Source organism: Oreochromis aureus, linkage group 14 (assembly GCF_013358895.1).
Source record: "Oreochromis aureus strain Israel breed Guangdong linkage group 14, ZZ_aureus, whole genome shotgun sequence".
NCBI lineage: Eukaryota > Metazoa > Chordata > Actinopteri > Cichliformes > Cichlidae > Oreochromis > Oreochromis aureus.
The window spans coordinates 14,361,205-14,497,393 of NC_052955.1; the positions used below are offsets into that span (position 1 = coordinate 14,361,205).

General features: G+C 39.7%; 5 protein-coding genes and 1 pseudogene across 14 annotated transcripts; 4 read left to right on the top strand and 2 right to left on the bottom strand.

Annotated features, from left to right (window-relative positions):
• Nucleotides 1-11,140: 11,140 nt before the first annotated feature.
• LOC120432883 (zona pellucida-like domain-containing protein 1) lies at nucleotides 11,141-15,923 on the top strand. The gene is made up of 11 exons (XM_039598228.1): nucleotides 11,141-11,154; nucleotides 11,681-11,796; nucleotides 11,883-12,109; nucleotides 12,207-12,391; nucleotides 12,484-12,556; nucleotides 12,636-12,733; nucleotides 12,811-12,891; nucleotides 13,003-13,174; nucleotides 13,280-13,382; nucleotides 15,115-15,135; nucleotides 15,277-15,923. The coding sequence occupies exons 1-11, from the start codon at nucleotides 11,141-11,143 to the stop codon at nucleotides 15,354-15,356; spliced, it is 1,170 nt and encodes a 389-aa protein (XP_039454162.1). The 3' UTR covers nucleotides 15,357-15,923.
• Nucleotides 15,924-18,665: 2,742 nt separating this feature from the next.
• Nucleotides 18,666-24,627, top strand: LOC120443509 (zona pellucida-like domain-containing protein 1). The gene is made up of 11 exons (XM_039622343.1): nucleotides 18,666-18,770; nucleotides 18,862-18,967; nucleotides 19,064-19,290; nucleotides 19,381-19,562; nucleotides 19,650-19,722; nucleotides 19,811-19,908; nucleotides 19,985-20,065; nucleotides 20,152-20,323; nucleotides 20,467-20,605; nucleotides 21,304-21,342; nucleotides 23,500-24,627. Exons 2-11 carry the CDS (start codon nucleotides 18,868-18,870, stop codon nucleotides 23,583-23,585), a joined length of 1,197 nt encoding a protein of 398 aa, XP_039478277.1. The 5' UTR covers nucleotides 18,666-18,770; nucleotides 18,862-18,867; the 3' UTR covers nucleotides 23,586-24,627.
• A 117-nt stretch (nucleotides 24,628-24,744) lies between these two features.
• Nucleotides 24,745-43,036, bottom strand: sytl2b (synaptotagmin-like 2b). 3 transcript variants are annotated; one of them, XM_031759969.2, is made up of 20 exons: nucleotides 42,966-43,036; nucleotides 41,491-41,643; nucleotides 39,861-40,024; nucleotides 39,448-39,559; nucleotides 38,313-38,361; nucleotides 38,120-38,219; nucleotides 37,634-38,033; nucleotides 37,346-37,551; nucleotides 33,551-36,040; nucleotides 32,242-32,355; nucleotides 32,105-32,155; nucleotides 31,713-31,807; nucleotides 31,505-31,621; nucleotides 30,135-30,304; nucleotides 29,574-29,676; nucleotides 29,312-29,473; nucleotides 29,036-29,120; nucleotides 26,462-26,564; nucleotides 26,166-26,371; nucleotides 24,745-25,517 (listed from the first exon to the last, which is right to left on the bottom strand). In XM_031759969.2, exons 1-20 carry the CDS (start codon nucleotides 43,010-43,012, stop codon nucleotides 25,369-25,371), a joined length of 5,076 nt encoding a protein of 1,691 aa, XP_031615829.2. In that variant the 5' UTR covers nucleotides 43,013-43,036; the 3' UTR covers nucleotides 24,745-25,368. The 3 variants fall into 3 exon arrangements, with proteins under 3 accessions (XP_031615829.2, XP_031615838.2, XP_039454003.1); XM_031759978.2 differs by having other exon boundaries at nucleotides 42,871-43,021; XM_039598069.1 differs by lacking the exon at nucleotides 42,966-43,036 and adding an exon at nucleotides 42,763-42,792.
• A 1,853-nt stretch (nucleotides 43,037-44,889) lies between these two features.
• picalmb (phosphatidylinositol binding clathrin assembly protein b) lies at nucleotides 44,890-67,106 on the bottom strand. Of its 8 annotated transcripts, XM_039622767.1 has the most exons (24): nucleotides 66,606-67,102; nucleotides 66,312-66,469; nucleotides 61,490-61,632; nucleotides 61,284-61,359; nucleotides 61,097-61,199; nucleotides 60,136-60,229; nucleotides 59,828-59,939; nucleotides 59,622-59,728; nucleotides 59,493-59,534; nucleotides 58,323-58,408; nucleotides 58,079-58,202; nucleotides 57,842-57,975; nucleotides 56,293-56,393; nucleotides 55,962-56,114; nucleotides 55,506-55,589; nucleotides 52,346-52,438; nucleotides 52,008-52,118; nucleotides 50,271-50,387; nucleotides 50,134-50,164; nucleotides 49,920-50,019; nucleotides 48,868-48,927; nucleotides 48,390-48,494; nucleotides 47,903-48,008; nucleotides 44,890-46,306 (listed from the first exon to the last, which is right to left on the bottom strand). In XM_039622767.1, exons 2-23 carry the CDS (start codon nucleotides 66,439-66,441, stop codon nucleotides 47,916-47,918), a joined length of 2,199 nt encoding a protein of 732 aa, XP_039478701.1. In that variant the 5' UTR covers nucleotides 66,442-66,469; nucleotides 66,606-67,102; the 3' UTR covers nucleotides 44,890-46,306; nucleotides 47,903-47,915. The 8 variants fall into 8 exon arrangements, with proteins under 8 accessions (XP_039478701.1, XP_039478700.1, XP_039478702.1 ...); XM_039622766.1 differs by having other exon boundaries at nucleotides 66,312-67,102; XM_039622768.1 differs by lacking the exon at nucleotides 47,903-48,008 and having other exon boundaries at nucleotides 66,312-67,102.
• Nucleotides 67,107-80,029: 12,923 nt separating this feature from the next.
• LOC116336363 (zona pellucida-like domain-containing protein 1) lies at nucleotides 80,030-85,117 on the top strand. Its single transcript, XM_031760225.2, has 10 exons — nucleotides 80,030-80,396; nucleotides 81,494-81,714; nucleotides 81,830-82,011; nucleotides 82,390-82,462; nucleotides 83,064-83,161; nucleotides 83,460-83,540; nucleotides 83,743-83,914; nucleotides 83,998-84,103; nucleotides 84,300-84,329; nucleotides 84,519-85,117. The coding sequence occupies exons 1-10, from the start codon at nucleotides 80,258-80,260 to the stop codon at nucleotides 84,692-84,694; spliced, it is 1,278 nt and encodes a 425-aa protein (XP_031616085.2). The 5' UTR covers nucleotides 80,030-80,257; the 3' UTR covers nucleotides 84,695-85,117.
• Nucleotides 85,118-95,506: 10,389 nt separating this feature from the next.
• LOC120443511 lies at nucleotides 95,507-102,927 on the top strand (annotated as a pseudogene).
• Nucleotides 102,928-136,189: the final 33,262 nt, after the last annotated feature.

Below are 136,189 nucleotides of genomic sequence, written 5' to 3' on the forward strand. Positions count from 1 at the left end.
CTCTCTCTCTCTCTCTCTCTCTCTCTCTCTGTCACACACACACACACACACACACACACACACAGGGAGAGAGAAGTGTTTAGCTCAGTCAAGCAGCCTGGGAGCTGCTGAATTTGAATCCACCAATCAGAGAGCCTGTGCACTTTTTCCCGCCAAAACAGGTGCACCAGCACAGAGAGACACAGAATTTTTGCAGTCTATTTTCATAATGACGACTCCCTCAAACAAATGACCATAATTTCCCAACCGTGAGGGGGCTATAGAACGCTCATTCTGACACCGATTTGTTCAGAAGAGATGGGGAATCTGTCAGTCTCACAATTTGAGCATTAAAATGTACACGATTGAAAGATATATGACTTGTAATAGCACGTAACTCGAGTAGAGGCGAAGCTTAAAACTGCCTTGGATTCTGCCCCTCAAACAACGCTGTAACTCTAAATCTATATGGAGCATCGAAAATCATTCTTTCACCGTAAGAGACAGCGAGGCTTTGGTGAACAGTCATGGAAATTTTCAGGTCTCTCGTGGAAATCCATCAAAAGATATGACGAGTTTAGAAAAAGTGCCTCATTTCCAGAGTTTTGAAATCTGAAAGAAATCTGAGCGAAGGACAAAATCTCCTACCCTCAAACAAGTCTAACTCGTCATCAGAACGTAATAGGTGAGGAAAAATTTTGAATTGTGAGCATCAGGGAGTGTCTGAAGATATTACCGTATCGCATGTCTCAACCTCGCTTTCGTTTACAGGAGATATGACGATTTCGAAAATGCCTCTCTATTACAGAATCTCCAGCGAGTGATTTTTGAACAAACTCTCCATTGACCTTCTAAGGAGAGTTTTCAGACTCTGTGGTATAGCGCTCTGAGGAGATTTGCCAAAATTGCATAAGTCCCACAACACTGATGGTGACATTTTCGAAAGCCAGCAAAAATGCTCTGTCGCTTTTGATGTACACTCTAGGAGTTGATGGAAAATCTGAGCAAGTAGCAAGAAGTTGTTCAGACATGAAGAGAAAGACTGTCAGAAACGCGCATGTGGCATCACTGGAAGCAGCTGCATAGCAACCATAACAACTATGTATTTTCTGAAAAATCACAATTTTTGCAACTCAAAACCTGTAAAGAGGGATAAAAGTAAACGGTAGACAGATCTGAAAAGCTGAATCATTCATGAACAGCCCAATAGTCTGCGAACATTTTAAAAGTTTGAATGGTTGTTCTAGGGTGAAAGTGTGAAAAAGTAGTAAGTTTCAAAAACAAGCAAGTTTTAGCAGACTATGGAAGTTTTCCATTCATTTCAATGGGACAAATTAAAGCGAGCTTAATATTTTAAAAAGTATAACAGCAGAAAATACCAAAAGTCATTGCCGGATAGCAGAAATAGCAGAATAGTTTAAAATTTGAACGATGTGAAAATAGAGCACATAAAATCTGTAGGAAGTAGTTACGCTAAAACGACGTAGCAACTTGAAGAATACAAACAACTAAATAGATAAAGAATAACTAGAAAAATTTGCACTTTCCTGCGACAAAAAATGCAGTGTGGATGCTGTAAAGCTGAAGCTGTCTGCTGAAACTAGCTGAAAAAAGCTGAAAAAGTTGCAGAAATTGTAAAACTTTGCAGAAGCAAAGGAACTTTTGCATAAATGTAGTAACTTAGCAGAACTGCAATATCTAGAGGAAACATAATACTTGAGCAGAAATACAATAGCATAGCAGAACTTATGCAGAAATATTGTAACTTACCAGAAACATGATATCTTCTCATACAAGAATTTAGGAGAAATAGTATAAGATAACAGAAAGAATATTTAGCCAAAATGCTTAAACATTACAGAAACACTATGATTTACACAGTACAACATAGCAGAAATACTGTGATTTACAGAGACACTGTGATGAACTATGAATATTGTAATTTTAAATGAATACTATGTTTTAGCACAAATACTGTAATTTTGGACAGGAAATACCATCATTTGGCAGTAGAAATACTATGTTTCAGCAGAAATACTCTGGTTTAAAGGCACAAATATTATACACAGCAGAAAGACCTCCAAAAGTTTGAATCTGTTCATCTGACGAAGGCTTTGTGGAGAAACGACGCTACTCATCCAAGTGACTTCTTCAGTCTCAGCTGACTGCAGGTTTTCCCAACCTCATAAACAGGACATTTGCATAATGACCGGAAACCAGCCCACTCGAAGGAAACAATGGCTGTGAGGTCAGTCTCTAATCACACTATGCAAATTCCCATGACCATTGATCAACAATCACCGACCAAAACCCACTGATCAAAGAACACTGATCAATGGCCATGAGTCCTATCTCACAGAGAGTTGAATGGCTGCAATCGCAGCATTGTAAGATGGCGAAGATGTACCCTTTCAGGCACCCTCCTCATCTCAGAGATGGTTTTCCTCTTCACGCAATGCGCCTCGACCGCTGGCCAAAACCACACGTGCTCTTCCCTCGTCGTGTGATGTGTACATCCTCATCCTGAAAGAGTGTCCACTGCCTGCAGGTGTGTAAATAGACCGCAGAGTCCTGGGCCTGACGAGGTAGCTCTCCTGTGTTGTGCCATCCGCCTGGCCAGAGGTTGTTTGTCTCGATGTATAAATCCTGGCAATCCTCCTGGCACCTAACAGCTGCACACTATGTTATTCTCCTGTTTTGTGTCGGGGGACCCGATCCTTGGGGTGGACCAGTCGGCACAGCCGCAGTCTGGGGTTTAAAAAGCCACAGAGACCCGGTAGTTTCACAAAAATGCCTCAACTGCTCCCATAGCTGACACATATGGGATCACTACAGGTTTTCGCCTGGCAAGCAAGTTGTCCTTCTCTCCTGGATCGCTGGAGAGCTCGGCGTCTTCCAGCTTTTGACAAAAGTCCAGCTGATAGCCGCATTTACCTCTGGGCCTTCTACACCTGTCTGCTCTGCTCTGGCACGCTGTGTTCAGTGGGATGGTGTTCGCTTCTGTGTTGTAGCCGCCCTGATGACACCCAGTTTGTGCTCCAGTGGATGATGAGAGTCAAAACTAGATACTGATCCGTATGTGTAGGTAGCAGAAATACAATTATATAGCAGAAAATGCTATATTTAGAAAGAAAATATAATATAGTAGAAATACTATGATTTAGCAGAAATACTGTAATCAGCACATACACTGTAACATGACAGAAATTCCTCCACTTAGTAGTAATACTATAACATACACAAATGTCTGATTTGGCACAAAACCATAATCTGGCAGAAATACTATGATTTAGCAGAAATACTAAGATGTAGTAAAAGTACTTCGATTTAAGAAATACAATTATGGAGGAGTAATACTTTAAAATGGGAGAAATATTGATACACACACACATACACAGAGCCTAAAGGGAACAGTATTTGTGCCATGGAGTGTTAACAAGAATCTGAGGTCCATATTAGAAAAAGCCGCTAAAATCATAAAAGTCTTTGAGAATTGTAATAAATGATGAATATGAATTAGTGGTCTGTGATAGTGTATTAATTTGTAGGGACATGTTGCCCAAGGTGTAATTGAACCCACGACCTTTTGGGTTGCAGACCTGTGTCATTACCAACTGCGCCACTGGGAAAGAGCAGCGAGCACTGGAAAACAGGGTGATGAGCAGTCAGAATTAGATCGCGTGTGAGAGGCGTAAAACGCTGCTGGAGTTACAAAACGTCGTGTAACCTCAAAACTAGGTGGACTAGAAGCATAATTTTGTACTGGGTGAATCAGCGGACTTTGGTGTACTTTTGATCAGACTGTATTGTCTCTTGTACATCCGTCGCTGAGATAGGACGAGAGAAGAAAAGGGCAGACCTCAGATAGATTGGCTGGTCATGAAGCTGCAGGCCCTGATATGTAAATTTTGATATGTCTCAGTCCTCACAGAGGATTAGCTGCCTGGGGACCTGGCAGAAATATATAGAAATAGTATGATTAAGCATAAATACTACATTTAGCAGAAATACTATATTAAGCAATATCAAATATCTATAAAAAGTCAGAAATACTAGTACACTATGATTTGGTAGAAAAACTATAATTAATCAGAAATACCATACTGGCAGAAATACTATATTTAGCACAAATCTTATAAAATAGCAGAAATAGTATGATTTAGCCAGCACAAATAGTAGAAATGTAGACTTAAACAGATAATAACTTAAATAGAAAAATGGAAAGCAAAATGGACAGCTGAAAAATGCTGAACATGCTAAGGGTCCTTCAAATGTACTTGTTAAATGACTCAGCAGTATAACAGTCACACAATCACAAATATGGACACCTATGGAAACACATGCACAGAGAGACACACACAGATCAAATTCAAATAACCAGTCTAAATATATTGAATTTGAATCTTACAATGAGATCATCCCATGAAAAAGGCTTTCTCTCTCTCTCTCTCTCTACACACACACACACACACACACACACACACACAAAGATCCAATTCAGTCAACCAGTCTAAATATATTGAATTTGAAATCTTACAATGAGATCATCCCATAAAAAGGCTTTCTCTCTCTCTCTCTCTCCCTCTGTACACACACACACACACACACACACACACACACACACACACACACACACACACACAGGAGAGAGAAGTAAGTTTTAGCTCAGTCAAGCAGCCTGGGAGCTGCTGAATTTGAATCCACCAATCAGAGAGCCTGTGCACTTTTTCCGCCAAAAACAGGTGCACGCAGCACAGAGAGACACAGGATTTTTGCAGTCTATTTTCATAATGACGACTCCTCAAACAAATGACCATAATTTCCTAAACTCGTAGGGGCTAGAACGGTCATTCTTACACCGCTTTTGTTCAGAAGAGATGGGGGAATCTTAAAGTGTTGACACTTTATCATTAAAATATGAATTATTGAAAGATATTTGACTTCTAATGCACCATAACTGAGTAGAGGCAAAGCAAAAACTGCCTTGACTTGCCCCTCAAACAACGCTTTCAACTCTAAATCTATTTGGAGTATCGATATCATTCTTTTCACCGTAAGAGACAGCAGGCTTTGGTGAACAGTCATGGAAATTTTCAGGTCTCTGTGGAAATCCATCAAAAAGATATGACGAGAGAAAAAGTGCCTCATTTCCAGAGTTTGAAATCTGAAGAAATCTGAGCTGAGGACAAATTTCCTACCCTCAAACAAAGTCTAATTCATGTCAGAATGGTAATAGGTGAGAAAAAAATTTTGAATTGTGAGCGTCAGGAGTGTCTGAAGATATACTGGGACAAGCCTCATGTCTTTAACTTCGCTCATATGAGATATGACGATTCGAAATATGCCTCTCATTACAGAAATCAAGCTGTGATTTTTGAACAAACTCTCCATTGACTTTCTATGGAGAGTTTTCAGACTTTGTGTTGGTCTGAGGAGATTTGCCAAAATTCTATAAATCTCACAACAATGATGGTGACATTTTCTGAAAGCCAGCAAAAAATACCTCACGCTTTTGATGTATAATTTGTGGAAGTTGAGTGAAAATTGAGCAAGTAGCAAGAAGTTGTTCGACATGAAGAGAAGACTGCAAAACCTACAGTGGCACACTGGAAGCCAAGTGCATAGCAACCATAACAACGCATGTATTTTCTGAAAAATCACAATTTTGCAACTCAAAACTTTAAAGAGGGATAAAGATGAAAACGGTAAACAGATATGAAAAAGCTGAATCATTCATGAATAGCCCAATAATTTGAGAACATTTTTAAAAGTTTGAATGGTTGTTCTACGTGAAAAGTAGGAAAAAGTAGTTAAGTTTCAAAAACAAGCAAGTTTTAGCAGAATTGTAGAAGTTTCCCATTCATTTTTGCATGAACACACTTTGAAGCATTACATTATAGACCACTTTTCACACATGCATTCACTTTTTGTTTTTGTTATTTTTACACAGTGTTCTGAATTATGAACAATGGTCTACAGCCAATCCTGTATTATTATACAAACTTTGGTTGTGAGATTCAGATAACTATTTAATAAAAGCTAAATATTTTATATGAGAGTAAGAAAGAAAAGTATATCTTTGTGTCCACCTTTCTCTGTTAATGCCCTAGCTTCCCCCCCTAAAAGCTTTGCTAGATCCGCCCCTGCACAGTTACCAGCTGTCAGCTACACAAAAAGGAGCTTGGTCTTTGTCTCTCAGAAACAACTCATAACTTCCTTCAACTCATTCATGTCACCTAAAGTGTAAACCTGTTTCTCCATCACCAGTTCAGCTCTGATGATTCAGTAAGGACATCTCCTGATTTCATCTTCATGCTCCAGCAAACATCAGCTGATACTAGAAATTAAAATCAAAAGAATTCTAACAACAGCTGATCAAGCTTAAACGTGCTGCTGTTGTTTAGCGCGATAAATAAGAGCGAACAGCCGATCATTGATCAGTTTCATGATTGACGTTTCAACACGCGAGAGAATGACAGGAGGCTTCATTAACGACAGAATAAATCATAATGTTTTCTCTGAATGTGGGACGATTCCGCTTTGTACGGCAACTCTATGAACTAACCCTAATGAATAAAATAAAGTCCAACGTCAGTAACTTAGTACGCACACAGCTGTATATAAACTCCGTGGCATTACGATTGTAAAAGGTCAACGAAAATAAATTACACCTAAACTCGGTTTATATCTGACCCAAATAGAGAGCGACCGGGTGCTGACACAGTTTCACCCGCCTCAATATAAGCCAAGCCTGGGTGCTTTTTCACTTGCTAGCGGCGAGAAGCTAACTATGCTAGCGGCGCTAGCTAGCTCCGACTATCAGCAACACATAAGAGAACTGCTGCTAAATAAACTACACCTAAACTCGGTTTATATCTGCCCCAAATAGCGGCGCTAAGCTAATCTATGCTAGCTAATAGCCGCTATCAGCAACACATAAGAGAACTGCTGCTAAACAAACTACACCTAAACTCGGTTTATATCTGACCCAAATAGAGAGCGACCGGTGCTGACACGAGTTTCACCCGCCTCAATATAAGCCAAGCCTGGGTGCTTTTTCACGAAGGGTTGCTAGCGGCGCGAGCTAACTATGCTAGCGGCGCTAGCTAGCTAGTCGGCTATCAGCAACACATAAGAGAACTGCTGCTAAATAAACTACACCTAAACTTGGTTTATATCTGACCCAAATAGAGTGCAGTTCATAACTTCTTACCTGAAATTCAGTTCACCTCACGCTCCTGCCTTCGCTTTCCCTGATCCATGATTGACCACCGGCGTTAGCAATCGCCTGCCCGGCCTCATATGTCTCGTTGGCGGCATGTCCTTTCTGTCACACACCGGTGGGTAGCTGCCCTCTGTTGTAGCTCCACCACCAAACAACTCAGTTATTTTTCCACATCCAGCTGTAACTCCGATTCTATGCGAGCATTTGCGAGAGACCAGGGAGGTGAAACGACAGAGAGAGTCCCTCGCTATCCATTTGCAGCCAAGCGCGGCAGTTAGCTAGGTAGCCAGCTAGGTAGCCGGCTAGCTGTCAGGCAGGACCGACGTAGTCAGAGCACTGTCGCTAAATATGGGATGTCTTGATAAAACAAGCAGATATTTGAAGTTTACACACCCACATTCTCGCCTGAAAATATCTTAAAAGCTTATTTTGTGACCTAGAAACACGAATAAAAGACATATAAAACGAAGTGGTGGCCGCCATTGTTCACTCTGTAGAGGCGCATATGAATTGTGGGATATTGAGTTTTCCACCAAGCATTACCGTAACTTTTGAATGATTTGCGCAACCTTAAAAATTCCAAGGGCTCCTGAAAGCAGCGACGCCAGCGCACCGTTGAAATTGTCATCATTACGGTAATCCAAATAAGGGCACACAGGCTGTACCACTCCCGGCATACCACTAGAGAGAGCCAACACACCACAAATGAAGTCTGTTTATTTGGCGCCAAAAGATGAATTGGCCTAAATTTGCACTAAAATATTAATATTTAAAAACTATAAAAGTTATAAACACCAAAAGTCATAACATAATAGTCCAGCTCCAGCCGCACAAAATGATCTAACATATGTAACCCTAATGTCAAAACTGTTTGGCAGAGGAGCGCGGGAAAATTTTCACTAAAATATTAATATTTAAAAAACTATAAAATTCATAAACACCAAAAGTCATAGCACACCATTCCAGATCCGGCCGCACAAAATGAGGTAACATATATGAAGCTTGTCTCAAAACTGCGGGCGTGATACGTGCGAAATTTAGGCGGAAGATGGAGAATAATAATAATAAGAATAATAAATCCGACGAATAGTAATATGTGTGCCTCTTGGCATAGGCACACATAATAAATCCGACGAATAGTAATATGTGTGCCTCTTGGCATAGGCACACATAATAAATCCGACGAATAGTAATATGTGTGCCTCTTGGCATAGGCACACATAATTAGTGTGGACCCAGTGGACAAAAATACCTTGCTTTTTGCACTCAAGCAAAAAGAAGCATGAAAAGCATGAAACACGTGTCATTTTGTATTAGAGGAAATGGAAATGTGTTACAGCATAAGTTGAAGTTTACAACAATTTTACAACAACTATAAATGCGATGATTGCAACCAAAGCCTGTCTGAACTTCATCACTGGAATCAACTTTATCAAGACCACCTTATTTAAATTGGTATTATTTACCTTAAAATGCTATTGTGTGACACCGGTAAACCCAGTTTTACCATCTGATTGTGGCTGACCCATTTGAGAAAAGAATATGAAATGAAAGTAAATCAACTTTGACTTGGAATTTTTGAAATCTGTCAAGTTCCCAAAAGCTAACACAGGTTAAGCTGAAAGGTAAAGTGTGGACCAATAAGCGGACCATCAGTGAACATTCCAGGCTCTGACTGAGCAGGTAATACTAGTAAATGTATGTACTACCCTGTCATATACTGATCCTACTGATCTGACCTGACTCACTACTCCAAAAATGCTGTTCAGAATTTAATCTAGCATAAAATCAGTGATCACCTAAAAGGTCTTCATCCAAACTGCGCTCAAAGTCTGATGATCTCTATATTTATTTTTGTTTCAATTTTAAGTGAATGAAAAAATTATAACCTTTATGCTTTTGCATTAAAGAAATATTTTCATTGCATTATTCTGTGCATTTGCGTATCACAATATGGGTTTAAGGTCCACACATAATTCCTAAGTAAAGCTGATGACTATTTAGCTACTACCTTTCCTTGAAAACACAGAAATTTAGAGTCACCTATTATTCGATCACTCTTTACTTGCTAAAGTTTGCCCTGTCATCAACTTTATGTCTATTTTATGTTCTGATGTTAGCTTGTATAATTGTTTGTGTTTGTATAATTGTATAACTGGCCATGTTTCAGTCTAATATACTGTTATAATGTAAACATTTTTAGCTCCTATTTGTGAGATAAATAAAAAATAGCATCTCCTCCTCAGTATTGAAGTGTTTCTTTAAATGTAATTTGAATTCAAAAGAACTTTAAAGCCATAATTTTGTATAATTTTGTTACATTTTCTAAATGCCTGGAAACAAAGTTGTTGTTACACACTGGCCCACATACTTGCACTGCTACTGATGCGTCTATGATAAGCTAGGTCTAGAATCTATGCGTCACACCTAAACGCACTGTGTGTCTTTGTTTGTTTTTCCCATGAAGCAAGTATCCTCAGGTTACCAGTCACCAGGGATCCCTTGGCTGTGCTTCCGAAAATATTGTTTGCTCATCTTCAGTTTGTTCCTTTGTTGTATTTTTATTTTTTATTTTTAGAGAATCAGGTAGAAATTAAGATTTGTTTCATAATCAAGTATAACAATCATACTTTTATTACTGAAACTGAGCCCGTTTTGCAGAAACAACATGAGTGTCACAGACTTACAGACTATCAGCACTCTTTTAGAACAACCTGTTTTTGAGGACAGGTCCTGTTGCAAATCTGCCACAGGCTTGAACCAGGTTAGCAATAGTGTTTCCCAAGGGGTCCAGGTTTTGACCTAGCAATGCCTTGAGTAACACTGATGGTGTTGCTTGCAGACAAATGCTTTTTTTTTTTGACAACAAAGAAGAGATTATAAACGGCATTTGACATTAGATCCCTGTAATCTTGCTCAGGTTGTCCCTTCATGTTGTATTATGGTGGTGTTCTTTGGGGACTCGGGAGTCCCTTTCGTATCTTGAATGCTTCACAAAAGACCTTGGTTTTCCTCTGAGATAGGTGTGTCTTTAAGTTGGAGACTGTACACAACAGTGCTGAACGTTCTACTTTCAGTTTAGCGCCTGAGGCCAAAACAACAAACGACCCATTACAAAACTCTGACGACAGTTACTTCTGTTTTTATAACATTATAAGATCTCCAAGAGGACTTGTGATCAAATCACTGATCAGGGCTTTTCAGACACCTTTGAAAACAGAATTTTATTTGTTTGTATACGTTTCCTAGGCAACACGCACTCAGCCCATGCCCAAGACTGCAATTAAATGTTTTTCAAATTCGTAAATTTATTAATTTAAAATAGATCATATATGTTACGTTACGTTAAACAGCACAGTTTAATGAGTCTTTGTACAACGTGTTGACACTCCTACAAAATCCTATAGTGCAGTTTGTTTTTTGGCTATGAAACTAAATATGATGTTTCACTTCAGATAAAAAACATTAAATTAATAAAATAATTAAATTAACATAACAAATGAACACAAGGTGAAATATTATAAATCCTTGGCATAAATGTCAACATTTAAATAAAGAAAGTGTATGGAATGTTTTTAATTCATAGACTAACTTTATTATGTGGAACTTAAATTAAAGGGCAACATAATATGCAATAGTGCCGCTGCTAATGAAGTAAAAGTCTGACATTATTGTGCTTGAAGATGCACTATTCCATTTTTTATTGTTGTCAAAAAAATCCACAGCTCGATGTTCAATTCTACACAAAAGAATTTCCTAAAAATATTTTGATATTTTCTTCAAGATCAAAAAAAAAAGAAACCAAAATGATTTGAAAAATGAAGATGTTCAAGGCTCAGTGTTCAGGTTACACTATTGTTTTCCATCACCCGCCCCTGTGGGGACAACGGTATAAATAGGATCCTAATCTGGAAGCTGAGAGGAAGAAGACCCAAGATGAAGGCTTATCGGTGAGTCTAAGAATTTTTTTTTTTTTCAAATCTGATATAACTCAGATTATATTTATTTATGAAAATTATTCAAATTAAAGTGTCTGCTTCAGGAAAAACATTTTTATGTATTAGCACAGAAAAATATGAATTTTAAAAGTTAAACCTGAGAAATATCGAGTGTATAGCGAGTATTTTGAGATATTTTTGTACTGAGACAACATGATGAATGTGTCTATGCAGAAGTACAATTACTTTTTTAATCATCTGAACTATGAATGTGCTATCAATTTGATGTTAATGAACTTGACTGAAAATAGTGCATGTATTCCGAATTCCTCTCAAGTGGCTTCTTACTGTGTGTTGTACAATGGCCTTAAGAAACTAATACCTCTGTAAGCTTTGCCCTGGAGGGAGGTTACTCCGTTGTCTTTGACACAGAAAAAAAATCTGTCCGTTTTTGAAAAGTTTTTTTTCTACATAAACACTTTTTGTTAAAAGAAACTGGTGAATACCTTATTCTCATTGTTTTGGTGTTTTCTCACAGGTCCACACTGAGAACAATGAAGCTGCTCATTCTTCTGTTCCAGCTTGGTCTAATTTTGAGGGCTGATGCTCAGATACCAGACGCTTGTATTTTAAGTCCTACAAACAGAGCTCCAGGTTTGTATCATCATTTTGTCCAGTTTAAAAACACTCTCAAACTTCCCATAATTTGTTCTAAATATTTTATTTATTTATTTTCCTAGAAAACTCTGACATATTCGTGACCTGTGGCACTGAGAATATGGACCTGAGCATCTACCTTTGCCCGATATACTATGCTTCTTACAACGAGTCCCTGATGGTCCTCAATAATCAGATCACCAATCCTAGATGTTTTGGGACTGCTGACTTCATTGCCGTCCCACCAAGATTAAGATACAGCTTTCCCATAAATACAACCTCTCTATCTTTCTGCAATAATAATTTTGAGGTAACCTATGCAATAGCTTTTTGCTGCAGATTTATAATAATTTTTAAAATAAATTTATTGTACGCTGTCATTCTAAAAACTACTTCTCTCTCAACAGATAACCACTCAAGTTGGGACTGGGCAGTTTTCTGACTTTTCAAATATCCAGTACGTCAACGTCTCTGGCACTGTTACTTCTATAGACCCCGCTGCGGGCACGATCACCTACAAGCCCCAGATCCTGTATAAGTTCTCCTGCAAATACCCCATGCAATATCTGCTCAACAACACAAACTTGGCTGTGTGAGTATGCAATGACACATGCAAAAAATATGTGCACAAATGTATCTGTTATATTAAATGCATAATATGATTTTCTTTTTCATTAACTACAGATCTGGTGTGACTCTGGCCATTAAAGACAACAATGGCACCTTTCTCAGCACACTGAGTATGCAACTCTACAAAGTAAGACCCTTTAAAACTTTTGGAAGATTACAAAAAAACTTTTCAAACTCAGTTACTCAGTTACTTTTCTGTGGAACAGGATCAACAGTACCAACAAATCTTAACCATCCCAGAAACAGGACTTGACTTGAAGACGAAGATTTATGTTTCAGTGAAAGCCACCAATCTAACAAAGAAGTAAGCTTTAACTATTTACATTAGACTGGCTGCATTAACAGAAAAGACCCATAAAAAATCTCTGTCTGTCCCTAAAGGTTCAATGTGCTGCTGGACAGATGCTTTGCAACAACAAGTCCATATCCCACGCAAAGCACCTCTTATGATCTGTTTGTGGGGTGAGTTATACAAATGTAACGACAATTCATCTAATCATTCACATACACTGACACTCATTTCAAGCGAGCCCTTGATACCTTCTCAAGTGCATGTATTTTGTTTCACTCTAGGTGTACACGGGCTCCACAGACTGTGGTGGAACTAAACGGAGTGTCACATACTGCAAACTTCAACTTTGAGGCCTTCAGATTTGTGGAGCACAAAAATCGGACAGTTTCCACTTTCTACCTGCACTGTGTCACCAGACTCTGTGAGGCATCCACATGTAGCTCATTGATGCCTGTGAGTGGACGTGACTTGTTTTTACCAGACATCTTGAAAGAATTCATTTTTTTTTGTATTACTAAGATAAATAAAATGTATTTTGTTTATCTTTATTTTCCATAGAACTGTGGCACCCCTCAAAAAAGGAGAAAGAGAGAGGTGGAGACTGTGTCGAGCAATGCTACAGTCACCTCTCCCATCATAGTTGTGGGCAACCAGAAAACTGGTATGTGTGTAGAGCAAATTACAACAGATAAAATATGTATTCTTGTGTTATTACCCTTTTATGCCGCTTAATAACGATATAAAAGATTATTTTTCACCTGATCAAATTGGGCAATGCAGCTAGTGGATGAAAAGAGGTTACATTAAATTACAATTAGTAAAATAATAAAATAATATTTTTGCACCATGTATAAAAATTAAAATCTCGTTAAAATGACGTTAACGCCATAACTGCATTAATGCAGCAAATCTCCGTTAGCGAGTTAGCCCTGTGTGTGGGGCTGCATGGCGTCAACGCGTTAGCACGGTTAGCTCGGTGCAGCCCCACGCACGGGGCGATCCGCGCTAACTTGCTAATGGAGATTTGCCGTGTTAATGCAGTTATGGCGTTAACATTAATTTAACAGATAAACGCTGACTGCACTAAAAAAAAATTATCAAAACTTAGTCTTTGATGGTGGATTTTGGGTACCCTGTCGCAGTGGCGGTCCTAGCCTGTTTGGCGCCCTGGGCGAACACCCCCTCTGACCCCCCACACACACACACACACACACACATGAAGAGAGAGATTATGCATTGTATGCAAACGGCTACTAAACAGACATCATAATTACATACAATGAGAACAGGACAAATCAACAATTGACACTGACTAATTAATACTATATTATTGTATATATTGCTTGGAGTTTAGTCTGTTACTGTTACTATTTTTACCATTTCTTCTTGGAGGAACTGTAACCCACATAATTTCCTTAGGGATTAATAAAGTATTCTGATTCTTAATGTTTTAGGATACATGACCTGCCATTATCCAATGACACATCTGCTTACCTGTATCTTTTGCTCTCTGTTTCTCCTTGTAGGCCATAATTAAATGTATTGAATTTTAATGATCACTGGGTTTTCATTTGCTTGGTTGCTATGGTGATGTGTAACGGGAGTCACGTGGGTGGTAGCGGTGACATTAAGAGGAGTTGTCAGTCTGTCATTCACTGGTTTGATTTTGACAGAGCAGGGCTGGGTCTGTAGTTTTCTGACCGTGACTTTTCCCTTGTTGCATTAGAATGTTTTAAGAGTTTGAATCATGAAGCATCACATTGCTCTGTAAACTTTTTTTAATAAACAAGCAAGCAATTCCACAACAAATAGCACACTCCTCCTCTTCTTTTTTTTTTTTTAAACTTTAAAAACGGGCTGTGTGAGAGACTTTAAATCAACAAATATTATGAAATTGTTATTGTCCATTTCCTACCAAATGACTTTTGTTTCTTGCACTGCTGTAACTTTCGCCTCTCTATATACAGTATGTAGTGGAGATGACAATAAAGACTCAAAATTCTGAGGGTAAGATTTCGTTATAAGTCTGTATCATAATGTCTGCTGTTCGTGTTTTGGTTTGTTTTTATTTTGTTTTATTTTGCAAGCCATTTCATTCAGAAGGGATTACTTGTTCTGTCTGTGGGCGGTAGAAATAAGCAATCCCAATATGCGCTGGCACCCAGTATGAGCAATAGCTATACAATGTTTTCTATACTGCCCTGTCGAGTTGAGCTTTATTTCTCTCTGTTTTCCTGTTTAGCCTGCTGTTTTTGAGATTTCTAGTGTGTTTTCAGTTTTCTAGTGTGACTTTTTGCAGAAAAGCAACTAAGCAATTTTTTTTCAACAGCACAATAAGCACAAATTTTGAATTCTGTCCATTTCTGACCATGACTTTTGATTCACTTTTACAGGAGAAGATCAAAATTCTGACGGTAAGAATGTATGACATTTCTCTGTTGGTGTGTACAAATTTATTCAGAAGGGATTACTTGTTCTGTCTGTAATAAGCAATGCTGACCCATTAGCTATACAATGTTTTGATACCTTGCTTTTCTCTGTTCCTGTTCACAAAGGTGTGAGAAATGGGGGCAGCTATAGCGGGCCTCTGGCGGCTGTCGTCATGTGCTTCGCCATATTTTCAGCACTGCCCTGACCATTCACGGCGGGAAGTACATCAGGCGCACAAAGAGGAAGTTCTAATATCTTCTGAGTCAGAGTGGAGTCCTTTTACAGATCTCCCAAACTGCTAGTGCAGTATTTCATCATCTACAATGCATGGTCATTATACAGTAGATAATAAAACAGGTCATGGGGAACAATAGTAAGGAACATTGCATGGTCTTTTTCACATTTCTATGTAGCTTTTTCATTTCACAAACATTTTACATGGTGGTCGGCGGTTATCTAAGCATGCAACTTCAGCATAAATCATATATTTGTTTATGGGGAGATAAGGGCTCAGAATAATTTAAAATAACTGTGTATGACAAATAAATGATTTGAACCAGGATGTCAAGAGTCTTATTGAAGATAAGGAATGATGGCACCTTGAAATCAATGACAATGAACTTTTAAATGGGTTTTGAGTTGAGAATGGTGAAAAAAGTAGCTGCTCATGCTACATTGTTTTGTTTTTTTTCCTCTTTCGGCTGCCTCTTACTGCAGACAGCAGAGGGAGCTAATATGTTGATGTTAAATAATAAATACTTGTTGACATTTATCAAGTTGCATATTTGTGTCGTCCTTATAGAGCTAAACATCTTTGCTATATTATAATCCCTGACTAGTATTATTATTATTATTATCTCCCAAAATGCTTCATTCACAATTTTAAATGCGGAAGAATGATACTGAATATGTTTCCGACAGAATAATTTAAAACGCCGTATATTCACAGACCAGCAACAGCAGATATTTTGATACAAGTCTTGTGCATAATACATATATATAAAAGTAGAGACTTACTCCACCATTCATTTTGTTTTAACACTCTTTTGGGGGGTTTTCCAACTCCAGAAAGAGGTATATGCCATTTTAGCTGCTAAATGAGCCCTGCTGCTTGTTTATCAGGTGACTGTTGACTTTGTGCAACTAGCATAATGAGAGGGACAAGGGAAGTAAAGTCTTAAGTAAAACAGATAAACAAGCAAACCTACAGCCTAAAGCTTTGTAAAGCTGAGAATGAACTCTTTCATTTTATCATATTATTTCTCATTTCCACATTCTGTGTTTCCATGTTGTTCTAAAAACAAGTACTAACTATCAATTCATCCATTTTCTCATCTGTTTAGTTAGTTGGGGTGGAGGACAACATATCTTACCTGTAATATGACGAATGGTGAAAAATCCTTCAAAGGGCTGACATAGGAGAGAAAAGCAGTCATCCACGCTATGTAGACAATTTAGTCCAAACACATGCATCTACAGTTGTATGGAGGGGCTTACTTACACTCATGTCATTGTAATTTGGGGGGTTTTAATGATTTCTTTGAACTTTTCTTTTGCCAGGGTTGAATGATTATATAGCATACAGTGGCTTGCAAAAGTATTCGGCCCCCTTGAACTTTCCCACATTTTGTCAATGTGATCTGGTCAGATGAGACCAAAATGGAACTTTTTGGCCAAAATGCAAAACGCTATGTGTGGCGGAAAACTACCACTGCACATCACTCTGAACACACCATCCCCACTGTCAAATATGGTGGTGGCAGCATCATGTTCTGGGGGTGCTTCTCTTCAGCAGGGACAGGGAAGCTGGTCAGAGTTGATGGGAAGATGGATGGAGCCAAATACAGGGCAAACTTGGAAGAAAACCTCTTGGAGTCTGCAAAAGACTTGAGACTGGGGCAGAGGTTCACCTTCCAGCAGGACAACGACCCTAAACATAAAGCCAGGGCAACAATGGAACGGTTTAAAACAAAACATATCCATGTGTTAGAATGGCCCAGTCAAAGTCCAGATCTAAATCCAATCGAGAATCTGTGGCAAGATCTGAAAACTGCTGTTCACAAACGCTGTCCATCTAATCTGACTGAGCTGGAGCTGTTTTGCAAAGAAGAATGGGCAAAGATTTCAGTCTGTAGATGTGCAAAGCTGGTAGAGACATACCCTAAAAGACTGGCAGCTGTAATTGCAGCAAAAGGTGGTTCTACAAAGTATTGCCGTTAAGTACCTTCGTAACTTGAATTTTTCGTTAAATGGGGGTATTTGTAAGTCGGGGTTTCACTGTACTAAGAAATCACCCAGCAATAGTACAATTATGTAGTTGTAAAAAGCTTGATAATATATTAAGTAATCCAAAGTATTCAGAATACGTTACTCTCATTGAGTAACGTAATGGAATACATTACAAAATACATTTTGGGGCATGTATTTTGTAATCTGTAGTGGAATACATTTTAAATGTAACCTTCCCAACACTGTCGACAGTCCAGTGGACGAATCCATGTACCTTAAAATCTTGGATGAAAACCTCCTTCCCTCAGCCAGAACACCGAAGATGGTTCATGGATGGGTCTTCCAGGATGAAAGTGACCCAAAAAATACCACCAAGGCAACAAAGGAGTGGCTAATAAGAAGCAAATTAAGGTCATTGTACACGCCTTAGCAGTCTCCAGCCATCAGTCCAGTAGGAAATCTGTGGAGGAAGCTGCCAAGCAGGATTTAGAGAGTTTCTGTGAAGAGGAGTTTGCCAAAATCCCCCCTGAGATCTGTGCAAACCTGGTAACCAACTACAAGAAATGTCTTCCCACTGTGCTGGACATGCAGGTCAGTTTCTAACTTTATGTGGATTTTTAGTTTTATTCAGTCTCTCCCTATTAAAATGAAACTTACATAAAAATCAGAGACTGTTAGTTTTTTTTCTTTGGTTAGAAATAGTTCATACATCCACCAGCTTTTTTTTCTTTACACGTTTAATGCTTCCTCCCAAGCAGGTAGTGTACGGTGGCTCCTGTGGAATTTTTAGCTAAAAACATTTTGATGATGTGGCAAGAAACCTCATGAGAACACGAGGGGACAAAAGAAGTGAGGTCACAGGCCTGACAGACAAAACAAGTCCTGAAACTTAATATTGAGCTCTGTAAAGCCAAGGAGTGCAACCCTTTTTCACATGATCATATTAGGGTTTGTTTTTTTTGTGCTATTTTATTTTTATTATAAACAACAGCAAAAAATTGCCTTGGTGGTGGGACGTGATCAGCAAGCTGTTATTATTATCATTATTATTATTATTATTATTATTATCATTATTATTATTATTATTATTAATGACAGTACAAGAAACATCTGGGCCTCTTTGTCTTGTACAAAGTGAATTTCTTTACAAAACGATTAAATTTAGACCAGTGACATATGATGTATAGTCACAAACAGAGTGAAATGTAGATGGAAACAATGAGCAAGTCCTTTATGCTTGATGTTCTCAGCTAATGTTACCACATTGTCTGAAGAGTCTACACCTCTTTCTCCTCCTCCTTCGCCTCCCCCTGTTTGTTCTGAGACTTTTATACTATAAACTGAGAGGTTTTCAAAGACTAGCCACGGGACACAAAAGGAAGTCTTACAGGTGAGCGCCATAAAGCAAAACGTTACTAAATCTAATCATAACATAACACAGTTAAATATGTTTCTCCATTTGTTTTGTTGTTTTGTCACAGAGAACAATGAAGCTGCTCATTCTTCTGTTCCAGCTTGGTCTAATTTTGAGGGCTGATGCTCAGATACCAGACGCTTGTATTTTAAGTTCTACAAACAGACCTCCAGGTTTGTAACATCATTTTCTGCAGCATGTTCTCTAGTTTAAAAACATTCTCAATCTTCCACTGATTTGATTGAAATCTTTTATTTTTCCTCTCCTAGAGAACTCAGATGTATCTGTGACCTGCGGGCCTGAGCACATAGACCTGAGCATCTACCTTTGCCCGATGTACAATGCTTTTTACAACGAGTCCCTGATGGTCCTCAATAATCAGACAAATAATCCTAAATGTTATGGGACTGCTGACTTCACTGTTGACCCACCAGTCTTAAGATTCAGCTTTCCCATAAATCAAAATTCTCTCTCTTTCTGCAGTAATAATATTGAGGTAACCTATATAATAGATTTTGCTTCGGTTTTAATTTTATAACAAATTTATTGAAAGCTGTCTTGCTAAAACATATTTCTCCATCAACAGATAAGCAGTCATATTGGGAGTGGACAGTTTTCGGACTTCTCATATGTCCAGTACGTCACCGTCTTTGGCACTGTTACTTCTATAGACCCCACTGCAGGCATGATCACCTACAGGCCTCAGATCCGGTACAATTTCTCCTGCATATACCCCATGCATCTGTTCAACAACACCGAACTGAGTGTGTGAGTATGCCATGTGACACACAGAGTAATACCTGCAAACTTAATCTGTCATACTCTAAAATAATATTTTTATTTGGTTGAATGCAGATCTGGTGGGACTTCAAGTATAAAATACAACGATAGTAGATTGATCAACATGCTGAGTATGCAGCTCTACAAAGTAATCTTTAAAATCTTTTAGAATTAACCAAAATATTTAAAAAATACTTTCAAAACTTCATTTTCCCCATTAATTTTCTCTGGAACAGGACAAACAGTACCAAGAGATCCTAACTATCCCAGAAACAGGACTTGAAGTGAAGACAAAGATTTATGTTGAAGTGAAAGCCATCAATCTAAAAGACAGGCAAGTTTTAAAATTTACATTAATAACCTTTTTTTTAATTGTCTTTAAAAAAAAAAATCTCTGTTTGTCCTCAAAGGTTCAATGTGCTGCTGGAAAGATGCTTTGCAACAACAAGTCCAAATCCAATGCAAAGCGGCCATTATGGCCTGTTTGTGTGGTGAGTGAGATACATGTAATATGTACCCATTTACACACTGACACATTTCAAACTTTCTCAAGTACATGTTTATCATTTTACTATAGGAATACATGGGATGCACAAGCTATGGTGGAGATCAATGGGGTGTCGCAAAAAGCGCTCTTCTCCTTTGAAGCCTTCAGATTGGTGGACAATGAGTATGAGGCAGTTTCCACTTTCTATTTGCACTGTGTCACCAGACTCTGTGAGATGTCTAAATGTCGCTCCTTACTGTCTGTGAGTCCACTTCATAGATTTTGATCTTTAAAATATTATGTCTTTAACTTTTGCTCAGTTCTGTGAACATTTCCATTACCTGTTTGAAGATGGTTTTGCATTTTCCCATCATTTTACGTCCTGTCTTTTCATGTTTTTGACAGAAATGTGGATCTCTTGAGAGACTGTCCGAGAAGAGAAAGGCCAACAAATACGTGTCAGAGAGCACTATAGTAACTTCACCTGCCATCCACGTGAGAAGCCAGAGGAGGAAAGCCGTGACGCCTGTGTTGAGTGACATAGGTATGCTTTCGTACTCGGCAGTAACTAACAGCACAAACATAAAAGGAAACAAAGTAGAAGATAAACAGTGTTATATTTTCTTGTTTGTTTGGTACTTATATATGCATTTCCAATATTTTGGGGGTAAATTAAACCTCTGAAGGCTCAGGTGAGCATTCATATTCATTCATTCAAGATTCAGATTATACATCCATTCCAATCAGTCAGAATTAAATTAAAAAATGTCATTTTTTTTAAACCTGTTAGGCTGCTCTATGTTTTCTTATCAGTTGCATCCTTTTAATTCAACTAATTTACACAATAACAGCAAGAATTCAAAGCTTTATAGCCACTCTGTTTCAAAACAGGCCAAAACCTCTGAATACATATTTTTGCTTCACTTCATAATTGTTCTGTTTTCTTAGTAATGCATTTTTTAAATGTGTTTTTAGTTGTATAATTTTATAAATGCAAGAAAAACATTGTTAACACATTTATAATAGATTGTGTGGCCTGTATTGTTAGGCTCAAGCATGTCTTGAGGTTTTGAGGCTTTTTTTGCAGTTATGTTTTTGGCTCATTTGATTTTAGTTAGGGTTAGGGAGTCACTGATGATGACTCAGTCCTAAGAGGATTCACTCCACGTTTGTTTCTTTTAAAAGCAAAATTAGCTTTAAAATGAACCAGTTAATTAACATTACTTGTGTTCTTTCCTTTAGATTTTCCTACAGATCTGCCAGCTGACTCAGTCTTTGATGGTAAGAATCTGTGTTGAATGTGATGTGTGATTGTGTTGAAGTTGTACAACTCATAAAATGGTCATGTAGGTTTAATTGAAATGGATTAATTCATTGTTGAGGACTTTTAAATCATGACAAACATTAAACTGAGCACAGAACAGAATATATTTTCTGAACCGTTATGAGCTTGTTCCATGGAAACTGCTCTGATTGGACAATTTGATGCACTTAATTAAACAGAAATTAAGATTTAACACAAATTTAGAAAAATATAACCACTAAATCACTCTGGTCCAGTATATTGAAACCAAAAAGAAAGGGAAAGGTCCAATTGCACAAGTTTATTTTAATACGTCATAAAATTGTATAAATTTTTTGTTACAATAGTACAAAAATCCAGGCATTCATTTATAATGTTAAATATTACGTGTATGTTTATTCACATGTGAAAAAGTTATGCATGAATATTATTAAACCCTTGAACCCTACAGAGAGGGCTTTGTTTGCTCTGCTCTGCTCTGTGGGAGGCACTTTGCTGCTATTGTTTGGTCCACTTGGCATCTTAAATGGAAGTGTTTACTGTAAATCAGTTCCACGTTGTTTTGAATCGTGACCTTTTCCTCAAATAAAACAAATCTCATCTGATGGGAGTGGTTACCTCTAATGGTGACAATACCTCCATTCGTAGCGCACATATCAAATGATGGGAAACGCATGCGATCGCCTTTCTTACTGAATACCAACGCAGTTTCACATCTATGGGAGGGAATACGTTTCGAAAGAAAAGTGTTAAATTGCTTACAAATGATTATACCTAAGAATCAGTGTCACTGCGTATTAAAGCTGTATGACCAAACATCTTTTAAAAAGTCTTTTAGGCTTTATATTAGTGTGTCTTTCATTTGTTGCCTGCTTGTGTTATATCTACACCGTACATGTGTATCTGTATTTACGTGTATGTACAGTCTCTATTTACACATGTATTATCACCTTGGTTCAGTAACATTTTTTATGCATTTTGTGTTAATAGTTCATTGGTTTAGCTGACCAAATCAGCTCCTTTAGACTCTGACCTCCTGCCCCTGGAGCATTCGAGAAAATATCTAACTGCGAATCATCTTCAGCCAGTTTGCTTCACAGCTAAACTTGTAACGGTGATACGTCATTACTTCCTGAATGTGCCAGATGCTGGCCAATCAGCTTCTCCAGCGTAGCTTTGTTCCAACCTGGGTTATTGACTGTCAGGTTTGTGAAAAGAAGCATCTATCAGTACTACAAGAAATGTATGAAATGTATGCAAGAGTGTTGGAGATGGGTGCAAAACAATCAAATGTGGTAACCTTAACCAATGACAGGCGTCTACTACAAAGCTAGTTGGACTTCTTTGCATTAGATCAACCTAAAACTACAGTAATAGGTATCATCACAGTGGCATTCTCTCTTTGTTAACCTGATCTTTCTGCTTCAAGGTCCGTGCACATCCGCATATTGTTTGATTCTTCCTCTGCATACAATAGAACAGTTGAAATAGAGCTCAAATGGAGGGTGCACAGGTGCGTCCTTTATGTTTTAATCAGTGAAGCATAAAAGAGATATGACACAAAACCATGGCAGGAAGTCGAAGACATGCTAACAAGTACTTGGCACAAGTTCTTTTTAGGTTTTAAAGATGATTTGGTTTAGGAAAAGTTGGTTTGATATCCGATATCCTGACATTTTGATGTGAATATGATCAAAAGAAGCTCCACATACAAGTTCTCAGACACACTGTTAAACTCCATTCACATTTGATCTCATAAAATACAGATTGGCTTGAAAAACTGTTTATAAGTTTATTTATTTGGCACAGCTTTAAAATGAAAGATAACTCTCTCCTTATGTCTCGTCCTGAATTTGCATGTATGGCAGGAGGGACTAACAGGAACTGAAGATGTATGAACTGAAAAAAGAGGCGAGAGAAGTCTAGAAATCATGCCTACATAGTCTTAGTTACTCTTTACCACCTCGGGTGCAGCCTTTTCTCTGAAAATTCACTCTTCTAACTGTATGTACCTGTAATGTTTTGCTTTGACAAAAGCCTACAAAACCCCCATGGGCCTCTTTTCTTTTAAATATGCAACATTTTTCAGTATAAAAATGCAAGTCCTGATGTTTTTTTGTGTTTTTCTCATACAGATTCTCCATCGTTGAAGTACAACAGGATCCCTGTAATGCTCGTAATTGTGTGCAGTGTCATCAAAACTGTTTTGTTGTCCATTTGAAAAACAGTCATCCCATTATATCCCACAGTCATGAAGGAATATTGATTAAAAAAATGTAATGCTGGATAAAAGAAATGTCAGTTTGGTCAGCCATTATTTAGGCTCAATATTTACTGAAGTTTGAAGATAATAGTTCATATTTTATGCATTGAAAAAAATATTTAGTGAAACTGTTTTAGCAGTTGGATTACATTGAATTCAATCTGTATGGCCATTTTGCATTATGAATACATGTTGCTGTTAACAAAAACAGAGGTTTACAGTCATACTGGAATGCCTGCTGATGTGCATACTGCTCTGTACACTTCTGTCCTGTATGTAGGTTTAGAATATTAACACGTTTCAACATTTGCAGGTAATTTGTCAAAAACATCAAGAGAAGTTCAAGTTTATTGACGGTGGATCCAAAACAAAAGTTAATCTATGAACAAATTAACCTGATGTTTTATTCAGCATGACAAAATGTAACTTTGTTGCCAAACCACTAAACTTGAGCTGTGCCTCTGAAACACTCCTTTCCATGTCCTTCCTGGTGACTCTAAATGAATATCTTGACATCTCAGCCTCCTGTCTTTTTTGCCAGTGCCACCGTCTCCAAATCATACATCATATCTGTCCTTCTGCCACAAATCACTGCTGACGCTCGTCTCCACCCAATCACCCAGCTTCACCCAGTTCTGCTACTTCCAGCTTCACTGTTACACCTGCTTCCCTCCTATCCTCTCTCCCTTCAACTGACTTTCATTCCTCGTTTCTCCAGCGCATACCTACACCTCTCTTGGGCTTCGCACATCACATGAGCCAATTCTGAACATTTAAAGCTACTTTTAAAAATCCCTACTACCACCTCTACGCGCCAACCTTTTCTTCTCTCTCACTGCCTCCAAGCACCCCCCACCCCTCCTCCTTTGGTTTTGTCCAACAGTAGCATAGAGTTTACACCAAATACCTTCACCGACACAACTCTCCACATTTATCTGAGCCCTGGGACTGGCAGTAAAAGTGCACTGACTTCTTGTTATCTGTAACGGTTATACAAAAACAGATGTTGAGAAATATCAGAGCTCTAAAAAAAACACTGAGAAAAACCTGCTGTTAAATTTTAAATTTCTTATAATTTACTGAACAAAATAAAAAAGACAGACTTGTTCAAATGATCTGTATTTAGTGTCTTTTATTGCACTTGTGGTTAATATAATTAACACGGCACTTTAACAGTTCATCACACGTGAGATCTGTTTTTGGATTGAATTATATTTTTGAAAATACTGTCAATAATTGTTAGTCCAAGAAGCCATGTTTTCTGAAGACTCAGCTAAGTAAACGAAGGCTATATTGGCACTTCCAGGTGATATAACATTGATAACTTATAGTATATACTAAGGGTAAGTTCTTCCAAATAACAACACAAATAAAAAATACCCAGTGTCTTATTAATGTTCGGTAATAGACAGGTGAAAGTGATGTTACTGTGTCTCATTAGAAGAGAACAAACAACTTTAAGGTGCTGGAATTGTAAAAATAATGTCAGCATTGGTCGATCCTCTTCTTAATTCTCATAGCTGTGAAGGATATGAGTCTAAAAACAAAACTCACTCTCCAGAGGTTTCTCTAAGTGTTCATACCACCTTTATGCTGGGTGGCCCACAGGTTTCTGTAAAATTTCAGCCAAACTGATGACTCCAGTGTTTCGCTCCGCTGCCTTTCATTTATTTTTAAACTTTGAAATGTAAAAGCAGTTTGACTTTATACTCGTCTGTAATCTCGTCACAGTTTGAGATACTCATTTGAAAGCAGTCTTTGCAGAGTTCAGCATTCTCAGCGGGAGTACGGCTTCCACCCATTCATTCGGGGTAGCCATCATGCGCTCCCACAGCGCCACCTCATAAGGACTCGAGTCCATCCAGTCCACCACTGCTCCGTAACTTCTGCCTACAGAGAGAAAGAGAGAGACAAATACAAGCACTGAAAACATCGTCGTTCCAGCATGAAGCTGATAAATTAGAATAATTATCTCTTATCTACATCATATAAAGCCTTTGTTTTCTTTCTACACACTTTGATCTAGAAACATTACTCGCATTATGTCACTGCCTTATTTCAATCTCGGCCCACTTCAGGCTTCTGATGTCTTTTACACACATTCTGTTTTTGAAAATTACATTCTGTACACTTTTATGTTTCTCAGACTATAAAGGCTGTGCATGCGACCAGCCAGCGAGAATGATCAAAGCATTGAAGATTAAAGATATTTCACATATATATAATAAAATGAGCACGTCTGGCTGCTTTCACTCATAATGTAAACATCAAAGCTCCAATAACTTCACAACAGAAGGTATTTTCAGTTTATTGTTCAGGTGCCACCTCCACTGGCAGCTGGAAACTTTGTCTGTCCCATCTAACCCAGGTTGTCGTCATGATGTCTACACAACTGAAAGCACCGAGCTGATACCATGTGTCGCCAATCCAATATTTGCATTTGCATTTGCTTGGACAGGTGTACCTAATGAAGCGGCCGCTGAGTGTATCTCATCAGATTGCGTATTTTAACAAGTACTTCCTCCATCAGTAGCCTACCTGTTCCAGTCCCCAGCCTCAGGCCCCCCAGCAGGTTGCTTGCGAGCCTGTCTCGGTCCCACACAGTGAGCTCCACGCATGCCTCTGTTAGATCAGCCTCTCTGATGCCATCATACACCATTGTGTGGTTAAACACCGGATCCACCGTCCTCCGCAGCACACGCGTCTTCTGGCGACCTTTCCTGCTCGTGTCTGGCAGGACGAAGCTTCAAATAAGCGGGCAAAAGAAAACATGTCGTGACTAATACAGAAGAACTCCTTATATGACCAACTTGAGATGAATCAGCTGTGCATACCACTTTACATATGGGTCGATGGTAGCCCTGATTAGAGGCAGGTTCTTGCATTCTTTCACCCAAATGTGAATCTCTCCAGTGCTGGAACTGTCTTTAGCTACACCTTTAAAGAAAATGACATTACATTTTTATGACTCTGGTATGAATCTGGTATTTCTGTTATTTCTACACAAGTATAAGACTGAACTCAAAAACTAAAACATACTGCAGTAATGGAGGTTAATAAATAACATTTTATTACTGGATTTAAATGATGCTTTTCTTTCCTGCTTTTAAATTTCCTAAACTGGTAATCTGGTCTTGCACACACTTTGTACAGTGATAGTCAGCTATAGTGCTGAGTATTTACGCTGTTCCCGATTTCTTTGGTTTGTTGCATATTTGTCATGCTTAAACGTTTCAGATCAAACACATTTTAAATATTAGACAAATATAACCCAAGGAAATACAAAATGCAGTTTTTACCCCTCTGCTGCAAAAGGCTGATGGGATATTGTCATCACCCTTCTGGGCGAGTTTACCCTTGTACCTGGCAAAGTAATTATACCCCTAAATCTAATAACTAGTTCTGGCACCCTTTTCAGCAAGAACTGCAATCAAGTGTTTGTGATAACTGGTAATAAGCCTTTCATGTCACTGTGGAGGAATACAGGCCCATTCGTCTTTGCAGAATTGTTTTAAACAAGCCACAGTTGAGGGCTTTAAAGCATGAAAAGGCTTTTAAGGTCACACCAATCAGATTAAAGTCCAGACTTTGGCTAGGTCACTCCAAAACCATCATTTTGTTTTTCTTCAGAGCCATGCCGAGGTGGACTGTGTTTTGCATCACTGTCCTGCTACTCAAATCTGCTTGAGCTTCAAAGCATGAATTGATGGTCAGATGTTCTTTTTCAGGATTTTCTGGTAGGGAGCAGAATTCACGGTTCTTTCAATTATAGCAAGCTATCCAGGTCCTGAAGCAGCAAAGCAGCTCCAGACCGTCACACTACAACCAGGCTGTATTTAGTGATTTAATTTTATTCAGGCCTGGCAGTAATCAGGCCTGAGTGTGGCTGAGCACAGCATTCCTAAAAAAAGTCCTAATCACAGTTAAATCATGATTTAACATGGGAGGGACAAGCACTTTTTTAAAAACAGGGTCAGCTTGGTGTGGGTAGGTTTTTTTCCCTTAATAAATGACGCTATCATTTAGACATTTAAATATGAAAAACAGTAATAATAATAATAAAAAATAAGTAAAACAAATACTTTTTTTTTAAATGAGGAAGGGAATGACACTTTTTACTGCACTACAGTACCTAAATTTCCAATATCATCTATGTAGGCTAGATCATGTCATTATGACAAAATAAAAAAATCCTGCTTGACCTTTGCTAATTTGGCTAATTTAAAAAAAAAAAAAAAAAAAAAAGTTTTATTTAAAACCATTGGTCAGCTCTTCAACCTGCAGCTCACAGGCCACGGTTTAGAATTTTAAATATAACCCTGGTAATACATAGACTATACGCATTTATTTATTCTCTCTCAATTATATTATATCATCCGTCCCCCACATGCTCTTCTCTCCCTTGATTGGTAGGAGGAGCTAAAATGGCTCTTTTGATGTGGAAGGTTGCTTACACCTGACATATGCAGTATATTGGGAAGCTATGGATAGGTGCTAATAAACACAATTGTGATACCCTAAATTAAACATAACACAAAGCACAAGACGCAACAATCAGGTAGCAACAGTGAAGCTGAAATCCCTTAAACCTGTATTCTGTCTGAAGGCCACCAGATGGCGATAGCTGTGGCTGCAAACAAACTTCCTGGAAAAAGTTCCTTAGGAACTCCACTTTTTTACTCATGCATGATTAAAAGTTCAAAATAATTCTTATTTATCGTTCACATTACATGGTTTGTTTGTTTGTTTTAAATTGGCAGGTGTCAACTTTCATCATTTAAAGAAAAAAAGAGTCCACAGAAGCACTGTGAAAAATATCTCCATCCAGACTAAAAATGTCAAATAAAAGATGTTGATTTAGAAATGTTGGCCAATCAGAAGCCGAGCGGAAGGCCTGAGTTTTACATTTGAATCAAGAGTGAGGTTCAACTTTTCCTAAACATCAGACTTGACTGAAGACTTGTCAGGGGAAACACTGACATTCATATTCTATTCATGCAACTGCAGATATTAAATATCTTGCCTTTGTCTGCCACTGCAGGAAATCGCCTCATATAAAAAATGACGTGTTCTGCAATCTGATGTCAGAAAAGGAAAAAGGCACATGCCTTCGACGTTACAGGACAAAATCTGTTTCCTTGCACAGAAGGAAATGCAGAGTATGAAAATCTTCAGCCTAGAAAAAGTTTTTCAAAAGTCAAAATGCAAAGAAAAATACCCGTGTATGTGTGGACAGGGCATGACACAAGCCTTTTTTAACACCTGTCCCTTTAACCCGACTTTCTTCTGATTGGCTCCATGTCAGAATAACAGAAGCTTTGACAAACAGGTGAGCGAGGCTGCTGTGCTCACTGTAAACAATACTGCAAATCCAATTTATAAAAAACAGAGCAGGATTACTTGCAGACCTTCGCTGTGGATGATCTGTGGCAGGAAACGTATGGCTAGTTTCATCTCTCCTCGATCATTTGATGGCGCTAGCGTGGGCGTCGTCTAAGACACGGGAGACATTACATAAACACCTGAAAACTTCATCATGTGACATCTGATATAATCAACTCAAACAAGACTCTGGAAAAAAAATGAGCAGATGGACCACATTCTCCAGATAAACTGCCGTTATGCGATGAGAAAACAATGCCGCAGATAAAGAAGCCTTTGTGTGTGTTTATTTTTTTTCTTACCCTGGCTTTCAGGGCTAAGTAGTTCATCTGGGTGTGGTCAAAGTCCCACTTAGACAGTTCCACGTCTACCTCGCCCAGGAAACTGTTCTTGCCAAACGTGTCATGATGCCAAACAGAAAGAATGAGTGTCTGGGTCCTGAGATACTCCATGCGAACTCGATACTGGGAGGACAGGAAAGAGCAGGGCGCTTTTATTTGTTGTCAGGCAAGACTTACAGTGTGGGAATATTTGTGTGTTGGCAAAATATCCGCATATTCTTACTCTGAGGATCTCGTTAAAAGTCGGGTTTAACGTCTTCTTTTTTACAGATGTTTTCCTCTTTCCGAGATTAGCTTTATCAGGCGCCAGGTAGCTCTTGACATACCTTAAAAAGCAAGAAAACAAATCTTACAGAATATATGGAGGAAGTAGTCACAGTTAGTGGCCAAAAATGGGCTTTCTGGTTCATACACAGTGCTAAAATGAATAATAACCTATTCATTTTTGTGTGATATGATGACAGAATATAGTAGAAATGGATAGATACAATAAGATAAGAAAAAAACCTTTCTTACACTTCAAGTTTCTAGTGAAAGCTGAGGAAACATCATGAAGCACATGGACTGCTGTTCTTACCTTTCCACTTTGCTATATTGCAGGTAAATGCTAGTGCTATAGTGGCTACACCCATCTCTTATACACAGTCAATACTCTGTATTATTATTTTACAGTGACTTAAAAGAAACCTGGTGTCCTTTTTTGAGGGGGACAGGTGAAAACATGATGCATGAATATCACGTTTCCTTTCCTTGGTTTATAATCTAGTATGGAAGTAGCACTCACGGATCTGAGCGGCCCCTTTTCGGGTCGACAGCGGCCAAGTCTCTGCACTCAGCCACAAAAATGTGAAACTCTCTGAGCCGCTGGACGTAGTTGATGGAGAACTGGATGCTTCCCTGGACCTCCACATTCGCAAAGTCTGCACTGTACATGGTCATCACACTTCCACTTAGCTGAGCGCATACACAAACATGAAGATAAACATTGTTTATTATAAAACAAAGCACAAGAAGGTCTGATGCATGCATGTTTGAGCTTTTGGTTATTGAGTTTTATTGTGCAGCAGGTACAGAGAGAAGGAATGTGTGAGGTACAAACAGTGACCAGAGTTCTTCTTAATGTACTTTTCTATACTTTGACCTGATCAGTGCTACAAACCTTAGCGCTGGAAAGTTGCTGTGAACTGCACTGAGGTATGGGGAAGATTCAAATTTACATCTGTCAGAGCTATCAGTTTTCTCCTTTAAAATCATTTCTATGCATAAACTTAAAAAACAGCCCTACTTGACAAACCTCATATCTCATTCAGTGTTTCAGTATTTGTTGTTCCAGGGCTCACTGGAGCTTTCTAAGGCCTGAAAAGTGGTAAAATCACAACAAAACTTCAGTTTACGCTTGATTAAAAGTGTTCACTAATGAAGATTTGGCCAAAGACCAACTTTGTTTAGCTAATGCACATCTGCTCACGTCTGGTTAGCCTCCCACTGTTCAGCTGAGGTGCAATGCACAGATGCTTGGCAGCTTTGGGATCTTTCTGATTCTGGCTGTCATCCCGACATGGATGCAGTGGTGGTCGAAACATTTATTTATGTCAGTGTCAATACAACTGCAGATATTCTACTTCACATAATATTCAAAGTATAAGAAAACGGATGATTAATGCTCATATTAAACATGGCCAAAGTTTACAAAAAACTGAGGTCAGTGTATCACTGACCTCATAAGCTCCAGTTTTGCCCCTCCCACCTTCTGTTCAAATCTTTTGTTTGCAAAGAGCAGCAAATAAGGTGAAGATGGACTTAAGAGGGAGGCTTTAAACCAAGATGAGCTAAAAGGGCTGGTTTCAAATAGTGGATAAACTGTAAGGGTACACCAAGGTCCAAAATAATGATTTTCTTTCTTTATTTTTTTCCAGGAGCTGGAAATGAGCGCTTAAGTGTCGTAGTAAGCCATGACATGTTTGAGGCTGTACCAGTAATAGCATGAATGCTAAGTGGAATGCAGCCTTCAGTACACCTGTATTTTTACTGTAAAGCTTTTGCTGTGAAAAAGGTTTCTCTAGTCAGCTTAAAGCCAAGAAGCAGTTAAAGTGACAGATGAGTGAATGGGAAGCATGCGCATGCAAAGCGATGCATTCTGCTGTGTAAACATACAGAAGACACAGACGGCCTGCCAGAAGAGATGGTGAGGTTAGACATTGAGCTGCCCATTATTAGTCTTTCTCGGGGGTAACTGTCCTCGCAGGTGGAGTCAGTGGTTTCGCCAGGATCCTACAACACAGACAGCAAAGAAAGCTCTGTGCTCGTAGATGCAGTGCAGGCTTTTTCCTACGGGACTAAAAGATGCAAGAAGTCATTTTACCTCCTTCTGTAAGAATGAAGGAACTGATTTGCTCATCTTCTTCAGGTGGTCTGGATCCGAAAATAAGGCCGAGGAGGGTGATGCGATAACAGAAGCTAGAACGTGGTTAGTTGGGAAGCAGAAGATTAAAATACTGATTACATTTCCATTATGATTGCAAGAAAATGTATATCCTCTGGAGACCCAGCCTAATTATACATGTCCTCTGTACTAGACACAAAAATCTGAGAAAAAGTTAAACTGAGAGACACTTTGTTTTCATTGGTTCTCAGGAGGCTAAAATAAGATAAGGATTTGTCTTATCATATGTCTCACACAAAGTTCCTAATGTTGTAAATCTGCTCAACATTTGGAAATAAAATCCCTTCTGAAAGAAAAAAGGCAGTTTCTACCATCGCTAATGCGCCTGAGGTCAGAAGTTGAGTCTTGTCTTCTTTCTTGTCCTTTGAGAAACAGAATTAAGAATCAGTCATCTCAAATTGCTTCTACATATGGAAGATTCGGGCTTTAGCATTGAGAACGTGCTCACGTGGTGATAATGATGCGGTGATATCCTCCATACTTTTAGCCAGAGTTTTGGGCCGTGTTTCTGCTCGCCGCAGTGCTTTCCTTATAGGATTCTGGTCATCATCATCATTTTCACCTGCAATCAGAGGAAAACGCTCTGATTAACTGATTAATGGATTTGAAAGCTGAGAAAGCACCATGAAGCAAATTAAGGGCACTGATTAATGGCTGTCATCTGGATCCTGCATACATGGAGGAAACTTTTAGACTTGGCAAAGGTAAAAGGAAGGTTTGTCTATTCTTATTTGAACGATAAATAGTCTGAAATATTTTTAATAAACTGTTCTAGTAAACAAAAAAACAGAAGCATGGAAAAAATGACAATCACAGTATCCCACTACAGTGTTTTTCGGTTAACGGCATTGCAATGCAAAGAAAAGAGGCTAATCTGCTAATCTTTGGCAGCTGATTATGAAACAGCTTTTGATCAACCGATTATTGCAGCTTCATTTACTTTGAATTCACAAATGAAAATCCAAGTGTTTGAAGTTTACAATTAGGTAATAATGAAAATACAAAAGAAATAAACCTCTAAAAGGTTTGAGGAATACTACTTTAAAACTACTGTTGGTGAAATGTTTTTTTGTTTTCTGGTTTTAATTAAGTTACCCAGCCCACAAACTAAACACAGGCAGCTGACTGCAGGTACACAGTCTGTTTACTGAGATTTACTGTTGCCAACACAGATAACCCGACACGGACACAATGTTAAGGACACAGCTGGATCGAGGCCATGATGACAAACTGTATAGGAGTGTACACACAGGAGTCCGACCTACACAAAACAGCTGTTGAAAAAAATTAGATTGATATTTGTGATGAATGGGGGGGGATGCTCGTTTATTTATTTTCTGGTTTATTTTTTGCAAACTAATTAATTAAAATTTCTTGCAAATGTTTCCAGCAACCCACTGGTACTATTTGCAGAGGTCACCCATAGGTTGATACAGATCACCTGACGAGAGGATAATCTGTCTTCAAACAATCCCGGGCCACCGTGAGCACACCTGGTCTGCGATGTGTCTCTCTGAAGTAGGGACTGCTGGTTGTATTCTACTTATAGACAGTCTCTGTCTGGGCTATTCAAATGACCAATTTAAAAAGGCAACAATATCACAAGGTCATTGCTGTTCAACCACTATTTTCCCTAGCATAACTGTAGCTGAAGGAAAAAACTTTATGAAGACATGTATAAAACTCTATTTTAGAGAGGAGTTCTTGCTTTGAGTTGCAGTAGAAAGTAAAACATCAGAATGAAAACTGGTGCTTACGGTTTGAACTGTTTCTCGAGTTGGACCAGGTTTCTGATGTGCTGCTCACAGAGGACTCCTGGCCAGTGTCTGAGCTGCTGTAGTTTGCCCACAGGGGGCGTTGACTCATCTTGTTGACCTTCCTGCTGTATCGCTCCTCAGAGCTCACCGGTGTGCTGGCCCTCACTGGCCCAGTCAGGTCCAGTTCATACCCAGATTTGCCCTCTGACCCCTCGTCCTTCACGGCCGGAGCGAGCGAGGTGTGGACGCTGGTCTTATCCGTCATCCCCAGGTAGTGCCGATAGTCTCTAGGAACAAAGGCGCGTGCTCGTGGAGTCAGAGCCTCCGTTTCCTCTGATCTTCTCGGCACTATACCTTTCTCAGGGTTCTGTCTTTGCTTTCTGCTCTGAGAGTGAACAGGGCTGACATCCATTTTCAGTTTGCTTTGATCTTTTTCATCGGGAATGCTCAGAGCGAACATGCTGGTGGCACGGCGCATAGAATTACCCCGACTGCTCGAACAACCAAAGCTGTCTTTTCTGCTCTTAGGAATACGACTCTCTTTTCCTGAGCTGTTTTGTGGTTTTGAAGTTTTCTCCTCTCTGCTGGAATCTTTTGAGCTCTTTCTGGACAATCTTTGTTGGCCTGACTCAGTTGAGTTATAATTAGGTGGGTTGTTTTTGCCATCACCCAGTGCTCTGGACCCAGAGCCCGTCTGTCTGTCATGTGGCGACTTTGATCGATTCAGAGGAGGTGGAGATGATTTCATCACAGCTGGTCTTGTTTTCTCGACAGCAGATGATAGTCTGTAAATCTCTGGATCAACAACCTTTACGTCCTGAGACGACAGCTGGGCACTTATTCCCTCTTTCCTTTTGGGGCTTTTGGGTTTGTCAAAGGAAAATGGTCCCTTGGAGTCTGATGTGGCCTCATCCCAGAACTCGCGTAGAGTGTTAAACTGGGCCCGGCTTGTGCCGAGGCTCGGAGACAGCCTGTCTATTCTCTGACTCAGTGGCATAATAGAAAAATTATGATGATTTTTGTCATAGTTTTCATTGTCACTGCCTGACTCATTGCCAATTGACCTCAGGTCATATTCTGATTTTGTGAATCTTTTATTCAGCTTCGCCTGATTTGCTCCACGAGCCACCTTACCATCTCCGAAAGCTCTAGGTTTGCCGGTATAAAACATGGGCTTGTTCCTCTCCTGCTCCCAGAAGGATTTGAGCTGCTTTATTCTCTCTGCCGTGCTTTCTTGGTTTTGCAACGCCTGCCTATTTAGATGAGGACTGTTAGTCCTGTCTTTATTGGACGAGTCCTCTTTTCTTTTTGGAGACATGCTCGAATGAATGCTTTTATCCTCACCTGAACCTCTTTGAATTTGTGCTTTTGTGGTGATCTGCACATCATTCCCAGGTTGCTTATAGTCCATGTACACATTGTTTCTGGTTAAACAGAGCTTCTCAGAATCCAGGCTGGCCCTTGTTAGAAGGTCTGTATCCAGCTGAGACACAGGGAGACTTTTTGAGAGCTCTTCTGGCAGCAGGACTTCTCTTGGTTCAGAAAAGCTGTCAGGTTTGACTAAAGATATGCTCTCAGACTCTGGACTGATGGCCGTCCTTGCCGGTGCTCTTGTTGTGCAAAAAACCTCAGCATCTGAGCCTCTTCTGTCACTGGATAGCAACATCAAATAGTCTGACTTGTATGTTGAATCGTCATTACCCTCTTGGGGCAAATTAATCACCAGATTGTCTGCTTGCTGGTGGTTATGTAAATGAACACTCTCTCCTACATCTGTAGTGATTAGCAGCTGCTGCTCTCTTTCATCACCTGGATTTGAAGCGTATTTATCATAAATCTCATTCCCGCTGTATATTCCAGGAACCGATGCCATGTCAGACCTTTTCTCTGCCGTCAGCTGAGCAGATTTTTGACCTTTGTCGCCAGATGAGACCGACTTCCCAATGAGTATTTTAGGGCCTGTATTGCTTTTCTCCCAGAACGACTTCAGATGAGATATTTTAGGTGGTTGGCTTTCATCTGCATTATCTTTCACATCTTGTGAATGCATCCTCTCTCTGGTACCCATCTTCACCTCCTCTTGTGATTCAATCACTTCCTTGCTGCCTCTTCTGTCGGCAGCTCTAAGCTCTTTGTCATCGTTGATCTGTCTTTGCAAATGATTCCTCTTTGTTTCAAGTGTTTCCTTTTTCCTGTCACTTATCATATCCACAGCATCTTTCGACAATAAATCCTCAGCTCTTAATCTACTGACTTCCACATGTTTGTCAGGGCTCTTTGTAACCACTGGATCGTCTGAATTTAGCCAATCGCTGCTGTCCATGCTGCGGCTGAACCACTCCAGCACCTTTGCAATGGATTCCTCATCCTCACCAGTGGGACTGGTGGCCTGAGTGGAAAGCTTAAACACATTTGCATGATTTGACCTCTGGGTTTGCTGATGAGACTTATCAATGAAGTTGAGATCATAGGATACAGGGAGATCCGGATCTAAAAAGCAACGTGGGAAAATAGAATTAGATACTTGGCTCAACTTCAATAAGCGGCGGGATTACAACATCAATTTAATGAATAAATAAAACAGTATTAGCCCTTCAAGGTCTTCTCCTTGTTCACCTCTGGACTTATTCCAGCACTCCTGTGTTTTTAAAGTCACTCTACAGAAGTCAAGTTCTAATCACTTGTCACTGTGATGCTTTTTGCATAATTTGACACATTAAATTAAGTTTAAAGGCCCCCAAAGGTTCTGACCTTTAACTTTCTCATCTTTAAGTTGGTGGGAGTCAAATTTGTCTCTTTCTTTTATGTGTTATAAGCCGGTGCACTGTTCTCCTTCGGCTGCCCTGGTACATTACAGAAGGGTTTAACATTGACAGTCTGACTCACTAAATTCACAGCACACAGTAGAAAAAATGTGAAAAACAAAGCAAAACACTGACTCTCTCTCAGATAAGCTCCTAATTTGATGTGTCACCTTCAAGTTTAGACTGCTGATCGATCTCTTCACTGGTGATGATCCCCGGCATGAATGTCGGGTCACCTTAAACCTGAATTTGAGGTTAGATTTCTGGTGAAATCGCAGATGTGTGAGTGCATGAGGAGTGCTGGAAGCTTGCAGAGGTGGAAAATAAGATGACCCTGAAGGGGAAATGGACCTCATATAGCAGTATAACTTTGCAGTGTTGCTATATTGATGGCAGTGTGATTTCATATTTAGTCTAAAGTAAAACATTTTAACAACATTTTAAGAGACCTTAGCAAACCCTTGATATTTCATTCAGGCGATCGTCCCTTTTAATTGTGTCTTATATTTTGTTTTATGGCCTAATACATTCAGATAATCTTATTTTCCTAATTATGGTTTAGAGCTCACTCTTGAATCTTAGCACTTTAACATTCAAATGGTGAATATTGTGCTTATTTTACTTGCTACAAATCAGTATGTTAGATAGTCGTCCACAGTGGAGTTAAATTGGATTTGCTGGAATTAAGATATATTATCTTCTGTTAAATTTCTGGACATTGGCTGAAGTGGGAAAAAAAGATTAATTGTCTGTCTGTAGCAGACAAACAGAGGAAAATACCAGAATATGGAAGATACACTCGGGGTCACAAGATAACTAAAAGATTAAGAATGAAAAAAATATTTTCCAAAAAAATCGATGTCTGTTTTTCAGACTTTTCTCTGATTTTATTTATTTTTTAAACTTTCACCTCTTTTCATTTCCTCCAGTCCTTGAAAGAGAAATAAATGCCTGAAACCCCTGCCCTGTCGTACCTTGTTACTGAACTTACCCACAATGTTTTGGGGCGAACTCAGCTCCTCCTGCCTCATTGCTGGCCCCACACGGCCGTTGTTTTCTTTGTCCTGAATGTTGGTGGTAGGCAGTGTGACAGAATTCAAAGGTGGAAGCTCTCTTTGAGGTTGGTCATCTCGTTCCTCACTCCTCTGCGATGTTCCCGTCTCAGTGGACGCATCACTTCTTGTGTATCTGGATGCCCTGAAAAAAGCCCAGGTTGTGAGTTACAGTGGAAGGATGCCAACGTTTAATTACAGGTTCCCAGTATAAGTTTTCCACTGACCTGTCTCTTGTTATAGGGTTTCTCTGTCTTTCCAGACTTGAATTGGAGGAAAGCTGAGAGTTGTCACACAGTGACTGCAAGGAGTTTTCATCTGCAGATGTGGATGACCAAGCTACCTGATTAGACACCGCACTTCTTTGAGGCATTTCATCTTGGCTCTTCAGGCCAGACTGATTAGAGCTCCCGCTGGATCCCCGCTGCAGCCTCCGTCGTGGTGTAGGAACAATCCCCGCTGACCCCGGCTGAGCATCCAAACCCAGGCCGTTGCTTTCAGACTGACCAAGAGGACGTCTGGAGAGAAAGGTCCTCTTCTTTGGCACTGGCCTGAAACCTACAGAGGAGCCCTCTGATGTGTGATTGGCCTCACCTGCTGGGTGATTCTTCACTGGAGAGACGGGCTCTGAGGACAGAAAAGATAAGAGGCTCACTGCGGGATACCCTCAGATAGCCTCGCAAAGATCTGTATGTTCAAATTTCAGTTCAGACCTGTCTCCAGTGACTCCTGGTCTCGACTGGCTGACAGGTAATGATTATTTTCAGGAGGCTCAACAACAAGGGAAGCACGGTTAAAAGGGTTATGCCTCGGCTTGAAGACAGAAAAGAATGAAATACGCTGTTAACTATACAACAGGAAAAAAGAAAGGAAAAAAGAAAGTCCAGCCTGTTTTTCAACACGTACCATTCTCGGGGAGCGGATACCTGAACTTTGATTCTCTTTTTCTGCATCACTGGAGAAAAAAGAATAAAAAAATAATTGGTGTATTTTTTTATCTAATATGTAAACAACACCGTGCATGACTGAGACTCGCGACAGTATGGAGTAATGATATTAAAGAAGCAAAACATGTCTGCCCAACCAAACCACCCAAACATCAAAGGAGCAAACATATGAGAAACACTTGCAACATGTTTTCTATGTTGTGGCTGAATTAAATTAATCTAATGCAATTCATTTGACTGCATTTAAATCTCATGTGATGTAATGAAGCAATGGGGAAATAAATGCACTGCAAACCAACACTGTCAGAGTGCAAATACCAAATATTGACTGCACTATAATACAAGTGTGCTGAATGTGTGGCACAAAGTGACTTCACTACACAGTCAACGGTGTGACTAATCCAGTCTTATATTAACAATAGGTCCTAAAAAAACAATCTTCTCATTTAAATTAGAACCACAGGATAGGACGATCCTGACATTTTTTTCTTTGCATAACTTAATTTCAAAGATAACAACAACATCTCGTAATGTCCCAATCGGAGTAATTGCTCTGAGAGTTTTATCGAGTTAAACACTTTGCCGAGAAGGTACAGTAGCTGCTGCCTGGCTATAAAACAGATGTATTCCTTGTCAGCACCACCTATGTTTACACAGGCTGAGTCACAAGACTCCCGAGTACATATTCACACACGGTGACGAGAGAGATAAACAGAGCTGGTTCAGCCTCAAGTGATAATATCAGTGTCTGGTAGCGTTACATGTGAACGCATCCTTCACGTTCCGTTTCTCGAGTCAAAGTGAAGCTGGTACTGGTATCAGATCGATATTAGCACGGCAGGGTCAACTTGTAATTTTGTTGTATACAGTTTGTTTTGGATATCATTGAATAGACCTCAAACATGAGAAATGCCTGAACCTTTTTGTGTTGACAGTCACGTCTGTTTTATTCATAGCCTACAGCACATTTAAACAACAGAACTTGACCCAAAGTGCTTTAGAGGGCGGCGCATGGCCCTGTATTTTCTTCTGCTGCATCATATCGATAATAACATTTGCAGTATTGCACAGCACTATAGGAAACAACTGCGTACCTAATCTGCTGTGGCTGCTCTGCTTCCAGCTGTCTGGCAGGTTTCGGTGGAGGAACAATGTCTGAAGCTCGACTGCTCGCGACCTTGGGTCTGTCAAGTCTAAGAGAACCATCTGCAGGAGAGAGCGGTTTGGAGAAGTCTGTGGATAACGACACTGTCCAGGTCGATGAAGCAGAATAATTTTCACCACATGTTCAGAGGGAATTCATTCCTGGCCTCATTTCTGACCTCAGCACTCTGTATGTATTTACCCCCGAAAGGCTAAAACATTTAAATCCAGCAGATCAGTAAAATCTGCACTTGCCTCTGTTGTGATAACAGGGTGCTGAGGTCAAAAAGAGGAAGTGATTTTTTTTCCCTGAGCACGAAATGAGCATTTAAAACTTTTAGCGAACACTGCAGAATGAGCAGACCTAAACTAGCCGCTTTTCCTTGTTTCATGGAAGCCAGAATGATTTCCGAGCCGTGGATCTTGTCCCTGTGTCTGCGTGACTTGGCCTCGTAAAACCACTCTCCTGTCAGGTACTTCAGTTTAGTGTCGGACTGGGAGGCATTGTTTACTACGTTCTCCAGTTTCCTGTTAGGATATAATAAAAGAATAAAGAATAAAATAAAATAGACATACACAAAAGAGAAATGAAGTGAAAACGCTGAAGTGGAGAGGTTTGTTCTGTATAATTTCTAGTTCTTTTATGCAGTCTGTTAATCCTAGCTGAGTGGCACGTCTTGCTGAATGGCTACAGACACAAAAAAGAGCAAAAGCGAGACAATGCTCGCTTTCGGTTGCACTGAATGAAGAATCTGACACCATTTTAATTCACTTTGAGCAGGACTAATCTGCAAATATGGGGTGAAATACAAAGCCAAGAGCGCACAGAGGACAGACAAACCACCAAAAACCTTTTAAAGGTGTTCACAACGCAATCAACATAACACAAATTCTCTTTTGTGTTTTTAATCGTGTGCAGCATTTTTCAGATTTCAGCTTAAGCAAATGAAAAGCTTCTGATTTTACTGTGCAGGAATTCGGAAAACATTTCCATCAACTTTAAATTGAATCAAAGAGGGAACAAAAAAATTCCTCCGCCTTGAGCTGACTGCTCCAACTCATCTTTCCTCCCTCACAGAGGAACTCGGCGGTCATGTGAAAAAAGGGTAGCACATTATTACAGACTGTTGGCTTAATCCTTTTACACTAGACTGGCCGAGACACAGCGAGCATTCAGCCCCCCGCTGATGGAAAAAGTCAGGCCGGCCAATTGCATTAAGGCCACAATAAAAAGCACGCTGTTTGATGGCATTCTCGATTTTTGAAAATGAAATCAAAACATGGTACACAGCATCGGGGATTTTTGATAGTTTGCACGCATGGTTGCAATTTGAAAGACGAAGTGTTTTGTTGACGAAGCTTTTGTTTCAGGACATGGGAGAGGTCAGAGAAGATGTGAGCTTCTTGTTTGTCTTCACACACCCTGAATATGCACAGCTAGGAAGGCCTGACCCCGCCCAAAGGTGCTAAGACGACAGGGAAACAGCAAATGTCAACTGTTTTAAAAGTCCTAAAAAGATATGACCAAATTAAACTTCTTTTCCCCATCACGTTCGACACACTTGATGCATCTCCCATCACTGAGGCCTTTAAGGGTTTCTATTCCTGTCCATCAGACCAGCATGATCCTCTCCCACGTGTGGACTTGGCTGTAATCTAATTGCTCATCTCACATTGAGGTTTCTCAGCTACGGAGGCAGCGTCTGTGTCCAGCCAAGCTGTTACTGTGTTATTGGATTATGAGCAGACAAATATTATTTTGACGATCCGACAAAGGCCTCTTCTCACAGAAGGGTGACAGAGGGACTTGGGAGTTCTTATTAAATCAATAAAATGACATTAGCTCAACAACATGACATTAACTTAAGAGTCAGCCCAAAATGTCTCAGCGCATGTAAAGAACAGAGCCAAGCAGCGACGCACGAGTAAACAGTGGCTTAAAGGACGTCCAAAAATATGACTTCATATCGTCATACTGAGACTCAAATTTCAACCTGACTCTCTCCTCCTCTGCCTTCTTCAGTTCAGCATCCCTCCTCAGCACCGTCATGATCATCGCCTGCTCCTCCTCCGTCAGGTGGCTCAGGTCTATCATGGTTCCTCCTCCTGCTTTTCTCAGCGGACACGTGTGGAAATGGTTGCTGGTTCTGTCAAAGTAGCAAAGTATACAGCAGTTAATTCAGATCCTGTAAAGTTCTCAAAGTTTAGAGCTGTACCCTTAACTCTTTACCCCTTGAAAGCCTACCAGGAGTAACCCCTAGAAGCTCTTCTCTGAACTAAGTGGTTTCTTTAATATTTCAGGTCTGCTTATAGAACAAAATGACTGGGTGTGCATTAGAAGTTAATGAGGGTGGTCACTGTCTATGCAGCTACCCCTCTAGCAGGCTTCTCATTAAGAGTGACGTGGAGCCCATCTTTTCCAATTTAAACCAGAAACAGGTCCAGTATTTAAAGCAATGAAAATAATTCCATTAGAGGAGTTATTGTTAAAGCTGTAGCTCCTATATTTTCTACTTTACCCAAGTATATAGCTGCCTTAAGCTGCTTTAAACTTCTAGTGCACTGCTTATGGTTCTATCATGTGACTGATGGAGGTTTAACAAGGTTTACACAGAAAGTTAAACCTACAAAACCATCAATATTAAAGATCAAATCAGGGGTTCCTGTTGTTTTTTGGCTTATATGTAGTTTCATAGTCACATGTTATAGAAGTTCACACAGTGAACTTCTGGATATTAAATATGGGAACTTAGTGTTTTTGAGGAGCAAGAAGGAGGTCAGGTTGGAAAGTAACCAGCTCCTTAACCACCGGGAACAGCTGCTTACACACTGATGCTATTGATATAAACAAGTCATATATATTAATAAATGAGCCACAGCCACGTATTTTACTGTTACTTTAAACATAATTTGGGTACTTATTAGAGTAATAAGGGTGCCTGAGGAAAAATATTCCATCAGTGGTGCTAAACTTTAGCTTGTGTGCTCTTTTTTATTAAAAAAGGTTTATCAAGCGAAAGAGATGCTGATACTTTAACACTCTAAACTTTGATATCTGCACAGTAACGCGAGGAATCGTCTGGTCTTTGTGCAGCTGATGATTCCTTCAGAGATAAAAGGGAACCAGCAACAGGGCGGGCGCAAAAGTTTTCTTTGGCTGAGCAAACTTAAGCACATGAACGTTGCATAGAGTTAAAACTGGTTTTAAATGAAGCACACCTGAGAAGTCTCATGTTAAAGTATTAACGTGAGTGGCAGAGGTTTACCTTAAATCTCCGGAGAGTGTCACTTCCTTTCTTCCCACTTCAAACTCAACAAGTGACATCGGGTTTTTTTTTTTATATATATATATATATATATATATATATGCCTACCTTACAGGACACCTGAGGACTTCTCACAGCCCGCTTCTGTCTTTCCCATCTTCATGTTTTTAAAAAAAAAATCACACGGGAAATAAAGTTTTTACCTCCTCCACAGGTCTCCTGCTGCTGGATGCGCCGGATCTCCGGACATGCGCGTGGGAGGGGGCGGACTCAGAGCGCGTGCATGGGGAGGATCTGATGAGCAGTAGGGTGATCTGCAGTTTTTATTTGACTTTCAGTTACTGTATAAATATTTATCTTTATTTACTGAATGTCTTTCATGTCAAGTTCAAGCTTTAATTTGAACTGATCTAACACTTAAATATGAATGCATTATGCAGTCAGTGGTGTAATGCCAGGTAGTGTCCAGCAGGTGTCTCCAGTTGACACACGTTGACATCATCGGTCTGTTTGACAAAAGGGTGTGAGCATCCTCACGGGCAGGCGAGGCTCTAGGACAGCCCAAACCTCAAATACAAGCTTACAGCAAGGCACTGTTTTCCCTTCTGCCTGCACTCTGAATGCTGTGAAATTATTTGGAGTAAACAGACCATAAATATTCCCACGGTGGCCCTGATGTGGTTTCAGGACACAGCCACAGTTTCAACACCTGAGTCTCTCCTGGTTTCATGTTTTCAGCTTAGGAAGAGCACAAATAAAAACGGTTGGAAAGTGAACTGTGATATAAGCTGCACAAAAATCCTGTTATAGGTTTTATATTTGAATAGCTCACAGATTATACTTATTTTATTTAGGTCTAATACATTTTAGACTATGACTTCTCTAGTCAGCAAATTAAACCTTACTGTATAGAATATTTTTCTCTTTATCATTTAACCCTCTTGTGACCCCTACAGCCAAAAACAACATGGTTAGTAACCATGTGACTATGTTGTCTACTAAAGCAGGATGTCATCTGTTGGATAAGATCCTTCAGGTGTCTCTGATCTTAAAGATGAAGTAGGCAGAAACCCATAAAGGAAACACTCTCCCCTTTGTTTTAAGCTCCTTCCATCAGAGCAGCTGAGGGTGTGTTTAACTCATCAAGCCCTCTCCCTCATCCCAAGCAGCAATTTACTGAATGGCCATTTGTTGACTGGCTTCAGAAGCAAGTTGATGTCCACAGACTTCTAATGAGCGTGTTTACAGCCTGGAATAAAAAACCCATTATAGTCTCCATGTTAAATTCTCTTCTTCATAAAAACAAAAGTCTGGATCTTTTTATAAACCCACTAAAATAGACTTTAGGAATTAATGATAACTACTAGGGACACGAGGGTTCACAGGACGGGTGTTAATCTGCAGTGTTTAACCCTTAATCCTACAAGAAACCATATTCAGTCACTTCAGCACTCAAATTGGCCTCCCAGTTGAGATCAGGATATCCTGCATATAGTGATGTAGCACCCCAATCCTAACACTACAGCACAGGTGGGCAATTCATTTTCCCCAAAGCCACACCAATGAGTTCACAGAGAGATTCAAATTTATACTGAGCAGAACTGAGTTTAGTTTATCCATGTGGTCCTCCACACCAGTCCCAGTGCATGCAGCCCCTTGGGAAAATTAATCTCCCAACCCTGCAAGGTGTGATCAACATAAAAATTAAATGTCAAAAGAATTTGTATTCTTTTAATATCTTCCAATTAGACTTAAGGGTTGAAAGACTTAATACTAGTGACAGTTAAACTGGAGAGTAAATTTGTTTCTATTAGTATGTTACTATGATTTAAGTATAGACTGTATACAAAAGATTGACTGATTTTTTTTAGGAGCCAGATGTGAGCATATTGGATGAAAGGCCAGTGATACAACCATAAAGCGCTAACATGTGTTTTGCTAATTAGAGCCAATTAAAATACCTGAATTTCACTCACTAAAGCCAAAAAACAAACTTCTTGGAACAGACTGCGCCCACACAAGATTCAACACGTAATTTAGTGACAGCCTGTTGTGTGAAAACGTGCTATAATCCAGTGCTATCAGGTAAACAGCTTCAACTATAAACTAGCAAAACATAAACAGGAGTTTGTGGAAGCTGCTCTTTATTTGAAAAAGAAAAGAAAAGACTTCAGTCATTGTCTGCTACACGTTCTAATTACATAAAGAAAACATCTGCGGAGACAAACGCAGAGAATATCCTGAATCAAACTTAGGTAGAGTCAAATTTGATTGAATTGCTTTCATATTTCATACATCTTTCAACGTTTGCGTTCAAAGAACAGTCAGGTTTTATATACACAGAGCACCGATCAACAGTGCGTCTCCTCTGCCACCCTGCCCTCGGGATCTTTTATACAATTAATTTACAACTAATCTGCGACTCTTTTCCCCTCCACTGGACGCGCCATCCGCCCTCCCACCCCCGCCCCCTCTCACTGAGGAACTGCAGTGTGGAAAGATGTGTGCAACATGAAGACAACTCGTTCACATTCAGAGTAAAGGCAGCCTTGATTACAGTCAGTGAGTCAATGGCATGCCAAGCTTAAAGCAAATGGAGCCCACCACCCAGTGCGACGCCTCAGATTCATGGATGAAGTGTGTTATTTTTTTGTTTTTTTTGTTTGTTTTTTCCCCAACTAGTCAGAAAAACGGATCCATTGCAAAGTAAAACCCTAGGCACAGAATCAACTATATACTGTTAACTGACTTGTACTCTAACCCCTGCATTTTAATTACAATGGGGACTGTGAAGTCCTTCACCTAGTAGAAAATTTCTTAACACAAAAAGAATATTTAGTGCTCTATCATTCCGCTTAATAGGTGTCATTTATATAATAGCTATTTTTTTTTTTAACTCTATCTCTTAATGATAGTCTGAGATCCTTGTTTAATGCTGAAGCACTCCCACGTGTTCTGTAGTTTTTACATTATTATTATTTTTTTCCCCCCAATCTTAAACCAATAATCATAAATAAATACAAACAACACACAAGGAATGTCTACTGTAAACACGGTAAAAAAGACAAAAACTAAACAGGTGTAAACGTCATTAGCATCACTACTTAGTGACAGTTAAATAACCGTAGGGAATAGATGACTGATGACTGGATCAAGAAAGGGAAGGACTGCTCTACTTTCCCTTCCACTCCCTCCCCTCTGAACATCAACCCTTTACATCCAACCACAGCATGTCCAAATACATCAACATTTAAGTTTCTCAGCACCCAAAACTATCTTTACAGATTACACTGTAAAACGGATAAGGAGTCCTCTTAAGGGGTGGGTGGGTTAGACAGCAGCATCACTCGACGTCTCGGACAAGTTATAGAATAATGGGTGTGAGCTATCGCCAAACGTCATCTGGACATTGTTAGCAAGGTTTCTGACAGTCGCTGCACCGTTGTTTGAATGTTTCTCTGAAGACTGCAACGAGGACAAAGTTTTGCTGCTTGGGTGCTTTCATCTTCCAAGAGACACTTCCTTCAAATTACATGAACTGCATCTGCAAGAAAAGGTCATGCACAATGTTAGAAACTCACTAAAGTGCCTGCAGACATAATCCAGTCCAGCAACTGTTAACAGTCAAAACCTTACACTTCCTCCCTCTCACAGCATGTCTGATATATCCTGGCAGTGATAACAAGTCAGAGAGGAGCCTTCTCTATTAAGGGCCTATGCGACTGAGGCCTAAGACCAGTTGATGACTGGTTGCTTGGGAAAACCAATGTATTCCCTGACTGGTTGGCAAGTGGTTCCTGAAGTTTGCAGGTGAAATCTGTTGAAAAGAGGGTGCTGCTCCAAAAAACCCCTCCTTGCTTCGATCACTGACAGATTGCCATGGTCATCTGTAGTTTGGATGGTAGATCCTGAGCTGTCAGCTGCTCACCCAGTGGAAGTGAAACTGGGAAATGTGACAAACTGGAAACAGACCATTCACCTTTAACGTACAACTTTTGCCTTACTGTTGAATCCAACAGTAGCATCTTTTATACAAACCGCAAGCAACCAAAGCAATCAAAAGGAGATTTTCAACCAGTTTCATCTTGCAACTATCAGCAACCACTTGCCAAATGGTTGGAGGACGAATATTTCTTTATCCAGGTTGTTACTGATTAGTCTCTGGGCCTATAGGACTGGGGCCTTAAATTAACCCAAAATCTTCATATCTAGGAGTCTTAACACTGTTAACCATGAACCAGCCTGTTCATGAGCACATTCTCTAACGACAGCACCATGAATACAAAGAGCATTCAAATTTATGCTGAAGTGTTTCTTAAGTGCAGGGCTTGTTGTTTTTAGACTTCCTGAGTACAAAAACAAACAAACAAAAAAGGTATAGAAATTGTTAGCAGTGTTGAACTTCTCCTAATTTAAGCTAGAGTAGTTAACAGAATTAGGTCCACTATTAATTAGTGTGGTTACACTAAAATAATAGAAACTTGATGGAAATTAGTCTGACAACTGTGAAATTCATATTAGTGGCTAAATCCCACATAGTCGTTAATTTCTATTACACTATCTGCTAACGCCATCATTTCAATCACAATGTTTGTTTCTCACATAAAATAAAAACAACTCTATTTGGACCATGATGATTAATTTAATTTTTCTAACACATGGATAGCTTCATTAGCTTCATTAGCAACTACTGCTTATGTAGGTTTTTGAGAGCAAAATCAGACATTTATCATTAGTGTATATATATTATATATATATATATATATATATATATATATATATATATATATATATATATATATATATATATATATATATATATATATATATATATATATATATATATATATGTTAGGTCAGAGCTTAGCAAACATGCTGTTAGTTCACCAATGGTTACACAGTTCAGAGAAAACAGGTTTGAGCAACATGTGGTGATAGTGAATGAACTAGGGGTTAGAATGAGTATGGCTAAATCTGTCAATAAGGCAAGAAATCCGAGCAACACCACGTTAACATTAGTAAAAAGCAATACATCTAATCAGATGGAGCAGATGGATTTATACTGAATACAAATTAAACAAATGGATAACTGGACATGCAAAGCATGCAAGTGCATCCACAAGCAAAGAGCATGATGTACCTAAAGAGATGCTCTACAAGAAATCCTTGAGAGAGAGGTGTGCAAACGGGTCCTGTCCAGGGGCTCGGAGAGGACTCTGGCTGGAAGGACTAGAGGCTGCAGAGGGCTATTTCAGGGAGAAATACAGGAGGTAGGAGGACCAGAGGAGAAGTCAGAGTCAGTACAGAGACTGAAGGAGGGATGAGATTAGTCTGGAGAAGCTGTGATGTATGAGAGAAGGGTTAATAAAAAAAAGGCTTTTTTTTTTGGAACAGGGAGTCAAAACAAGGGAGATGATTCACAGTTTTTGTCCCATTCAGCTCTACAGAGTGAAGGGTTCATTTGTTAAAACTGTCATCATCCTCAGCAATATCACACTGACAACAAAGCTTACACAGTGACTAATCATGGTACACATCACAGCACAATGGACACACCAGTTTACTCAACCTGATAACTGTGCAAACTTTACTGTGCATCAACCCGGAGCAGACTAACATGCACCCACCTGAGCACTAGACACAGAGCTAAAGGGGTTGGGTGGCCTCATGACCGGCTGGGAGTACATCATGGTGGGCGGATTCATCATCCCCATAGAGCCCATTTGTTGAGGCTGCAGCAAGTTAAACATCAATTTCAGAGGGGTCAGTAGTGAGCACAAACAACACAATCACATCATCCTGAATCTCTCAGCTCTATCTGCTGATGAAAACTGAATATTAATATTTATAGACTGAACTAAATAAAAAACTACTGAGAATTTACCTCTCACTTTATTTATCAACCTTGCGAATATTTACGACAGCAAACAATGACTCACTTGACCCACTTTAAGTGCATTTAATTAATTCTCCAAGTGATAAAGAGCACAGGAAATATTTATCTAACAAACTGATTTGACAACATCCTGAATGGATATGCAGCTCATTTTTCTTTCACACTTCAAAGCAAATGAGGAGTTTTACAGAAGCTTTCCATGTACTTACCATGCCATATCCCATCATGCCTGTGGGTGTGGTGGCAGGGAAGGCCATGATCGACGGAGGCTGAGGAGACACGAACAGGTCAGGTAAGACAAGACAAGGCAACAACATTAAATGTGACAGCCATGGTGACAGGGGTACAAAGGTCGCGACTCAACAGCTGGTCTAGCTCCTTTTTAATTACCTCCTCCTTGTCAGTGCACGCTGATTCTTTACTTTTCATACTGTGAAATATGGAGCGCAACAAATGGAAACCTTCGAAGCTTTGACAAAATTAAACGATGGTTACTTTATGAGCAGATAAAAACCTCTACTCCCACGACAATAACGTGCAGCCACACTTTGTTTTCCCCATTTTACCAGTTTTCCAGCACTAATGTCTGCCATCTAAAGCCCTCCAGGGCTTGTTAAGCTCTACTGATTGTGCGAAACGTCCATTAAAAGAATCCTGAACAACATAGCTTTACACTGCTGTAATTTTGTCTCTGTACACCTCAACAATGGGTTTGAAATAAAGCAATCAACATTTGATTGAAGTGAAGACTTTCAGCTTTAATTCAAGGAGCTTAACACAAGTATTGTATTAATGTGGCTGTGGTAAAGACCTGACGATGCATCTCAAGGGAGGAAACTCAGCATTTTGCTTGATTTAGCATCCAAGTTTTTCAAAAAATGCCCATATCTTTATGTTAATTTGTCCAATTATTCTGAACCTATTAAAAATGGACGTAATTTGTTAAAACCTTGATTAAAAGCTGAGGACTTGCACTTCAATCACAGCCTCATCACTTTACTTCAAACCCATTAAGCTGTTGTGCAGAACCAAATTACCAAAACTGTGCCTTTGTGTAAATACCTATGAGTGTATCTGACAGATGGTTTGTTTAAAGCACCAGCTACCTGTTCCAAGGTTCTGTTTATAGCTATGGGTGGAATTAGTAACAGAGTTATATCATTTATGTAAGAGAACCCAGATGTTCTGGTTTCATGTCAGCTCTCTATTTGACAGCAGAATAAGAGCAAAAGATCTGCAGTGAAAAGTTTGTTTATGTCACCATGGAGACAGGGTTCCAGGTCGTAGTTGGCGCCGCCTTGGGCTGCCAGTTGGTGCCGCCGGTCATCCTCTTCTCCCCTGGCTGGCTCCAGTGGATATCACTGCGGATTAACACAGCCAATGTTAGCACCAGCCCTTAAGTGGCCCGAGAGCACAGAGCCGCTAAAGCGCATGTGCGCATACACATACACACAGAGCAACGAAGCATCACTTACTTCTTCATCGTGCCATTTCCAATGCCGAGGTCTGAAAAAGGAAATACAACGAGCAGCTGTTAGCCTGCAAATGTTTCCCCCCGTTTAATGAACACGTGCTTTAATTAGAGCAGCTAAAAGCAAAGCATCACACTCACTGCCCACAAGGTTGGCCAGGGAGGAGTCAAGGTCATCTGACACCAACTTCTCTGGCTGCTGATTGGACGACTGGTTAGAGCCGGCAAGAGTCGGTTTCAGGATGCCCCCAGTAATATCTGACAAGACAGAACAGAGGACTGGCTCAGAAAAGAAAAGATATTAGTCACAATGTAATAATGACAAAGACTGTCAGTAAAAAACGTATAACTGGGGCTTATTTTCTTATTATAAATTCTATTATTCATGAATTTTAAATCTTTCTGTGCCAGCTGACACAGCATTGCCTTTTTAGTTAATCTAGTAAACATAAAATTACTACAAATGCGACTAACGTACCTCCAGTGTTAGTCTGGAGAAGCTGTGATTATAAAAAAACAACACTTTTATTCATTTGGATTTTTGTTTTCAGCCCTTTAGCTCAGTTTTTGGCTTCTACCTATTCCTGAAAAAAAGATATGGCCACAGCTGCCAACATCTGGAATCATTAAAGCTCCTGCAACACTTGTGTTATACCAGAATTAACAAGTATTCAGCGGCCGTGATCAGGGTCCCTTTATCCTCTTTTCCATGCACACCTTGGTGTCAGCTGCCAGCGGTATGGCACCAGCTAGTAGCTAATTAATATGATGTTTCTCTGCAGTTTGGTGTTGCCAGATAGCTTTGAGTGAAATTTAGAGATTTTTAAAAAGAAAAGAAAGAAAAGAAAACAGTTTCTTGTTTGGGCCAAAAACAGCGCTATGAGGGCAGGAAAGGGTGAACCAAAACAGCTTACAATGCCGATTACAAGTTCTGCAGTTTTCTCCCCCGAGCAAAACATATTATGTTAGCAGCATCTGCTTTAAAGAAATTAAAGTAACCACTAACAACGTGTGAAATAGTGGATTTTTTCTTCTTGAGCGATTGAAAAAGAAAAAAAACACCAGTAAGTGCTAGAGGTGTGTGCCTGTTTTGGACTGATTATATAAATGAAAAGGATATAATCTGTATGTTTTATGTGATTTATTCCTTCTTATAAAACAAAGGTGATGTTTTTGTTTAGAGGGCATTGATAATCACTCTCTGTAATCCTTTCAGGGTTTTCTGGAAACTGTTTTCATTCTCTATTCAAACAGATGATTTGAAGAGATTGAATTTGTTATTTTATCATTGAAATTCTGCACGTTCACTGAGTTATCAGTGTTTAAAACATTTCTTAAAATCAATTATACCCACCAAAAATCTTTCTTAGCCTAACTCTGATTTGAGGTCTATCATCTGTCAGCTTCTCCACTATATGCAGTTTTTTGGCTGCTTGCAGACACACAGACAGTGTGGGGTAAAAATAACCCAGAAGAAAAACAACAGTATGTTCCTGCATTGGCGACTTGCAAGATGGGGCTGAGAGCTGCAGGTGTTTCAGCTGCATCTGACGTCAGGACCAGACACAGCTATCTAAAGCAAATAACATGACTTAGTGCAGTTCTAAATAGCAAGATTTCGGTGTTTTTCTTCAAGCAACTACAGCTAAAATAAATGGTAGAAAAAAAAAAACCATTAATGTGGTCCACTTTTTAAAAAAAAAGTCTTTCAGATATTTCCTCCCCCTTTTCCTGAGAAAAGAAAAACTTTCTTCAGCTAAGTGAAGGAGGGCTTTTGATCCATCATCTGTAAACTATAATTAAGCACAGTCTGCCTTACTAAGAGACAAAAAGCTATTGCACTGGTATTGCCAGTTCACTTGAATGTAAAATCCTTACCATCAGAATTGAGGCTACTGCTGCCTGTGGCTTTGGCTCCAAAAACGGACTCAAAGTCCACTTGCAGTCCCCCTGCTGATGGCTGTGGAGGGGCCTGTGGTGTTGAGTATCCTTCAGAGAGATGAAAGAGAAGAGCGCTGTAGTTACACAGTTACAAGGTGAGAAATACTCTAAAAACTGACCACGGCCTGGACCCAAGGTTTCTGCACCAGCACTTCTAACTACAGGAATTCTAGACATTTGAACAGGGAGCAGAATAACACAGCTTCCTCTACAGGATGGAAAAACAGCATTGATCTACTGATGAATGAGGCAGAGAGATGCCTTCAGTACTCTACCTCTGAATAGACCTGCTACAGAAGAGGGCTCAGTGGGGAAGGGAGCCTGATGTGGGAGGTGCTGGGCAATGGACACTGGACCACAGAAGGAGTCTGACACGCCACAGGAAGCAAGAAGAAGACAAAGAAGAGAAAGAGAGGAAGAAAGAAAGTATTTCAAGGCCAGGCCAGAGAGACATGAAGGAACTGACAGCAATATTACGTAAAGAAAGACGAGAGCCAACATGTACAAAAGTTATTAAACTCTTAAGCAAATTTTGAGGAGGATAATGTACTGCAGCAACCCAAAGGCAAGCATTAAAGGAATAGTTTGACATTTTGGAGATTAATACTAATTGCTCAGACTAACATATGTTACACTAACTTAACATGAAAACTGAAAATAGGTGGACACCTAAAGAAAATGGCTGGTGGTAGATCGGATCAGCTGGAGGAACATTATATTTTGATTGGTTGTTTTTCCTGTCAAGCAAGTGATGCAGCTGTGAGCATTCACAAAAGGTCACACGGCAGCTAGCTTGGTCAGACTTTGCCAAATTGCTTGCTTAATATCAAACTGTTTTGCTGCTGATGAGAAGCATGAACCAGTGAATTATTATTTTTTTACACTGATTGAAAAGACCAATAGTTTCTGTATGCTTTGATACCCCACCTAAAAGAAATGGCTTTTAAATATTTAAAGAAAAAGTCTCAAAGCTCAAAATAACATTATACAAGGCTTTTGATTAAATCCCAGTCCTTTAACCAGGCAAAGAGTATCAACAAAACTGTCATACTGTAAAGAAGTGCCACAGTTTTGGTTGGCTCACGCTTCAGTCTGAGGGGATTTACAGTAGTATTATTTCTGAGTGACACACTGACTAAAAGAGTTCAAATTGTCTACATTTTGACATAAACTCACCAACCACAAGTGACTTTGAACGTGACATGGTTGTTAGTGCCACACAGGCCAGTCTGAGCATTTCAGAAACTGCTGATCTGTTGCAATTTTCCCACACAACTATCTCTAGGGTTTACAGAGCACATCAGGTGCCACTCCTGTCAGCTAAGAACACAAATCTACAGTTTGCACAGCTTCACAAAAACTGAAAAAGACTGGAAAAATGTTGCGTGGATTTTGAGTCTCGATTTTTGCTGCAACATTCAGTTGGTATGGTCAGAATTTAGCGTAAAGAACATGAAAGGATGGATCCATCCTGCCTTGAATCAACAGTTCAGGCTGGTAGTAGTGATGCAGTTGTGCAGGGGATCTTTCCTGGCACACTTTGGGGGTCCAAGCACTTTTAGGGTTCTTTCAAGGTCCCTTTTAAGCTTTTCAGGGTCAAATTCAAGCACTTTTTAAGCACACTTTCTCCAAGGTCCCTTTCTCACGTAAAACTCTCTCTCTTTTTCGCTCACTTTTCCAGCACACAGTTGCAGCAACTGTGACGTTCACTAGTAGAACTGACACACAAAACAAAACAAACGCGTTTTACTACACTACACACATAACTACACAAGACAACACACTAACTTGAGACTCCAAACATGATAAACATCACAAATCTCTCACGTATCAAAACTCTCTCTCTTTTTAATGTTAGCTAAGTTCGCTCACTCGCTCTCTCTCTCCCTTTCTTCCTCCAGCAACAACCAAATACCACATGTTGCATGTATCATTTTTGATTGATCGATCATGGTACATTTTTGTTTTCCATCACCAATAGGGAAGGAGTGTTTTTAACTTTTTCACTCACAAGCAAAGCGCGTTTGCCAATACAGCGCTCTCCATAAAACAAGTGCGCAGTTTTGTTTTACCGTTTCTTCCCCGACTAGAGAAAATAAATCGCCACTGTTTTATTCAGAACCGCTCCCCAACCAAAAACATCGGCTTTGAGTCGGCTTTCTCGTGACCTATCAACACAATTTAAAAAAGACTGGTATATAAGCTTGAAGTCCAACAAGCAGTTCTCAGTTTATTTGACCCAAGTTGAAATGGAGACTCTGGGTCCGAAACTCGACCCCAGAGGGTTAATCAGAAAGCCTTAAGTTAGCTAGTTATGTATCGGCTGCTGATTATTTCAATTTTACTTGTGAGCAACGTTTAAAGCTTTCACTTGAGTAAATTAACGTGATATGAAAAAAATCTTCATCGCCCAGCTCTAACAGCAACCTACAGGTATGTTAGCGCGCACTCATCCCCGACTGTCCGATATTACTGCTAAGTAATGTTAGCTAAGTTCACAGCATATTCCTTAAAGTTCTCTCTTTCTCTTATATACCACGGACGGACAAGCGCTGCCATACTGCATCACACTCAGTGCATTTCAATCATTTCTCCAGCCTGTTGAGTTTGATAGCTAGCAAAAGATGCAGAGTAATGAGAAGCCATAATTTAAAAAAATAGCATGTGTAACGTCTCACAAAGCGCGTTACAACTGGAAAATTATTTACTAGGACTCACCTATCATGCCCGACTGGAGAAATGTTACATTTTGTAAACTCCGCCATTGTTGTTTTCCATCAAACACTCATAAATTTTGCTTTTATGTCTCATTTTATTTCTCTATCTGATAAGCATTCACCATAAGCACCCATACACCACATCTGAACCCTGCCCTTAATACCAACTGAGCATCATTTAATCACTTGCTGCTGACTACATCCACCCCTTTATAATCACAGTGTACCTGACTTCCACTAGCATAATGAGTTATAGCTCAAATAATCTCAAACAGGTTTCTTGAATAGTTAAGTTATTGAATGACTTAAGTGTATTCAAATGACCTCCACAGTCACCAGACCAACCCAACAGAATATACTTAAGATGTGATGGAACAAGAGAGCTGCATCATGGATGTGCTCCAATAAATTTGCAGCAACAGTGTGATGCTACCATGTCAAAATGGCCCCAAATCACTAAGGAACAGCTCCAGAGCAATGCTGTCACAGTCACTGATCCAACCCCGTACTCACCCCTAACCTAACTAACCTAACCCTAATTTAACAAATATTACCATTTGTTAAAATATTTTCCCAAAATGTCAGACCTTTCCTTTAACACTAGTTTCTGCCTATATTTCTACCATGAATGACAAAATAATGGCTCTTTGGGGGAGGGAGGGGGATTTGCATAGGATCCTATGTTTGCCAGGAAACATAGGCTGTGCCATCATAGTACCTGAGATGGAGTGCTCTATCCGCACTGTGCGTTTGTAATTGGTTGAAACGGATGAGTTTGTGTCAATAAAGGGATTGTAACGATCTGGAGAATCAAAAATAGTGTTGGTAAAAGAAGAACATATTTCCACTTAAAGCTCTAAGGCATCTTTGCACTACAATGCAACACCAAACTGTTCATTAAAAGAGCCCAAACTACCTCCACAGCAGGACATGGAGGATCCTGTTTGGTACATGAGAGGAACTAAGAGGCTAAGAAGCTAACGTAATTTGAGCTTGAGCTTAGAACAGGAAGACAGGAAGAGAAGAGACTGAGACGTGTATAAGCAGACAGGTAATCAACATTCAAACTAAACCAGCAGAGGGAAAACATGCAGGCTAATCATGCTTATAAGAAGCTACACAGAAATGAACAAGCACGACAAGACTTCTGAGGAGAAACAAAATGATTCGTTACCACCAAACACTTCATGACCAGATGTCCTAGAGGAAAAGCTAACACCGTCTGAAGACACGACAGGTAAGTGAGTGGCATCGACAACGAGTTTTGAGAGGAAAGGGTTAAGGTTTGGCATGGAATCATCTCCAGCTTCAGTAGACGTGAAAGGATCTATGCGGGCAGAGGAAAGAGAGAGAGACAGAGAAAAGCAAAAGACAGAAGAAAGTGGAGAGCAGAGGAAGAGGAGGGATTCAGAGTCAGACAACAACAAGAGAAGGAAAGCATGCAGAACAAATAAAGTCCAGAAGCAGATGTTGGTTGGAACGTGATGGGAGAGGCGACAGTTTACCTGCCCATGCTGTCGCTGCTGGAAGCCCTGTGGTGCCTGATTGCATGGAGGGCTGGAAAGTAGGCTGCAGGTCAAAAAGGTCGCTCTCCATCTTCACTGCACTGTGGACAGAAGAAAAAAGCCTGGTAAACAAATCCATAATACAGGCCCGGAAACTGCTTGATTGTAGTGTTCATCCTGGTCTCTTCTGACGAAAGCGAAAGCATTTGCCAAGAATGTTTTCATTAATCAAGAATGAAAGCCTAGTGGGGAAGGTTTACCCTTTTTTTTCTAAATTAAATATTATGCTTTCATAGCTCTTGTCATATTTAAATGAACAGATTGAGCGAAATTACTTTATTAAAACTTTTACTTTGTCATGTGGCTCCCTGATTCATAAATACATCATCTTATACCACCGACCACCATTAGTACATTATTTTAATAATGTATGTCTTTTCCAACCTGAAGTCTCTCCCTTCAGCTTTTCAGTATAAATACACTCACTTGTTACTTTATTGGGTACACCTGCCCAGTTGCTCATTAACACAAGTATATAATCAGTCAATTTCATGGCAGCAATTCAATTCATTGAGGCACGTAGAGAAGGTCAAAACAACCTGTTGAAGTTCAAATAGAGCATTAGAATATTTCAATGAGTGGCAGCTCCTGAGGCAAAAATGCCTCATTGATGTTAGAGGTCAGAGGAAGAAGGCAGCAGTAACCTGAATAACCACTCACTACAACTACGGTATGCAGAAGAGCATGTCTGTGTACACATGTGCTACAGGTAGTAGAAGACCACACCAACTGTAATTAATGCTGTTCTTAAGCTAAGAACAGGAAACTGAGGCTAAAATTTGCATTTTTCAGAAGACTGAAAAACATTTGTTGTTCAGAAAAATCTTGATTTCTGTCGTGACATTCAGATGGTGAGGTCTGAATTAAGTGTAAACATGAAAGCATGGATTCATCCTGCCTTGGTTAAGTCAGGTGGCGGAGGTGTAATGGTGTGGGGACATTTTCTTGGCACACTTTGTGCCTATTTGAACTAATGGAGTATCACTTAAATGCCACCGCCTACCTGAATATTATTGTTGACCATGTCTGTCCCTTTATGACAACAGTGTACCCCTTTTCTAATGGCTGCTTCTAGCGCCAATCTAATAATAAACTGACTACACCTCTGAGTTACAGACCGCAGCTGTAGAAGAGCAAGCACTATGAAGGGTGAAAAGTACCCGTTATGCTTTCCCTGGGCACACGGTGAGATCTTTAAATGTAATCTTTTGAATGATCACCAGTCTCAAACCCAAAATCAAGAAAACCAACAAAATACTTTTCAGCTGACCACCTGATTAATAAACCGCTTCAGCTATCTCACATGTACATCCTCTCATTTCACTACTAGCATGAGCATCTCACCACGGCTGTTTGAATGCCTTCTTCTGCAACGACAATGCTGGCAAAGGTTTCCTACATTTCCTAATTACTAACAATTTTATATGTTGTAGATTAGTTACTAAAGCGCTTTTTTTTCCTGAGTACAAAATATAGATGTAAGCAGTACCCATTGGAGCAGCTGGGTGTAGAGAAGAGATCAATGGCTGGTGCTGTGCTGATAGTGCCCCCAGTGGTGGAGATTGGTGATGTATCAGTCGTGGCAAATGAAGGCCTCTTGGAGAGCTCTTTAAGCCTTTGTTCCTGATGAGTAATGAAGTCCAGTCAAAAAAAAGCCAACACTGGGGAGATTTAATGCATGCCACGTGAAATAATGTTTCATTTTTCGTTTCAAAAATGCATTAACCTTGAGAGCTTTGAGTCGAGCCTGTTCCTCCTCGAGAGCTGCCTGCTTCTCTCGCTCATCGACTTTAGTGAAAGACATCCCTGTGCTGGCCAGTGATGACACAGCATTGGACAGAGTGCTGGCCCTACAGGGAAACAAATTCACACCAGATGCAGTGCAGCACAGATAAGTCAGTATGACTGATCCAATATAAATGTTGAGGCAGTTGCTGTGATCCAAGGCAAAAATAAGAGGATTTATATACCTGCTGGCTGCAGTGGAATCTTTGACCTTTTTGCCCTCTAAAGAGGCCAAGTGTTGCTCTAGAGCTTCGAGAAGGCTACTAGGAGCCTGTCGTGACAGAGAACAGAGTCAGTGACTTCCTGAGACAGAAAATGTAGTCTACATAAACATGAAGACCATATAAGACAGTGGTGAGCAACCAAGATGGAGTACAAAACACCACACCATGAAAACTCAGGTGTAGAGAGCCAATTTATGTCTCTGATCTGCACATTTTTGGTAGCTTTGGGCTATTAGTTACCCACCACTGATCAATAACTACATTCCAGCCAAAGAGCTACTTTGGATGAGAGTAACATCTGTGTGGGATGACGTACAGCACCACAACACTTTCAGCAACCCGGCCGTTGTTGAAGTGGCGGTGTCTAAGCACAACGGGGCAGCCATTTTACAGGAGATGAGCTACGCTTGCTTACACCTCAATAACACGACCAAAAGTGAACAGAATTTTACCACGGCGAGTGTTTTTTCCTTCAACTGTTTTTCACCACGATGTAGGAGACAGAGTCAGAGCAGAGGCATGCAAAAAGACAACACTGAAGCAAGTCACGGACATAGAAGAAGAAGAGTGGAATGATAGTACTTACACAAACTGTGAACTAAAGTGGAAAGATAAGGGGAAAATACAGAATATAAAGGTGGTGACAGTGAGAGGAAAGGCTTCTTAGCTGCAGTTTTTCGGGGGTAAATTATTTATGTAAAACTGGCCCCCCAGAGACGAGCACAACAGTGTGCACAGTTTATTGTAAATTATGAAACATCTGCCACTATGCAGGCTTGAACTATAGTGTGAGGACTCCACACCTTTATTTACTGTCAGAAGAATTAGAAGAAGGTACTAGGGGCAAGAAGAGAAGGAGGAGATTCAGAAGAGGAAGAAAGAAGGATAGGGAACTGGAAGAGAGGACCGCCTCCTCTGGCAGACATGCGCCCAAGAAGGAAATCATGCAAAGTGACTAATTGTAAATAATATGTGAGCCGAGTTTACTATATTCTAGTCTAACAAGGACAATGCTAAATCAAAAAAAGAAGAAAAAAAAAGCAGTTAGAGCTGCCAGTAACAGAAAAAAAAAAAAAAAAAAAAAAAAGTCTTCCTAATAAGAGAGGAAACCTCAGGTTTTCTGACACTTACCTGTGAAAGGTCTGGAATGTCTCCTCGATCGATTCCCACCTGCTGTTAGAAAGAAAGAGCGAGTTGCGTTTGCTTCCCTGCACTCATGACAGCAGGAGCATCTGTGGAGATAAATGTAGTCTAATTTACCTCTGCTACTTTCAGGAATTCTGATATCCGGGTCATTCGAGTGAGGAACTTCTTGTAGATGTCCAGACCTTCTTTGCACTGAGTCTTCTTCATGTCAAAGTATTTCTCTGGTTGGTTATATATAAAAAAGAAAGATTGTATTTACTTGGAATGACCAACAACAGCACAGGATTTACAAAGAGAAGGTGAGTCCACAAAGGTCTTACCGAGCAGGTTGATAATGCCTTCATTATAAGCAGCAAAGAGCCGGATGGAGTCTTTGAAGAGCAGCATGAAGGCTGCATTGATGACTCCATTAGTCAGCTCGTTGGCATTGACCTGAGGGAAAGCAATCAGCCGAGACATTTATCTTTAAAGCTTCTGCACAGCGATTTGTTGACACACAAAAACAAAAAGTCTGCTTCTGAATTAGGGAAATACAGCAGTCTCGGTGCACTCTGCACACTCCAGATGAGCAGCTTCTTACTACACGAGCTGCAGAACCACGGGGGGGTGGGCTTCACCTTAAACTCACATTGAAATCGAGAAGGGCGTCCATCTGGTTCTGAATAATGGGGATAGTCTTCAGCAGCTTCTCTGTATTCATGGTCCTCATTACGCCGTCCACTCTGTGTGGACACACGCAGAGTCGGAGCAGGCGAGGGCAACGAGGAGAGGAGAGGAGAGATGGGGAAGCAAACAGTGCAGATATTAAAACAGGCTGACTTATGGGTTTACACTGATGATAGTGCTGCAAACAGTTACTGATAAATCTGTCAGCAGGCTCTAAAATGTCAAAAAAAAAAGAAAAACAGAAGAAAATGTTGCTGTAATTTGTCACAGCTGAAGGGGAGATCAATCTGAAGCCTAGAGATTTTCTGTTAAACATATACAGCTTCAAAAAATTGTTTTAAAAAATTAAAAATTAAAATCTTCATACTGGAGAAGCCAGAACAAGCAGCACCATTTAGCACAAAGCTCTATTGTCCAGCAAACTGAGTGTCATGTTCCTCCATTACAACAACAAAAACTATATACTAAATTTTATTTGGAAAACAAATTACAGACGAATTACAACAATTCTGTTAACTCTGCTGTAGAAGTATAAAAATGCTCAATAATTAATCATTTGTAGATCAACTGATTATTTTATCATTCGCTATTTGACTCTATGTACTTAAAAAAATATGGGTTATTACTATTAATTTGATACAAGTGCTGCTGAGATGGCTTAACAGTCAAAAATGCAAAAAAAGAGCCAATTTAGACAGTTTAGACAACGTATTTAAAGCCGTGAGTAACTGATCACTATATTTACTATTTCTCAAAGGTAAGAGGATGAATTAAAACAACCCAGCTTTAGTCAAAATGAGCGTTATTATTTGCTGCAGATGTAAGCATTCTTTCTTTAAACATATATTTAAAGGGAAAGCACGTTTACAGCTTTTGTTGTAGATTACATCGTCACAGAATAGGAAATCGGTTTCAGTGCTCACCCGCGTTTCACTTTTGTGAAGTCAAAGGCAACCTGTCTGTATGAAACTGCTTTCTCATTCAGGTATCGACTATACCTCCTGATGAACGTAGACATGTCATAGCCTGGACGCAAGACAGGAGGTGACAAATAAGCATTTATCACAATTTATTTTGTTGAAACTTCTGCGATAAGAACAAAAATGTTACCTTGTAGTCCACTTTTGTCCAAGAAGTTACTGAGGTTGAAAAGTGTATTCCTTGAAGCCAAATACTGGACAAAACGCTGCAGGAGGGGTGACAACAGTTAAAGACAACACCACTAATTGGTGAAACAGACACTTAAATATTCTGCCGTTAAAGTGGAACCAGTTTATTGTCTTGGATCGTAATGGGAACAGGATCAAGTGTCTCACCTCATTGCCGTAGACCATGAGGTGGTGTGTAGTGATGAGGGACTTAAACACAACCACCCAGCTGGTGTTGGTGGTCCTCTCAAACAGCGAGTCAGCCAGTTGGGGAATGTTCACGTTCATCTCGTTGGTGCAGTGAATCAAATCTTAAAACAAAAGAGATTTCATACAGTTAAATTAGAGTTTTTAATAACTGGAGGCTGTCCAGTGTTGTCTACTGCAGTCTGAATGAGGCATTTTACTGCTTTTCTAGGCTTATCTGAAACTCCACTGTTCTGACCCGTGGCCTGAGATCCCAACAGTTTCCATTTGTCTGCTGATTTAGACGCATTTTATGCCAACAAACATTTTTAATAATGTTCATCAGGAATCCATTCACAGTGTATCATAATTTTTTTGTCAGACAGGCCTTATGTTGAACCAGCAAACAGACCAACACCTGCTGCTGTCTACTGTGACAAAGTAGAAACTAACAACAACAAATGCGCAAACTAAAAACTGGTCTACAGTGTTCATCTGATTTCCATGTTTTCTACAGCAGCTCACTGTGCTCACAGTAGTGTTCAACTTGTTCACCTGTTAACCCCAACGTTGGCAAATAATCCCAAAAATTACGACGCAGGCTAATTCTCATTACTACGTTTTGTGCTGGCGATCAGTCGAGACAAAACTGAAAATGGTGAAGGAACACTGTTCAAAAAGATATCTGAAAATGCTGTAAAGACCAACTATGTTACTGATGTTTTCTAATCTAACACAACACCATCAGCTTAACAGAAAACACCACTGAAAATACTGTAAAATACAATCAGCTAAGACACTGTAATTGATCAACTGTTAAGAAATTGTCCAACATTTGTGGTTAGCAGAATTATCATTTGCTAAACAAATGTGACCAACAGCTTTAAAATCTGAGTATTTCCCATCCCGTTTAGTCATTTTACAGTTTAATTTCATATTGTTGGACATAAAATAGGTGAATATTTGATCACAAATCTCCAAGTCCAATACGCGCACCTAAAAACATAATACTGTATCGTTGATCTCTGTATTATTAATAGCAGCTCTGGTGCTGTTTCCTCTAACATCTGTCAATCTTAGACTTTTTTTCTGCTTCACTTAAAGTCTAGGCAGTTAATTAAACAATCACACCAATAACTTACAGATCAGGTAGTAACAAAAGGTTCTTGTAGTCCTGAAGTCCTGCTATTATTCTATCCAAAATCCTCTGGAGCATTGAGGTAAATTGGCCAAATAAGGGTATTTAAAAAAGGCGGTTTTCCACATAAAATTTGCATGATAATGAGTAAATCATCATACTGCTGTCCGAGTACAATCAGGGATCACTGCAGCAGAAACATGAAACTAATCTAGCTTATTACTGGCAGCAAACCACCCTTCTATCAGACCAGCATAAAGTGCAGGGCCTAAGATGTTAACCATACATGTTCTGTCCCACTTCCTCTGATCATATGCTCACCCCGCACCCATATGCTGGTTGAATGATACTACTCGAAGCAGCCGAGTACATCAGTGCTAATGACCCTGCCATTCACAGAAGCGATCAGACTGAAGGGGTAATTGGGCCTCCATTTCTGTCCTATATTTGACTTTTCAAAAGGCGGGGGACTCTAAGTAGGACAGGATAACCTTCCACAGAAGCAGCAGCAGAGAAGTTAGCATGGGTGGCTGAACTGCCCAGAGAAGAAAACGACGACAGAGAGGAGACGAGGCAGGAGGAGGAGGAGGAGGAAGATGGGGGAGGAGGATGCACTGACAGCACTGTCATGTTATAATCAGCCTGCTAAATGTCCACAGTGGCTGACATGAACGATTTCTAAGTGAATCAATTCACAAGACACAAATGTATTCATGTAACTGTCATGACAATGAGTGATGCCGCTGAACTGTGCGGCATTAAAAATAAATCCGCATTTAGTCCTCATTATGCAGTTTAAATCCATGTAACGACAATCAATGCAGGATCAGCTAGAATGTGTTAAAAACAGGGCTTTATTTTAAAAATATTTATAATAGAGAATAATAATTTGCTGCTAATTTAGTTTATCTTGGAAAAAAAATTGAGAGAGAGACTATGTGAGCACAATAATATAAAAGAGTATTTTTATAACACTGATTTGTGCCTGTGACCCAGAAATCAGTCTTAGTGTGTCATCTTAAACATGCCTTTAGTCCTAAAATGCATCAGAGTGAGGACAGAGCAACTAAGAGAAAGGAGGCTTTCCACAGGAGCTATAAGACAGGATATAAATGCTGCATTAGTTACTTAAGTTGTGATAACTTAAAAAACAACAATGACAAAAATGTAAATGTGTGTAAATTCTTCCACCACATTTTGACTGGTCATTGTGAACTTTTTAATACTGATCTGACATGCATCATAAAATAAAGTTGCATGCACCAACATTTTGGCCCACTGACTCAGCTCCACTACTCAAACTAAGCAGTCACTCTGGTACTAATAGCAATAACTAACAGAATGTATTGATTAACTGAATAACAAAATTAATTATCAACTACTCTGCAGACTCTGCTATTGAATTCCCCATCTTTATTTAAATGTGACTTTAAAGTAAAAGTTGAGGGTCAAACTATGAGACACGGGTTTTTTTTGTTTGTTTGTTTTGTTTTTACAATTTCTGGCATTTTGTGGATCAAATTGTTAATGAGTCTATGTTAATGACGTCTACTTAAAGCTGATTATGATTACACAGTGTCACATAAGAGGTGGCTATCAGACTTTGGACTTCTATTTATGAAGCACCTGTATAGTTTTAGTAGATTCAAAGTTCAGCTACACTACAAGCTACATTCACACACTTGATTTTTATTACTGTGCACTTTGAACTCTTCTTCCATTCCACGTACGCACAAACTGCCGAGTGCATCAGAATATTGAAAACTGACAAAACTGAACATTTGGTTGTCCTGTTTACTTTTTCCTTTGATAAAAGAAGTGCCGATTTCATTAACAATGATGCCGACTTTAGAAAAACCTCTATTACGTCGGCATTAAACTGGATGATTTTTGACATTTGAGAACTTCGACTTTCTTTTTACACTTGAAAACCTCCATTAAAAAAAGTATCTGCTATATCCAGATTTAAAGACATGGCTCCAACAAGTAGTCATTTATTTGTCTTCCTAAATAACCATTTAAAGCTAAAAAATGAAAACATTTACAGACTACAGCTTCACAAATGTGCAAATATAATTGTTTTCTGTTTCTACAATAGGCCGCATAAACGATCAGATTCCTGTAATGTTTCCTCTGAATGCATCTGGAGCCTGAAACACTCGACTACACACACACACACACACACACACACACACACACACCTTTACTGTCATTAGTCACAAGTTTTAAAACTTTGTGAAATATGTGAATCTGAAAGAATTCTGAGGATTATACAGATTAAAATTTACAGATATTAAGCTAACTGTGGCTTCTTTTACTCATAATGCACTTTTAAAAAAGCACCACATGTATTGTTCTGGTGTGTCTCCAGTTATTCACAGTACTTTACTCTCTAGTGAAAGCATGTAATCCTCCTAAACGTACTCAAAATGCAGAAAATTTGTGTCAAAATAGAGATTAAAAATTGAGAAAACATAAGCAGTTGAAAATAATCCCTTTGACTGCCTGCCAAGCCAGCTGACCGACCTTTCTTAAGTGTCAACATACAATAAGAGGGCCTTGTGGCATTATGTACGCACACACATTCAGGTTGTCCTGTGTGTGCTGAGACACATCTCAGTCACACTGGATTTATGGCTTCTGTTGGGATCAGTCCAACAGTGTATCACTCTGCCAACTTTCACTCATGTCACCTCAGGGGAGTCGCCTGAGCAGAACAACAGGTGTGGAACCTGCAGCTTTACCATCAACCCAAAATACTCACCACAGTTTTAGCTTCTTGAGTCCAAAAATCACTGTGCTGGGTTAGCAGCCTTGAACATGGTAGATAAATATACAATCCCCCCCCCTCCCCTCCCTCTCCACACACACGCACAGTACCGAACTCTTATGAAGACACAGGGCCTTCATAAAACCATGTTCATTGCTTTAATTTCTGTGCATCGAAATGCAGAATAAAATTACCACTGCATCTTTAAGTACACACAAGCAGTGACCCCTCTGATGTACTCATAAGTCAGAGGAGGGTTTAAGCCCCTGTGCCTGCGTCAGGGTGCATATGTATTCTTGTCATAGATGTGTCATGTACTGTCCGTGTCCTTTAAGGTACTCCAGGCACAAACTGTGATTTTTTTTTTTGCTCCTTCAGTGTCACCTCAGTGTATCAGCAGGTATCAAATTACTCACTCCACTAAAGATGAGAGCATTCCTGGAAACGTTGTGCAAGGGCCCACAGCTTCCTGATATATTTTGTAAGGATTTTCTGTATGAAGCAGCAGTCACATAAGCGAATTACGGCTATAATTTCAAGCTATGAGTAAATATAGGAAGTAGTGGGAGCTAAAAAAAAAAAAAAAGCTAGGTTGACAGCAACTTATATGTAAAACGAAAAGGCTAAATTAACTGTAAGCATAAATAAAGGCTGTCAATCTTAAAATTCCTTAATTACGTTCAAAACTATGTCAACAAGGCCTGTGGTCAGTGTTTAAACAATATAACTAATCTCCCTGTCATGAGCAAGCGCTAGCATCTTAGCCTATGTAGCCTGTGCTAAAGGCTTTGAGGCCTAATAGCTCAGCCATCGATATAGCTTAGCTTAGTTTCCACTGGTAAAAAATCCAGTGGTGGTTTTACCCCAAAACCCGTGTGGTGTTTAAAGATACTCACAATCCAGATGTTTCTTTTTCGGGCCCATTATTTCGTGCGTGGTGGCCTTGCATACTGTTTTCGACACGGCGGATCCCGTTACACTGTGCTGGGCTGCAGTTATCCTGTCCGTAATGCTCTGCCCCGACATCTTCGCTTCCAGTCAGTGCAACAAAAGGCTGTCAAAATATGAGGCTCGTCTGGGTTTGCCTTCAGATATGAGCTCGTACGAAAACAACAACAACAGCAAAAAATTAATAAACCCTCCACCTCCTCCTACACCGCTACCTCACCGGACCCCCCCGCTTCACCCACCTTGGTGGAAATGAAAATCAGAACTAAGGCTATGGCAGGCGCAGACCGAGGGAGGGCGGAATAATAAAGACAAGCGAAAAATGACAACAACAATAAAAAAAAAAAATGTTCGGTAGTTTATATATTGTTGTGCCGCTCGGCTCCGTCCAGAATCAGTCAGTTTTTAAGGATGCCGTGATTGCAAGGTCCACTCGCTGACTCACTCGACCCGGATCTCAGCCTCGCTCTCATCCCGATGTGGCACACCAGATCCCTGCGTCTCTCCGCCCGCCTGCCCGCCTGCCTGCCTCCGCCGCTCCTCCTTCTCCTCCGCCTCCTCCCGCCGATATCGCCGCCGCCACCGTCGGTCGGCTTTACAAGCTAGGACTGAAAAAAAGACCACTGAGGAGGGCAAATGGCGGGCCTGCTTTCCTCTTTTCTGTTATGAAGTGGGGAAAATACTTATACACGACACACTGTGCTGCAGATCCGGAGTCAGATTTGCCTCCTCAGACACGCCACTAGGTCCGCTGCCGTGCAGGTGTGTACAAACTGATCGCAGACCAGCTGAAATAAAGCAGATAGGCTCAGTCAGTGAGGCCTGGATGTCGAGATGAAGCCTGTATTTTGATTGAGGACAGGAGTGTGCAGTGAGAGTTGGACTTTTGTGTTTTCAGTATGTACAAATGAATAACTAATACTGAGTTTGACTAGTATATGTGATTTTAATTTTAATTTATTTTAAAAATTTTAATGGCCAGTAGGATAAGCAGACCTCCTATTTACATGCTTTTCCCGATTTAAACTTAAATTTAGTTTCCTGTTTCTGTTTGCTGTGAAATGAAGTGGATATAATTTTATTACCTCAGAAACTGTTATTATTCCCTGTAAATAATAATGATCAAGTTCCAGTGTGTAAAAATGTGTGATTGCATTAGCAAAAGTGTGGCTTTGGTTTGCTAGAGCAAGCATTTTTCCCAGGAATGGCTGTGAGGCACAAAGAGCCCAAGGCTTCATGGTAGGTTGAACGGGTGGTTTATCTTACTCCAGAACACAGAGACTGTACAGTTATAAACTTGTTATGATAACTTCCTCCAGTCCTTGAGAAATTCCCATTATCACTGCTGAATGACGATACCCTCATTTATCTGTCTGGTCAACTTGGACTTGTCGCTGAGGCTAGCCATCCTGTCTCCTTAACAAGGGCTTTGTTATTTGCACACATCCACAACCTTTACAGTGAAACATATTGAACTAAATAACATCCGTAAATCATAACAGTAAGTAAGGTTGCAACATTATGAAGAAATGAAGAAAAATTAAGAAAAATTCTACACAAATATCCAATCCAATCCAACTTTATTTATAGAGCACTTTAAAAGCAACATGGTTGACCAAAGTGCTTTCCCTTAAAAAACAGTGATAAAAATTAAAAACCATACAAGATATTTAGTAGTTCACATGTAGTATTATTCAGTTCAGATTTATTTTATTTTCTGTGCCAATTCATAACAATAACCACCCCAGGTGCTTTCATATTGAAAGGAAGAGTCCTCCAGAAGAACCAGGCTCAAGGAGGGACCACGCCATCTGCTGTGACTGGTTGAGGGAGAGAAAGGAGAGTGGGAGGAGATGAGGACAGAACACAAACTGTGGGGGAGAGTAGATGAAAGTGAATGGCATGCAGATGTGCTATAACCAACAGGAATGAAAAGAGAGTAGTGGAGAAGTGCTCAGTGCATGATGGGAGGTCCCCAAGCAGCCTGAGCTTAAAAGAGCATAAGTAGGGGATTGTTCAAGGCTACCTTATCCAGCCCTAACTATAAACTTTATCAGAAAGGAAAGTCTTAAGCTTAATCTTAAAAATAGAGGGGGTGTCTGTCTCCTGAACCCAAACTAAGAGCTGGTTCCATTTGGACAGGGGCCTGATAGCTGAAGGCTACCATGCTATTTTTGGAAACTTCAGTAAGCCTGCACACTGAGAGTGAAGTGTTTTCTTATGGGATAATACAGTCCTACAAGGTCTTTAAGATATGACAGGACCTAATCATTCAGGACTTTTGTATTTATCTCTCTTTCTGCACCTTGTTAGTTCTCTCACTGTAGCATTTTGTAGTTATTGAGGAGTCACAAATGTGTGAACTAGTTTTTCAACATCCCTCTGAGACAGGGCTCCAATTTTGGCAGCAATATACAGATGAAAAAAAGGCATTTTTGGATATTTATTTGGTTTATGTTAAAGGACAAAGAAGGTCCCTAAAAGTAGCACTGTAGGCCCAGGTAATATCATCAGTACAACACCTTCTTGTCAGAAACCCCGACTCACTCTCCCTGCTTTCCTGTCTATTCTTCACTATGCCATCTAATAAAGGCAAAAAAAAAAAGAATACATGTCTACTAATACTAATAGCACTAGTAATAATATTTGTAGTAATAGTAGATAGATAATGATACGATGCTAACTTATAGTTTTCAATTCAATTTTATTTATATAGCGCCAAATCACAATAGCAGTCGCCTCAAGGCACTTTATATTGTACAGTAGATGCAGAGAAAAACCCAACAATCATATGACCCCCCATGAGCAAGCACTTTGGCGACAGTGGGAAGGAAAAACTCCCTTTTAACAGGAAGAAATCTCCGGCAGAACCAGGTTCAGGGAGGGGCGGCCATCTGCTGTTTTGTATCATCTGCCTTCATAAATAAAAATGACTGAGTACCATTTGCATAGCAGTGGAAATGTATACAGGGCTTAATAATAATATAATATGTATAATGTAAAAACTACTGGGCCCAGAATATAGCCCTGTAGAACTCCATGAATTGTGTGTGAAAGAGATCATCATTTACATGAACAAACTAGACTCTAACTACTGTTGGCACCTTTTGTGCCAATTGTGTACACCACTCTCAATCAATTAAATGTCAGAAATCTCTTCACTATCTGAGGCCATAATGGGGATGACCTCTAGATCCTGGCCGAAATTCTTCAGCTAGAGCATTACTTTGCAAATAATCATGTAGCTTACCACAACTCTTATAAGTGATCATTTTCAAAATAAAAGAAAGGAAATCAGTCTGCTATTAGCTAAGACACTTGGATCAAGTAAAGGGTTTGTAAGTAATGTTTTAATTGGATTATAACCGTGTCATATGTAGCCTACTGATGAAGATGAACTGATCATATTTAAAATTGTAGCAGTGATTAATTGTAAGAGTTCTGTGAGCAGTTGTTATGCCATCTCAGATAAGATAAGGAGAGCAGACAGGGACTCCCCACCATTTTCCCAATCTGGATACCAGCATATATGTCTTTCTCAATAAATCCTTTTTTAAAATTTTGAATAGATAAAAAGGTTTGCTGTCATGACAAGCAGGCAGTTAATAGTGCATGCTGAAAGTACAGTGGATTGATATTGCACAAAAGTTTCATTCAATAAAAGACTTCAGCATTTATTAGATAATTAATTATTAATATTTTCATTTAAAGTTAAAAAGCTAAAAAAAAAAGGCTTACCCTGCATTCACCTACTGACTTGAAAAACCAAACCAAAAACTTTCACTGTTTTTACATCTAGGTTGCTGTGTACAGAAGCTGTTCATTTTAGGTATTGTTGTTTACACTGTTGAGTTTGGAAAGGAAACATTCATTCTGGTCCAGTAAAAATGTCAAAATCGTGACTTCAGACTGAGGCTTTATACTGTGTCTGTCTTTGAAATGAATTGATCGGGTATTTTTTGTGCATAGCTGTAAAAACTGTAAACATATACTTTTTGAATTACCTGAAATGTTTGATTACAGTGTACTGAGCTGCCTCACGTAGTCTGAAAGACGGTGATATTTTCATAGGGAACATAACCTTTAATAAAGTGTCCTTACAAAAGAGTCCATTTTTGCTTTTAGGCAGTGTGACCTTTTTCCAGTGTGACTCTCATCATTCATTTATGATAAACAGATTGCTCACTCTGAGATAAACATGTAAATATGTTCCAGTGGTCAGATGTTAACAGTAATTTCCTGCTGACCATAATCCTCACTGTCTTACATGTAAGTTCAGGTGTTTTCTTCTCTGGATGCTAGTTATAAGAGTTCAGACACCATGATACATGGCCCTGTTCATAGTACTTTTCTGTGAGATGGGTGGTGGGTTGAAGCATTGTCCTTTTATATAGTAAGATATTAATGAGGAAACATTTCAGCCCTCAAGCATCAAAGCTATTTAAATGACTAAAATGAAGAAGTGCGATCATTTAAGGCCCCATTATACTGTAATGTTTCTATTTTTCACAGCACAGAAACTGCCCCCATTGAGATGGTAAATGACCTCAGACCTCACATACTAACATAAGTCACTAATAAGGTTGCTGTCCTCATTTTACTTGACTTAAGCGCAACCTTTGACACAACTGATAATGCACTTTTCACTGGGCAGGTTTTTCTGATGATGTTCTCAAATAATTCCAATGCTTCATCACTTGTAGAGATCAAGTATCAAACATACATGTCATTTTATGCGGTGTACCACTGGATAGAATTCTGGGCCCACTGCATTTTTCATTATACATGGCGGCTTTATGACAGATAGTGCTGGGAATAGGGAAACATGGCTATCTTTAACCTAAATTAACAATCAGATGACTGCAAATGTTTTAATAAAAACTTAATGATCATAAAATGGAAATCATTTTAATTGGCCTGAAAGTCAAATGCAATCGGCTCATAAGTTAGAGAGATTAGCCAACAAGGTATAACCACAAGTTAAGGGTCTTTGGGTTATTTTAAGATTCTAACTTGAATATTGCCAATATGTGATTCTTTCCACAACTCTGAAAAACATGTTCATACACTCATCTCTAGCTCACTGGACTACTGCATTGATGTTTTACTGGATTTCTTTAAAAGACTATCAATAGGTGCAGTTTACGCAGTAGTCTACTGCAAGGTTATTACGTTAAATGAGTAACAAAGAGCACATGAGTTCAGTTTTAGCAGAGCTACACTGGCATCCAATATCCTGCACTTCATTTTAAAGCACTCTTACTTGGATATATAATCTTAAATTGTCTTGGATCATCTTACATTTCTCACAGTCTGACACTTTACATTACAACTCAAAATATTAGGGAAGCTAACTCTATTGATCATTTTAAAAAAACTCTTAAAAACACATTTTAATTTGACTTTTAATTAGTGTTTTGACTTTAAAAATTTGATTTGTTGTGCTTTTCATTATTCCTCTGTAAAGCTGTACATACTGGTGATTTAAGCCATGTTCAGAGATGCAGAAGATAAGCATATTTTTTCAGTAATATCATATCAGCTTCCTGCTTCAATTACTTCCATGTTTGTTTGTTTTCATATACCTGTGACAGATATTGAAAAAATGTTCTGATATATTTAATTATGGTTTCCAATGATTTTTATTTAAAAAGGAGTTAACCCAACTTTTCTTAGATCTAAGTGTGAAATATCTGCCTCAAGGTGTCTGCAGCAGTATCTTTTGTTACTCTTGGCCTCTTAGCCATCGTTCAATATTAAACATTTTAATAGGTTTAAAGTGATGTAGCTATATAAGTAATGTACAATAGTTTCCCAAGACAGTCAAAACATAAAAATAAGTAAAATTTAAGATTTGTAATTGCTTATAGCATTTGGGTTTGGATGTGCTGAGGTCTGTCCTAAAGGCAGTCCTAGTCACATCAGAGGGCAATATACCAACATGGACCACTCTCTGGGGCCTTGCAGGCCATTAAAGCTGGGTCATGTGGTCACTCTTGTCTCTTCCATCCATCCACTCTGATTCAACCTCATTTCCTGCAACAACTCCAAACATGACACACATGCACACTGTTTGTTTCTGTGATTTCCATAGTACCTCTTTGCTTTGTGTTGGAGTTTTAATAAACTAAGCAAATCTGTCACATCCTTTGAGCCACATTTTGACAGCAGGGAAGTTTTCCATTAGACAGGCTGATTCAACATCAAACTGATGAGATTTTTTTCTCTTTTTTTGTTACAGACTTGATATTTTATGTGTTTATTGACATTATTTATTTAAATTCACTTGCAACATTCTGCAAGAATGAATCTAATGAATCAACATTTGTAGACAGGAGATGAGAAATGGAACAAATGAGAAAAGAAAACCACAAATAGATGAGTATAATAAAGGCAATAAGAGGGTTGCATCATTAGAGTTTGTTTGCTTCATGGAAATAAGACATTTTCATGTACCTCCTTCATACTGCACTTTATCTTGGTCCAGTCCAGTTCCATTTCTTTAGTGTAACCAGAAGAATATTTAATAATCCTGAACAGCAATAATCACTGTTATTTACTCCCATTACTGCAGTCTAGGGCTCATTTTCAGTGATGTCTCTAAAATGTTGTTTATAGGAAGAGAGACGTCTGTCCAGATGCTCTGTGCCTCGATAATCAACAATTCCCTCTGGCTTCTTTCACTGACATTTGGGATGAAAATATAATTCTTACTTTGATTAATGAAAATCTGGTCTTATCTTGCATAAAGATTGTGTTTATTATCATTTACTATTTAATGAATATGCTTAAAATTTTGTAAGACCATATATCAAACTCCAAATCTAGCAATGATGCTGTAAAGTTGTCTACCAATGTTGCACCTATAAAAGCTATAAGTTACACTAAATGCTAAATACAAGAAATTAAATGTTTTTGGTAACTTATTTTACCTTTAAAAAAAAGTCAGAACCAAGATCGGCTGCTCTGTAACACATATGTCATTCAACGATAAATATATTTTCTAATCCAAATTCAGGTTGGCAATTCTGAAGAGGCACAGGGTTGACAAAACTGAAGACAAGAAATCAGCATGAGAAATCAGATTATTATAAAATAAATACCGTGAAAAATGTGGAAAATTGTTTAATGTAAGTGGTCAAGGTGACCGGGGCTGGTGCCACCCCATTCCCTCTCTGGTCACACCCCTGTATAGATTATCTGTGTTCCTGTAAAAGACTAGATTCATAAATATGATTTAAGAGGCACCAACGTTTTCGTAAGTATAGTATCACAGCTTGAGCAGTTAAGAATATGGATGCACAGATTTTTAGTATTATATTATAACAGTCACCCCTCCTCGTGAGGAGAAACATCCCTGAGTTTTCTTCCAAAGTGATTTAGTGGTGCTCTAAATGTGCATAACTTTGTGTTTATAAAAACAAATAAGTACATGTTTAGTTTTAATTACCTGGGTTCTGAGTCTGTACATATACTATAAAAAAAAGAAATGTGTTTTTCTTTATGATAATTTTGTGTCAGAGGAACTCTTTATAATATTCAGCTTGTATTGTTTTGCTCATCTTTGCTTTTTTAACAAGTTTTTACCTGTAGTTGCTGTGCAAAATTATTATTATAATCGTTACTATAGGACTGTACTATAGGACTGTGTTCTCACAATAACAACAACATAAAGCTAATGATATTTCTGGTTTGTACTGGCAAAATCTTTAAATATGAGTACTTTTAATATATACACACCGTGCTGTTTTTAAAACATCTCCTACTCTCCCCTACTTCTCATGTGTCCCAGTTACTCACTACTCTGGGCCTAATCATGCATGCCACTGATTACCAACTGATTCCCAGAGCACAGGTGATCCACAGAAACCATCAAAACACTAAACGCAATCTTTTGACCAAGTCACACAATAAAACTCATAACAACATAAAAATCTGATAATATCTGGAAACTGGGCATAATGAAAACGGAGACTGGATAGTCCCTTTCATACATCTTTATTCAAATGAGCATTTATCTGTATGCAGTGTGCCACAGAGACCACTGGGGAGCAGCACAGAGCCATGATTCTGACCAAACATGAAGTCTGTGGTGTTGGTGTTTAAGGATTTTGTATGCCTGGTAAATCATGAACTGTTTTAACCACATAAAATTCAAATTTATGACTAATTAATGTGGCTGAAGTTCATTAATACGTATAATGATAGGGAGGATTATTCAGATCTTCCCTTCAGTTTCACTGTGATGTATATCAATGGGCTTTACATTAATGACTGATTATGAAATAAGCTTGATAATTAATCTGGAATATCTCCTGAATTGAATTATGTTTTGGGGTATTTACAAGTGGAAACATAAATAAAAGACTAAAAAAGACCTGCACTTTCCTCGTGAGTGATGTCCTTGACAAGGTCATGATAGTGGAAAGCAGTGCTCCTCACGCATTGTTCTCTAAATATGGGGTTGAGATTCATATGTAAACAATAATTCATCCTGGAGTTATCCCACCCCACTGGGGACTTTTCCCATTTTCAGCCAAACAAAGGAAACGGACAAAAGCCTCTGTAAACATATCCTCACATAAAAACTTGCCGTCAGTGAGATGACTTCCACAGACAAGCTCTTAATCATCTGTATTAGCAGAGGGTTATAAATAATCATTGGCTATTTTCTTCTTTTTTTTTCATCTGTACTATAAGTCACGTTTTTAATCATGCATTATGAACCTGTCCATCTGCTGTTGTCAAAAATTAAAGATTTTTTCTGGCTTTGGCAAACATTACTCACCGAGGATCAGATCGCAGCAGGGCCTTTGATGAAGGCTTCACTTTCCTGCCTGCGTTAAAACTGGAGCATCAGATTACAGCCGCACTCTCACAGGTTTTGTGCTTCAGCCCAGATTGTGTGATTTAGATGTCTGTTTGTTGAGTCTGGGTGTTTCAGGCTGATCAGATAGACGCGGCTCTATCAGGCAGATCTAAGTTTGGCAGGTGGTCCCGAGCCATTAAAAGTTTCTGGACATGGTGACCTGAAGAAATCATTCGCAAAGCTCATGAGGGCTGCACAGAAACTCGTGGTTTTATGGCAAGGATAAGAAAGTTCATTGATGTTTAACAAAGAGTGATTTTGATGCCAAATTTGAAGAAAACCAGCAGCCGTGTATTTCCACACACTGGTGAGAGATATTTAGTTTACTCTTGCATCTTTAAGAAAGAATTGTACTGAACGCACAGTGTACTGGCTAAATAGGTCATCTGCTGGGTGGGATTTGTAACAACAACAAAAAAAAAGCAGGATACATGGCCATCTGATCTTGTTTTGCTCAGACTTCATATTGTATTTCAGCACTACCTTATCAGAAAGGCAGGGGGGATAGCAAACACGTGCAGCAAGCTGTGTAGGGCTGTGAGTCTGGATCTGACACATAAAACCACAGAGCAGGATTTGCCTGAACCAAGTGACATACATTACATGTGTTAGACGACGGTAACAATATTAGGGGCAGGAAGGGAATAACAATCAAAGCATATAATGTTTCAATGAGCTCATGCAAAAAAAAGACTGAATGAATAAATCTAATGCTTTAATATAGAGTCACTAAAAAACAAGGATACTCTTTCTTTGTGTCTGGACAGTACAACAAACCACTCTGGTCCTAAGCAGGTGTAAAAATAGGTAACTACAACACCAGATGAACTACAAAATATGACATATTACAACGTGTCATCATTTGTTTAATAAAAACTGAAACAAAATGCCAAAGCAGGGGGTAAAAAACCGAGTACACGCTTACTGTTTCCATATGAATTAAAAGGGTGCCAGGTGCTGGTAATTAAATGCAACTGATTAATTGCTCACCAGTGAATCTGAGCACCTCTATAAAAGCAGAAGTTTTGGTTTGTTGGTCTGGAGCATTCAGGTGTGGGCTAGCAAAATGCTAATGAGGAAAGACATCAGCAATGATCTTACAGCAGCGATCAATCAGGGAGTGGTTATAAGGTCATTACCAAACTATTTAAAGTCCATCATTATACAAGTGAGAAAGATTATTCACAATCGGAAAACACTGAAGACTGTTGCCATTCTTGACAGCAGCGAACATCCCAGCAAACTGACCCCAAGGTCAGACCGTACAAACTGCAAAAAAGAGCTACATGTCAGACTCTACAGTTGGCAATGTTAAATGTTAAAGTTCATGACAGTACAATTAAAAAAAGACTGAACAAGTGTGGTTTGTTTGGAAGGGTTTCTAAAAAAAAAGCATGGCAGTAGAGCTTACATTTGCAAAGCTATATCTGAAGAAACCACAAGACTTCTGGAACAATGGACAGACAAGAAACACAAGTGGAGATGTTTGGATATAATGTATCGAACCACGTTTAGTGAGAGCCAAACAGCAGATCAGGCACGATGGTGTAGGGGTGATAAAGGCGTGTTTTGAAGCCACAGAACCTGGGAATCGTGCAGTGATTGAGTCGACAATGAACTCCTCTGTATAGCTCTGTATACCAAAGTATTCTAGTGTCAAATGTGAGGCCATCTGTGTGACAGCTAAACCTTGGCTGAAAATGGGTCATGCAACAGGCCAATGATCCCAAGCACAGCAGCAAATCTACACAAAGAATGGCTGAAAAAAAAAGAATCAAGGTTTTGCAAACCTCAGTGAACTGAAGCAACGTTGTAAAGAAGAGTGGGCCAAAATTCCTCTACATCGATGTGAGAGACTGATAAAGTCAAACAGAAAAAAAATATCATTCAAAGTTATTGCTGCTTCTACAAGCTATTGGATCATAGGGATGTATTTAGTTATTCACACAATGCATCATAATTTTGTTTTTGTTTTTATTATGAGATATGAGACATATGAATTTCCCTCTGGGATCAATAAAGTTATTCTCATTCTTATTGTTATTAAAGAACTAGTGGCACAGTGTAATATGTCATGTTGCTCTCAGTTTGTATTTACTTAATTGAGAGAGGGTTTACTTTCATGATTTACTTTACCATGACTGTGTATGCATATTTCTTATTAAATGTAATCTATTATCGTTTTATCCAGACTGTTTGGTTGATACAAATAATTGCAAATCAAAAATAATACCTAGAAAAAATATTTATTTTTCCACAATTTTTTTTTTTTTTTGATGAAACTCACTTTGTAGTAGTCAAGGATTTATTTAAAGACTCTTAAAACTAAAAATGTTAAAACTACAATTAAAAATACTGCCAGAGCCAGAGAACAGTCAGAGAGTTTCAGAGTAGTGGACAGTGGGCAGAGACAGGAAATCTGAGAAGCGAGAGCAGGGCTGACATGCAGTGAATGGTTTGCTTGGCGGAGAATTGAAAGCTTAATGCTCACGGCATTTGGGCTCAGGTGATATGACCACAGGTCAATCACACAGTTCTCTTTATTTATACAAAACAATAGAAATCCTCCCTGTGGTAACATAGAAATGATCTATGTTACATAGAAATGATCTATGTTACCACAGGGTTGGCCATCAACACAACTTCCCTTTCCATTCGTGATGCCAGGACTTCCCAGATATCTCCACTCAGATCTCAGGCCACTAATGGTAAATAATTTAGAATTTCTATAGCGTTTTTCTACTCTGAGCACTCAAAGTGCTTTTTTACCACATGCCACATTCATGCTGCACTTTATCCTATGCCTTCAAGCACTTTCTAACTATCATGCACACTCTGTGGGCAACTTGGAGGTCAGAACACTTCGACATGCAGACTGAGTAGACTGGTGGATGACCTGCTTTACCTCCTAAGATCAGCCATGTGCTGCAACCTGTGCTGCATAAAAAAGTTTTTCTAATTAAAAATGACTCATTGAGAGATTTAAAGCTTTACTTGTAAAGTTGTTAGCATGAAAAGAGGGTATTGAAATGATTGATTTACCCATCAAAAAGCTTGTGACTAATATGCTTCCAAGAATTTGTATCCAAAAAATTTTTTCAAAGTGTTTCTGAGACTCCAGGAAAAGTAATGTCCTGTTTAGAACATTTCTGTTTCAGGGAACTGCACGAGCATGAATTTTAGAAGCAACTTTCAGCAATCTTAAGCATGTGACTGTTTCAAGGCCCTTTAGACACCACCGAAGGTGCTTTAATTCCACATCTGTTTGTTTGTCATTACTCAGAGAAAGGAATGAAGACAGCAGGGTACAGAAAAGTTTATTTCTGCTCATCTAAAAAGCAATGAAACTATTTGCTTTGAGATATTTTGTCCTCTTTTTTTCCTCTACAAGAAAGACACAGATGCAAAAGAAATAATAAGAATGAAAAATAGAAAATTGTTGTCACATTGTTCATAAACTACAGCAAACCAGACTTACATTGATTGTCTGTCAAATGAGTCACAAATTGGATTAATTTTTAAGCAATTTCTTCTCTGTGCTTTGTTCACAGGTATTTTACAGTCTGCCAATAATCCAATATACCAACTTTCCTATTAACGAATTCCATGAAAGCATCAAAACCGAGCATGCTGAAAAATATGGCACATATTGTAAAGCTTATTGAGTTCCTTTATTTATATCCACAAACACATTAGGACAAAGTGAGGCACATATTTGCACAGAGTGAAATGTTCCTCGATCACGGTGAAAATGGGCAGATCTGCTGCTAAACACCAAATCCAGTAATCAAAATATTTCCTAAAAAATGCTGTAGTTACAGCTGTCATGGAAAATTATGCTTGCTCATATTTTAAGTTGTTTTTCCATATTTGTGACCCATTTGTATAAATTCATGCTTTCCACAGGCTTGGACTGAGCTCAGCAGCATCACAGAAGACTCCAGCAACACTCTTTTAAACCTCTTTAAATATGAGTAGATCATTTTAAAGGTCATGGAACTTCAAAAGAAGAAGTTTTTTTGTGTTCTGCTACAAGTGCAACATAATAATGTTTTGTTAGCTGGACTGCAGTAAAATCCAAGGTGAGCGGGTTATCTCGAGGCAGAGAAACACGGCGTAAAAGCACACGCAAGAGTCCACTTTTTCCTTCTGCAATGCTGAAAGCATTGTGCCGTAGCTGTATACACCGCTGAATGCCTTTACTCTAAGTGATGTCTTGTGCATCACAATTACCCACACACAGCCCTGCATCAGACCGTGAGTTGACTTTTATGTTGATGTGAATGTGGGCCGCAGCAGGAGCTGATGACAGCTTAATTCCTGAGCTGGGCCCCCCCCTGCTGAGGCTCGCCGTTTGTGTGATCTGACAGACAGAGATCAGACTGTGGAGAGATGAGTGGGAACCCTCTGAGTACGCTCAGGTTTCTTGGCATGGTGAAAAGATTTGTCCAGTCCATTCAGATCTGATGGAGTTTCCCATATTCTGCACCGCAGCTGGTTTTTGTCGAGGTATCTTTCTCATCTGTGCGCAAACAAGAGATACATGTGAGGCTGACGCTGTGTTTAGTTTAGGTACTCGGTGCCACCAGAGCTGCATGCCACAGAGTTGAACTTTTCTCTCATCGCTAACCAGGTGAAGCGGGGTTCCAGCCAATTACTTTGGAAAAGGCAGGAGACAGGTAAACAGGTGTGGAAAAATAATAGATGTGGGGGTGGAGGGGGGGGGTTGTGGGGTTGGGGGGGGGATGAAATGAGCCGCAAAGAGGGGTGACCTCAGTTTAAAAGGGGTTGGGTAATGGAGGCATTAGGCCAACATGAGCAACTGAGGTAAAAGGGTGCAGCGGGAGCAGGACAAGAAGGATTAGGGGACGTGGGGAAAGAAGGCTGAACTACTTTGATAGAGGTCAGAGCGTGGAGCAGTCAGGAAACAAGAAGCATTGTTTTTGAACATCTAATTTTGAGATAAGTGCTGTTTTTTAACACGTACCTGAGGAATGTGGCTAATGCAGTGGTGACCTTCTGAAGATGACAGCGGACAAACCTCTCTCAGGTGCGGAAATGACACGAATGAGTTTTATCTTCCTGCTGATGAGTAACGCCGCGTCAGTCTCCACACAGTTTAATGGATACAACTGCGATGCCAACTACCACAGCAGGTTTCCAGGTGAGAATCCTCCCCAGCAGGTCCTCTCTTTGCCGTCCACACACGTCTGCCAACAGGTGTGGAACACGGTAGATCTATGAGCAGCAAAAGTAGCAGCCACATTACAGTGAATATGAATACTTCTGGTAGGTTGATTTTTTTACTGATGGTGTTTCTAATAAGAGTTGGGAGTTCGCCTTGTAATCGGAAGATTGCCGGTTCGAGCCCCGGCTTGGACAGTCTCGGTCGTTGTGACCTTGGGCAAGACACTTCACCCGTTGCCTACTGGTGGTGGTCAGAGGGCTCGGTGGCGCCAGTGTTCGGCAGCCTCGCCTCTGTCAGTGCGCCCCAGGGTGGCTGTGGCTACAATGTAGCTTGCCATCACCAGTGTGTGAATGTGTGCGTGAATGGGTGCGTGAATGGGTGGATGACTGGATGTGTAAAGCGCTTTGGGGTCCTTAGGGACTAGTAAAGCGCTATACAAATACAGGCCATTTACCATTTACCGTAATAACATTTATTTCCTTACTGAGAGTTAATATTGAGGACAATAAAGTTATATCTTTATACTTAGATAGATAGATCATCAAAATACCTTTCTATCTATCTAAGCTGGGAAGCTTCATTTATAATTTAAAAAAACATGTGAACCACGTAAATAATTTAATCCATCAAATATTTTAATTACAATGTTTATGGCCCTATTATGACAAACATTTCCAGGATAAAGACATATTTTGAGGCAATCTCCTGCTATGATCTACAAAATTACACTAGATTGATTTACCTGATTGATTTTGCCTCCACATAGCTCTGTTAATAATTTCATACTTGTGTGAAAATTCCCATACAAAAGTGAATAACAATCTTAATTACAAAAATCAGTAACTTCTGCCTTGCATAAACCAGCATGATGCCGCAAATCTTGATTTTTATCTTTGCCTTAGCAAAAAAACTAGAGGCTCACGCTTGGATATGTACCAGCTGTTTAGGACTCCAAAAAGTAATTTTCAAGCAGCAGCCATTCTGGAAACACACACCGAGTGCTTACGATTTCAATTATTACAGTTACATTGCCAACTTTTCTCTCTGAGCCTCCTCCTCCCGTTTTCCTCCAGGTGAAAGGGACATCAGCGTGTACTGCGGGGTTCAGACCATAACCTTGAAGATCAACTTCTGTCCTGTTCTCTTCTCCGGCTACACCGACGCAGATTTGGCGCTCAACGGCCATCACAGCGAAGCCCAGTGTCGCGGCTTCATCAACAACAACACCTTCCCCACAGCACTTCTGTTCAGCATCAGCCTCAGCACTCTGGAGGCCTGCGGCAACAGTCTGGTGGTAAAGAATACTCGTGTACTGAGCATGGCTTTATTCTAATCAATAATCAACTTCATCATGTTGTGTATTGACTTTGGCGGAGAGCAAAGTGACTGGCCGATGTTTCTCTCTGCAGGTCAGCACAGCCTACGGGCCCACTGCCTATGGGAACATGTCTCTTGTACAAATTGGGAATATATCAGGCTACATCGACACCCCTGACCCACCGACTATAATCAGCTATCTGCCTGGTTTGTTGTATAAATTCAGTTGCAGCTACCCGCTGGAGTACCTGGTCAATAACTCACAGCTGGCATCGTGAGTTTCTGCCAAAACATCCATCAGTGTCCAAAAGAGACTTGCACCTTACAGGAGTTGCTTTGCAGAGTTAATCCTGAAAGTCTGGCTTTAAGATATATTCATTTAATTAGATTCACTTATTGCTTTCAAAAACTGTGCTAACAATTAAATTCCCAGTTTAAAAGCTTCAGTGACTTTGTGCCTCGCAGTATTTTTTGAAACCATTTATTTTATTATTCACATCTATTATTCACATATATTATTCTCTGACCTTCGTAAATCAGACAAATATATAAATAAAAGCGCAGCTGATTTATAACTGTACTAAATCGAAACCTCTGCTCCCGAAATGTTATTTATTAAGCTAAGGCTCACAAAGGCTCCATCTCTCCACAGATCCTCTGCAGCTGTGTCTGTCAAAGACAGCAACGGTACTTTTGTGAGCACGCTCAGTATGATCCTGTACAACGTGAGTACAAAGCAGCACTGGAATAAAAATATATTTCCATTCCTAGCTTAAGAAGTGCAGAGGAATTTATATGAAACTAAATAGAAAGTGTTATTCTAGACATTAGAATTGGCACATGACTGGATAAGCATGTTTGGTTTGTTTTTAGTGACTCAGTTTGATGTTCATATAACATGTTTTAATGTCTTTTAATTAGCAGTGCTTATATTTTCACTGTTTTCAACCATCTCCATGAAAACAACAAAACCAAGTGACAATAAGCAGCTGGTTTTCTGTAATAACCTGTGCATTTTTCCACCAACAACAATAGTCCACAAAAGGTTTGCTATGTAATCCTGTTTGAAATCACACTGCTTAGAATACTCTGTACTTACTTTAACCAACATAATCACTGTGTTGCATATAATTGTGCTCCTTCTTTAACAATTTATGTCACATATGCTTGTTTGGCTACAGACCTGTGCAAAAATTGCTCTGGACAGCAGAAAAATAGCACAACTATAGAATAACACCAGCTAAAGACTGATTCAGTGTCTTCATTTGCATTATGCCACGTTTTGAGTGAATAATCAACATTTTTTTCTTTTTCTTTTTTCTCCAGGATTCAGCATACAATCAGCCTCTCTCTATCCCCATAACTGGACTGGCTCTAAAAACCAGAGTATTTGCTGCTGTGAAAGCCACAAACTTAGACAAACGGTACCGCACAAAACCCAGCTATTCACTATTGAATTTCCATAATTTTCACGTCATAGATGTGCAAGACTCTTTACCATAACAAACCTATTACTGCAGCAGAAAGGATATTTTAAATATAGTTCTCCACAGCATCTTTCCCACTATCATTTTTTACAGATTTACTCCTCTTTTCTTTGCTTTGCCTACATTCATTATGCTATTATGTTATTATTCTTCATGAAGGCGCCAGGCTGCAGTTTTCTCATGTGCAGTTAGATCTCTATCCTCCATCCCATCTCACATTTTTGTCCCTTTGCAGGTGGAACATTTTGATGGACTACTGTTACACAACCCCCTCAGGGAATCCTAATGATGAACTCCGCTATGACCTTTTCTTTGGGTAAATCTTGCAGGGTTTTTTCTGCTTCAAGATAATGACTCGATAAACCACAAAAGGGAGTCATTACCTATTCAGGTTCTCCACATGGCTTATCCTCATTGAATGCCACGTTTTCTCTTCCTAAAGAGTTCTTAAGGGTACTCATAGACATTAAATCTAGCATTTCTGCTGGGTCTGAATATATGTATCTGCTTCCATACAGTTGCTATAAAGATCCCCAGACGACAGTTTTGGAGAATGGGAAGAGCCAGATGGGCCGCTTTTCCTTTGAGGTTTTCCGTTTTGTTAAACACAGACACCAGAAGATGTCGACTGTGTTTTTGCACTGCGTCACCAAGCTTTGCCGGGCCGATGACTGCATCATGTTAATGCCTGTAAGAGTGAAAATCTCCGTTTGTGACTCACCACCTGTTTCCTCACCTCACTGAGGACTGAAATCTGACGATGTGATTGGCAGATCTGTGGGCGGCGGCGCAAAAGGGATGAAGAGGAGACCCCTGATTCCATGGCAGCAGCATCAGGGAACGCTGTCCTCTCTGCCGGTCCAATCATCACCAGGAGTGGTATGAACTATAAACCCACTTTTACTGGAATAGTTTTGAGAGACATGCTGCTTTGCTTTCCTGCTGAGAGTGCAGCTATCCAGTCAAAATAAGAAGCAACAGCCTGAAATGTCAAACTGCTAATTTAAAGCTGATTTCAATTAAGACCACTGAAGTAAAAATGAATCCAATAAGCGCTTTAAAAATTGCTTTACAGATGAAACTCCTGTCAACAACTCCCAGCTCGGTAAGTGCCATTACGCAATGTTGCGAAACATAAAAGTGTTGTAAACTATCATGACAGCAGATTCCCTTTGAAATGACTGTTTACAGCAAACCCTCTTCTGTTCCTGCAAGGGAAAGACTTGGGCTCAGCTCGTGGTAAAAACCACATCTGAGAGCTTGTTTTCAGTTTCTTTCCCTTTCTATCTTCCAGCCTCTGGAGATCTCCCCCAGCCAATGAACCCAGTGACCAGTGCTCTGATCTCAGGTGTGGTCATCCTGGGTGTGGTCAGTGTGTGCTTCTTCCTGCTGTTGCTCCGCTTCCTGCTGAAGCCCCGCCCCCCAGCGACAACAGCAGCCTCAGGTGTTTGGAATCCAAGCTTTAAATAAACATCTGCATGTTGTGCAACATGTGTATCATTTAAGGTGTTGTATATTTATTGCATTCAATACCTCAGAATGTTTCATCTTTTGTGGGTTTGCATAATAATCGTGTTTAGAAAATGTTGCATTTAATGACTCCATATTTTTAACAAGTGTTTTTTTCTATTTCTTTCCATTTTTGTAACCAGTATATGTATAAAATCACAGATTAGAGACACCATTGTTTTGTTTGGTCTTTGTTTTCCTGTGAAAAGTTATAGTATTCAAACCCTGTACAATGTCAAAAGGAAATAGTGAGTGAATTCAAGCAGGTGGATTTCTTGATCTATTTTTGAATTCAGCTTCCAGTTTTTGTTTGCATTCAAGTTTTAAATATATGTTTGTGGTGGATATAAATTCTGATTTTAAAATAAAAACAGTAAAACTAAAAAAAACGACAAGAAAAATAATCATTTTAAGATTAAAAAAAGTGTCTATGTTATTTGGCCTGGGTGTTTGAGGTTTCGGTGCGATCTTACCTTTTCCTAGGATTATGCTCTTCTGGACAGAGACCTGTGATGTTGCCCCTGGGATCTGCTGGAGACACTGTTCAAGTTTCGGGGTCACAGCTCCTAATGCTCCTATCACCACTGGGACCACACAGTCCCTGACACTTCTTTATTTTCTCATGCTCCCTCTAACTGCTGTTGCTGTCTGCTGGAAATTCCACATGTATCAAAACTGTGGTTTATATATGTGTATGCATGTGTGTGTGTTCTGTGTGTGTTTGTATCTGTGTTATGCATCTCCAATGATTAGCTGTTGATGTCTGATGTTGCCTGAACATGAATATATGTAGCTTTGCTTTGTTTGAAAGTAAATAGATCACTGAAAGAGCACTTCTGAAGCTAAGAATTCACTCTGAAGTTTAAGAGATTTGTTTTTTCAAATGCACACTAACAGAAATTTTAAACCACAACCAGATAGATACAGATTACCTTTCGACAGGCTTTTGACTGTCATTTCACAACATCTTCACCAAACATACACAAAAGTGGTATTTACCTCCTCATCTATGTCTCTACTTCTGTTGAACTATTTCTGTGATAAGAAAACCATCAGCTGATAATAATGCAGGTTCACTCACTCACTTCTCTCAAAGCTCTGAGGATTTAAGTTTATTTTAGTTTAAAACATTTCCTTAAACATGAAGTCCGTGAAAATTTAACAACCTATTACATCTGAAGGATTAAGCATGTACGTCTGTGTATATGGACATTCTGACGCTGGTGAATCTTTTCATGAGCAGTAAACTTGTTACTAATTAGATAACTAGTTGACTATAACCAAGGCTGACCTGGGTTTGAACATCTGTGTATCCATGTGTTTGAACAAACAGAAAAAAAAGTATAAAAAACGTGTGTGTGTGTCTGGGTCGGGATTGTGTGTGTGTGGCAAAAAATGTGGCCTTGGATGCAGTCTGAACAGCCACAAATGTGGTAATGAGTATGCACCTGTGTTTATAATAGAATTCAGTGGACATACTGATGGGCTTATTATGGTCTATCACTGATTTATCAGCACCAGTGTGCAGCTATATTCTGTCTTAAATTCATATTATTTTACTTTCTCTGAAATACCCATAGTGCATTTTCCTGCATTATGTATTTATATTAGATATCTTTGCCTAAAATTTGAATTGGTTCCCCAAAAACAGAAATCAGGGTCTAGCTTATTTGTCCATCACAAACATGTCAGATACAGCGATCAAGATCAAGCTCATAAATGGGTGTGGTCCTACCCTTGAGTACTCTCCCATAAATTAGCTAAAACTGGTGTAATCCAATCACACAATGATCTCTAGTTCACCGTTTTCTCCTTAATATCTTATGTTTTTATAAATGTTGCTTATATGTGGTGAAGTAAAGATAATATTTTTGATATACTGCAGGTCTCAACAGAATCTTTTCCACTATCACTTTTACATATTTACTTCTTTTTTCTTTGCTTTGCCTACATTCATTATGCCATTATGTTATTATTCTACATGAAGGCGCCAGTCTGCAGCGTTCTCATGTGCAGTTAGATCTCTATCCTCCATCCCATCTCAAAGTTTTGTCTCTTTGCAGGTGCAGCATCTTGATGGATTACTGTTACACAGACCCCTCAGGGAATCCTAATGATGAACTCTGTTATGACCTTTTCTTTGGATAAATCCTGCCTTTTCCCCCCCTTCAGGATAATGACTCGATAAACCACAAAAGGGAGTCATTATCTATTCAACTTCTCCACATGGCTTACCCTCATGAATGCTTCTTCTTTCTTCTTCATAAGGCATAAACCCATCAGCTTCTTTGCGACCACCTGCCTAATATTGTGTGGGTCCACCTTGCGCCTCCAGAACAGCTGTGATCCATCAGGGTGTGGACACAGGACCATTGGGGGTGTCCTGTGGTCATGGAACTTGGGTCCTCTGGGATGCAAGTCTCTATGGATTAGGTCTGGGGAGTTTGAAGACTAGGCTGGTGCTTTGAGTTCCTGTTTTTACGGTATAGCATCCTGATAAGGTAGGCTGCAGCTCTGGAGTGGTATCATTGCCATAAGTGAGTGTTTTGGTGGGTAGTACATGGCAAAGTAATATTAATTTTTCAGAGCATAGTGTTGTAATGAGAGGGTGAAATTTGTGTGTAGTAGTAGTAATCATCACTGTGGACACAAGTGCTTGTCCAGTAGAAATATAAAGCTACAGTCAGTAGCCATTTAACTGAACTTACAGGCTGTGCTTTCGTTCAGCTGTTCATCCACCAGCACTTCCAGTTCTCTAATATATCTAAACTTGTGTAAAAACTAAAACCAGGGGTTGACATATTTTAATTACCTGAAGTACATTTAAAAAACTGTCTTTAAAAAACAGATAATCTCAGTTCTCCAGGCTTCTCGAAGGACATTCTAAGTTCTTCTTTGAACTCACTGTCGATCCTCTCTCCTGAGCTCGTCTGTACATATTGATGATGATTTGAACTAAAATTTTCTAAATTGGACTCATCACTCCTTAGTACCTGCTGTCACTGATTTTCAGTCCAGTTCTTGTGTAATTTTCTGTACTTTTCTCCCTTCTTGCCAGCCACTCTTCCACTGAGACCATTTCTGACGAGGCTTCAACAAACAGTAGATGGATCAATTTAAGAGCCAGATGCATCTTTCAGGTCCTGTGTCAGGTATTTGCTGGATTTTTTCCTATTTTTTAAGGACATGACTTTCAGATGTTGCTCATCTGCTGTAGTTAGTTTGTCAGGCCTGCCACTTCTTATTTTGTCCTCCACTTGTTCAGTTTTGTCAGTTTTTTAAAGATACACTGCACACCATGCAGAGATGTGCCAACAGGTCTTTGGGAATCAAGTTGTTAGAGCAAAAACACTATTTTATGTCTGTCAAACTGTGTTATCTTTGGTATTTTTTGGAGCTTCGGCTAAAGGAATGGGAACAAATTATGTGTTTTTGTAACAACCTGCTAGTAACAAAGTGCCTAAAGACACAGTTTAAAAGTAATAGTTGTTTACTAAGTTGTCTGCTATGTGTAGACACAACAGGTTCATCCCTTAGTTTGGTGCCTTTTTCATACTTGAATTAATAATAGGTTCACGAGGATATTCCATAATACTGGATGAAGAGAACAACAATTAATCAGAAATACTCAAATTTGCTAATCTGGTGAATTTTTACATGTTTATTGCTTTATACATAATTAGTTCAATCTACTTCCTGAAAATATTATATGTTTTTTTCCTTCACATTTTTGTACAAAGTTACATTTAAAACATCCCTGTATCTGTGCAACACTAAATAGATTTTGCATGTAGTGGAACAGAATGAGCACACAACTCAAGCAATGTTCCAGCATTACTCCGTTTAAGAAGCAGTGCAAAGTTTTTGCAGGAGGAAGCAGGGCTTTCAGTGTATGTGTGTGTATATCTGTAAATATGTGTATCTCTTGATGCCTACTTAGGTTGTAAAACCAAATACATGTAACAAATTTTAAGGTATAATTTAATATAGGATACAGCACAAACAGGAAGAACAGGATTATATATTAATAGTGGGATTAACCAAGATCATCCACTTTCTATCCTTTTTGCACAGGTTGTTTATTAAGATTATTATGATAACATTTTTTGTATCTTTTGTTTAATTTGTTTGCCCTCTTTTCTTGTTCTTGTATTATTTTAAAATATTTAAAATAATTCCACAGCAGATAATATTCAGTAGGTTAGTTTTAAATGGCTTAACAACCACATGAAAATAATCAGGTACAGGGACTGAATTTAAAATGAGTGAAAAAGAAGTAAAAATCCAGAGAAAAACCTTGAAGGACCTTCAGAAAACCTGGAGAACTATTGTTCAAGAGCAATTTAAAAAACTAGTCTGGCTCCTTCGAACAAAATACTAAGAAATGAGGGGCGGCTCAGGATCTTTGCACAGTATACATGGTGCCAGGTTCCTATGAAACTAGCAAAATAAAATAAATCTGTGGGGACTGTGAACAAACATGAGAAGTCACCGGTGTGCATGTTTATTGTGATGTAGATGTCTAATTGGTAATAATTCATATGCTCAAATAAACTTTTTTTTAAAAAAAAAAAATATAAGATAAGATGGCATTAGTCCCACAGGTGGGAAATTTGTTTTGTTACAGCAAAAGTGCAAAGTTATGTAGATTAGAAAACACTGGAATGCAATAAAATAAAATAAAATAAAATACTATGTACAATAGAATAAAATAGAATAGAATAATATATACAATAGAATAAAATAGAAATACAAATACTATATACAACTGAGTATCCCATTAACATCATGTAAAAAGTTATTCCATATACATCAATTCATATAATAATGCCCTGAAAATATTAACTAGATATGAATCTGGCTCTGGTAAATATTTTAAACATCAGGAGTCACATTTATGACCATATTAATAAATAACATGTCAAATAGGAAATAAAGTCCTTCCCTTCATGACTTCATGACTAAAAACAGGAATGTTCTTATTGTCTTCTTCGCTATTAGCGTCTATCTGGGACTTTTCCTCATGTTGTGACCTTGCAGGTTTCCAGTCTCATGGAAATGAGCAAAATACAAGGTACTGCCAGGGCTCATTTGACGACCGCCAGAATTAATCTCTCAGATTTTTTGCAGTATTGATTTTCCTTTTCGGTGACCTACGTGAATGTCTGCAGGCAGCAGCGGAATCTCACGTGTCGCGCTCTGAGGCTCTGTTTGTGACCTGCACGGCTCAGCTGCATTCACCGCTCTTTATCACCCTAATCCCTCATTTCAACAGCCATTTTGTGATGTATTCAGCAACTACAATGTCTGCAGATAACTGTATGAGATGAGTAAATGCTATCATCCCCCCTCTCAGTTTACCATCAGCGATAATTGATTAAGCCCACCTCCCAAAATGGAAATGAGGCTGAGATACGGCTTTGAATTTTGAAGCCAAGTTCAGGTGAGTCATGAGCGAATAAAATGTATTTAGAAAAGATCTGGGGAATATAAATAAGGGAGTGCACTGGCGAGAGGACAGTGAAGACTCTTTGCATGTTTAAGCTCACGTCCTGACAGTAATATGTCCTTCCTGTCTGTGCGGCGTGGTTTCCACACTAAATATACAGCATTCAACCAGAGACTGACAAAAGACACCCATCAATCATCTCGACTATGATCACAGCGTTCTCTTCCCAGGTGGCTCGCCTTACACGATCTGATTTCTAAATGTCCTTTATTTATTTATTTATTATTTATTTTTTCAATTTAAGTTTTAAAGGTGATTTTAAAGATGAAACACCAACAAAGCTGATAAATGTCTCTTACTTCTGTCTTATGATTGTCAGCCTAACTGATGTGGGTGCTAATAATGACAACTCGCTAATTCATGAGAATCTAAAGCGTCTATAAAAGATCCTTTGTGACAGTTTCCTCTAATTAAAGCTAATTCAGATAACACAAGACTACAGGTTCTCTTTTTTCTATTGTATTTGAGATCCCAGCAGATCAGAAAACCAAACATCTTTATTTTAGTTCCATACGAGGGAGCATGGGGCCTGTGCAAAGGAATACAGCCTTATGGACATTATTTAAACATGTAACTTTAAAGGCCAGTGCGCTGGGTTTCATCATTAGCCTCTAGGAAACGACCACAGAACCTCAGCTGGAGAAAGTGAACTGTTTGCACAAACTAATGCAATCCCTGGCTTTGACCTCGTTTTCGTTGAATCCCAAAGCAGTGTTGAGACCACAAAACAGTCAGCTACCAGCTATACACAGCTTTATACGTTGTTATCATGAATAAGGAAGGAGATAGCAGGTGTAAGATCCAGGCAACGGTGTCTATTTGATTGACAGCTGTGGATTAAGCATCTATTTTTAAGTGTGAATCACCTTTGTGCACTTACAGAGGTTTTCCACATTGTGCTGGATATTCAGTGCATGAATTTGATCTTTTGATATCGTCTCTGTTTGCTGAAGCTTTTTCACAAAACTTCATAGCAGGCAGAGTGGAGTGATGGCTTTATTAATCCCCCTCATCCCGATATCCCTGTGCACTGTGGGCAAAGATGGCCTTAGCTAATATGCAAGTAGATCCAGGGTCTAAAATATACATATACCTCCAGTAATGTTTAGTTAAATTTTCCTTAGCATGTTGCACCTCAATTAGATGCTTTTGGTAGCCATCAACAAGCTTCTGGCTCATGTCTGTGAAGGTTCTCAGTCATCCAGGTCATCGTAGTCAAAGGAGTTTGCAAAGAAAAGCGTCTGGACTTCTTTCAGTTGCTTGAAGACGTTTCACCTCTCATCCGAGAAGCTTCTTCAGTTCTAAGGTCAAATGGCCGAGAGTCCCAGATTTAAACACCCCACACCACATCAAGAACTCCACCGACTTCACCGACAAAGTCCAGAAACTTACCCTGGATCCAGATGAAACCATGGTGTCCTTTGATGTAGTCTCTCTCTTCACTTGCATACCCACCATGGAAGCAGTGGAGACTGTCAGAAAACGACTACAAGAAGACAGCTCCTTGGAAGACAGGACCAACTTCACACCCGATCAGATTTGCACACTGTTAGACCTCTGCCTCACCACAACATACTTCAAATACAACGAAGGCTTCTACAGACAAAAACATGGTTGTGCCATGGGCTCCCCCGTGTCACCTATTGTAGCCAACCTTTACATGGAGGAAGTGGAAAGAAAGGCTCTTGGCTCTTTTAAAGGGAGAGTACCCAGCCACTGGTACAGATATGTAGACGACACCTGGGTCAAAATCAAGACACAAGAAGTGGAATCCTTCACTGCGCACATTAACGCCGTGGATAAAAACATCAAGTTCACCAGGGAAGACACAAAGGATAACTGTTTGCCTTTCCTGGACTGCGCTGTGCACATTGAAGAGAATGGCAACCTCAACATTGAAGTTTACCGGAAGCCCACACACACGGACCAGTACCTCCTCTTTGACTCCCATCACCCTCTGGAACACAAACTTGGAGTAATTAGGACCCTACACCACCGGGCAGAACATGTTCCCTCTAAGCCTGAAGGGAAAAAGAAGGAACACACACATGTAAAGGAAGCACTCAAAACATGCGGTTATCCGAACTGGTCGTTCATAAAGTCAGCAAAGATGCACAGAAAAGAAGATCAGACACCAGCGAGGGAGGATAAGAAAGACAGACGCAACAACGTCATCCCCTATGTAGCCAGTGTATCAGAGAAACTCAGGAGAGTTTTCTCCAAGCACGACATCCCAGTGTACTTCAGACCCAGCAACACACTCAGACAGAAACTGGTTCACCCGAAAGACAAAACTCCAAAACACAGACTTAACAACGTGGTGTATGCTGTACAGTGCAGCGAGGAATGCCCAGACCTCTACATTGGCGAGACCAAACAGCCACTTCACAAGCGCATGGCACAACATAGAAGAGCCACCTCCACAGGACAAGACTCAGCAGTCCATCTGCATCTTAAGGATAAAGGTCACTCTTTCGAGGATGCCAATGTTCACATTTTGGACAGAGAGGACAGATGGTTTGAAAGAGGAGTGAAAGAGGCCATCTATGTCCACTGTGAGCGACCATCTTTGAACAGAGGCGGTGGTTTACGACACCAACTGTCTGCCATCTAGAATCCAGTTTTGAGTTCCCTCCCCAGACGCCTTTACGCCCACTCACATCCTGGGCCATCTGACCTCAGGAATTCACATGACAAGGTGGGGCCAGGTTTCACAATGAGCTCACCCGAAACCCTGGCTGATTAGGTCCCACACCCGCTTTCACACCTTGGTGCATGTGATTAGAGGATCACCAGGGGGTCCTTTGTCCCTCCTTGGGGGGATACTCCCACTGGGTTTAAATCTGGGACCCTCGGCCATTTGACCTTAGAACTGAAGAAGCTTCTCGGATGAGAGGTGAAACGTCTTCAAGCAACTTAAAGAAGTCCAGACGCTTTTCTTTGCAAACTCCTTTAAGCTTCTGGCTCGATATTTCACCACTCTTCTTGTCACAATTGGTAGAGTTCATTTAAATAGCTCACAAATTTTCAATAGGACTGAGGTTGTAACTTTGGGAAGGCCATCCCTGAAGCTTTATGTTATCCTGCTTTATCCATTCCAAAACCAGTTTTGATGTGTGTTTGGGGTCATCGTCCTGTTGGACAGCCAACTTTCTACCATCTAGATGTTAATTTGAGGAGAAGTTGAAGAGTTTCGAGGTAGTTCTCCTTCTTCAATATTCCAAACACAAACAGGCCCAGAGCATGATGCTGCTACCTATGCTAGCAGTTTTCAGATCTTGCCACAGATTCTCGATTGGATTTAGATCTGGACTTTGACTGGGCCATTCTAACACATGGATATGTTTTGTTTTAAACCATTCCATTGTTGCCCTGGCTTTATGTTTAGGGTCGTTGTCCTGCTGGAAGGTGAACCTCCGCCCCAGTCTCAAGTCTTTTGCAGACTCCAAGAGGTTTTCTTCCAAGTTTGCCCTGTATTTGGCTCCATCCATCTTCCCATCAACTCTGACCAGCTTCCCTGTCCCTGCTGAAGAGAAGCACCCCCAGAGCATGATGCTGCCACCACCATATTTGACAGTGGGGATGGTGTGTTCAGAGTGATGTGCAGTGTTAGTTTTCCGCCACACATAGCGTTTTGCATTTAGGCCAAAAAGTTCCATTTTGGTCTCATCTGACCAGATCACCTTCTTCCACATGTTTGCTGTGTCCCCCACATGGCTTGTGGCAAACTGCAAACGGGACTTCTTATGGTTTTCTGTTAACAATGGCTTTCTTCTTGCCACTCTTCCATAAAGGCCAACTTTGTGCAGTGCACGACTAATAGTTGTCCTATGGACAGATTCCCCCACCTGAGCTGTAGATCTCTGCAGCTCGTCCAGAGTCACCATGGGCCTCTTGGCTGCATTTCTGATCAGCGCTCTCCTTGTTCAGCCTGTGAGTTTAGGTGGACGGCCTTGTCTTGGTAGGTTTACAGTTGTGCCATACTCCTTTCATTTCTGAATGATCGCTTGAACAGTGCTCCGTGGGATGTTCAAGGCTTGGGAAATCTTTTTGTAGCCTAAGTCTGCTTTAAATTTCTCAATAACTTTATCCCTGACCTGTCTGGTGTGTTCTTTGGACTTCATGGTGTTGCTGCTCCCAATATTCTCTTAGACAACCTCTGAGGCTGTCACAGGGCAGTTGTGGAGCTGTTTTGCAAAGAAGAATGGGCAAGAATTTCAGTCTCTAGATGTGCAAAGCTGGTAGAGACATACCCTAAAAGACTGGCAGCTGTAATTGCAGCAAAAGGTGGTTCTACAAAGTATTGACTCAGGGGGCTGAATAATTACGCACACCCCACTTTTCACTTATTTATTTGTAAAAAATGTTTGGAATCATGTATGATTTTCGTTCTACTTCTCACGTGTACACCACTTTGTATTGGTCTTTCACGGTGAATTCCAATAAAATTGATTCATGTTTGTGGCTGTAATGTGACGAAATGTGGAAAAGTTCAAGGGGGCCGAATACTTTTGCAAGCCACTGTATTTTGGAGCAGGGGCTTCTTTCTTGGTCCACACCCCCTCAATCCACAGCAATGTAAAATTCACCTACAATTCATTGATTATTTTGGAAAATATAAACTACCAGTTATAGCCAATCATGATCACTAATGAGAAGGAAAACCTTAAACACCACTTATTAAAAATGACGAAAGTTTATGTATATTTATGACCCTGTATGGATTAGAGAAAATCCAAAATTAACTTGTAGAAACATGTACCACCCTGAAAAAAAGATGTGAAGGGATTTTTTTTTTCTCTCACTTGTATTTTTCTAGTTTTAGTTTCCTGTGCAGGTGGAGATGTGGACTGGAACTGTCTCTATGGTCACTGCTGGCGGCCTTCACACCTGTGCTGCATTTGCTAATTATCTAAAGTACTTAGTGCCTGCAGAGGCTGCTGAACTTCACCTGATCATTTTGCCTCCTGAAGTGAATATGGCTTCTCATGAAAACCCATGTTACAAGTTCCCAACATTCCTTAAAACAGGCTCACTAAATAAGGCATCTCCTTTCTTTCATTCTCTGACAATGTTCGCATTCTGACCTGGGTCTGGAATAACCTTGCTTCTCCTCTCTCACAGATACAGCCTTCATGCTGCCCAAAGGTTCTCCAAGTTAATTCACTCAATGTACAATAAACAGTTAAAAGAAATCATTAAAAGCCTAGAATTACTGTGATATTCATGCCCGCGAGTGTATGTAAACCTCTGACCACAACTGTATTTACACCACATACAGTGAAAGTTTATTAATTGTGAACCACATCCAGGACCAAATGGGTTGTCGGCCCATGCTGGACACCTCGGTGACACCTCCTGTTCTAACATTCGGCTTCCCCATCACAGAAGGAAATGCATTTGGAAGTAACTTCTTGGTGAGTATTGCATCAATGATGTGTCCTAGATTCAAGTCCTAAGGGATGGTGATCATGGAGCTTTCAAACCTGAACAGAGGAGAGTCGGAGCAGATTTAAGGATCTAAAAGGGTATGTGAGTGTTTTGGACTGTGTAAGAGCACTCCAGGAAGAAAAATTCAACCTGACACACACACACACACACACACACACACACACACACACACACACACACACACACACACACACACACACACACACACACACACACACACACACACGCAACTCAAGTCCTGACTTAATATAACAGATGCATGCACCCACCCAGCCAGTCACCCTCCTCTCTGATGAGAATGTGAAAGTTAAGAGAGCTGTTCTACTTCCTTGATGTGATTTCATCACTGCAGCTTGCTGTGTGAGAAATGTTGGCTAACATTTATTTTTTAACCATTTTTTGAAAAAATCATGTTTCTATTAAATAATTCTTCAGGACACGAACTCGCAGGATACGGGAATATAACGGGGGTGGTCTGATCCCTCAGCCCAAGGATCAGACCACCTTTACACTGAAGACCGCAAGTATTACTACTCCTCTGCTTATCCGCTGGAATATATAATCAATAACAACCAGGTAGATGTGTAGGTGTACAGTTATAAGAACTGGGCTAAAAAAAATATACACCATGAACCTCATGTCTTCCTTCCTTGTAGGTCCTCTGTTTCTGTGAAAGACGACAATGGGAGCTTCATCGGCAGCCTCAGCATGTCCTTGTGCCGGGTGCCAACCTACGCCTCTCATACACTATACAGTTCTACCTGAGATAAACTGTAACTTTGGGAGATTAATGGCTTGCAGCAGTTCTTTTAATCTTCTCTTCCTTTTCGAGGGCATAAATTACACCACGCCACTTGTCATACCACCTGTGGGCATGGAACTAAAAACAAATGTGTACGTGCAGGTGGCTGCATCCACCATGACATTGCTGTAAGAACCTTACAGGAACTCTGCAGCCTCTCTTTGTCTGGTTTAGACTTGTGTTTATAAAACCTAGAACTTAATTTACTGAAGTACTGCACTTCAGCTGTGAAATGCTTTACTTAAGTTATTCAGTTTTATTCTACTTTATACAACTTCTACATTTCACAGGGGAAGACTGCATTGTTTACTCTCGCCATTGCATTTAGCTCACTTTTGTATTTTCAGAGTAATATTTTACTACTAGGGCAGCTGTAATTCAATATAAAGTGCATAGAATAAAGCCTAGTATGAATGTGTGCATGAATATGGCTTGTGAGCGAAGAAAAGCTTTGAGTGGTAATAAGACCATAAAAGCATAACATTATTATTACACTATTATTATGTTAGACTGAAGCGGATGGTGCGATTCCTTATAAAAGCCATTGTGTGGCTGGAGGAGCCCATTATAACTGAAACGTTTTCTCTCTAAACTGCTTCACTTGGATTCATTTAAGTAACCGTTTGAGAGCCAAACATATTTTAGAGGTAAAGTAAGAAGTATTTCAGACGGTTCAGACGGTGCATAAGAAGTATAAGAGGTAAAACAAATATATGCAGTGACTTGTTGGAGGGAGAGTGTCCCTCATGATGGCAGCAAGCAGTCAAAACTACTAAATTGTGCAAATTTCATTTTGATAGATCAGTAAATGTACTGATCTATGATTGTCAGTGCTGGGGTTGCTACTCAAAAAAAGAAAAAATAGCATTATATATTACTCGTTACTTTTTTCAAAGTCTATGCTGTACATTAATTACACACCGGAGAAACTAAATTATTACTCTAACTGTTACATTACTTTCACTCTACTCTGTAAAAGTAATGTAATGGAGTAATGTGAATGATGGTAATTATCTGAAGTGCATTGTGTGATAATAACAAATTAATAATATAAACCTATAGGCTACAGTTACACACACCAACCCTGCTGATGATCATCAGGTGCAGCTGCTGTGTTGGGGTCACCATTTACTCAGCTTTAACATCATTCTGGGTTCTTGGCTAGCTTTTTGTTAGCATGCTGTCTGTGGAGATGCTCAGTGAGAGCTGAAGGTGTGTTAGCCATGTTATGCAGCTTGTGTGTTGCCATCACACTTTTATCCCTTCGTGCAGTAAAAATAAAAGTGATATCCAAATCTCCACTCCTCAAAAGCTGGAGATCACTCACCATTTTCCTCCACTAGGGAAACAAAGTGAAATCAGCTGATTGTAGCGGAAGCACAGAGAAAGAAAATACATTTGTTTGATTTTTTTCTCTTTCTGTCTGTGGTGCACAATTAACTGAATAACTGAGTCTTTGTAACTTTCAGCCGTATTGTAACTGTAATGTAATTACTGAATTTAGTGCCGTACTCTAGAACGATAGGAGTTTTCTCTGCACCTTTAGTGGGATTTGGAATACCAAAATTTTTGTTACTTTGTTGTAGAGTATTTTCACATTTTTTGCATTTTTGCATCTTAATACTTCATCCAGCTCAGGAGTTAAAATGTTGCTGCCATGATTTCATAACTAAAGTAAACTAATAATAACTAATAATGAACAACAGCTCACAAGGGATCGCAAAATTACAATTAGCGGAAATGATTCATGCCTTAAATGAAAAAAAAAAAAAGACTTTAAGTTTACATGACTTGAGAGGTACTTTCAGCTGCTCCCTTATTTCCCAAGGGTTCAGTACTGCAGATGGATCCACATATTTGATTTGGCACACATTTTATACCGGATGCCCTTCCTGATACAAGCATCCCATTTATCTGGGCTGGGAACAAGCAGTGGGAGTACACGATCTTCTAAGGCTAGGGTTGTGTTTCCTTCCAGTCTTAAACTGCGATCCTTCATGTATAAGGTTGTGTTGTGTTGCTCACTACACTCAAAATGTACTCTACTTATTATTCTCTTCCTGCAAACACATCAGGAGACCTGATTATAAATATGTCTTTGACATAAACACGCAGAAAAATATATTAGCTATAATGGCAACAGGGCAAAATACCACAGTAATTTGAATACAACTGCAAAACATCATTTGAAGGTTTGTTTTGTTCTTTGCAGATCCAGCAAATGAAAAAAAAAATATCTGAGTGGTTCAAATCCAGTTACGTGCTAAAATTGCCCAACGCAAGTTAGCCAATCAATTTTTCAGTTTTCATTTTAATGTATGTTAATTCACTCAAAACATACCTCAGCAGGAACCTCTGCTTCTATCCTGCAGTCATTCAGGATTTACTAAGACTTTGACTTCATGTCTTTTAATTGTGCAGTTATCTTTAAGCCTTATTTAGCTGTTTTTTTTTTTTTTAGCAGAAGCGAAAGGCAAGACTGAAGGATTATTTATATCTTTCATTTACAGTAAGCATTCAATTTCAGTTTTAGTATAGCCTGTATATAAAACAGGGATGTAGCCGCTGTGGAACTCATTGGTGTGTGAAACTGAGTGGATAATTCTTGGATAAATCTTGGTGTTTTGATAGTGGACAAGAAATCATTGTTTGGTACGGACTTGTCAATCTGTCATGTAACGAGTGTGTGGCAGGCAGAGAGTGGACAGAATGTAAAACTCATAGCCAGCTTTAAAAAAAGACAACAAAAGGCAAAATATAAAACCTAAGCGGGACGGGAACGGACAGACAGACTACAAGCACCATGAGAGAGAACAGAGGCAGACACAGGGGGGTGATTGAAGAGGAGACACATGGGAACACAGCTGAACTGAATCATAACTAATGAGACAGGGGAAGCAAAAATAAAACAGGAAATAACACACACACACACACACTGAGGCTACGTCCACACATACATGGGTATTTTTGAAAACGGAGATTTTCTGTTTTCGTTTTAAAAAATAATCCCGTCCACACGTAAACGCAGAAATGAAGGAAAACGCTGCTAGGAACATGCCAAAGCAACAGGTGGCGATATATTCCTAACGGTGTAGAAATGTTGGCCAATCAGAAGTCTAGAAGCCTCCTTAGGAAATAGTAAACAAAGATGGGGCATAGAAGCAGAACCGAGTCGTATGTGTGGAGGGACTGTGTGTGTATATGTAAGCATTTAAACACTGCAGAGAGTACAATTAACAGTAACAGTATTGTAGAAATTCATTTCACCGAAACAATAACGTGGCGCACAGTGTGACGTCAAAAAGGCGCACACCTTTGACGCTGTGTTTTCTCCGTTTTTCTCGTCCACACCTAAATGCAAAAACGGAGTTTTCGAAAATATCCACCCTGGCAGGCGTTTTTAGAAATCTCCGTTTTCAGTGACTGAAAACGCCGTTTACGTGTGGACGAAAGGTGCAAACGCATAGAAAAATCTGCGTTTTCAAAAATACCCGGGTACGTGTGGACGTAGCCTGAGACTCATACATGTGAACCTGACACTGGGACTGGGGATAAAAAGACATGGAGACATGAGAGACTTTCCTGGAATTCAGTCATGGATCTAACATAAGAAAATATGCATAAAAATGCTTTTTTATTCGCCATACTGTCACAGTTAGTAATTGACAGCAAGATCAGACATGAGAGTAACAGCTTCAGTTTCAGTAACAGCTGCTAACAGCAACAAAAACAGCATCACTAAGCAACAGCTCAGGAATCAAAAGCTCAGGATATCACCTCAGTATCACTGTCACTAGTCAGAAATGAGCTTTGTTGACTCATCAACCCCACACTGGACTCCTTTGATAAAGTTTTGCAGCTTTCCCAACAGTAAATTTACTCTGCTCAGGGAAGCAGTGGACTAACAGCCTACTACAGATAACTGTGAAGTGTTCGAGTTTTTTTCAAGTGTTGACATTATTCAAACACCTTAACATATAGTGTGTGAAAAAATGTATACTTTACATTCAGTTTTGGCAGTGGCATAAAGTTTGTTTTACATGTGCTTTTGATTCTTCAGTCTTTATTTGTTGCTTTTACACATTTTTACAATGCGGTAAATAATAGACATGAAGATAGGTTTTAACATCTTTTATTTGCAAATAAAAAACAAACAAACTTTGTTTCAGCCGTGATGCCATTCCCAAAACTTTTAGCCACACTATAGAAGAAACTTGCTGGCTGTCCACGACCATTATATAATGGCTCTGAAAGGTCAAACGCACTCCAACACCAGCAAGTACAAAAATGCACAAAAGCACAATGGAAGTTGAATAAAATACAACAGAAAAAGAGAGAAAAGCTGCAGAGGTGGCAAGCTAACAGTAAATGGCTCATAGCAATCTGCAGTATTATGTGAATCACGCACTTAAAACACACACTTAAATGCAACGCATTGCTTCTTAAAGGTGTCTCAGCCCTTTGCGTGTTTTGGTTTCGTTGTGTTTTTTGTGCTTTTGTAGCATTTTTCTGTTTGCTGGTGTTTTCTTATGTTGGGGTGCACCGTACCATCATGGACTACACAGGGTTATGGCATAGCCTACAGAGGAGTCTTCATCGCCTCTGTTGCCTCCAACTAACTATAATTTATTTATTTTATAGAATAAGACCTGAAACTACAGATTGAGACCGTGAACTCTTTAGCAGAGTCTTTATGAGTATTGAAGTGAGTGTTCTTCTCCACAGTCACCTTCTTTTTGTATCCAGAGGAATCTCCCCCTGCTGGTTAGCAGATTTATTGGCCTCACCTGTTAGATCCAGAATATACGTTTACATTTTTAATGCAATCTGTGGATGTTGGCAAAGCATTCTGAAGAAGGTGAATAAGTTGTTTGAAAAAAAGAGTCTCCAATCACATGACTGTCTGAGGATCCCACCTGTAACCTTCTTTCTCCACAGGTATCTTTTTCTTCTTCTTCTTTGGTACAACGCCTCCATCTCTCCACCTGAAAACATCCTGTGGAACTGGCTCCCTTTTTGTAACTTGAATTTCTTTCATTCCTCTAAGATTCGATAATGAGCTGTGTTTCTGAGTCCAGCAGCTACTTAAAAATTTACACATGCCTTCAGGTTTTTTCTTCCTCCTGTGTAATAAGCAAAGCACAGCTACCTAAACCCTAAGGGAGCTGTAGTCTTAATTTTATCTCCCTCCCATTCATTAATACAGTGCCTGTATCTACCTGTGTTAGGTGTAATTGGGGCACTTGCGAGCTTCACCTTTTATTGAAAGGTGCTCCATTGATGAGCTGACTACCACGCTGGAGAATGGAGATAGCCAGAAGGCTCGCTTCTACTTCCCAGTGTTCCGCTTCATTGAGCAACAGAATGAGACCATCTCCACCTGCTATCTGCACTGCATCACCCGACTCTGTGATTGCAGCTCCTGCAGCACCTTCAAGGTAGGAGGGTAGCGTATGAATTTCAAGCAGAAATCTCCAATTCAGGCCAGATCCCCAGCTCATGTCTCCACATATGGTCTGATCCACAGCAATGCCAGAGGAAGAGGAGGAGCATGAGGAGCACAGGGACCACAGTGGTCCAGGAGGGCATCGCTGAGCCGTCTGTGCTCACAGTGGCTATAAGAACCGTATGTTTGTCTTTCTTTTTCTGCAGATTTCAGACGGTGCATCTAAAAGCGATCCTCAAATACGCCACAGAGACATGAATAACATTCGGGTGGTAGAGCTCTATATCATTAAAGGCTTAGTTTGACGTTTTGAGAAATGCTGTTCACCTCCTTGCTCAAAGTTTAATGAGAAGACATACTATGCTCACCCATTTTTTATGTTGAACTGAGCTAACGATCTGCACATACACTGTGACTGTACAAGTTTAACACTGGTACCGATACTCTGATCCACCTCCAGCACTGAGCTGGATGCCTGTTGAGGGGCCTAAATGGAAAAAAAATAACAATGACTATAAAACAAAACACAGAAAATCATTCACAGAATTCATTATCAGCAAAGGAGAACAGATAAAAGGTTATAAAACCTATGATAAGAACGAATAGTCTGACTCCTACCTTCAATCAGTGCTTCGCTTTTGGCAAATGTGTAGTTTGAAACGTGGCAAAAAAAGAAAGAAAAAAAGAAGAAGCTCATTACACCTTTATGATATTTCTTCTGGTTTCCCTTTTCTCCTGTAATTTAATTTTTCTTTCCAATATTTTGATAATTATAATATTGTGTCTCTCATAATGAAATATTGATGTTTCCCATCTTTCTTGCAGCCATTCTCTCCAAAGAAGAGGCTAAGTGTGTTATGTATTAACTCGACACCGATGAGAGCAGCTATTCACAAAGTTTTTTACTAATTAGATTCCTCCAGAAATGAAAGGACTTTCTTATCTGCAGCGAGTCATATCGTCGTCTCTTGTCTGCTGAAATAAAAGCGCCCCATAATGGTGTCCCTCTCATTTGTGCACAGCGCTGTCTGGTGGACGGTCTGATGGAAAGGGCGTATCTTTTGCCCTGGGAATGGTCGCTGCTCTACTCACTGTGGCACAGCTGGCAGCCATTTTGATGGTGGCATCTTTTTTTTATTGAAAATTGAAGCGGCTGAGCTAGCAGCAGCACATAATATTGATGAACAGAGGTCAGTGTAGGGTAAACGACATGATGAGTTTGACAGGGTGACATTCACATGCGAGTGGAGGTGTGTAATGTATATATGTAAGACTTAATCAAAGTGATTGATTGGAGCACTCGCTCACTCCTTCAGAGTATTTCGAGCTATGAAAGGTGAAGTCTGAGTAATTGTCAAAAGACAGAAAGAAGCCCAGCTGTCATCATTTTTGTGAAACATACTTGTTTAAGAAAGAGGGTGGAGTAATGAATGCAATATTTTTTGGTTCATCACTGAGTTTTAGCAGCACTGTTACTTGAATTCAACAAACCTTTCTTTTTTTCCAGAGGCTTTAAGTTAAGCTACCCAGCTGCTACTAAACTGGTCATTAACACAAATGTCTAATCATCCAATCACATGGCAGCAACTTATGCAGACATCATCAATATGACCTGCTGAATTTCAAAGCTAGCAACAGAAGGAGGAAGAAAGGTGAGCGATTTTGAATGTGGCATGGATGTTGGCACCAGACGGATTGATCTAAATATTTCATAAACTGAGTAGAATGGTGCTTCAAACTGATAGGAAGGCAACAGTAACTCAAACAGCTCGTTATAATCAAGATGTGCAAAAGAGCATCTCTGAATACATAACATGTCAAACCTTGCAGCAGATGGGCTGCAGCAGCAGAAGACCACACCTCGTGGCACTCCTGTTAGCTGAGAACAGGAAACTGAGGCTACAATTCACATGGGGGTCAGTAAAACTGGACAGCAGAAGACTGAAAACATGTTTCCAAGTCTGATTGGTTTTATTTCCGCTGTGACATTCAGATGGCAGGATCAGAATTTGGCCTACAGATCATAAAAACTTGGATTCGTCCTGCCTCGCTTCAATGCCTGAGGCTGCTGGTGGTGTAATGATGTGGGGGATATTTTCTTGGCACACTCTGGAACTCTTAGTACCAACTGAGCATCTTTAAACGCCATCCCTTCATGATCACAGTGTGCCCGTCTTCTGGTGGCTGCTTTCTGCTCCCTGCAGGATAATGTGCCATCTCACAGAGCTCAAATCATGTCAAACTGGTTTCTTGAACATGACACTGAGTTCACTGTACTCAAATGGCTAGTCCCAATCCGGTAGAGCAACTTCGGGACATGGTGGAACTGGAGATTTGCATCGTGAATATGTTGCCGACACATCTGCACCAACTGTGCGATGCTATCATGTAAATATGGACCAAAATATCTGAGGAATGTTTCCAGTACTTTATTGAATCTATGAGATAAAGAATTAAGGCAGGTCTGAAAGCAAAAGTGGGTCCAACCCAGTACTGGCAAGGTGTACAGCGAGTATATCTTCAGTACACAGACATTTCTTGGCAACAAAGTGAATAAACATATTTTTCCATAATGCGAGAGGGTCCCTCTAATGTTTATCTGGCATTGCAAAAAACCAGAAAAGACATCTATAAGTTTCTATAAGCATTTAATTTGCCTTACTGTCAACATGCAAATAATCTTTGATTAAAACACTCGGCTTCTTGTTTATTTGGCGAGCAGTTCATAAATAAAAGTCTACATCTGTGCATGACTCTGGAACACGGATGACGCGCAGTGAACTGCACATGATGTATTTCTAATAATCCTCGAATTCCGAACCTGCGTGTGATGGTTTTACACTCAGCATAGATTCGCTCACGCAAGCCAGCTCTGATGCATTGCTAAATAAGTACAATGTTACATTCCAGACTACAAGGGATAATTAAATGATAAAAGTATCACACAAAAGAGAACAAGTGGGCATATATGGTTATTTATCAGCTGCTTTGTTTGGTGTATTCCTGAAAAAAACATCACGGGAATACATTTAGTTATACTTGCAATACAGTATCTTCAGAAGGTGATTTGTTACTGATGTCAGTCAATTTTCCATGCATGGATTATTACTATTAAAGCTCACAGAGTTATCGGAGGCATACGATAGAAGTGCTGTGTTAGACTGCATCTTACAGTCTGCATGAAACAATTCCTGACATACAAGAAGGCTTTGGATGTCTTCAGTTCAAGGAAATGAAAAGGATTAATGCATTAAACTGAGTAAAACTGGCACACATACTTCTATGCTGTTTTATAACTGGAGGCATGTGGATCGTACACAAGAAACGAATACCAGTATTTGAAATTTATGCTTTCAGGAATTTCCTTCGGTCTAACGTTTGATGTGCACAGAAGATAAAAGAAAGTTTGTTTTGAGGTTTGCAGGGTGATGCTTTTGTAATGGTCCTCCACTAGAGGGTGTCTAATCACCATTTTTTTTTCTAATCTTTTTTTTAAGGCTCTGCTGTTTACTTGTCAACAGTGCCATTAATTAATACATTTTGAGCACAGGAATATCCAGGATAGAGGATTTAGATAGGATTAGCTTTCTTAGATCCCCACAATCTTAACCTTTTGCAGCAGCTCTTAAAAATAAATTATTTTGGCTTTCAGAAACCCAGAGAAATCTACAGGCTCCCTGTTTTTCTGGCCATGATAGGCGAGATCGATTTCTGAAAAGTGAAACATCTTCCCCTGTACACCGTAAAAAGAACAAGCAAAGCAATCAGCTGACTTGACAAACGATCTAATTAGGAGTTGCAGTATTGTTAAGTAGGCCATGACAAACTTCACGACAAGACGACCCACTTTGAAGCATGAGGGGGATAAATCAGCTGAGCTGGAAGGCAGTGCTCCATTACCACTGCAGTAACTGTATGTTCAGGATAAATCTCCCATTTATGAGTTCCCTGTAATTTAATTAAACCAACAGGGATAAACGTGTGCTCTGTTGCTCTCTAATGGTGTGGACATTAACCTTTGAATCCAGCTGCTTTGCCCTCTAAAATGTTAATAGCCGCGGGGGATGAGCAGCAGCTAGAAATCTGTATTGCACTTCCATATGTTGCTCATGACAATGCACATTTTAATCACCTTTTATTTAAAGTCATGTTGCAGTGCATCTCTAAAGGGAGTGTTTTTTGTTGTTGTCTCCCGTTCTTTTTGCTAGTTTTGTTTTTTTTTAATCTGTCTGCTGTGTCTGAGGATTTGGGCTCTTTATTATAGACCTTAGCGTTTTGGCCGGTTTTGTCCTCAGCTGAAAGAATAATTGTCCTGTCATTTCCATTCTAATTAATATGCATATGAGTCTGTCTGTAGGCTATACATTAGGCTTAGCAGACAGCGCAATCATAAAAAATTGATGGACCAGCTGCAATTTAGGACGAGAAGACTCGTGCAACATGAAGACTGCTGGAATATGATGACTTTGAATAAACAGTGTCAGAGTCTTGCTAATGGGCTGACGTGATGCGTTAATGTGCTAACAGAAAATAAAACTGGATTTCTTTTCTTTTCAAGGCAGAAGAAATATAAAATACTTCACCAAGATAACACCGGACTGCTGAGGAGGCGAAATCAAACTGGAAGGTCCAGCTGTTCCATTAACCTTTTGTAATGAAGCAGAAGAGATGTGAAACTTGGAGAAATGTGATGTCGAACGTTGAGAGGAAGAAGAACCGTGAGCGAACAGGACAGCAATCCTTTAGCAGTAAATCCTCCGTGTCTTTATATGAATTTTTCAACACCTGAAGAAATACAGTAATTGGGTTTCTTGCTGAGAACTTGATGAACTATTACTCGCATACCTGAACTAACAGCTGAGCTGGGGTTCCTCAGCGTAACAAAATCCACCTATCAGCTTCTCTAATTATACCTTTATGTCTTAATTTGGTTGTGTCATTAAAAATAGTCTTGCACACAATCTCTTGTAAAAACTTAATGGATTTTGTTACCTTTTGTTATCTTTGGAGCCACGCTAATCCCCATTTTCACCAGTCTTTGTGCTCGGCTTAAAGCTAAGCTAACTCCCCAGGCTTCAGCTTAGTAGAAGCTAACAGACAAATGTAACAGTGGTGTCAGTTTAACTGTTTGCACATTTTAGTGGGGTGGTCAACTGGCCTTAAAGGAAGACTTTATATGCAATCCCATTTTCCAAGATCCCACTGATAATTTGAAAACGGCACTAATGATGAAGGTAGCATGTTAACAGCCATAGCTGTAGGAAGATGTTTCAGGTAGTTGGTGCTATGGGGATGACACTATTTGTTATGGTGCAGGCAGGGTTGGGGTGGTTTGTCTCTTTCTAAAGTTTATCTCTGAAAGTCTCAGGTGGAGGGCTACCTTCCTAGGCTGCCTGCTCCAGGCGATCTCATCAAGCTCTTGACATTTAGAGGTCAGAAGGCACTGTCGTTCTCCACCTGTTCCATAAACCAGTTCACCTGGATTCCTACCATCCTGAGAAATTTTGCAATCATCACAGGCCAGTCTTGCCTCAACCGGTCAACTGTTCTGAGTACGTGCAAAGTAAAGCGCTCACCTGTACTCCATCTGCCTGTTTGCTCTCCACCTTCCTGCCAGCTAGCCGTTTGCACCTCCAGGGACTCCATTCAAGAATAAGGCAAGTACACAGAGTTCACAAATATTGCAAGATGTTCAGGTAGTCTTAACCTCATTCTCTGGCAGTGCTCCTGGTTGCGTTCCCGCTAAAAAAGTAGTCTTCTCGAGCCGGTGACCTGCTTTCCATAAACACTCCTGTTTCTCAGTAAACTTAGTAAAACTGCTGTCAGTGTGTTGAGTCTGATTCCTGAGTCCAATTTGAGCTCTCTCTCAGCACTCTCAGCACCCATATAAATAAGAGCTCTATAAGTTATTTATGCTGTGAAATGTACATTGGCTATACATGCTTTCCTTTATGACTGTGGTCAAACACTTTGATAGTAAAATAAAAATATTGGTCTTTGAAAACAATCATCTAACAAAACATTCAAATAGACACTTTGCACAGGAAGCCGATAACCATCCACACCTTTACTGTCGTAGCTGACAGCGAAGACAGCTCAGCACCTCAGTCTTTAGAATAACACACCCAAACATTGTTATTTCAAGGCAAAACTGGTGATGTGCCGATAACAAGCATGCCACAAAAAACATTCATCACTAGCTCTGCTCTAGCAGTTGTGAAATCCAGATTTTTTTAAATATCTAGAAGACGAGAGAAGGATTTGTGTACTCACAATCAAAGTGAGGACATTGTATCAGTGATAATAATTAAGTATGAGGTAATGGTTATTTAAGCTGACTGTATGATGTCAGAGGCTGAAAAACTGGCATTACTCTAGTGCTGATACTCCAAAAATGCTCTTTTACTTTTTCACTCTTATGGAACTTTTCATTATGTTGGGCATATCAATGAACATTAGCTCAGTGCTGCTGTTATGATGATACTGATGTTCTGCTGGATTTGGGTGCTTTTCATGTATTCACTGAGAAGTTTTTACTGCCATTTACTTGTTAGGCCTGTTTACAATGACTCCAGTGACTACACTGTAGTCAAAGCATGACTAACCTCAGCAAACATTCAAACCAAACATTGTTTTAACAAATTTCTACCAACATGACCAACTATCAAGTTCTTATTCCAGAGAACAAATTAATTTCTCCAGTTGCATTCTTAAGATTATTGCACAATCATATTTTTTTTGTATACAGCCAGTCTTATCACTACGCATTAGAAATTAGCTTCTTACTAAAGACAGACCTAGCCAGCATATGTCCCTGTTTCACAGGCCTAGAGACCAGTCAGCGATCCCCTGTCAACCTCTGGTTGATAAAACTGGTTGGCAAGTGGTTGCTGGAGGTTGGTGGCAATTTCTAGGCGACGTTGTTTGCAAAGAGGTATATGGTGCTGCTCTGACAACTTCCTTGCAATAGTTTTGAGGTGATAGCAACTTGCTGCTGGAAAATGTTGATTTGTCAGCAAGCAACCAAGTACTCACTGAGTGGCAGTAAAAGTTTGTGATGCAAACCAGAAATAGAGAATATTCACCTTCAAAGTAAAAGTTGTACCTTTTGGAGTGTGTGTAAGCCACAACTTTTACTTTGAAACTAAATATTTTCAAAATATACCATTACCATGTCATGCTGCACTTTTTTAGGTTTCACTGCTACCTGGCTAGTAGTTAGCAAATGTTTGCAGACAAGTTGGCATCTTCCATAGGCTTCAGTCAGACCACAGCAATCTGCTAGCACCAGACCAATAACAACAAGGTTTTTGGTGCAGCACCTTCTTTGTATCTAGTTTTATTAAGTGAATGCCAGAAATCTCCACCAGCCACTGAATGCTCTCTGTTTGGAGTTTGTGTGACACTATACTGTTTTACTGCCAGTCAGGGAGTAGTTGGCAACTATTTGCAGACAGGTCAGTGTGTTCCATGCAAAGCATGGACGATTACAGCCACAGACCAAAGAAATCACAAGAAGAGTGTTAGTGAAGCACCCCTACATCTATCCAACCAATTTCATCTAGCAACCATAAGTGTCCTCCAGCATCCAACTGTTTGGGGAATACACATTTTTCCACAGCTAACTGTGGTTTCTAGCAAGTTGCTAACTTGTTACTAGGCCTCGGTGAATTAAATAAGTCATTTAAAAGCTTTCAGAGTCAGATTTCTCTGCTTCTTCTTCTATTATGTCTCATTTTGACAGCAGCTTCACATTTGATGAACAAATATATGCTGCTGTCATAGCTAGTTTCTCCCAGGTGAGGTCCCTTGCAAAGGCCCTTTCTCTCTTTTTCTTTTCAGTCCTTTATTTCATCCAAGCTTGACTATTGCATTAGGGTTTTTTTTTTTTTAGAAACAGCAAGGCTGTGCTTTCTTGTCTGCAACTTGTCTCCTGACAGGCACACAGAGGCCAGCCCATACAACCCTTGTTTTAGCTTCTTTGCACCGGCTCCTGATAAGTTTTAGAATCAATTTTAAGAATTTATTCTTTCTTTTTAACTCGTGAATTAGACAGACACCTTCTTACCTTTCTGTTCTTTTAACCAGTTACACTCCCAAAAGCTAATTGAGGTTAACTGACCAGATGCTCTGATTGTACCAAGAGGCAGATCAAAGCATTGAGGAGATCAGGCCTTTGCTGTAGCTGCTTCTAAAGTTTGGGACAGCCAGCCCCCTGAAAGTAGGATCTCAACAACACTTTACATCTTCAAAACCCGTTTGAAAACTCATTTTTATTCTTTGGCATTTAAGCCAGACTGAGTCTTGACAGTTGTTTTTCATCTGTCAGTTTTTTGTGCTGCTTTTATTGTTTTATTCTTTTAGTTCTACAGCACTTTGGTCAGCGCTTGTTTTTAAAAAAAAGATGTGCATATAAATAAATTGACTTGACTTGATTCACATAATGACAACTTTCTCCTGGTTTACATTATTTAGCTTCAGGTAGTGAACAGACATGAAATGACAGTCTTATCTAACAATGTATCAATACAATATGTAATAATGTAATAATAAACAGTCTCTGCAGTAAAGCAAATAGCTTGGTGAAGTGTATTCTTAAGGTGTGTCTTTTATTTATTGGCTTATCTTTTTCATGGTTATTAATGAGTATTTTTGCTGTTCTTGAGATTTAGTTTGAATTATTGTTGCAGGTTTTGCTTGTTTTGTTATTTTTTATGTTTATTCTTGCATTTCTGACTTTGGTTATTAGGCTTGTCTCCTTAGTGTTTTGTTGTTAAGTCCCTGTTTAGGTGTTAGGTGTTTTCCTATTATTGTATTTCCTGTTTTATTTTGGTGCTCTCTTGTCCCTTGTGTCTTGTATTTGATTTTACTTCCCTCGTCAGGTTATCATTGATTAGTTTCACTTGTCTCTTGTTACCCAGCTGTTTCCACTGCCTTTGTTATCCCTCAGTGTGTTCTGTGCATATTTGTGCTTTGTACCTTCAGTTGAACTTTTTTGTGTTGTACTTTGTGATTCTGCATTTTGTTGCTTGTGTTTCTTGTCTGTTTTGCCTCTGATTTTTGTATTTATGTTTTTGGACTCATAATAAAGGCTCAACTTTTCTTTCTTTTTTTTCATTTCAAATCCATCTCCGGAGTCTGTGTTTGGGTCCTACACTTCTGCTACACTCCAAAACATGACATTTAGAGGTCTTTATATGCAGCTAGTTGTTGTATACATTTGACGGAGTAGTCTCCCTCTTTCTTTTGAGATTATGCTACACATCTTGCTATCTCCTGCTTTGCTTTAACAAATAATGTCACCAAATTATGATAAGGTGGTCTGAGTTTTTTCGCTGAGCAAGAATGTGAAGAATCCTTTGATGTTCAGTGGTATAATAAAACCAAGCAAACATGAATGTCTTATATCAGCTAAAGTGTATTCTTCAGTGTAATAAAATGAGAATCTAAAAGATATTTCCTAAGATTTTACACAAAATCAAAACATATTTAAAGGTCTTTCCAAAAACGTCATATAAAGCCTTTTGTGGCTTTAGGGAGCTGCATAAAATCTGATAAACTGATTCAAATCACTTGAGTCAGCATCGGGTGGGGTGAAGACTACAAGTCGAAAAAGAGGGAAAAAAATCTGAGGATGTGCAGTTGGAAAGAAGAGAGCTTACCAAGCCTCTGTAGACCTCTCCTCTCTTCTTGAGACTCGCAGCTCGAGGCTACATGTGCTACTACCAGTGTAACACGCATGGATCTGCTTGTGATTTCAACTGAACCTGAGGTTTCCTCAGTCTGCAGCTAGTATTTATGTGATACAATGTGAATGCAGCATATGCCCAAGTGTAGCACAGCATCAGTGCAGTGTGTCGGGTGTGTGTGGGTCAGTGTTGGTCCAATTAGTGCTGAGAGCCAGACCGGACACACTACTCACTCACTGTTGAGCCTTAAGGGGGTATTGTGGGATAAATCCAGCAACGATCTATGCTGGTGCCCATTTCACCATAAATGTCCTACAAGACCAGATTACTTCCAATCATCGATCGCTGCAAAATGTGAGACAAAAAGATAAACCAAAAGCAGTGGGGAAAAGTCTCAGCCGTCATGAAGACAGTTTGATTGGCAGGTAGCTTGAAGCATTATATGTGATGTGTGAGCATGAAAGCTTAAGACTCTTATTAGCATTAATTTTCAAAAGTAAATGTGGAGCTTTAGAAACAGACTTATAAGTCTAGAAAGAAGCGCTTGACGGGTGTAAATTAGGGGATAGAGAGTAAACTTAGAGCCAATCACATTCCAGTGAGTTCAGCTCAGTTAAATGCCAACAATAAAATTAGTTGTGAGAACACATTCAAATGAGAACAAGAAAAGTATGATTCACTCTTATTACAATTAGTACCAAAATATCTTTTCCGAATGTGTTTCAATCCGAGGATTTGACGAGCTTCTTCGGTTTAAATGAGCGCAATCAGAAACTCTGATTGCCAAAATGAGCAATGGAAAAAAAGGTCATGACACAAAGTGGTGGTGATTGTTCATTTGAGCAACATGTTTGGACATTTTAAAGCTAAATGTAACGACTCTGCTATCTTTGAAAAACACTGGAAGTTGAAGAAGCATGCGCTGGGGACTTACCTTGCTTTTGCCATCAGAGCCACCTCAGTTCTTCTTGAAACACATTCATCAAGGTGTTGGAAACATTAGTCTGAGATTTTAGTCCATATTGACATGATAGTTACTGCTGATTTGTTGGCTGCACATTCATGATGCGAATCTCCCGTTCTACCCCAGAGTTGGACTGTTAGACTGTTGAGGCCATTTAAATACCGTAAAATTATTGCCATGTACAGTTTGAAGTCATTTAAACTTTATGACAGGACACATTATACTGCTGGAAGCAGATTTCAGAAGCTGAGGTCATAAAGGGATGAAAATGGTCAGCAACAACATTCAGATTGGTTGTGACCTTTAAACAATGCTTAACTTTTACAAAGGGGCCTGAGTTGTGCCAAGAAAATATCCTCCACACCATTTCACCAACAAAAATCTGAACTGTCAATGATGAATTCATGATTTCATGTAGTTTAGTCCAAATACTGACGCTACAGCTCAAATGTGCATCAGAAATTGAGACTGCCAATCGACTGTTGTCCAGTTTTGTTAAACTAGTGCAAATTGTGGCCTCAGTTTCTTGTTCTTAGCCAACAGGAGTGGCACCCTCCGCTGCTGTAGCCCAGCTGCTTCAAAGTTTGTTATGTTGTGCTCTTCTGCATACCACAGTTGTAATGAGTGGTTACTGTTGCTCTACCTAACAAAGTAGCGGGTGAGTGTATATCCGTCTAAAAGAGCAGCACAGTTTTATTGTGAGTTAATACCAAAAACACAGTCATTACTACTGTAAGTGAACCAAAAATAGTGAGACAGACATGCAGGTTGTTTAGTCTTTTAATCAGATTTAATAGAAAGAAAAAGCCATAATCTTTTTTACTTAATTATGGATTCTTTTTCTTTTGTTTGTTTGTTTTTTGTTTTGCTTTGGGTACTTTTTGGGCTCTGATATGTCACAAATAAATAGCCTGGGACATATCATGTGCCAGTATTCCAAAAATAATAGAAAATAGCTGTAGACGTTAACAGGGAGGACAAAATCATTAATAATTGATGGATCTGTTTTGTCCTCACCAACTCCTGAAAAACATAAGTAGCTGCTGAATTCTCCACCATCACCAGTTCATAACCCCATCTTCTGTTTAGTGCCAAGCAGGGTTTTCAGAGCTTGTTTTGCTGAGAAGTCTGCAGATAAAAACATTATGAAAGGAGTTAGAGCGAACCCAACCAGATCGCTATATCTGAACAATCAAATGTGTTAAATTGCTCTGCAGAGCTGAAGAAGACCACAGAGAGACAGATCTTTCATGCCATGCATTGTTACTTGATCCACTGAACTTTAAATACTATTGTCTGTGTCTTCAGCACCTCATTACTCAGCGCATCAGGTAAAATTACAAGAAGGTGCAGGTCTTTGGTGTGCTGACTGAAGACAAACAGATTAGCGGCTTTTGGTGTGCAAACAGCTAAAATATCACATCCCCATTGAAAAGGCTGAATGATACTATTCTCAATGAGCGGATGCCATACCTGCTGTTAAAATCCTCTCAAAGGTTTTTCAGGACTTTTAGATTATCAGCATATGCATCCTTTACACCTGGCGGGCACAAAAAAACACTGGCCACCCAGGAGAAGTATTAACTGATGCCTGTGCCCGACCACTTCAGACTCCCTAAAAGCATCAGAAAATTCGCTCTGTGAGTTCAGTTGAGTTGAGTTTAAAGCTCTCAGAGTTAGAGCCCATTATCTGTTATTTTCTTCCTTTTAGAATTATGGCAATTTCAATTCAGAATCATTTCATTGCCTGCATTTGGATATGCCATTGTTGTGTCTTGAATAAATTGCCCGAAAAGTGAAAAAGGCCAGCATCACCTTGTCCCACTTCATCTTAACTTATTTGTCAAGCTGTCCATCATCCTTTCAACAGGGGGGCTCCTTGTTAATGATTGATGCGGCACCTCTTAATGTGATGGATGAATCGCCTGCTGCGTGATGGGACGGGGGTGAGTCACCCACCCACGCTCCCCTCCCCCGCCGCCCACAAACCACTGCTCTCAATCTAAGGGGAGACGCACGCCTTGTGTCCATCCACACAGGAACAAAGAGACATTCAATTTAAGCCCCATCAATAATGTACAGCCGAGGAGGGCCTTTAGCTAAAGAAGCCCCGTAAAAGCTGGGTCGCTGTAGTGGTGAAGCAATACTTTCTGACTGGTTTATTATCTCCGGATCTGTACGCCGAGTCGTGTACAGTATTGTTTTATTTATTGTAGCATGGCAGGATCACTGTGATGTCTGAGAGCCCTCTTGAGCTGCTTTGTTTCTCTGGAGGCTGGAGCTTGGGCGCTGGAGAATATGTCAAAAGCAAGATAAGAAGAGTGCCACAGTTTTTGATTTATCACCCATGTCATATATTTGCACACGCTGCCAGTAAAAGGGAAATATGCATGCTTTAAGTAGAAGCTGGACGTAAGCATGACTGTGTATAAAATGTGACACTTTGAGAGGTTTTTTTGGGTTATATATTTATATTAAAACTATAAAGACACAGCGTGACAAGAGAGAAAAGACAATAAAAGAAACAGAAAATGGAGCACGAAACAATCCAGCCTAATAAAATAAAAATGACAGAAAAACAAGGCTGTAAAAATAAGCTGCAGACAAAAGAAGTTATCTCTGATCTCGTCATTACAGAGTTGAGTCTGACACTCGGAAACAGCCCACGTAAGGCTCTCAGACTATGCGCAGCGTCTAATGGCTAGGCTAAAGGTCAGGGTCATAGCTTGAGGATAAGCAGAGATGTGTTTGGAAGCCAATCAATATCCATCCTGAAATGGAAAAGGAAGCAACACCAGTTACTTTCTGTCTGGGTGTGATCGTCTGTAGGCTACCACTTCAAATTCTTGCTTAAATGCTTTTACACTAAAACAATATGAATAGGGTAAATGACTTTGGGAGGCTTTGTTTATGACCCAGTGTTGCCTAAATAATAAATGTGTTATAACACAATAATTATTAAAGTTGCTATTTTAAGAGGACAAATTCATGCAGGTACATCAAAGTCTTGAACTCTGTTGGCAGCAATCTGGGGTACGTTGTGATAGCGGAGACACTAGAGGCCAGTTTTTAGCTAGCTGGAGGAATAAATGTCATCAGCGCAGCTGGCAGTACCAGTGCTAGCTGTCAGTAGCAGCAGACTTTAACTTGATATGAATTCTACATCCATTGTTGCTTTACTGATAAGATCACCTCATCATCTCAATTTTAGGATAATTGTCGCATTCCATGCAAAAGAGTTTAGTATTACATGCAATCAAAGTCTAAAAGTCTAAGCATTTGCAAACTGCAGCAGCAAAGACAAGAATGACAGGCAAAGGCATAATCACCATTTTCAGTAAGTGCACTGTTTAAGACAACACAAGCCCCTCAATATTCAGCCAGAGAACCAGTAACTATGTAGTGTTCATAATATGTAAATGTAGTAACCAAAGTCTCACAACTGAAACATCAGGAAATGTTAACATGTTTAGGTTGTGCAGATTTTGTATTTATTATGCTTAGCCTTACAGTTTAACATGCTAGCATGCAATGATTAGTGTTATACACAAAATACAAGTGACATGTTGGTCCAGTGGTTAGCACCATTGCCTCCGCCATCCTGGTTGGGGTTGGGGCCCTACAATTTTTGAAAATGGATGAGTGGATAGATATTTTACAGGTGCTATTAGTTTTGCAATAGTAAAGTAGTTATTGAAGCAAAGGTTGGCTTCATCTTTGGGGACCATAAACATGTGAATCACATTCAGTTAAAGTCATGAACAAAATCTAAAGACTGGACCATGCTGTTGGTGAAGCCATGTGGATTTTAAAAAACTAGCTTATGACATTTGTAACAATTATGATACCGATTGCTAAAAGCATGTACACATTTCTCTATGTTAGGCCTCAACATTCAGTTTGAAAGTTAGGAGAGACAGTAGGCATTATTTCAGATGTGTCTTTGTTACTTGTATCAAAACATTCAGCTGTATCACCTGGGTAAGACTTGAAGGTGAGGCTATAGCTTTGACTCTTGTGGCCCAAGGATAACACATCACAGAAAACAGAAACTGACCGCAAAGAGCCCCCCTGCTGTGCCTTTTTTTCAACTGGAAAGAAGTAAAATTTCCAGTACCAACGGAGAAAATAAAACTACTTTAAAAGAGTTTGATAGCAGCACAAAGTTTTCTGGCTTTACTCACATGAGTAGTGGTGTCAAAAGCCATAGTAAGGTCTAGAATGACCAAAACAGGTGTTTTTCCTCTGTCACCTGCTAAAAGAATGTAATTTAGTGCTTTCATAAAGTTTAAAAGCCTGTCCAACACTTCTGCCTGCTGAATGCAATCAGCTGATTAGCAATTAGGTTTTCAAGGAGCACGAGTGAAGCCGGCCCTCGTCGTGCTTAAAGACTGAATGAGAGCTTTACTCTGGCTTGACATTTGAGCATTGACCTGGAATAAACCTTCATAATAGGTTTCCTGGTGGCCAAAAGCAGCTGGAACCTTTTTTGTATGACATGGTTATTTTTCCCCTCATTTTTTTCTTTGTTACCATCAAAAGAATGAAATCATTCCCACAAGATGTTTTTGCACTGGGTAGTTAGGCTCAAGCAGCAGTCACACCTGTTCACATGAAGGAATCTGTAGCCCATTTTAGCCCCTCTGTCAGCCTGAGACCAGCTTAGGGGACAGAGTGCAGGGGACAAGCAGCACTTACACAAACAACTGCATCCCCCTCGAACAATACAAATGTCCTTCGACACTACTGGCTGAGATGGGCAGCTTTGCCCCCAATCCATCTGTGGCCACTGGGGAGCCTGTGGGGATCATGGTTCATAATTCATAGAAGCAGCCAGACATCCAGAGAGAGACAACCCTATGCTTGCCAGGATGAACCAGCCCCTTTTCATTATGCATTGGATCTCCGACTTCAAGACTCAGAAAGCAAACGCTCAATGCTCTGATTTTTCTTTTTTGCTCTTTTTTTTTTTAGGCCTGTGCATGTGGGTTATTAGCTTCAAATATGCACACACACACTCGCACACAGTCCCTGGGCTGGCAGCGTATACAGAATATATAGTAATTGCATAAATTCCAGAGTGAAGTTGACTCTACTTAGTGTTTGCATAGGTCAGTGATTAAGCTGGAGTACTCTGGGGATGTGAAGCGGTGACAAACCAACTGCATGACAGGTTTTGATAAATCCCTTCACTGAAGTCTCACACTTACCTCTCAGTTAAATCCTGCTGCGTTCTCACGAGTTAAGAGTGAAGACAAATCATAACAGAAAGCTGAAGCCAGAATTAATTTATTCTATTTCCTCCCCAGTCATGTCTCACGTGAGCTTGTTATTGTTTTCCATGTTGCTCTTCTCCTCTAATGTCGCTCTTCTAAATGTTGAAGCTATTCAAGTAGATACATTTCTGCAACAGTGGGCGATAGAAATAGTGCAGTTTGGGCGGTAGAATAACAGAACAACTACGGTTCAAAGCTTTGCAACTGAACCGGAAACCGACAGGTCCCAGTAGCGTTTCTTTTTTTGGTTTCATTACATTTATTTCCACAACGCTTTGTGCTTGAGTTGTTTTCAGGTTTGGTCATTTTTCAAAGAAATCCTTAAAGAAAATTTTCTTCTTTGTAAGCTGTGCTCCCAGTGCATGTCACATGTTGCAGGGCTGTGTTTGTTCATCGGGGCTTCGCTCAGTGAACTTCCTGGAGAAAAAAAAGTGAATTTCTAGGATTTATATTTTAGTTGCTACTCTTGTTACAAAGAAACTAATGTGTCCTCGAAAACCGAAAATCCCATAAGAAGTTAAAGAACTAAATAAACAATAGTGTTTCTGGCAATGCCAGTACGGTTATATTGTTGTAGATTATCCTGCCTCACAGCTTGTCAGAACAGAACTTGGTTGCTGGATATTTTTTAAGCTGTAAATATAATTAAACTGCTAAGGGAATGTTAATTTTAGGGTCCAGAGCAACAGACATAGCCATCATCCATGGACTGACTCAGGAAAACACAGTCATGCATTTCTACATCATTGACAAGCAGCTATTTGTATGTTCAATAAACAAAATTCTAGCTCTTCCCGCTTGCAGCACCACAAAAACTGTAACTGTGCAGTTTTTGTGTTGCTGTAAATGAGCGTCTCTGAAGCCCCACGGTGGGCAAACTGTTCATCTTTTTTTTTTAAATACTTGTAAAAGCTAACAGTGATAATCACGTACTGGCTGAACCAAACAGCAAACTCTGAAGCAGGATAAAAGTCTGTTACTTGGTTTTTATGTTCAAAGCTTGGGTCATACACTTGTAGACAGTCCAGGAAACAGGAAATACTTGACAAAAGTAGCAAGCAAGAGGCAAGAGTCCAAAAAAACCCACAAAAAAGTTCAAGAAGCAGAATCTAGAGGGATACAGGAAAAACTGTACTAAAAAAACTGGTAGGAGGTCATAGATGACAAAATCATAAAGTCATGAGAAAATGATGGAAAGTTTGGGTCCAACATGAAGTATTCTAATCTTCAAATTCATATATATATATATATATCTATCTATATATATATATATGTATATATATCGAAGATGGCCCCAACTGACAGCGTGCTCAGTGAATACCTCAGGCAGCAGAAACCCAAGAAAGAGGAGGAAGGCGAGGAACCATCATGGAAGGACAGGCCCCTGCACGGTATGTACCACCGGCAGATAGAGGAGGTGGCTGATATCCAGAAATCCTACCAGTGGCTGGACAAAGCTGGACTGAAAGACAGCACAGAGGCACTAATCATGGCAGCACAAGAACAAGCTCTGAGTACAAGATCCATAGAGGCTGGGGTCTATCACACCAGGCAAGACCCCAGGTGCAGGCTGTGTAAAGATGCCCCAGAGACAATCCAGCAGATAACAGCAGGGTGCAAGATGCTAGCAGGCAAGGCATACATGGAGTGCCATAACCAAGTGGCCGGCATAGTGTACAGGAACATCTGTGCCGAGTATAACCTGGAAGTCCCGAGGTCAAAATGGGAGATGCCCCCAAGGGTGGTGGAGAATGACCGAGCTAAGATCCTGTGGGACTTCCAGATGCAGACGGACAAAATGGTGGTGGCTAACCAACCGGACATAGTGGTGGTAGACAAACAGGAGAAGACGGCCGTAGTGATCGATGTAGCGGTTCGAATGACAGCAACATCAGGAAGAAGGAACACGAGAAGCTGGAGAAATACCAAGGGCTCAGAGAAGAGCTCGAGAGGATGTGGAGGGTGAAGGTGACGGTGGTCCCCGTGGTAATCGGAGCACTAGGTGCGGTGACTCCCAAGCTAGGCGAGTGGCTCCAGCAGATCCCGGGAACAACATCGGAGATCTCTGTCCAGAAGAGCGCAGTCCTGGGAACAGCTAAGATACTGTGCAGGACCCTCAAGCTCCCAGGCCTCTGGTAGAGGACCCGAGCTTGAAGGATAAACCGCCCGTAGGGGCGTGCTGGGTGTATTTTATATATATATATATATATATTACATTTCTCCTGTCTAATTATATTTGTCCAGCATTTTTTTTAAATTTATAGGCACCTTCTTACATTTTATACTTTTCTATGCATCACTACTTCTCTCTTATTTGAATGTTATACACTATGTGGGGTTAGTACAGCTGTAATTTCACTATGTTTGCATAATGACAATAAAGGACATGAATGGTGAATAAATGCTGGGTGAGTAATTAGGCCACAGGAAACAAACAGAGAAAAAAAACATAAATAAAAGGAGGAAGAAAAAAACGTGCAAAATTAAAGCCAACATAAAACAGGAAATGAATTTATTCAGTTTTTGCAGGTCGTCATAATTCATTCGAATTGGTAATAATCACTGATTGTACAGTGCTGTGAAAAAGCATTTGTGCCCTTCCTGTTTTGCATTTTTTTAAATAATATTTTCATTTATAAAGCGAAACCTCCAAACCTACCTGGCCTTTTGTGGAAAAAATAATATGACTCTAAACTTAATAACTGGTTGTGCCACCCTTGGCAGTAAAAACTGCAATCAAGAATTAGCAATAGCTGAGCCTTCACATCGCTTGTGGAGGAATTTTGGCCCACTTTTCTTTGTAGATTTTATAAAATTCATCTACACTTGAGGGTCCTCAAGCATGAATGGCCTGTTTAAGGTCATGCCAAAGCATCTCAATCAGATTTGAGTCTGAGCTTTGATTAGGCTACTCCAAAAACGTCTTTTTGTTTTCTTGAGCCATTCAGAGGTGGACTGTTGATGCATTTCATTTTCCTGCTGCATAACCCAAGTGTGCTTGAGCTTCGGGGGATGAACTGATGGCCGGACAGTCCTCTTTAGGATTTTCTGGTGGAGAACAGATTTCATGGATCAATGAGGCAGCAAAAGAGCTCCAGTACATCACACTACCACCACCATGTGTTACTGCTGGTATGATTTTCTTTTTTTTTAAAAATGCTGTGTTAGTTTTATGCCAGATCAGACCCTCCAAAAACTTCTGTGTCATCAGTCCACAGATTATTTTCTCAAAAGTTTTAAGTTGTGTTTTTGGCAAAATGTGAGACGAGCCTTTGTGTTCTTTTTGGTCAGTAATGGTTTTTCTGTCAAGTCTCTTTCTTATTGCCTGATCATGAACAATACCCTCAACTGCAGCATGTGAGGCCTGCAGTTCTTTAGATGTTGTTCTGAGACCTTCTTATGGAAGCTTGTTTCTGCACTCAAAGTCGAGTAGTGATCGCATCAGCGAGCTACCAATGTATAGTAAACATGAACACATTGCTTTGTGCTGATAATAGCACCATGCAATTCAGCTAGTAGACTTCATCAAAACCTGAAAGTACCCAGCACTTTGCTCATTCATGACCCGTATCACTGGAAGCTGACACCTGCCACCTTCTGCTTCTGAGTAAAAGGGAATGACGTTCCTTCACAGAGCTTCCTGATAGTTATTTTCTTGAAATTTCAGGTTATTAACTTAAAATTTCGAGTTATTTACAACTTTAGATACAGTTGAAGCTATGGATGGCAAAAAAAAAAAAGATTTCAATGGCAGAAACAAGCTTCCATACCTTCCAAGATGGGTCTTGAAGTAATTCTGGTAGGCCGGCCACTTCTGGGAAAGTTCACCACTATTCCAAGATTTTGCCATTTGTGGATAATGGATCTCAGTGTGGTTCATTTGACTCCCAGAGCCTTAGAAATTGCTTTGTAACCCTTTCCAGACTGATAATGACTCTGTTTCTCAATTGTTTCATTAGGACATGGCACAATGTGTTGCTTTTTGTGATCTTTTAGCATACTTCATTTTGTCAGACAGATTCGATTAAGTGATTTCTTGAGTGAAAAGATCTGGCAGTAATGAGGCCTGGGTGGGGCTAGCGGAACTCAACTCAACTTTCCAGAAAATGTGGTTAATCACAGTTAATTCATGATTTAATAAGGGAGGACAATTACTTTTTCCACATAGGGCCAGATAGATTTTCATTGCTTTTTAATCTTAATAAAGGGTAAAATCATTTAACATTTGCATTTTGTATTTACTTATAAAATATTTCATATGAGTACTTGCAGAGGTCTCATCGAGTCAAGAAGACTCTTTAACTGCTGCAAAGTTCTCTCATCTCTGGTCAAATCCAGCAGCTCAGCCTGGCTACTTGGGTCTGGAATCCTTAGCTGGGAAGTTGGGAAGTGCATCCCAACCCCTAAAAAATGTAGGTATTTATATCATTTTTTGCTAGCCATATTTGGCCCTGGTAAAGGGGAAGAAATTGGATGGATGGATTTGTGCACCTCATCGCCAATCAAGTCAAATGTTGTAATTGAGCTCATGAAAGGTGCTTAGTCAGGTATGTGATAATTACCATGTTTTGCTTTTTAATAATTAGCTCACAGTCTTGAGATGGTTTTGCTGACTCATTCATTAAAGACGCACTTTTTTCCTGTGCCACCTGCGTCAGGATCCAACAGTGCTTTCTCTGCCTCATTTTCCACAGCTGCATTGATGACATCAGATTAGAGTGATGCACACTTTATTAAGCATGCAGTTTGTTTTATTTTTTTTTTTAGAGTTATTCCTCATTTGTCTTTTTATCCTTTTCAGTATTCTCTTTTGATTATAATCCTGCAAGTTTAAAACAATCATCACATTTCATTTAGTGCTAACTAGCTAATCACACATTTAGTGGTTGTTTATTGACTTTTAACGTTAAATACTTATTGATTTTAGCTTTTCAGGGTCAGTTTTCAATTTAACCTCTTTTCTCTAATTGGTGTTTTAATGGTGGCACTCCTGACATGCATGTAGAAAAGCAGAAAGCTGTGATTGTCATGCACACGGCGGGAACCTGGACACAATCGCAGAACACGAGAGTAAAAAAGTTCAGGATGTTTACTGTGAAGGATAAAATAAACACAGTCAATTGTGAGCAGGTCTCCGAGGAGTGGCATGGCTGGGGGGCAGGTAGGTGATCTCCTCTTCGTGACTCAGTCTCCTCTGACAACTCAGTTTCCAATTTTCTCTTTCTAAAACTGCTTTTCTTTCAGCAGTGGGCATCTAAACACAGAGAGTGAAGGCAAAATGAAGATAGCGAGGAGCCAAGCAGCAATACTGCATGCAGTGCATCAATCTGAGATCAAATGGGGAAAAGCCTCCATCTTAAATAGGTCAGCTGTCATTAGCCCAACTGGAACTAGTCAGCAATGCCTAACTGGTGCAAGTCCAAGAGGGCAGGAACCCAGGTGAGGAAAAAACAGGCCAAGCGGCCAGGCGATCACAACCCTGATTCTGTAGTATCAGTGTAATCTCTGTAACAGCCTTCCCGAGTGGTTTTTTTTCTTCCTGATTGGACTTTATGTTGACTTTCCCCCTCCAATCTAGCATCAGTGTAATCAGTGTTTTCCTGAACTTTATCTCAGTAAGTAAACAAACAAAAAAAGAAACATGCCATCTTTTATTGAAACACATTAACTGTTGTTACTGTGGCTACAAATGTCAAATGTAAGCAGAATGAGGAAAAGAGATGGCTTTGCATTAGCCTTGTTAGCTAATAGTCATTTACAGATTTAATATATACACTCTTTGGTCTTTTCCTTCAGATCTGTCTTAAGATTTCAGGCATAGATTTTCATCCATAGAAACTAATTTGAGATTATTTGAGGTTCATGACATGATGCATTATCATACTCAAAGTAGTGATCAGAAGGGTACTCTGTGGTTACGAAGAGATAGACTCATGCCTGCTGCGGTTTTTAAATGTTGCAGTTGTGCTCACTAAGGAGCCCAAAGTGTCCTGAGAAAATAATATCACCAGCCTGAACTGTTGATACAAGGCAGGATGGCTCCATGCTTTCTGACCGTGACCCTACACTCTGATCCTACCATCTGAATGCCACAGCAGAAATAAAGGCATGTTCCAATTTTCTATTTTGGTGATCCCATCTGAGCTGTAGTCTAAGTTTCCTGCTCTCAGCTGGAATGATGTCCGATGTGGTCTTCTGCTGCTGTAGCCCATCTGCTTCGAGGTTTGGTATGTTGTGTGTTTAGAGATGCTCTACTGCATATCTTGGCTCTAACAAGTTACCTACTGTTGCCTTCCTTTCAGCTCAAAAGAGCATGGCATTTCTTCTGATCTCTGACATCGAAAAAGGCATTTTCACCCTGAGAACTGCCGCTCACTAGATAATTTCCCTTCTTCTGTAAACCCTAAAGATGTTTGAAAAATACTCAGATCAGCCCATCTGGCACCAACACCCATACTACATTCAGAGTCACTTCAATCACTTTTCTCCCTCGTTTTGGTGCTCAGTTTGAACTTCAGCAGGCCGGGAGCATGTCTACATGGTCAAAACGCACTGTGATTGGCTGATTAACAAGGAGTTGAACAGTTATACATACTAATAATAATAATAATAATAATAATAATAATAATAATAATAATAATAATAATAATAATAACAATAATAATAATATTTTATATATATATATATATATATGTATATATATATATTTTATTTTATTTTTTTGCTTTTGTTATGTGTTAGGATTAAAAATAATCTTAAAGCTTTGTAAATACCTGGCACCTCACAGGAGACTGACAGTTAAATACTATGGGATATATTGGAACATTTAGCAGCTATAAAGTTAGATACCACCCTCAAGAGAGTAAATATTGGACTTAAATTTATTTGGCAGCCAGAAAGACCGCTCCAAATGAATGCTAATGTTGCTTTGTGGCTGCTGGATATACAGATATTCAACTGTTTGCTAAATGCTCTCTGTGTCCCCGTTATAAGGCGATAATAAGACTGTTGTTTTTAGGTCGTTGTGCTGCTGTGGAGCAGTTTAATCAATCACTTTTTTGCTAAAGCCCAGTTTCAGGCGTTTACAAATCTCTGTTTTAATGATTGCAATAGGCTGGAGTGTCCTTGAGCAAGACACAGACTCCAACTACCAGCTGTAATGGCTTCACTTTGGCCCACACTTTTCTCTTTGACCACCATGTCCAGAAAGGGAAATAAAATACTCTTGTGGGACTAATAGATATGGCATTATTATTGCTATGAATAATTTAGTATTTTTAAAGCTGTTTGTATCCAGTCACCATTTCCTGCAAGCTCTCAGCAATTCAACGGATTTCCATTGCCACCTATATTAAGAAGGACAGATGTAATGCCGCTATTATCAAACAGTAGACATAATAACTAATAACATGTTTTTATTATAGTTGATAGACTGACAAAGCAGGAATGCTCACTTGTCCAGTAACGGCGCACTAGATAACTCTTTTTCGCATTAAAATATTTTATTCCTCGTTTAGTCAAGCACAATGATGAATTGCACTTTATGCTCTTCATTTGTCTCCTCTGTCTTCATCAGCATTTCTTGAAACATTTGCTCATTTTTCTCTCTGGTAGAGTGTGAAAGAATGATTTCTCACATTGGGGTGAAAAAAAAAAATTCAATGACTCTCCTTGCTGGTGTTCCTCCTGCAGCATCTGTCTCCTTTTGTTCCAGCCTGATTCTCTGATACTCTTATAAGTTTTGCATAGTTCCCATGGTTTGACAAAATATCTGTGCATCCTGACCATGAGACCGCATTTCATACTGATTCTCTCCTTTGACTGGAAATAGCTTTCGGGGTCTCCTATGTGATTGCCACCCTCTTTTTGCCAATGTGTGCATTTGCATCGCCCCTGCATTCATATGCATGTTTGCTTAATTAGGGGAACCCAACTGCCTTTGTTTGCTGTTTATTTGCTCTTTTCATCTTTCCTCTACATGCATGTCTGTTCCTGTGGGTGCACATATGCATATAATTTTAGCAAAAGTAACTACTGTCAGCGAGTCGAGCGTAACCTCTTTGAAGTCATCATTCTCTTCTCTGAGGGAAATTGACATGTTGTATTATGTGTTTGTACGTATGAGTAGAGCAGAAAGATTTTCTTCCAGTTACATTAATCTGAGGATATTTGAGAAATGTCTTCTTTTCACTGTGTATATTTCATAATCTTTTGTGCTTCAGGGCTACATGCATAATGTGACTAAGAGCCTGTAGTTTGCTGAAACACTTTCTCGTGATGAATGCATCGTCACTATATTATAATGCTTTACATGAATACTGTAATACAAATTATACTCACTGATGCACTCATATTACACTGAGACCGCATGAAACCTCCATCTACCGCCTAATGTACCCATGATTATCTAGCTGAAATTTCCATCTCTTGCTACCGTTAATCCATTTCATTCATAAATAACCACTTCCTCTTTTTACTACAGCTGTAATGCATGGTTTACAAGCAGCACTTATCATAAAATCTATATGGTGCCAAGACACCTAAAGTAAACACGTGAAAAAGGTGGACAAAGTTAGCGCTGCGGGAAGTAATCGATGCGCATAAGAGCCCTTCATTACTGCAATTAAAAACATATTCATATGATACAGGATTAAACTAAAGTTCATCAATCCCCCGTATACATTTCCACAGTCTTTCTTATTCGGCTCATGCTCAATCTACATTAAACTTCACAAACCATCTCACTTTTGCTTATTTATACGAGGACTGTTTTAGATATTTACCTGGAGGCAAAAAGATTAAGTATGTGCTTCACAACCTCCTGTTCCTTTCCCTTTTTAAAATGCTGAAATAGTGCAGGGTCCCTGTGGGAGTTTCTAAGGAGGGAACCCAAAACGTAGCAGCTTCAGTGCACAGAGAGCCGCTCCCATGACACATTTGTACCGAAGAAGGGGATTTATCCTGTTTTTTGGGGAAGCAAGATCTGAGATCTCAGCATCTGCTATACAGCTTGGCACTGTGAGTGCTGGAGGCAAGGCACATCAGCATCGTTTGATTAAAGATTTATACCCTTTCAGACATGTTTTCTCTCATTTTTAGCAAACCTTATCTCCTGCGTTTTGCTGAGAGCTGTTTAAAGTGAGGGAGTGGCTCCTGTCTCGATTGTTTTGCCAGTGTTTTGTAGTGGGTAGATTCCCAAACAGAGATGTGGATTTTTAAAAATATATAAATACACTGTTTGACTGCCTTAAACACACGATAATAAAAGACATAATGAGGCAATATTAGAGTTATTTACATTTTTTGAATATTGAAATGGTGGAAATGATAATTAGATTTAATAAATTCTTTTGATTTTCAGCTTTGGATTATCTCCAGTTAATGCACGACTGGAGCAGAGTTGAACTTCATTCACTCTTTTCTAAACAAATGTTTAAAAGACTCCATTCAGCAGATTTACATTTGAATTGGGGATGGCTCTGCACTGTTTATAAATCCTGGTCCACTATTCTGACTCCTGAATGAATTTATTTAATAAATATCCATCCATATTTATGTGAAAAGCATCCTGAACCAAATATAATTATTCTGAGAGATGGCAGCCCATTTTAAAAACAAAAAATGTATAATGTGGTCCTAAACATGCAAAATCTCAAATGGTAAAGTTGCATTTGAGGATGCTCATTCTATATTTCTCCCAGCACTACGCAAAACAGAATAACTAGAGGCCAAATGATGTTATATCCACATAGATGTGATGCTAATTTACTTTTATTTGGACTTCAGATAAAGAGCAACTACTGAACAATATTAGCTTTTGCGTTCTTTACACAAGAGACTTTTTCACATGGGCAATTTAGCAAAGGTGTTACTAATGACATTACAAAACACCCATAGGATTGAACGTGCACCAGGGACCTGTAACTGGAGCTGACATCATTATTTCTTATCATGAACTCTTACTCCTTACAGCATTCATCTCATCAGGTTATCCAATTCAGGGTAGATTGGGATTGGGGCCCATAAGGAAGAGTCGGGACAGGTGACCAGTTTGCACAGAGAGACAGACAACCATTCACACTCACATTCACACCTAGGGCCAATTTAAAATAGCCAGTTAACCTAAAAGTCAATTACTGCTTAATAACTGTGGGGGGAAGCCAGAGTACCCTGAGACAACAGGCAGAACATGCAAAGTCCGCAAAGAAAGGCCCAGCCTGATGGTGGATTCAAACCCAGGTCCTTGTTGTTGTGCTTCCCATACTTAGCAGCACAGTCCAACTCCAATGTTACATCATAGTTATGGTTTTTAGATTCATCTTGGGTTTAGGAACCAAACTATGTAATGTTATTTTTTTAAAACAATACTGATGAATTAAAAGGTGAATATTTTAAAACATTTTGATCATATTTCCCAACGTTTTGGACTAATATATGATGAACTCCACTCCAATATCACCATTGTAGCACAAAATGTCAGCCAATCACAGTGCTGATATCTAACGAGTTCACTATTTAGTTTTTTATCCAGTATTTAAAAGGTGTACGTTTAATTTTGGTTAATTCTTGGCTGAAATGGATATAAATTCCCATCTGTCTCAGCTTAGTGAATCTTTGCATGCAAACTAAACTAAAGCGGTAAAAACAGGATACACTTTTACCTCCTAAACCAGGACGTGCCAGAGCCGCACTGACATGTGGGAATAAATTTGTCGAGGTCTTGATACATGAAATCAGATACAAAAGCAGCAGATGGGATTTGGGTGATAGTAAGAAAATGCTAATTAATGGTGCAAATCCAGGAATAACACTGCCGTCTCACAGCTGGCCGGCTGGGTCCTTTCAGTGTGGAGTATTTAGTCCAATGACACACATGTTCAGTTAATTGGCTGTAAGCATGAATAGTTATCAGTTAACAGACCCTAACCATCCAACTGACAGCAGGGATATATACATATATGTCTATGCTGCATTCCTTTTTTTCACTGGTAAATACAATGTAAAACCATACAACAATGCAATGAGGCACAACTTCCCAATTCCAATAATGGGTCCATCCAAAGAGCATATGAATGCAGTGTCAGTCAGTCAGTCAGTCCTTCCCTGATAAGACCATGACCTTCAGCATGCACTTTGCAGTCAAGTCTGAAGCATCTGGAGTGACAGTAAGCTCCTTCTGAAACTCTGGGTCTCTGCTGGATTGCTCCCACTGGGTTGGGAGTGAGTTGCTGCCTCCATGAAGGATCTCACTAACTTGCTCTCAAGTGATTGTAAAATGCAGAGATTGACAGCTGGGTTGGTGCAGTATGGATGTGACTGCTGTACCAGGCTAAAAGGAAAAGGAAGCTGCACCAGAGGTCAAAGCTTACAATTTACAAGTCATCTTTGTTCCAGCACTCACCTATGCTCATGAGGGCTGGGGACTGACTGAAAGGGTGAGATCGTGAGCACAATGAAATGGGCTTTCCTGCCTCGCCTTGGAATCCCTCAGGAGAAGCTGGAAAATGTTTTTTTTCTTTTTTGTTCTTTTTTTGGGAAAGGACGTCTGGAGTACTTAGTGTGCCTCTACTGCTGCCTGACTTCAGATAAGCTGCAGAAAATGGTTGTATGACTGACTGGTACTTTCACACAGAGAGTAGCTGCCATTGTTGCCTCTGTAAAGTGCCCTGGTATCCTTCTTGCTGCTTTTTATTTCATTTCCAAGAGAGGGCAGACATTAAAAATGCACTCAAAGGCAGGCCCAAAAAACTTTTTGTTATGTTCCCAGCCCTGGAGTAACCTGCCCATGAGCCTAACATGAGACATGACTCCCGACTCCACACACCTGGGAAAAAGCCAGCAACACAACCAATGAAAGATGCTAAGCAGCAGTTTAAGGGTTTCCCTATTCTTCCCTATCTGAAAATAAAAGGTAAACAAAAGACAACTCTCTAGCTCCTAAGTGATAAACAAGAGACAAAGATTTCTTACACAGAAACACACAGAGCTACTAGCAACCTGACGGCTAGTTGTTGGGTTTGACCAGGAGAGGAGCGAGGTGGCTGTCAGCTGTTGGTTCAGAGGCTGCTGTCCATCCAATCATCCAATCCAGGTGCGGGAATCTATTCAAACCAGCCACTCAGCAGTCACTTGTCTCAGCCAACACACACATGCACACCTTGAAGGAAGGAGAGAGAAAAAAACACACACACTCACACACCCACATATACTCTGATGGGAGGAGCCAAAAACAACACAGCAGATACATGGTTCTGAATCATAACCTTGCAAATGGGGTCCATAATTGTAAGCAGTCAAATTTAATCCACAATGCTAATCCAGAAGGCCAAAAACGTGAGGAACAACACTGGTGATAGACGGGAAAAGGTGAACTGATAACTGACGGTTGAAGGAGAGATATTTTAAACACGCAGGTGAAACCAGTGAAGGTGGGGCAAATAAGGTGGGAAATGCTCACAAAGAGACCTAGAGATGCACAAAGTAAGTCAAAGGAACAAAGGGAAGTATTTGAAAAGGAAAGGCATCAGATGCACACATACAGTAATAGGGAGGGGTGGGGGGGGTGGAGGGGCACTGACGGGAAAGCACAGGAGAGACAGGTAAATGCTGAAGACTGAGATAAATAAGTAAAAACAAGACGAAAGCAAAAGGGCAAAAAGACACAGTGACACTTCTATCCCTGAAATATAAGCTCATTTCAACTACAGAGGTCTGTAGCTTAAATTAACCAAAGCGAACAAGATCACACCATTAACAATCGAGTTTTGCAAACAAGTATCATCAAGCAGTGCTTGTTGTTGCTTCTCTCTTTGTCTGTGTCTGTGGCAGTGCTGTAAAACACAGATCTTACTGTATAATTTGTTTTAACCAGAATGGTTACTGAGTTATTCTCTAACACACTGTTTTCTTCCTTTCTGCTTTAATTTGTCCTGGAAAAAAAAGGTACCCATTATGTACACACTAATTGCACTGTAATTTGCACGCTATAATCTGTTGTCACCAGATACACTACAAACACAAGCCCTAATGTGCTGTGAAATTGGTAGAAGGGTTAGATTTTGCTTTCCTCAACTGGAAAAACTGGTTCTCGTGCTTTTTATCTTACTGTTAGTGTCCCCGTTGGTCTTTACGAATGGGGGGAGCATGCAACAAGTCTGAGCGAAATCTGCGAGGAATGTCAGATTTGGCTTGGAAATGTGGGATTTTACTAACGGAGGTTAAAATGAGAGATGGGTCAGAAGAGAGTGAAAACAGAAAATGTAAATTATAGCTTTGGATAAAACAAAAATACCTCCTAAAAAACGCTAAAGATCACAGACTAATGATATATGAGTAGAGTCATTTTGCTTTAAAGACTATTGGCTCATATTCACCTGAGTGGGCTGTTTTCTACTGGGGGTGTCAGGTCTGTCTGTGCCCTGCAGCCTTGGATAACACCAGTGACTTTTAATTGGTCTCTCTGTCAGAGAATCAAAATGCAAAGCCTGCACTCAGACCTTTAATTCTCCACTGGTTTCCAGGAGTAAGATCTTTAAGAAGTTCCAGATTTTTATAAAGTCATAAGATGCAAATGAGCAAGTACAAGGTGAACGTGTCATCCAAAACATTTCTTTATTACTCATACATATATACACATACATATATACATACATAAATTGGATGCCATTACATCATTAAAAGTGTCATCTAAAGAAATGTTGTAGTAAATATTAAGTATAGTGTTTGACTACAACCAGAATCAAAATAATAATAATAAAGTTAGGTAAAATGTGTAAAATGTCGATTAAGTCAGAATGCAGTCATCGGCAAATCTTTTAAACCCATATTTTATTCACAACAGAACAGAAAACATTCTGAAGTTGATGACACCGACACATCTTAAAAAGTTGGGATGGGGGCAACAAAAGCAGGAAATATAACTGGTGGTAAAATCAGACAGCTGGAGGAACATTTTCCAGCTAATTTGATTAATTGGCAACAGATCAGTAAGATGACTGAATATTAAAAAATATATTAGAGATGCAGTTTCTCAAAAGCAAAGATCGACAGAGGTTTATCAATCTGCACAAAACCGCACCTAATAACTATGGAACAATTTCATATAAAATTATGAAAGCTGTGAATGTTTCATCGTCTACCGTACATACTATGACCAAAGGTTTCTAAGAATCTGAAGGGAAAGGCTGAAAATCTTTAGGTGGACTTCTGTCATGGAAGTCATTGCATGGGCTCAGTCACATATCCATTAAACACTGTCTGTGATCACAGGTTGCTATGCCATCCACAAAGGCAGGTTAATGCTCTATTGTGTAAAAAGGAGAAAGTCATATGTGAACATGACCCAGAAATGCTGCCGTCTTCTCAGAGCCAAAGCTCAAAGGCAAAGTAAAAAACTGTTCTGTGATCAGATGAATCAAAATCTGAGATTCCTTTTGGAGAATGTGGATGCAGCATCCTCTGGACTGAAGAAGTGTCATAATGAGATCCAAACTGGTCTCAAAGAGCAGACTCAGAGGCAGTTGGCAGGATTAAATGGTTTATTTAAGGTGTTGAGGATATGAGGAAGTATACAGTGGCTCTCCCGGAGGATAGAGATAGTGTTCAAGATGAATGGTGCATGATACTGAGTATCTGGGGTTGTTTAATGGGGCCTATTTGTTAAAGACGCGAGAGAGAACTGGTCATGGGTCTGGCAGGCGGCTGTCCTCAGATTCTGGGATGGAGCTGAGAGAGAGGGTAGGCAGATGGCTGGCAGGTGAATTCCTTTCCTCACATATTTCGGCTGGCATGTTGAGGCTTGAGTAAACCAATTCCCAGTTGTGAATTCAGGTAACGATGTGTAAAGCAGAAAAGCAAGGTAAGGCGCTCTAAACTCAAACAAAAACAAGACAAGCCTAATTGTCACCAGACAAAGAGGATCTGGCAAAGAACTGCAGCACAACTCAACCCTCAAATACTGCTCCATTAATTGCATCCTTATGAACAGGTGCAGGAAGGACAGAATTGCCAGGAAGACTCCACCCAGGTGCCTGGCAGAAACACCAAACCAGCTCCGCACCTCCACCTGAGCATGATTATAAAGGAGAATGAAGACAAGGGACACAAACAAAAACCAACAGGAAAACAAAACCCAACCCTAACCTGCCGAGCCATGACAAAGAGAGGCGCCATCTGGCTTTTTAACAGCGCTCAGTTCAAAAGCCTCCATCCTCGATGATACATAGAGATGCATTAGCACAGTTACAAATCTGGAAAGTCACCATCAATGCTGAAAGGTATACGCAGGTTTTAGAGCGACATATTCTTGCAGTTAGGTGACGTCGTTTTTAGAGAATGCTTTGCATGTTTTTGCAAGGCAATGCCTAACCGCATTCAGCTGCTATTACAACAGCATGGCTTCACAGTAGAAGGGTCACGGTCTTAACCTTTCACCAGTTTAAATCGTCTTCATGTTTTCATGAAATGAAAAATATCACTATTTGAGATATTTTGCTCCTGTCATATTCAGACTGATCTAATATTTTTCTTAAAATGCTGCATTTTCTCAGTTTAAACAGTTGGTAAATGGACCGGTTCTTATATAGTGCTTCTCTACTCTACCTGAGCACTCAAAGTGGTTTATACAACTTGACTCATTCACCTATTCTTGCAAGAACTTTTTTTCTGTGCTTTTTCTATGTAAGTGCTTTCTATCTACTATAACATGTCAACAGTCCCATGAATCCAAGGGTATGCAGACTGGAGCAGCCAGGGATCAAACCGCCAACCTTCTGATGGTTTACCCCCGAGTTGAAGTCAAGCCTGAACCCCATGAATATGGGTTCATAAGATTTGCAAGTCATCATATTATGTTTTTATTTTCAAGGCATCTGAACTTTTTGGGAATTGGGTTTGAATGCAGACTCATTTCAAGTGAGCTAGAGATGAATTCAGTGGATGGAGATTCATCGCTGAGGAAATTTCATGGACTTACTCACAAGCACATCACTGTTGATTTGATGCCTCTGGAAATAGAGGTCTCCTCTCTGAATTGGAGAGGGTACCAGTTGCCAAGATTCAGGCAACGCTGGGGAGCCAACCCTTGACCCTCGTAAGAGGAATGTGGCTTGTCTCGGCAAGGACGCCTTGTTTGGAGGGAATAACAGGTGGAAGGCCATGCAGGGGCCTCAGTAGTTAAAATAGCTCTGGGAAGCAGATATACCACCACAGGGATTGTTTACCAGAGATAATATAACATGACAGTCAAAGAAATTGTGTTTTGTTACAACCTGCCTTGTTCTTCTAGCCCTGGCCATGACTCAGAGAAAGTTATAATAATGTTTTTCTCTGTAACATAATAGTAGCAAGACAGCATCAAAACACAATAATCTGCATGAGTCATCTGATTTTATACAGATACCTCAGAGGTGAAAAAGCAAAGTGAAGATACCTGGCTACTAATGTAGTAACCAGGTCCTTTTAGTGGGTCAGATTTGATTAAGGAAGAAGATGACGAATAAGTAGACAAAAATACGGAAGGCCACTGTTCTTCTCCCTCAATGAATAATCCAAAATCTATGAATACACAAATGTTATTGTTAAAAAATTATAACCGGTTGTTTTCCTACTTTACTGAAAATCACTGTACTGTATGTGCACTCCAGAGCCCCTCCCACACACACACGCTTTCCATTCATCTGACGCTATCTGAATGTGTTGGCTTCATGTTTGAATGCACACACTGATTGCTTTTCACCAAAAATCGTGATGGCAATCTTACTAGGTTGGATGTAGTAACATTTACACTTCGATCTGATCTGTGTACATTAACAAAAAATACCAGTGTTCCTGAACTCATTGAAAACACGATTGTTTCACAGTAAACAGCATAAACAGCAATAAAAAATTATATGACAGTTTGTTTATTATAAAACAGACTTCCAATTAGAGCCCCGTCCACATACAAAGCAATTCGGTCTTTGTGCATTAGTGGACATTTGATCTCTTTAGCTGATGATAACTTGCTTGGGTATTTCCTACTCTGTCATATATCAGTCAGGGACATTTAATAGTCCTCCGTCACCACATCACTCTTCTTGTATGTACCAAGATGTTCCTCAATGATACAGTGTTGTTATTATCTAATGTGGAAAGGAGATAACTATGGCCTGCATGTGAGGGGCATCTAGCTCTGGCTTTAAGCCTCAGTCTCACAGGCCTAGAAACCAATTGGTGACCTCTTGGCAACCTCCACTTGCTAGGAAAAAAAATATGTATTCTCCGGCAGGTTGGCAAGTGGTTCCAAGAGGCTGCAGGCTGTTACTAGTTGAAATCAGTTGCAAAAATGGTGTTGGACCAAAAACTTCCTTGCAATTTCCTTGGTTGCTAGGAAATTACTGCAGTCCCCATAAGGAAGTTGCCAACTTGTCTGTAAATACCCTCCAACTGCTCTCCACTGAGCGGTGGTGACACTTGAAAAAGAGTAATGAAAATATGGGCCTTCAAAATAAAGGCTGTGCCTTATCACTTTCACTTGAAAGCAAATCTTCTCCAGTTCTGGTTTGTATTGCAGTTTTTACATTTTCACCACTGCTTGACAAATAGTTGTCTAGTGTTTGCAATCAAGTCAGTTTCTATCATGGAAACTATGTGCAACCATGACAACCTGCTAGTGACTAAATCAATCACAAGGAAATTTTTGGTGCAGCACTATACACCTCTGAGACCAGTTTCACCTTGTACCTTCAAGAAACCTCCAGCAACCAGCTGCCAACTAATTGAGGACTGCCAGCGGCTTGTGTGACTGGGGCCTTAGCAACAAATCTTTGGATGTATAGCTAAAGGTGCTCCGTCGGTTTTTTGAGTTAAGGATTACGACCAGGAAGTGTTGGACTCACACTCCAGAATGCCAACATCTGGGGATTTTATTTACAAAATTCAGAAATGTGCACAGATGTTTCTATATAGGCTGACTCCTAGGTGGTCTGTGGCTGAGGAGACAAGGAGGAAGTAAACAGCAGGTAAGCAGTTTTTTTTAAGAGATGGGTTTCCAGAGACACAGTTGATTGACTGCCAGCTAGCATAATGAAGATCTAGAGCACAAACGAGAAAGGAATCACAAAAGCAATGAGCAACTAAGGTATTTTTACATGCTACCACCTTGACAGCTGTAAAAATCTGGAGGAGAGTGGGCGGATGCAGGTTGGTGATTAGATGATGAAGCACAGGTGTGCTATGCCAGAAATCCATCTGGCACATTGAGAAGCTACACCTCCAACAGGACCTCACAAACAAAGGAAAAGACAACCCAAGGCACACACATGCACATCATCCCCCCTCT

Bases quoted from the DNA above. Each gene is read 5' to 3' on its own strand.
- sytl2b (XM_031759969.2), bottom strand. From the start codon at position 43,012: ATGTCCGGAGATCCGGCGCATCCAGCAGCAGGAGACCTGTGGAGGAG. The intron at 38,034-38,119 runs GTCTGAACTGAA...TTCTGTCCTCAG, and splicing joins CCAGGAGTCACTGGAGACAG to AGCCCGTCTCTCCAGTGAAG. The intron at 29,677-30,134 runs GTGAGTGCTACT...TTGCTTTTTAAG, and splicing joins AAAAGGGGCCGCTCAGATCC to GTATGTCAAGAGCTACCTGG.
- LOC120443509 (XM_039622343.1), top strand. From the start codon at position 18,868: ATGAAGCTGCTCATTCTTCTGTTCCAGCTTGGTCTAATTTTGAGGGCT. The intron at 20,324-20,466 runs GTGAGTCCACTT...TGTTTTTGACAG, and splicing joins AATGTCGCTCCTTACTGTCT to AAATGTGGATCTCTTGAGAG. The intron at 20,606-21,303 runs GTATGCTTTCGT...TCTTTCCTTTAG, and splicing joins GCCTGTGTTGAGTGACATAG to ATTTTCCTACAGATCTGCCA.
- LOC120432883 (XM_039598228.1), top strand. The intron at 12,110-12,206 runs GTAACCTATGCA...CTCTCTCAACAG, and splicing joins TCTGCAATAATAATTTTGAG to ATAACCACTCAAGTTGGGAC. The intron at 15,136-15,276 runs GTAAGAATGTAT...CTGTTCACAAAG, and splicing joins AGAAGATCAAAATTCTGACG to GTGTGAGAAATGGGGGCAGC.
- LOC116336363 (XM_031760225.2), top strand. From the start codon at position 80,258: ATGACAGCGGACAAACCTCTCTCAGGTGCGGAAATGACACGAATGAGT. The intron at 82,463-83,063 runs GTGAGTACAAAG...TTTTTTCTCCAG, and splicing joins TCAGTATGATCCTGTACAAC to GATTCAGCATACAATCAGCC. The intron at 84,104-84,299 runs GTATGAACTATA...ATTGCTTTACAG, and splicing joins TCCAATCATCACCAGGAGTG to ATGAAACTCCTGTCAACAAC.
- picalmb (XM_039622767.1), bottom strand. From the start codon at position 66,441: ATGTCGGGGCAGAGCATTACGGACAGGATAACTGCAGCCCAGCACAGT. The intron at 48,928-49,919 runs GTGACATAAACA...GTGTCTCCTCAG, and splicing joins CCTGGAACCCTGTCTCCATG to CCTCCGTCGATCATGGCCTT. The intron at 48,009-48,389 runs GTGGGTGCATGT...TCCCTGAAATAG, and splicing joins GCTCTGTGTCTAGTGCTCAG to CCCTCTGCAGCCTCTAGTCC.